Genomic DNA, 125,115 nt, shown 5'->3' with positions numbered 1-125,115 from the left:
GGGTAGGTTTCTATGTAAAATTTACTCTACGGCGAATAAAAACTGCTAATTCAATTACCTCAAGAAATAAACGCATTTTTTTAATAAAAAACATCGTAGAAAGCTTCAGTTTGGATCTTTTGGCCATAATGTGCGTTTTTTTTCGGTACCGGAATCCAGACACGGATACAATCGAAAGCGGCTCGCTTTACCATTGTTTATTATTGTAAAAATCAACAGACACATTGTAGTCCTAATGATAATTTCTAATACTAAGTAAAATTTTGCTTGAATTGTTTTGCGTGGAAGGTTGAAGTCAAATCCAGATGATACACGATTGAACGATCTTTGCAACCCTAAAGGCGAAGGCGTTGTTACGGAGAGCACGAGGACGAACATTGATATTAACCTCACGAAGCAAAGCAGGGAAGTCAATCCTATCATTCAAAATATCAGCTATCATCAAACCACACGACAGCTCTCGTCGTACTTGTAGTGTCGAAGAACAAAACGTACGAATCTACGTTGTATAGATTCTATTCTATGAGCTCCATTAAGGTAAAGAGGGTTCCAGACTACTGAGCAATATTCTAAAGTAGAACGAACGAGTGTACAGTGTTGAGTCTTCACGCAATAAATATTATTGAAGTGCTTAGTCATTCTACATATAAATCCCAAACAGCGAGAAGCTTTCGCAACAATGTAGTTAATGTGCTGTTTGAACGATAACTGCTCATTGAGAAAGACACCAAGATCTTTGACGCATGTCGATCTACTAATCGTGAATCTTTCAAGATAATATTCGAATTTGAACTTTACTTTTCTCTCGTGAACGTAATGATTGAGCACTTTTCGGGATTCACTATCATATGATTGGTTTTGCACCAATTCGCAAAGATTACTAATTGCCGTTGAAGGAATGCCACATCTTCTGAGCTGCGCATGGTATTATAGATCTTAAGGTCATCAGCGAAAGAAACTCGTGGTCCATCCAGACAAAGATTCACATCATTGAAGTACAGTAAGAAAATCAAAGGGCCAAGATGACTCCCCTGTGGAATTCCAGACGTTGCGACAAATTCTTCGGAAACACAATCATCAATTTTGATAGTAAGACGTCGATTGCTGAGATACGATTGTATCCACTGAATGACGTTTGCACCAAAGCCGATTGAGTCGGTTTAATTTTGCAATTGTGATGTCATGATTGATTTTATCGAAAGCGGAAGAGAGATCTGTATGTATAGATCTGTCCGTCTGCAACCCGTCTGACATTGGGTTTGTTATGTAAGATGTAAAAGATACAAGCACAGACTAACAGACATGACAGTATGAGTAAATCCTTATAAAAATTATTTTTCGTGATGCACTAGTTCCACCTATATTGTACTGCGCGAACTATTTACTATCTGTACACCCCTTGTGTTATGTAAAAGTTTTTTTACTAGTTGGTTTCCCCTCGTTTGTCAACACCGATGCCTGATTTCATCAAAATATTTGAAAATGAATCGTCACAATAAATTATTGGATTACGTTGATAATATATTTAACTTTTTCGCGATGTTGGAAGGTAACCATTTATTCGACTCAAAGTTGTTCATCTAGACTATTTTTTATTGTGTTGGTAGTTTTCACCCGAAATTAAGTGGCGGCAGACCAGAAGCAAGTAAATATTGTAACAAAACGGGTTCGATTTTGTATTGCGTTGGAGGATGAGAAGTAGGCACAATTATGTATATAGTTTAGGCAATATGTATTAAATCTGTATCCTGCATGAAATTCGCATGGACGTATACAAATCAATACATTACAGGTAATTCTGTATGAATGGCAACTACAGTCAATAAACACAGTCTAGATGACAGACAGGATGTTTTTGATAGGGTAACGTGGCGCCATCATGACACATGTGAGTACTGTCCCAAATAAAGGAATATTCGAAATGACCGTTAAAATGATTGAAGAATCTAATTTGAGTGTCCTGTCTGTTAGTCTGTGATACAAGGTTGGTAGCTGTTGAACGCTTCGACATAAACCCGTGTTGAGTATCATCAATGTACTGCTTGCAATGGTTAAAAATTTGAGTCAGAATTACTTCTTCGAACAATTTAGGAATTGCGCTAAGAGAAGTGATACCGTTGCAATTAGCGCGCAATCACATTGCTGAATGCCGCCTACAAGGTACTCTCCCAAACCCTTTGCCGTCGTCACCAATAGCTAAGGAATTCATAGGGCCGTACCAAGCGGGATTTACTGGAGCCCGCGCCACTACGGATCACATATTCGCGATAAGACAAGTACTCCAGAAGTGTCGTGAATACAACGTACCCACGCATCACCTATTCATTGACTTCAAAGCGGCATACGACACAATCGATCGAGAACAGCTATGGCAGATCATGCACGAATACGGTTTCCCGGATAAACTGACGCGATTGGTCAAAGCAACGATGGATAGAGTGATGTGCTACGTCCGAGTATCTGGGACGCTCTTGAGTCCCTTCGAATCTCGGAGAGGACTACGTCAAGGTGATGGACTTTCTTGTATCTTGTTCAATATTGCCCTGAAAGGTGTGATTCGAAGAGCGAAGATTCCGAAAGTCCGTACAACTTTTTGGCTTCGCTGACAATATTGATATTGTGACACGTAACCTTGAGAAGATGACGGAAACCTACATCGGACTGAAAGCTGAAGCTAGGCGTATCGGACTGGCCATAAATGCGTCGAAAACAAAATACATGAGAGGAAGAGGCTCTAGAGAAGAAACACTACGCCTCCCACCACGAATATTGACAGACGGTGACGATATCGAGGTGGTTGACGAGTTTGTGTATTTGGGCTCACTGGTGACCGCCGATAATGACACCAGCAGAGAAATTCATAGACGTATTTTGGCGAGGAATCGTGCGTACTTTGGACTCAGAAAAACCCTTCGATCGAGGAAAGTACACCAACGCACGAAATTGACCATCTACAAAACGCTCAATAGACCGGTTGTTCTCTATGGCCACTAGACCTGGACTATGTTGGCAGAGGACCAACGCGCCCTCAGTGTTTTCGAAAAAAAGGTACTGAGGACCATCTATGGCGGAGTGCAGATGGAAGACGGAACGTGGAGACGGCGTATGAATCACGAATTGCAACAGCTGCTAGGAGAACCACCTGTCGTACGGACAGCTAAAATCGGACGTCTACGATGGGCTGGGCATGTCATAAGGATGTCGGACGACAGCCCAGTGAAAATGGTTCTTGAATCTAATCCGACTGATACAAGAAGAAGAGGAGCGCAGCGAGCAAGGTGGATCGATCAAGTGGAGGGTGATCTCAGGCGACGAGCAGCCATGGACCGAGTTATGTGGAGACGTATGCTTGATACAGCAAAGGACACCCCAGGCCTATAGCTGTTAGTTGTTATTGTTGAAGTGATACCGCGGTAGTTGTTCATATCGCTTTTGTCGCCTTTCTTGTTAACCGGATACATAAACGAAGCTTTCCATAAATCCGGAAACACTGCTGTAGTTAATGAGGTTCTAAATAAACGATAAAGTGGTGATATTATTCCAGCCGAACATTTCTTCAAAATAACTGCCGGTATGCCATCTGGTCCTGCAGAACTCGAAGACTTCAATCCAGCGATAGCCATCAGTACCGAATTCGCGTCTACGTCAACGGAGTGCAAAAAGCAATTAGATACCGGAACGTTGATCGTCGCTCGTTCGATTTGCTGTGGGAATACTGCTTCAGTAGAGAAAACACGAGCGAATTGTTCCGAAAAAAGATGGCAAATCTCTTGAGTACTCGAACCGATTACCGAATGGTAATCCAAATTTCTTCCTTTGCTCATTCACGTGATTCCAGAAAGCTTTTGGGTAAGACTTCATCCTATGATGTACCTTCTTCAAATAATTGGCATGGCAGCGCTTCACGGTTTTCTTGTATAACTTATTTATCTGAATATAATTATTGCGCAAAACGTAACCTCCATAGTTGGAGTATCGTGCCAGAGCAGCTCTTTTGGATGTTTTCAGATGTTTCAATTCAGCGGTTAGCCACGGCGGATGTTTGGAATGTCGGACGGATCGTTTCGGAACAAAGTAATCAATCGCGTAGATCAGTACATTGGAGAAGGTCTGTATACAGCTGCGTTAACATCATCATTGTCGAGAATGTCATCCCAATCGATACTCATTAGGAAGGCAGTCATGCTATTATTGTCGGCTTTATTTAAATTATCACCCTCATTCTTGTTTACGTCCGTATCGGCAGTACGACGAACGGCTACTTTCGAACGAATACGAATAAGCCATTCTTGTTTTCACTCGAATGAATTCGAACGCGAATCGTTTGCCACAAAATATTCAAATATCAGTAAACTTCTTAAAATAAATGCTAAGCCTTGATGTAATCAGTCCAATTCATGTGATTAACCATATGCGAAACGCTAGAATGTATGCCATTTTAGTTTCAAACGAAACGTGTATTCGAACATCATTCGTACGAACGAAATGTCCCATTCCCGTTTACGGACGAATAGGCGAAATGCCGTGGTTTCGATTCGTCAATTTAATGTTGCGAATCAACCGTTCGAACACATTGAAAAAAGTTTAACCGATCTCTAACAAAATTATTTTCGAATCTAAAGGTGATTTGTGATCAAATCATAAATTTGTGTTTTGCATAAATCATTTAGAAAGCATAGCAGTATAGTAAAATGCTGTTTTTTCTGGGGAGCCTTTGAATATATGCGAGGTTCAAAGTATTTACGCATCAATTTTGCATCTATTAAGTACTTTATGGAAAATACGCCATGGGTAAACATGCTTTATTTTATATCAAATGCATGATTTTACCAATGAAATAAATATGTAGACTATCGAAAACATGACAAAATTGCAAGAAAAATGCAACATATTTTTCGCAGATACTACTGATCGGACTGCTATTTCAAATGCTTTTTTTTTTACTTTGCACGAAGTTTAATTTGAAAATTTCATTAACCGACTTGAACAACATTGGTCCTGAGTACGATATTTATTTATTATGTAGCATTCGTCACTTCCTTGATGCTTGGAATCTTCCTAAAAAAAACTACCTGCGCTGCAGATCCTTCTTTTGCACAGGAGTCGCGTACGTACACGTTCGAGTGAAAACAAGAATGGCTTGTTCGCATTCGTTCGAAAGCATGTGTTCGTCGTATGGTCGATACGGACGTAAGCAAACATGATGATACAAAATCAGTGAAAAAAAACAAGTCAAATAACAAATGATATCAAAGATTTTTATTTACAACTCAAATCTGTACCAGAACTGATAGTTTAAAGTTGGATGGGCGTTGTTATTATGCATGTACGATGTTTAAAAGTGTGATTGATTCGAACGTAAACGGGAATACGAATTTGCTATGCTTTCGAACGTATCGCATACGGCCGTAAACAAGAATGAGGCTATATAGCTGATGATGCTGGAGGGGACGCTGTCATGAGGTAAACGTTTAGTCTCGAGTACGATGTGTAGCGGAGGATGATGTCGGAAACATTTCACTAGAGGAGACGGTGCAACGCAAATGTTGGGTGCGATATCGGTTTTAGTGGTGAAGCAAAGGTCGAGCATTCGGCCATTCTCGTTAACGATGTGGTTGAATTGCCGCAGCAAGTTGAGATTATAACCATCGAGCAAAGTAGTGATGGTAGCGTGAAATGCTGAAAGTGCGGGATCAGCAAATAAAATTCCATCAGAAGTGGCACACTAATTCAAACTAGAGAAGTTAAAGTCTCCAACAACCAAGATTTCGTCGATGGGCAGCGCTTGATTGGATGCAATTTCATGCAATGACTCGATATGTGCCGTAATCAGTGGCACATCACGACATCGATCCGGAGGAATGTGAATCATGCAAATGAAAAGCGAGAAATCAGTCAGCTTAACACGAACCCACACCTGCTCGACACAACGTCCCGCTGTGCTCTCAACCAGTTGAGCTTTTAAACGACGGTGAACCGCGATGAGCACTCCACCTCCTATGCTTTTCGAACTGTTATGGAAGCTGCAATCGGAAAACTTCATAATTTGACCCATATCCCAGGACGGATATCGTATTTTCGTTGAGCCACGTTTCCGAAAGAGCAATGATGTCGTAACAATCATCCGCGCATGCCAATCGGTAATCGTCAATGCATGTAATAACGCCACCTACATTTTGGTAGTAAACATACAAATTGGAAGAACGACTGGAAACGGAAAGCGGGTCAATGCTGGAAGCGTTCAAACCAGACTCATACTTGCCGCCAACAGTGGTTTGGAAGACCCCTTACACGCTTCCACGCACAGGACCGGGACGACTGATGAACGCAGGCCGCAGAGGCTCGACTGTGGAGGGCGTATCAGGGGCTTCCATGAAACAGATTTCGGTGCGTCCCAGTGCAACATCTATTTCTGCGATACGCTCAGCACTAGAGCAAGACGGCAGCAGATTAAGTACCGGAGGATGACAACTGGAAATGTGAAGCGGGTCAACACTGGAAAGCGGCTCATCGTAACTATACTTGCCATGAAGTGATGTTCGGAAGATTCTCTCACCACACTCGCACGCAGGACCGGGACGACTGGAGTACGCTGGCTGGAATAGCTCGACTGTGGCGAGGGGCTCGAGAACTTCCACAGTAGCAACGGATCAAGGTCATGTCGCCGAAAGCCATTTCGCCGAAAGCCGTTTCGCCGAAAGTCATTTCGCCGAAAGGGTAATTTCGCCGAATGTCATTTCGCCGAATGGGCCACTTCGCCGAATGTCATTTCGCCGATACCTACAAATTTCTTAAAATCGAAATGGGAATCGATTTAAAATAAAGACAAATTAAAGATAATAACGCTAACGCCCGTTTTGTTGACCTACAATTGAATAAAGATTGATTCATGAACCTCAGAACGGAGTTCCCAAAGAAACTTGTTGACTACCAATCATCAAAGCAATTCCATAGGTATCTACCAAGCAAATGTATGTGGTATTTTCCGTGTACTAAATAAAAAAAAATTTAATGCGGCTTCGCCACATCGATTTGATTCGTGTGCTGTCCGACCTCGCTACCGCTCGTTCGGACCTAACTAAAGCAAAGAAACCTAGCTTTGAGTAGACCGGGCAAACGAGGCGGTTACAGGTTTGTATGCAAGAGGCCGTTGCTTCCGACGGCGGGTCGGCGGCCAACTCAGCCGGCGTCGCCTCGGCGGCTTTATGCCGCCAAGCCATCTTGGCTTCGGTTATGTGGCTGCGTCACATCAGTTATACAGGAGGCATAAAAATTAATTTGATGTATTCGAAATTTCCCTTTCGGCGAAACGACTTTCGGCGAAATGACCTATTCGGCGAAACGACTTTCGGCGAAATGGCTTTCGGCGCAATGACCCGCTCCCAGTAGCAACTACATCGCGTCCCAGTGAACTCTCCTCATCGTACGATCACAAATCGTTTGTTATTCTAGGTGGTGTTCGCAACAACGACATCGACGGCGAAGAACCGGGCACCATTTCCGCGGCTGTAGCATCATCGGGAGTTGGCGGTTGGACACTGATTGGCGGGCACCAGATGTTCTGGTTGCAATTGTCCTCAAACTCGCGGAAAAGTACACCTTGGGCCACGAATCTGGATCAATTCAGGCTATTGACGTCGATTCCTTTTTTCACCAACGGTACAACCTTGACCTCGTCTTTACAATTGAGACCGTCTCTAGTGATCTGTTCTACCATTTCTTTGGTAACGCTAACGGAACCATCAACTAACAAGACCTATGAATAGAAACAGTTTTGAGCTCAATTTCGAAGATTTTCTTACATTTTTGCTAAGTCTCCTTAAATTGCATTTCTTTCGTTAAAGCATTTCGGTCGAGTACTCAAAAAATTTGCCCGGTTTTTTGGAACAGTTCGCTCGTGTTTTTTTTCCTTCCAATTGAAGCATTACAAATCGAACGAGCGGCGATTAATGTTGCGGTAACTATTTGCTCTCTTCACTCTTTTGACATAGACGTGAATTCGGTACAAACGGCTATTCCTATTACCGACAGTTGTTTTGAAGAAATGTTCGGCTGGTATTAGCTAATTCCCAATTTATGAAACACTTCGGGGTTATATCTAAGCGCTCCACACCTACCAACACCGTATCCTATGCATCTTACGTGACAAACGCTATGTCAGACGGGTAGCAGACGGATGTTATCTATACGGATCTTTCATCCGTACTTTGGTGCCAGCGTCATTCAATGAATACAAGCATATCTCAATAATCGACGCCTTGCTATCAAAATTTACGATTGTGTTTCCGTATAATTTGTTGCAACGTCCGGAATTCCACAGAGGAGTTTTGGCCCTTTTGTTTTCTTACTGTATATCAGCGACGTAATTATTTCTCTGGACCATGGGTATCTTTCGCAGATAGAATTCAAATTCAAATAACTTTAGTGAAGATCGGGCGTCCGTCTCAAAACAGCGTCTAACCCGAAGCAAACGGCTAAAAAAGCTACCCACCGATAAATAGGGTAAATAAGTATGACAAAACAAAACAACCCTAGATTCGGTGACTGAGCATTTATTTACTTTAATAATAATTATTATTGCTATACAAAATTAAATCCCAAAAAGTTTTAATGAAATTTTTGTATGCATCCAAATAAGTAAAGTAAAATTTAGAACCTGGATGTGTTCGACTTTTTCAGTGTGTTGTTCGATTTAAAAACACATTATACCATTCATAATAATGGCGTAAAAACACAATTTTCTTACCAATTAAAGTAATCCTTCCATTTCTCTCATGAACTGCAAGTAAGCATCGTCCTTGCTGGGTTTGCTGGATTCGATAGCACCGATTCCAGGCCGTCCCGGATGCATATGTTGGTGTTGCTGTTGTACGTTCGGTTGATGATGGCCAACGTCAGACCGGTTCGGGTGTGGCCGTTTAACGCCTTCGTCCTTCTTAGTCCGCAAGGCACTGGGAACGAAACGAGTAACATCGGCACTGAGATTTCGAATTTGAGGCTTAGCGGAAATTGTAGCACTTTTCGGATCTTTGTGCAGCTGTTGCTGGTGCAGCATATTACGCATGTGTTGCTGTTGGATGTGTTTCGGTGGAGGACCTGCCGGAGGTCCTGGTGGCATACGGATGCCTAATCGAGGCGGAATTCCTGGCGGCGGTCGAGGAGGCATGCGTAATCCAGGCATACCGGGAATGCCGGGTCGAAGTGGGGGAGGCCGTATCATTAGAGCTGGCTGGATAGGTCCCGGCATTGGCATTGATGGCATAGGTACATATTTGACAGTTGGATCCGATGGGTGTGGTGCCGGATTCGGTAGAGCAAGAGGATGCTTAGGAAGCATCGGAATCGCTCCAGGCGGATTGTCCAACTGATCTTTTTTCTTTTGTACATTTTCCATTTCCTTCATGAATTCATCCAAATTCTGTCCCGATATTGCAAGCATTTTCTGTTGCACCGTACTAGGTTGTTTTGGTTTTTCAATATCCGAATCGTCAGAGTTGTCTCGGGAATCAGCGTCATCGAAAAATTTAACACTTTTCTGAGTTTCGCTGTGAAACTCTTCTAAATCGAAATCAAGTTCTGGCATCATGAATATATCTGGAGGCGGCCCAGGAGGGCATCCAGGGATATCGTCATCATCATCTACCGGTTCCGAAGGTTCTATAGGATTTTCTACTGGTTTCTTCAGCACCGGAGGTGGGACGGGTTTAATTGGAGGAATTATTGCAGGTAAGGTCGGAGGTATCGGAATTCTTGGAATAGATAGAGGTGTAGGTGTCTCATTTGCTGATGGCAGGGGGATGTCGTCAACTTGAACTTGTTCAGCATGCCTTACGCTCTCGTAATACTGAATGCGTTTATTCCGACGTTTTTCATAGTCAACTTCTTTTCGCTTTAACTCGCCCCACAAATCTGGATCATCAGCCTGGTAGAGCCGCATAACGCGATCCAAAGTCTCCTTTAATTTTTTGCGTTTCTCCTTCAGTACTTTTTCATTTAGTGGTGAAGGCTGATATACATTAAACTCCATTTCGTCTATTTTTTCCATTTCTTCGATAAGCTGCGCTGGATCTTTGCCTTTCAGGACGGCTGCACGAACCATCTGCCGTTGCTTTTTGTTTTTCTTCAACTCCTTCTTACGTGCTTCTTTCCGGGCTTGGTCTGTCGGATTCATATATTTTCCACTCTTGGTGGTATTAATCGAGCGTCGTCCCATTTTGCTGTTATTTTATTCGTTGTAATATCGGAGTATGTATAATAATTATTGATTGAAAAATTTAAGTAAACACTATTGCGGAACTTAGGACGATATCAATCCTCAATTTTGCTCAACTGTCAAAACTGAATCAAAACAGGAAACATCTCCTAGTATCGCTTGTACCCTTGCTATAAAAATTTATGAATTTATCACTCCCTAGTAAGGTTGTCCCGAAAGCTGTTTTATTTTATATTTGTTCTGCGACAAAATCAATCGCGACGTTGAGATTAGGTTCTATTTCTCGAGCACTAATTTGAAACAGGTTTAAGACTGAAACACGCATCACAAGCCGTTATGGGGCGGGTAGGGTCTATCACTTTTGAAAAATTAATATTTTTTTCTTTGTATTTTTTTATAGTAGAACATTTCAAGAATATTCTGTGAAATTTTCAAGCCTATCGGAACAAAACTCGATTATCTTATACTGCGAATAAGTAAGAACTCGGCGCACATGCCTAAGATTTCTGACTCGATTGACTTAAAAACTTGGCAAAACACCAAGAAATGGTTGTTCGAAGGGAAAAAGGCTTATTTAACCCCCAAATTTATGCTAGGCGCACAAAACCATTTTTACATGTTTTCGTTTCGTCTTCGACTCATCAGTGCGTCAGCAGATTTTGTTGAACTGCTAACGCAAACCCCCGGACGTAAAGTGAATGCTGTCCATCGTCATTCCAAAACTACTGTTCCATTTTTTTTTTCAAATTTTACAAACGTTACCAATCACGTACCCAGAGGGGGGGCCCGAGGGGCCCTGGCCCCTCCCGAAATCAAAAAACAAATATATAATTATTTAGAAGGTCTCAACATGTGTTACAGAAATAACAAGATAGTAAACGTAAAGAAATGTAATACAATAACAGTTCCAGTGGAAAAGTTTAAAGTGTCTATTAAAACACCCATAAAAGGAACACCGAGAATTAGGTACATCAAAAATCTTCAGTAACATTATTTTTTTATCTTCGGGCCCCTCCCGAAACGAAATCCTGGGTACGGGCCTGAACGTTACAGAGGTGTTTTGGCCCACCTTTGGATTTTTTTTGCCTTTGTAAAAATATCCACCAAATGTTGAAATATCACTGAAAAACCCTTCCGCAATGGACGTGCTACTCACACATACATGCACATACATAGGTTTTTGCAAAGCGTACTGCTGCAGTTGAAATGAAATTCAGTAATGATGAAGTTCTGTTATTACCATTATCATAACTAATTAAACATTTTGTGATTTTGTTTTCGAGAAAGTTGAAAAATTATTTTTCATGTGGAAAAATACGACTAAAATGTCATTACTTATGACAACACCCAAGTTAAATTAAGTATTTTAAAATTTAAAGATGCTTTTCAATTCCTTGAAAGCATAGGTGTTCTTATTAAGATCGTAAAATTTCTCTTCTTGCAATGGTACACCTGCAGTTTCTGTTCAACGTATATGTTGATAAATAGCTCAATGACCGTTATCAAACAAGCTATTGAGGTTTCTATGCCCGGTGAAAAACGAATGGCGGCCCTACTGAAAAATGGGTGGCCAACACGTTTCCTGATGAAAACAAAACAATATGTAAAAGCGATTCACACGCAGCATCATGCGACTATCACCTGCATGGAACGATTACGAAACAACAACATTAATAGTATGCAACTAATCTGAAAGGACACTACGTCAAGTTCACGGAACATTTTAACGTCGGATACGTGAGCAATATTCGGCTAAAATAATTCATAAATTAATCTGGACGTCGACCGAAGTTGATTGATTGTCTGAATCGTGTTTAATGCATGCGTTTCCTGATGAAAACAAACCAATCTCATTTGCATTTGTGGTTGTAAGTGAGCTGTCAGAGAGCCTAATGTATATTCATAGATCGGTCATCTAATTTTGAATTAGAGTGGTTTCATAATCGGTGGCAACCCTGAAAGTAAACGATGATGACAAAAAATAACGGCAGTTCAAACCGTAACGATTAATAACGTTTGTCGTAAGTTGTTCGTTATCGACTGTTATGTGCATTTCGCAAGAAGAGTAAAACCGTAAAACATTTTCAAAACGATACTGTTTTGACAGTTTTGTTCCGCAACGATTTTTGTGCATCGAGTGTGCTGGTTCGAAGTTTTTATTTTATACTACAAAAACTGTTAAAAAATTGATATTTTTGTGTAAAATGACCCGCAAGTAGACCGGAAAAATATTTCTTAGTCACTGAAACGATTCCTGTGACGGAAACCGATTTCATTATGAACTCCCGGATAACGACACCTAAGTTTTCAAACCGTTTTGGATCGCCTTCAAGATTGGTCACCCCTGTACGATCCAATCTACTAAAATCAACAATGAGTGGTTCATTATCAGGAAATAGAGGAAGTAAACTGACTGCCTCGAGCACTGAAAGCTTAAGTTCTACTCCCTCATCAAATGTGAAGACTCCGAAGAATCCCTCCGCTTTGTTCGCAAAATCTAAGTCTTCAACAATTCTTAACAGCTGCATGACTCCGTCGTCTTTATTCCGAGGAACGAAATCAGCAACTTCATTGAAAAATGGAGGTGGAACACCGAATTACGGATTGCCAAAATCCAAGTCTCATTTGGATAGATTCGTGCGAACTGCACCAGATAAAATGTCACTGGACAGTCCCCGAGTGATTCGGCATTCAGCCAAATTAGACGAGTCCGTGAAATCTTTAAAGGAAAAAGATGGTGAAATAAGTAATTTAAAAGTAGCAGTTCGAGTGCGTCCGCTTTCTGCCAAGGAATGTATTGAATCGGTGCCCAACATTGTGCTAGTTAGGGGTAATGATGTGATTGTGAACGCAGGGAATACTGCTGATTACTCGGCGGGAGTGGAGCATCGTTTTCAATATGACCACGCGTTTTGGTCTTGCAACGCAGAAGATCCTGCCTATGTCGGACAATCTGATGTTTACGACGGTCTAATGAAGCCACTGCTGGATAAGGCGTTCGAAGGATATAACGCATGTCTTTTTGCATACGGCCAGACTGGATCCGGTAAAAGCTACAGCATGATGGGATTGGACTCGGATGATCTGGAAATCAATTCGGAGGCAGGCATTATCCCTCGCTTTTGCCAAGAGCTTTTCGCTCGAACTGAGGCAATAAAAGACCAAATTCATGTAGAAGTCGAGGTTAGCTACTTTGAAATTTATAACGAAAAGATTCACGACCTGCTGGCGGTATCGGCCACAGATGGAGTTTTCTCTGTGACTTCTTCTAGTGCTAAAAAGCCTCCGCTGAAAGTTCGAGAGCATCCAATATGGGGACCGTACGTGGTTGACTTGAGTACCAATCCGGTAGATTCGCATTCCGCCCTACGAAATTGGCTTGCCGTTGGCAACAGTCAGCGTGCCACGGCGGCTACCGGAATGAACGATAAAAGCTCACGGTCCCATTCTATTTTTTCGGTTGTGCTGAATCTATCAGAGAAAGCCTCAACACAGGATAAGGATGTCAAAACTGGTCATCAGACCAAGAGAAGCAAAATTAGTTTGGTGGATTTGGCCGGCTCGGAACGCGTTAGTCACACATGTGTCAGTGGGGAGCGCTTGAAGGAAGGGGTCAGCATAAACAAAAGTTTGCTAACGTTGGGAAAAGTGATATCGTCATTGGCGGAGTCTAAGAAAAATCCAGCGACCTACATCCCGTACCGAGACTCGGTGCTGACCTGGTTATTGAGGGTATGTATTTATATTTGGTTTATTTATCTTCTATTATCAACCCATTACAACATGCTATGGTAAAATCCCATTTGTAAAACTGACCGAGATTGTTCGCAGAATACGTTTATGGTGTTTACACTTGCACACTACAGCACATTTCCTGCAACATGGTTTACCAATGAGAGACTTAATCCCATCCGCTGTAATAATCATCAAAAAAGAATAAATTTATTTTTCACCATTATCCATCATAAAACTTACGTTTATCATATGATTTTGAAGATCTAAAAAGATGACTCCACTTCATTCTGGTCAAACGTTTGTTTTTTTTTTTATTTTTATATTTTTTTAAGCCATACGCTCTCTTTCACGTATCAGTACAAAGTGATTGCCATACGCTTCGTAGAATTCGATCTCGCAGGCAACGTTCGTGACTGAGAGGAAGTTTCGAGAAACCACAAGCAGTTTTTTTTCCTTGTACGCTATCGAAAGGAGTTGCCATTGTGAAAGGTCAACTATTTTTCCATATCATTGACCAAACATCCGGTGACTGATAAACGTTGCCCAGCATTCAGCAACAATCTATTGTACATTTTGTATGATTTGTGAGCGTCATGCTTATACGTGCTCATATAGTACGGTCATTTTGAATGAATCAGTTCTAAGAATACGTTTAGATGAACGTTTGGAAATTTTATATATTTGTTTTCAGAACTATTTGGCTAATGAATCATTACCAGTTTATTAGTTCCAATGCAAACTTTTTACTCAGGGAATAGTTTAGATATAAATGATAAATCCTGTATTTTAACTGGATCCGTCTTACGGTTCTGGAATAACAGTGTTTTTATAGGCCATGTAAAGAGGGATTCTTATTAGCAGAAATCAAATAAAACAAAATTAGTTAAACCGCACTTCGTTTTCATGCTCCAGAAGTACGGAAAATAATCAGAATGGAAAACTCCAAAATGGAATTTTTTTTTAGTTCTCAGAAATGGTTGTGCGGATTGTTCACAACATTGATTTCAAATGAAAGTCCTTACAATACAGGAGACTGTCTGCTAAATTTTATTCGGACCTCCGGTTCCAGTGTTATAGTGTTGAAAACTTTTCCGATTTATAAGTCTTGTTAGTAAATGACCAATCGAACCGACTTCGGCTAAACCGGTCCTCAGTTTTCAATACCGAAAGTACCGGGAATAGAGGCTAAATATTCATTTTCATAAACTTTGATTCAAATTTAAGGTCTTAGAGTATTTCTACATATTCTCCGGATTCGACTTCTGGTTCTGGTATTACTGAGCTGATGAGTGTTAAAAATTCCAATCCGTTATATAAAGTGACTATGCACAATAGGTAAATCCTTTTCAAATCCTGCATCCGGTTTTGGTATTACAAGGGAATTTTGAAAATTTTCTAAATTTCAAAACTGTTAATTAGAATGACTGCAACGAGAGAACAATTATTGGAAATTGTGCTGAAAATATTTTTTTATCTGGCAGGGTGGTACGTGACCGGGAAAATCGAGAAAAAGTCGGGAATTTGGCATCACCGGGAAAAGCCAAAAAAATAGTACAAAGTAGCAGACAATACCCAATTCTTCGCTTGAGCGAGATGTTCAGTAAAAGTGTTGAAACAGCTTATTGTTCAATATCTCTTATGTTGAACAATCCTTTAAAAATTGGACCAACACCCGATGCCTTCATAAAAAAATTTTGACCAACACCCGATGTTTGTTTGTTTGTTTGTTTATTGTCCAGTAGTGTAAGATAAGACATCTTTTGATTATTACTACCTCCGATTTCACCGTTCGCATATTCATTCTTATATCTAATTTTAATTTCTTATTTTAACAATTAAAATACTACTAGGTACTAGTTACGATTGAAAAAATCGATGCAGCCAACTTTAAAAATTGTTTCCGAGGGAGAGCGTCTTACTGCAGGTGGCAACAAGTTCCAATTTATCACACCTCGAACGAACAGTGAACTAGCGTAACACACCGTATTATGAGCAGGAATCACTAAGTTTTCCAAACGACGTCCTCGAGACTGAATAAGTTTTCCATAGAGTACAGCAGGGAACTGAGTTTTCTGAAGACCTTTAAGGAAAACACAGGAACGATATGCATAAAATCCATTTAGAGTACATCCAATGAGGTTCTGTTGCAGATGACTAACGTGGTCGTAGCGATTTAATCCATATACGTATCGCACACAGCAGTTCAATGCTACGCGTAGCTGGAAATAAGTTGGCACTAGGGGAGACATGAAGAACATCTCCGAACAAGAAATGTGACAAGATCAACGAACAAGAAATGTGACAAGATCAACAGTTTCAGTTTTGTTGATGACGGGGCGGTAGGAACACAGCTGTACAACGTTCGCAAGCTGGCATAAATTTTTCCGCATTGTTGCTTTATTAGTCTATCCCACTGCAAGTCACTTTGAAAAATGAACCCAAGGTTATTTGCGTTTTCGGACCAATCGATTTGTTGCCCGTTCAAGACAATCGAAGGTACTGGTAGAGTAAAACCGTTGGTTCTACGTCGCCGGTTTGTTATGAGCAATGCTTTGCTTTTATTTGGATTCACGTATAAGTTGTTTCGTCGAGACCAGATTTCGACTTGCTCAAGATCACTATTTATCATGGTTATCAGTTCACGCACGCACGGTCCAACCCGACCAACATAGAGTTGCACATCGTCAGCATAAATCTGAATCGAACAGTACTTCAATACCGTTGGGAGATCATTTATATGATTGTTCGTTTCGATATATTGGTTTCGATATATGTGGTCAATTGCTGCTTGAGAAGCTTTTCAAACATCTTTGACAATGACGGTAGTATGCTGATTGGACGAAGATTGGTGATGTCGTTCAGATGTGCTTTTTTCTTCAGCGGCACAACTTTAGCGTGTTTCCAACATTCGGGGAATGTACTTGTTCGAATGAGCAGATTAAACATGTGTGTTATGTGTTGAACGATTAACGGACAGATAATCTTAATAAATCTAATCGGCAAACCATCCAGTCCGAGTGCATTCGACTTTGTATCCCAGAGAGCTTTGACGACATCCCAATATTCCACCTGTTGGAATGAGAAATTCTGTGGCGATGATTGTGCTTATGTAACAAGTATTTCACTTCGAGGAGTGCTATCCGCATAGCTAGCCAAAAATGCGCGATTTACTTCGTCTGGATCGTACTCACACGGTAGCGTTGTTTTTACTTTACCAACACCAAGATTTTTTATCCGTCTCCAGAGGGTTTTTGACGGAGTCCTACTGTCCAAAAATCGGTTAAAATATTGCTGTTTGGCATGACTGTGTTGGCGCGATTTCTCATCACCTTGTAACGCTGTCGTTTTTCGTCTTTCAAATTTCTTGGTGCCTGTAACCAATCCCTGTAAGCCAAGTCTCGTTCGAGTAAAGCTTGACGTACACTTTCCGAAAACCCAGGATTATATCGTTTACGGGTTGACCGAACACGAAGCGGAATATAACAGTCGTGTATCGTTTTAATGTGTGCGTTGAAGAAAGCGATGGCATTGTCCGGGTTTTCAATTTCATAAAATTGATTCCAGGGAATGGATAACAAAGCATTTTCCAAAGTTTGGGAATCAAAATTCGTATAGTCGCGATTAGTGCAACGATCAGAAGGTCGAGATATGTCACAGTCAATTGACGTAAAGATGAGATCGTGCTGTGATAATGCCGGGAAACTTACTTGGCCGAATGTGTGTGTGTGTGTTTTCGTGCGGTGCAAATCAATGAAACACATGTCGTTTTTCATTGAGAACACTCGTGGAGTGTTTTGCTCGATTCGTGCACTTTTCGTGCAGTCGGACAATCAAAGCAGGTGCACTGTGTTTCATTGATTTGCACCGCACGAAAAAATGCACTTTCGGGGCAATTCTCGGGCAACTATTTTGCACTCGTTTTCTTTTCAGAGCAGCAAGCGTGCAAACCAAACTTTACAAAATCGTTTCATTGATCAACTGTCAGGGCAAAACACTGGCACCGAGCGAGTGGAATCAATGAAAAACGACAACAGTGCACCTGTTTTGATTGCCCGACTACACGAAAAGTGCACGAATCGAGCAAAACACTCCACGAGTGTTCTCAATGAAAAACGACATTTGATTCAAACGAAATACCTCATACAAAGTTCCGGAACATCATTTGGATACGACTTCCGATTCCGGAATTACAGGGTGATATGCACCAAAAATGTAAAATAAAGCATAAATAATTTGAAAATAATGTCACTTTTCTCGGAGATGGAAGTTCGTAAGATGCCATAAGAATATCCCAATTTTTATTCGGATCAAACCTCTTGTTCCGGAGATAGGGTACTCAGTATGAAAATGCCAATTTCAGGAATACTTTGTTCATAAGCTAGCTCTTGATATTGGGTAGTGATTTTCTCTAGTTTGCAGACCGTGCGACCCTGTAACTAAAAAAACTTATAGTCCCATAAATGATTTGCTGAATTTTATCCAAGTCCAACTACCGGTACACTTTTTTTCCAAAATTCAAATCGTCTTAGAGAATCGCAAAAAAATGTGTAGGTCATATTAGTAATATTATAAAATGTAGCTCATTTCGTCTTATGACGTTTTTCATTGAAAAACACTGGTGGCGTGAATTGCTCTGGTTTTGCACTTTCGAGCAGAAATGGCAATGAAACACCGTCAGAATATTGCATTTCTGATAGAAAGTGCAAAACCAGAGCAATTCACGCCACCAGTGTTTTTCAATGAAAAACGGCATTACACTCATCAGTACAAAACAGTTTATGTTGAACTGTTATGCCACCTGCAGTTCAACATAAACCGCTAGGCAAACGTAAAGTTATTGCTACTTGCAATACACTTATAATTAGCAAGTCCTTCCTGATGTGCCAAAGTTTCAGCTAATACACTGAAGTCTTTTTTATGCGAGTTTACGTACCGAATAAAAAAACCGCATAAAAATAACCGCATAACTCTAAAAATTCGCATAAAAAAACCCATAACTCTGAAACTTCGCATAAAAAACCGCATAACTCTGAAAATTCGCATAAAAAAGTCGCATTGAAAGTCTTCTTTCGGCACTTTATTCCGACTATTTTCAATGTTTTGCAGATGTACTGGTGAGAACAGTTGAACTTTTTAGCGGCATCCCTTTGACTAAGTGAATCCTTGTTGTTGAAGGCACGAGAAAGAGAACGAAGTCCTCTTGCCGTCGAAACAAGAAGTATTTCACGAGCGCATTGTACAGTTCTACGAACTGCACAAAAATTTAGGCAAATAGTATACGGTACAAAATTTTAAAAGCAAAAATGTTGCGGCTTCGACAGTTTACAATATCCTAAGATGCCCAAAAACTGCTCGTAAGGTAGGTAGTGGAAGACCAGCCAAAATTATGGACGCAAGAGGACTTCGTTCTCTTTCTCGTGCCTTCAACAACAAGGATTCACTGAGTCAAAGGGATGCCGCTAAAAAGTTCAACTGTTCTCACCAGTACATCTGCAAAACATTGAAAAGAGTCGGAATAAAGTGCCGAAAGAAGACACGAGCCCCGGGATATACTGACGCACAGATTTCAACGCTGAATTCCCAATACCGCTGGTTGATTAAAAATTTTTCCGGAAAAAGTTTTGTTTTGGACGACGAAAGTTACTTCCCTCTTTCGAAGACGCAGATTCCCGCAAACGATCGATACTATTCAACGGATAGTTCTACTGTACATCCGAACATAAAATATAAGTTTAAACATAAGTTTGAACAGAAGTGATACTGTACAATGCCATTTCCGAGAAAGGTATTTCTAAGCCATGGTTCAAGCCCTCTGGGTTGGCAATCAATCAAGATGTGTACCAGAACGAATGTTTGTAGAAAGTTTTGATCCCGTTTTTTTCAAAAGCATCATGCTGGCAATACGTGTTTTGGCCGGATAAAGCATCATCGCATTGCGCCAAAAAACACAATCGTTCCTGAATACCCATTCGTTCCCATTTGTACCCAAAAACCACAACCCGATAAATCTACCTCAGTGTCGCCCAATCGAAGATTTCTTCGGGGTTTTTAGCTCCTTGGTGTACAAAAATAACTGGAGAGCCACGAATTGCTAACAGTTGATTGGTAGAATCAAGAGATGCATTCGCAAAGTTGACATAAAGGTCGTACAACGATCCTGTTTCGATATCCCTCCCTTTGGTTGGTGGGCTTGACGGTATTGCAAACATCATCACATACAATCAATTAGCGTTACAATTTGATAAAGATATGCGTTACAGTTTTTAGTTTCATAATTGAATTAAATGAATAATATATGGAACGACTTGAATAAGATGTTGATTGCATTACGCTCCAACATCCGGGGTTGGAGAGGCCGGTAGGGCTTAACTGAGCTCTTTTTTATGTTTTATTTTCATACTACCGGCCCTTATTACCAGTGTGAAGTGAAAATTAAGTAGAGTAAACGTATCCCAATTGGGTTTCACACGATGACAATAAATGAACGGTAAATCGAATCCATCTTTGACGTTTATTGGTGGTTTGTGTACCATGGAATACTGTGGAATGAAATAGAATATTGTAGAGTATAATAAAATAATAATGAGCGAACCAATGAGCAAACCACTGATAGCTGTCAAACGATGTTCATCCAGTTTGTATTGTGAGGATGTATCGTTTGGGACCTGATGGGTGAGATGATGTGTGAATGAAATGTAAGAGTGAGTGCATGCAAGAACGGTAATAAAGGCCACCGTTTCAGCTCAGGACTAACGATCGACCAATAGAAGAGATAGAAATTGGGTAACGGTACCCCCATTCATCTCAAATCCATTAGTCATTTCATGTACGAAAACCATTAGTTAGAGTGAGATCTGTTATCTCTGTTTGATAGATTAATTTCAAGAATAACATGAAATTTGGAGCATTTTTTTTTTGTTTTGTTCGTTAAAACAGCAGTATTGAATCATTTCTGAACTACTTTTATGTGCCATTGCTTCTTACAGACGAGGCAAAGATTTTGTATTCGATTTTATCTCAATAAATTTATTGAAAGTCGAGTAATCGGTAAAATAACATGGTGACTCTACTAATGAGATGACTATTGGCACACAAATTTTAGTTAGAATCTATTAGAATAGAAATAGTAACTCATTGTTGTGATGCTTGCTTGTGGAATACATGTAGGTATGTATGCATGTGTGTATGCGTATGTGCCTGTGTGTATGTATGTGTTTTTGTGTGTACAACATACATTATACCGTTCCCTCGGGTGTGTTGTATCGAATTGGTTTTTTTTTTTTTTATTCAAGAATATAATGTTTAAGGCACACTGCTTAAGCTCTAAGATGCCAAGGGCTGTATCGAATTGGTTGTGACACATTTCGATTGCGAGTCAGTGTACCAGATGTTCAAAAGTGCCTGAGCGGATGGTAATATACTGTCAAGGATCAACTGAAGATAACGAAATGTGAACATGCTGTAGCAATACTATTAAACCCAAGTGTTATTATCATTTAAATAAAAACGCATGTCCCCAGTTCTTATCCGTCAAACCATGATGAGCTGCTCTACAAAGATCAATAAAACACAATTTTTTTTTTTTTTTTTTTTTTTTTTTTGGAAACGGATGACTGGATGAGGAACAAGAAATACGAAAATGCTGAAAGAATTAGAAAGGAATATTGGTAAGAATATAAACACCATTGCATACAACTAACTTTTACATTTAAGGCAGCAACATAACATGCCAGCAAAAGTACGGAGTGAAAAATGACAACAAAAGACACGAATCACAGCTGAATAGAACACTATTAAGGTAAAACAGAATACAAACTATGATCAAAGGTAAGACAACCAACATGAATAAATAATAGAAACTGTTGGGTAATAATATAATTTCCTCATATTGAAAGAGGCGTTTATATGGCGCGCATGCGCTAATTCGGCCTGATACAAATTAACGGGGAGGGCAATACATTTTGGACAGGGCTGTAAAAAGCTGATTGGAACCCTTTCCCCACCAAAATGTAATATAAGGAAACTACAACGATCCTGTTTCGATATCAAACGGAAGCTTCGCAGAACATCCGATTGCGGACCGTTTTCAAATGTTCACTAATTTGTCTTTTTCTGACAGCTTGAGAAAGAATTTCCAAAATTTTAGTTGCCAGTCCCGTTAAATTACATTCTCTGACTTGTTCAATTGCAGTTCCTGAACCTTTATAATATCTAGGCGCATATTTTCTTTCAACAAAGTTTCGAATGCTGCTTTTTCTGATGTTAATAACAATTGTCCTTGGTCGAAAATGCACTATCGTTGTTTTTGCTTTTTTTATGTTTGCTCATGTCGAGATCGGTTTATTGATCACTACGTATAGTATCGTGCTCAATTCGATCGATCGATGACAGTAACCAGGGGTGGCATTACACAACAGAGTCGAATCGATTTTATTCGTACATGTGCTCGTACAAAAAACCTTTCGTTTCGAGTTCCGAAATCTATGGGGGCTTTTCTTTCAATGACTGTAAATCTTCTTAAGTAATAGTATAGATAAAGTAGGATACTTTTTTTTTTATTATGAATAAGTATATGCATCCAAAAACATTGTGTTCGAATAATTTACGCTTAAAACTAGAACGACATAGTACAACAAAACTTCTGTTAGCAAGCATCATAATAATTATAATATATAATTGTTGCGAGTCTCTAACACTCCCAGACAAACAGTGCTAATGACCATCAATAATCCATTTCTACCATTCTAATAAGTACTAATCATGATTCAGTAACGAGAAATATACTTTCAAAAAGAATGATTTTCTGCTCAAACCATGCCATTATTTAAACTATTGTTTTGTTATCCAAAGTAGTATGGATAGTGCGAACGTCTTCAGACATTCTCGGGCTAGTTTTACGTTAGCATTGCTAAACCGGCTTTTGAACTAATTGTGTTTTCGTTTCTCTGCGAAGAATTCAAAGATCAGTCTTATTCTCACGACACTGTCGATTCTATGTGACTACACACTTCTCCATTATTTTCTAGTGCATTCACGGGCTCCATAAACGACCACCGCTCATGTCATGGAGCAGCAATATTGTAGTATACTGGGTAGTGTTTCTTGTGTCTTAGTAGGAGGTATTGTGTGGCATATTATACGATTAACCTAAAACTCTAGAAGACAACTAAGCGTACTGCTATCTTAATTGGGTTTTTCTGTAGAAAAATGTGAAATATCGAGAAAACTCATAAATATCCAACCGAACGCACTGTACCAAAGCTCATTTGCCATCGCTATCCTGTGAATCCTGACGGAAATATTTTCCGCAAGCCGAATTGCGATGGCCGTGTACGTGATGGAAATGATTGTCCGAGGCCAGCTCGATGTTGCTTGGGCTTCCGGTGGGTGACGTTTCGGCACCACACTCTCGCTCTTCTCCATTTTCTTCTGCATCTTCGGAAATGCTTTCGCTTGTGATGCGTTGGCTCCGTTTACGCATATATGCTCCCAGCGGTCGTTTCTTCTGCTCCTTGCAGAACGGACACGGTTCCTTGGATGATTTGCTTTTAGACTTTTCTGTAAAAAAAAAACGAAAAGTTAGGATAGATTAAAAATTTGACCGCTCGATGTGAAAAATTCGATTCGATTTAGTTGGATTCAAAATAGTTTGATGATTTATTCAAAAACTAAACGTGTTTCTATGGTAAAAGTCTCGATACACACAATATTGAAAAAGCTGCGTTAGATTGAAAACCGAGAAAAGAGAATTGATCATACATAGCCATGTCGAAAACGTCAAAAAGAATTGAAAGTTCCATTTTTACCGTGTCCAAAATTCGAAGCAATCGTCGGGCTTTAGTTATGAATCGGCAAATGAACTGGATGATTTTTAAGGACAATCGTCAAAATCTCAAGAGTACTGGAATGGGATATCGTCATAGTACCGTTCGGAGGAGAGTTCGTTTTCAAACTGGCCGAGCAGGAGAATTAAAAATCAAGTAGTAGGACGATGTTCGACAAAGTACATAAATGTACGACCAGTACAAAAAATTAAGTTATTTTTGGCGGAAAAGGAAAAAAATAACTGATGTTGATCTGGTAAGGAATTCACAACTACGGTCGAATTTAATAAGCCATTAAATTCCAGCTGGATTGCTCTACATTGATGTGTTGGCTTTATTCTCTTTGTTGAAAATATCCGTACTTTCGTCCAATCCAGAAGTATTGAGGGATTGTCCATCGAATGTTCAATAATCAGTATTTTAAAACGCTGCTTAGATAGCTCGGTTTTGAACAATTTATCCGTACCATCGTTTTGGTTAAAATACATTTTCCTTATGTCAAATCATTGCTGACAAACGGAACGAAAAACTTCAATCAGAGCCTACTACTGTTCATTAGTCATCTTGTTTCTGTTTTCTATAATTATATCTCGACACGAACTTTACGCGTGATACTTTTCAAGTTCCAAAGAAGCGGTAACAAATAGCGATTGATATCAGTGTTTGACCCGCTTCACGAGTAATCGAAAGTGGTTTATTTTCGCAAATAATAGTTGGCTATTTGTACCCGCAATCTTCCTCTCGGTCGGACTATGACACCGTTTCAATAAAGGGTATGACTCCCGATTGACGGATTGCGCCCTTAAAATATCATAGCAACATTGGAGTGGAAACATTAAAATCAAACTAACTTTTGTAATTGTTCAACAATGCGTTGCTGTTTCAGTCTTATGATAGAAAGGGATTTTGTTTACTATCCGACGTTTCGGTCTTTGGTGTAAACCTTTTCCAAGCAAAACAAAGTCTTTCGTTTACAGTCACACAGTTTACGTGTAACAGGATGAATTCAGTCACAGTTTCTTTCAAATAACAAAATTCATCCATAGCTGTTTTGAAACAAGTTATCTCTGCGGTATTTCCATCAGCCTTTCGCAAATGCGGTAATTTCTACATGCTACTTTATTGTTTCTTTGTGTGTATTTACCCGAACTGATTATTTTATTTTCTTATCAAAACACAATTTCCCGAAGAATAAATTCTCTATTTTAAGACTATTGTACCAGTGTATTTGTGACTGAAATCACACCCTATCGCAGTGCGAAGAAATAAGAATGTTTCATTATTTTTTTTATCTTATCAAAGCCATTGCGATAGGGTAGTAGTCATTTCAAAATTGCGCTGTTCAGGTGCGGTGCTTTTCAGTCCGAAGATAAGCAAGTGAGGCAGTTAACGTGGACCAATTGTGGTGGAATCGTGTCACGTAGCCTTGCCGTTTGCCGCGACCGATATCAACTCTGATGTCAGTTTCAATCTTTATTATTCAGTCCGTTGATTGATCATGCTTTGATGGATAGTGAGGTACTTTACTCTCACTGTCACTTGAACAATTCTTTCACCAAGAATTCGCCAAAGACTTTGAACCTCGTCTTATCTTGGCTTAAGGACTCATCATGTATGTAATAGTAAACGTTGTTATTAGTGCGCCAAAAAGAACGCTGTTTGTCACATTGGATTGCTTCTGAGATATAGTTTTCCCTCAGAGTAGTTTCAAAATCGAGTGATGTTTCGATTGACCTAAACCAAATCTTAGGTACGCAATAGAAGTCAATATATTCTAATCAAATTCGTCTTTTATAATACTTACTACAGCTGTAAAAAGCGATAATTTACACAAAAGAATCGTCCAGACAAAGGACTCGAACCTAAATCCTTCTTCTTACCACGGAGATATTTGCTCATACAATGATTTTTAGATTGTATAGAGTGATCTCCAGTCGCATTTTTTTTGTAAAAAGACAGTTTCTTCATACTCAACCCATACAAACTTTAAACCTTTGGGACCAAGAAGAAACACGAATAGTTTGGTGGTTTTTCCCATACTACCTTATCCTTCCCTAATGTGTGCACCTTTCAATGATTTTTTTACCGCTCAATTTCCTCGAAGATGGCTGAACCGATTTCGACAAACTTAGGCTTGTTTGAAAGCTACTACTGGGTCATTGATTAAGTTCAAAGATCACTTCGGTTCCGGAGATACTATGGTATAAGTCAAAACGCATTACCGCTTATTTATCTCGGATATGAATTTACCTATATTAATAAAATTTTGATGTGGGTCGATTTCGGAGATCATGCGGCTGACACAAGTTTCGAAGATGTAATCATACAAATGGAGTAATCGACAAAATATTTTTTTCTATCTGTATAATTATTTCAGAAAGAAATGAGCCGAATGTGTGACATAAACGTTGAAGTATGCTTTTGTGAACAAATCGAATCAATCTGAATCAATTGGTGTCAAAAAAATTAGTGCCAGAAATTATCTTAATAAAAGGCAAAAAATGTTTTAATGAGACCGTTTCGATGAAAGAGAAAGGATTCAGAATAAGTTTTGCTGATACATTGGTATTGGGTCGTAATATAAACTCATGAACATATAAGAAAAATGTTCGTTTTTTACAGCTAAAGCGACTACATAAATTGTCGTATGTTCAAATGTCGGACGAAAAAAGTCCTAAAAGCTATTATTGCTCCCAAATCATTCGTTTTTGATTTTACGTTGACAGTAATTTGGCTTATTTGTGTGTGATTTAAGGAAAAACTCTCACAGGATAATTCCGCGCCTCGTAATTCAATTTGTTGTTATCAACAAGTCATCGAATTAAGGACGCTTAAAATTATGAATTTTGTTTCATCATTTCAAACGCCTATAACTTCGTGATTTTTCGAATCATTTAATCGTTTCACGGAAAAAAGGCCTAAATCCCAAAGAAAGTTTCGTTTTTTTTTTGCTTTGTCTATTGCGAATGACCAAATTGATTCTTTTTATATTATTTTTCCTTATTCTTTTTATAATATTCAAACCAAAACCACAAGCATTCGATATTAATCGCCATTTATTATTGGGAACTGTGAAGCTATTTCTATGATGACTAAATTCGAAAGTGAAATTTCTGCGCATGTTTTGCATATATGCTTTGCTAATTCGTAACGGTTCAGGTAGAGTAATTCTAGAAATTAAATTTAAAAAAAACGTGGCAAAATCAGGTTTGGTTTGTTCTGATTCGGATGGAAATTTGCACACATCTTCGGTATGACAAACCATTTATTTTGCATGGACGGAGAGACCAGTTTGACTCAAGACTGATTTTTAAAACGGGCGTATGAAAAAAATTCTGCAAATCGTTGCAACTCAAAAACTGTAGAATATATACTTTTTCAAGAATTCAGAAATGAATTGAAAAAACAAAATTTAAGAAAAGTGCTATGAAAATTTTGGCGTTTTTAAATTTTATATCAACATACCTCGAAAACGGCTACTTCTAGAAGAAAGGTACATATATTGCTTTTATGTGTAAAATCATATTATATTATTTAGGGAGGACATTCTACAAAATGGTTTAAAAAACTATCTATTTTCTATTTTTTTTTGTTCAGAAACAGAAAAAGGCAGGAAAATTCCTTTTGAAGTATCTGTAGATGTACGTGATGTAATAAGAAAAAACCTGTTTTAATCCACCTAGTGGTCTAATGATGCCTTTCTCATATCTATCATACTATCATATATAATACTGTGGTATTCTTCAAAATAATTTTCTTCGATTCTTGAAAGAATAACGGGAATCGCTTCGTTTAGCCGTCTACTCACAATGATTACCGATTGGAACAGTTTTGATGTCGATTTAGATTTTTTTTAAGTCATTTGTTTTGTCCCTTCAAGTGATGGTATTTTTAACACACTTTACCCTATAAATCCGAAACTGAAAGTCGGATCCAAATGAAGCTCAAAAGTTTTGTATAGAATCATAAGACCATTCATTTGAATTTTCGTTTGTAAAAATCGGTCACGCCATCTTTGAGCAAAATTAGTATGCTTATTACCATTTTTTGCACATTCTACCCCATAACTCCGGGACCGGAGCTCCTAACAAAATTCATGAATCTTGTATGGGATCACAAGACCTCCGGAAGTCCGATCCGGGTAAAATTTAATAGTAACTCATGGGACCAAGAGACCTTTAATTTGAATCTAATTTTGTGAAAATCGGTCCAGTCATCTCCGAGAAAATCGAATGCACTTTTGTTACACACACACACACACACACACACACACACACACACACACACACACACACACACACACACACACACACACACACACACACACACACACACACACACACACACACACACACACACACACACACACACACATTTGCTCAGTTCGTCGAGCTGAGTCAAATGGCATATGATCTCGGACCTCGGTTAAAAAGTCGGTTTTCACAGTGATTGCATAACCTTTCTATATGAGAAAGGCAAAAGCAGTTTTTGTTAATAAAAAAACGAAATGTTTGGAGCACTTGCTACACTCCCTCATCCTCAAAATAACCTTATAATCTTTTTTTATTGAACTTCCTTTTTGTCAGTGAACTTACTACAAATCTCCTCCATGATTACCCTGAGTAGTGTAGAAAGTATCTGTGCTTTTCAAAAAATATCGAGTCCCACCTTTGGTGCATGTTGTTTCGTAGTTATGCTGAGATTTAAATACACTCGAGTTCATAGGCAGATAAAGATTATTTTCCCTTAGTTCTTTGAATTTAACGGGCAAAATGGAACCAGATCTTTTGAAATCATTTAAAGAAAATTGCGTTGCATACAAATTAACAACAGAAATAGTATCTACTACCATCTTGAAATTCTTGCAAAAATTTATTTTCAAAAACCCCTCCTTCTAGAGAGAATCGACTCTCTTCAAATTATATAAATTTCGTCATTGACCCCCTCCCCCATGCTAAGGACACTTGCTACAAACTCTCCCCCCTGAAAATGGTCTTCAAAAAGTATCGATTCTCGTCAAATTAATTTTTTTTTCATGACTCCTGTTAAGGATACTTGCTACACTCCCGTAATTCATGCAATAGTTCCACAGTTATGGACGCTTACTACGCTCCCTCCCCCATTAAAATACCTTTATGACCAGCTCAGAAAAGCATGAAGTATCTGTGCCAAGTTTGGTGACAATCCGTTTAGTAGTTTCGGAATTATGCCATTTTAAACATTACACCCCCCTTTTTGAAGACACTTGCTACATCCACCCCCCGTATAGTTATATCTAAGTTATGCAAAATGTTTCTATGGTCTTCATAACGTATCGGTTTGTGTCAAGTTATATGAATTTTTCTATGCCCCCCCTTGTTTATGACACTAGATACGCTACCTCCCCCATAGAAATACTCCTTAAACCATCTCTGAAATGCAAGAAGTACTTGTGCCAAGTTTGGTGGCAATCCGTTAAGTAGTTCCGAAGTTATGGCGTTACAAACATACGAACTTACATCCATTTTTTATATATATATATAGATAGAAAATTTCAAACACACTTTTGTTTACATTTTGAAGGTTCACGTTTCTGTATAATATCTATCAAAATAAAAGAAGTGGTTTAGTAGTTTTATTTTTATTACGAGATTACGGTGATTACGAGACAAAAATATGACATGGCCCGTGTAACATTATATCTTCGAAATTCGCCGCAATTCTAACAATTATATTTCCGAAAGTATTTAAAATTCTTCATTGAAACTTTGCAATGATGTTTGCAGATGCTATATCGATCGATTAAATCAATAAACTAAAAAAATGATTTTTTCATAAAAAGCCTCCTTAAGGTGAAATGTAGCGGAATGCGTAAATCGCGTTTTTGATCAATTATTCAAAAACTAGACCGATTTTCGAAAAACCAAAAACACTTAAGTTTCCGAAATCAAATTTATCATAACTAAGTATTCTTAGAATTTTGAAATTTTGCTTTGCCGAGCCGTAATTGGTTTTTGAAATGTATAAACGGTAACTGTTCCGTTCCACGGGGATGATTTTAGAACTGAAAAGTAGTGTTTGTAGCACAATTTCACAGAGAATCTGAAAATGCAACTCAAAATTATAAAATTTTAGCTAAAACAACCGAAATTTGAAAAAGTTTACATAAACTTTTCCGCATTTTTTTTATTGCTTGCGCGCTGCTGTTTCGTATTGAGGTGGTGTGAGAAATGCACGGTGGCATTATATCGTGAGCAAAAATTACATATCAAATAATGACGCGAATTTATGCAGTATTGGGTTTCGTGTTGAAATAAAAACGAGTTGAATACAATAAAATGAGTATTGTAAGAAATCGTTTATTTTCTAAGTAGCTGTAATTTATAATGCTAATAATGTCCAACTCTGTTATGTTCAATGCATTGATGTTGCTGAAGCAATAATGCTTGGCTGTGTAATATCGTAAAACAGGTATTATTTTAGATTGTAGCAATTTTTTTTAGCAAAACTAAAACTTCAACATTGACAAGCTACTGAATGAAATGAATACAAGCCAAGTATTATCGTTCATTAACCTGATATACAAACAAAGTGATAAACATTGAGGGTCAGCTTCACAGATTCACTAAATAATTTTAACTGCATGGTATGATGAACTATTAGTAATAATATTTGGAATGTATTCCAATAATCTAATCTAAAAATTTATTAAACTATTGGTGATTTCTGGCACCGGAGGCCAGAGGCTGTTTGGTCTTCGGTTCGTTATCGTTGAAACAGACATTTCTAGACTCATTATGCTATATAATTCCGAAAGTCGCTTCCGAAAAAAAGTTAACGGTGAAAACTTTTACGTAAAAACGTAAATCTTTTGAAGGAGAATCCATGCTTGCTACTAAACTCAGGCATATACATGGTTAACAAGTTAGTCAATACATATAAAGGGTGATTTTTTAAGAGCTTGAGAACTTTTTTAAACAATAAAACGCATAAAATTTGCAAAATCTCATCGGTTCTTTATTTTAAACGTTAGATTGGTACATGACATTTACTTTTTGAAGATAATTTCATTTAAATGTTGACCGCGGCTGCGTCTTAGGTGGTCCATTCGGAAAATCCGCTTTTTTATCGACAAATTTTGTTCAGCGATGAGGCTCATTTCTGGTTGAATGGCTACGTAAATAAGCAAAATTGCCGCATTTGGAGTGAAGAGCAACCAGAAGCCGTTCAAGAACTGCCCATGCATCCCGAAAAATGCACTGTTTGGTGTGGTTTGTACGCTGGTGGAATCATTGGACCGTATTTTTTCAAAGATGCTGTTGGACGCAACGTTACAGTGAATGGCGATCGCTATCGTTCGATGCTAACAAACTTTTTGTTGCCAAAAATGGAAGAACTGAACTTGGTTGACATGTGGTTTCAACAAGATGGCGCTACATGCCACACAGCTCGCGATTCTATGGCCATTTTGAGGGAAAACTTCGGAGAACAATTCATCTCAAGAAATGGACCGGTAAGTTGGCCACCAAGATCATGCGATTTGACGCCTTTAGACTATTTTTTGTGGGGCTACGTCAAGTCTAAAGTCTACAGAAATAAGCCAGTAACTATTCCAGCTTTGGAAGACAACATTTCCGAAGAAATTCGGGCTATTCCGGCCGAAATGCTCGAAAAAGTTGCCAAAAATTGGACTTTCCGAATGGACCACCTAAGACGCAGCCGCGGTCAACATTTAAATGAAATTATCTTCAAAAAGTAAATGTCATGTACCAATCTAACGTTTAAAATAAAGAACCGATGAGATTTTGCAAATTTTATGCGTTTTATTGTTTAAAAAAGTTCTCAAGCTCTTAAAAAATCACCCTTTACATATAACCTCATGTTAATCATTCATAATTACTCATGATTTATAGCTCTAGTGTAAGAGTAATCACTAACAATAATGATTGAATTAGCATACATTCAAAGTGTGAAGAATTCAAAAATCCATTACGTGCAGTCTTTTTACAAGCCAATATAACGAGAGGTAAGCCCACTGCGCTCAATCATTGAAAAAAGTTCTTGTTTCTATGTGTCCGTTTTTCTTGGTACGCTTTGTGCGACGGTTCGTTCAACTGAAGCGGATAAAATTTTGCGCGCATTTTATGACGCTACATTTCACCTTAAACTGACTATTATTCATTAGAAACTAGAAGTTGGATTTTAAATTTAAATTGCAAATAAAATTATTTTGAATAAATTTGAAAAAACGTTCTTTTTAATTTTTTTGTATTTGTTTTTAAATTCTTGAAAGCTCTAATTTTTGTTCAATGTATTTTTATTAAAAAGTTCAATCGGTTTTCTAAAACTTCTTCAACATTATTTTTTTTAACAAATAACAGTTTCCGATTTACAGTTAAAAGCCACTCTTGAGTCGGATTGATTTCTCCATTAGTGAGAAATAAATGGGTTTGTCATATTGAAGATGTGTACAAAGTTTCATTTTAATCGAAATATGTGAAGTCTGATGACCTGCTAAACATTTCTGAAATTTCTCTGTAGGTAATTGCTGATACTGATTTCGATTCTGGTACTAGCAATTTTTCTTCCATCACTAAAATGACGATAATCTGGTGGTAATCCCATATAATTTTAAAATTAATAATAATTCAATTTGAAGAGAAAATATGAATTCACAACCGATTCCGCTATCGACTCTTACTAGATTTTATGCTTGACGAATGAATCTTCACGGATTCAAAAATTTTCACTATTTGGCGTCTGATACCAATTTATATTAAAAGCGTCGAACTCCAAGATTTTGAATATGCTTCACATTAATTTACTTTCGTTGGCAATTGACCCTGTTAGAATATGTCTAATCGGTAGGTTCAAAATAGTCGAACATCTATTCAATAATCACACGAGTTATTAACGTTCAAAACCAAACCGATATTCTGTGCATTATCGTGTGTTGCATTGGTACACTTAAACTCATTTTCAAAACTAACACGTGTGTATAAAATTGTTTTAGAAATACTCCAATTTCATATCTTGAAATACTATATCGAAACTTGAGATCACTCTTATCCATAGATTCCTTCTCCTCTAGGATCGTTGTTTCGATAACTTTATTCTTGCATCACTCAAAAATATTTAAAAATAGCAAATGTAAACAAAAATAATTTATCTTTTACAACTACGTCAAATTTGGAAAATCTGTATAAAATGTTCAAAACGACGAAGCTGGCAATGAGAGATTCTCTTTGTTTACTTTCTCTTTCGATTATTGCGGAATATTCCTCCATTTTTCGGTAATTTCTTCAGTGCAGATCCAAAGATAATACCTTAATTAAATATTATCGGTAAACAATCGGAGTGAAGGATTGCCTTAGAGTACCGTAATAATCGAAAGAGAAAGTAAACAAAGAGAATCTCTCATTGTCACATTCGTCGTTTTGAACATTTCATACAGAAATAGAGTCAATGGTTTGTTCCACATAATGTGCGCCGAAAAACATTCCTATTCGGAGGATCCCAGAGAGTGCCGAAGAAAGATAAACACAACACAAACAGAAGTGGACGGTAAGAAAACAACCTCGCGAGTGTACGTGACTCAACGCACGTGATACGACCGTGAAGATATCCATCAAAGTGCGACCCTGCCTCGATACATTTTCGGGTGTCGGTTTTGTTTGCGTAACGATTTTTCCGTATCTATTAGAGAGAATACAGTATCGTCCCACAGGGCAGATCAATGATAATAGGCTAATCCACTATTCATTAGGTTCTAAGGCTCCCGATCACTGAGCTTGAATAATTTACTTGTGTTGTGTTGTTATGAACTTTTGTTGATGATGAACAACAAATAACTAGTTACGAATTTAGTAAACAAGCTTGTTGTTTTCCCATTGCAAATGGAATGTTGATAAAATCCCGATCGTAAACAAACAACAATTATTTAGAGAAAACAAACAACAATTATTCAAAGAAAACAAACACCTGTTGGGATTTTTCTGGAGAGAAAAAGAATAGTCTTTGCACAGTCTATGGTGTTATCAATCGTCATAGTTACGTAAAAGACATCGGAGTCAACAGAGCAGATACGTTAATCCGATATACTAGGTACTATCCCTCTCATGTCAAACCAACTACGCAAACAACGCACCCATTCTCTGCTAGCAATAATCCATGACTATTTTTAGAAATTCGCATGCTGTGAGATCGAGTGAGAACGTATTCAATGTATTATGTCCGGCAAACGAGCGCCACCAAGGCAACACTGGCACATTACATGTTGGTAGCCACGGTAGGGGAATCTAATTTACCGTCTTGGTGCGGTAACTTCGAATTGGGAATGCATTCACATAGCATCTAATCAGAGACATTTCATAGATAACGTTTACTATTAAGACATTCGGTTTTTCTAAAATTAAAACATTCAGAAGGACAACAATCGTACAAAGTATCCCCGTCGTACGGTAGACACTTTGACGCCTTCGATTTCAATCTACTCTTCGGATCAATCGAATTGGTATGTTGCTCCTATATCAAGTGCACCGGAAGACGCATTCTCAAATGCAAGTCGACAAATATCACGGTGATTAAGTCATTTATTCACTGGTTTGGTTTAACCTTTGAATACGCAAGTTAAATTTTCGCTGTTTCGACATAACTTGGTGTTGAACTCCAGAAATACAAAGTTGGAGACATTCCTGCTATGTTCTTTTGAAACAATTTTAGGCATTTAAGGGTTAAAAAGTTGTGCTTAGCTATAACAAGTTTTCTATATTTAATTCTACTAGTTGAACATTTTTTGTCTGCGTATTTCAAGAATTTGATATTATGGGATCACATTGTTCACACGTTTTAAATTAGACAGAGGCTTGCTCAGACAACTAAATCGTTTACCAAATTAAACAAAAATATCAACATTATTTTAGACAATGCCATTTCGCATTATCCCAGTTAACGCCTAGTGTTTATCGACTGATATAAGTCACAAATGTACGGAGCCAATATCAGTTCGTTTCGGTTCTAAGACGCAATCAAAACGACGCGCCAAAAATGATTAGCGCCAAAGTTTGACTTTTATCTAATCTAGTCTAAGCCCAGCGAGAAATGTTGCAAGCGATAATATTTATAATTCGATTAAAATTGATCGATTTGTACATAACCTTCAAAAAAGATTTCAGGATCTTAATTCTTCTCAAACCGGTGGGAGTTTTGAGCGCTGTATGATAAAGCGATGCTTGGAACACGATTTTTAATACTGCTACATGCAATACCAAAAAGACTATGTACTGTTTCATGATATTTTGCTTAGGATTTTAGCACGGTCCGATTTTGGCAACATAATCGTTCGAGTATGACATAAGTAAACCAGATGATGGCAAAGATGGCAGCATTTTGAAGTTCGAGTTTCATAATTATATTGAAACTAATAGCAATAAATGCTGGAAGAACTTAACACCAATACACCATTCGAATCAGTTCGTCGAGATCAGCAAATGCGTCTGTGACAAATAATTTCACTCAATTTTCTCGGAGATGCCTCAACCTACAAACTCGGATTCATATGAAAAGTCGTATACTCCCAAACAATGTTCCTGAATTTCATTTGGATTCGACTTCTGGTTCCGAAACTACAGGATGATATGTGGAACTCATTTTTCTCGTAGACGGCTGAACCGGTTTAAGGCTAACGTCCAAGTACCATGCGCGCGGGTGGTTTGAGGAAATTTTCGATGAAAAATTTGAAAAATTTGCTAAAACCAAAAATATACAAACCTTTGAAAAACTTCTATCTATCTGCAGGGCAAAAATGGCTGCAAAATCGGAGGATTTTCCGAGTGTTATCAAAAATAGTAGCTCTGAAAAATGAGTGTTTTTGTGATCTTTCACATTTATAATACACCATCAAACTGAAGTGGATTTTCTTCAGTTCATTTCAAAATTGATATTTTCTTATGGAATTCTTAGAAAACTTTACAAAATTAACATTATTTCGTTTATAAATTGAACTAATATCGTTGCGCAATTTGTATTTCAGTTAGTACTTCCAAATCGTCAAAATACAACGAAATCGGTTATATGAAATTCATTGATTTTCCATGAAAAGTGTGGAAAGATTTTCCAAAAATGTGTCTGAATGTAATCCTTGCAGCCAGAAAAAGGTTTATTTGAAAAAGTTCAGATGTGTAATGTCAGAGACATAACTCGATGTCGTGAATACGAATAAAACTGACACTCTTACTTTATACTTCCGAATATCAATTAGTTGATCGATTGTGTGAAGATTGTGGCAAGTTTTGCCCTTTACATTACTAGAATTTGAACTACAGTACAGATTAGTTACATCAAACATTCTGACACAAAAATATTACAAAATAACATGGTATAGTTCTTCATGATAAAATATTGGTGGTTCTGAAAAGAACCTTTTATGAAGGCGTGCGTGAAGGGCCAAATTGTATAATTTTCTAAGATATTAAACACTGATTGGATATAAACGATTTTAAACACTGTTGCGAATTTAGAACCTTGAAAATTGCAAAAAAAAACTGATCATATTATCTTAGATTTGCACTGCACTGCTAATTTTAATTTTCGATTTGTAGTTCTTTAGGTAACATTTAGAGCCATTAGAAAGGCTGATTTTGCATAATGTTGTCCATTTCCCGTTGTATTTTGCTCCAATGCAAACGACCACCAACAGGATGATGTAATCGATCTTCTTCGAAGGGAAACTGTCACTGCGACCTGAGCGTTTGAGGTTTTGTACAATGCTATAGGTCTGCTTTCATTGCCAACTGCTCCACCTGACGACTAAAGTCCAAATGAGAGCACGACCTGAGCGTTTGAGGTTTGTTACCACTCAAAAGGTCTGCTCTCATTATTGACGATTGCTCCACCTAACGATTGAGGTCCAAATGAAAGCACGACACTGTTCAAAATATAATATAAATAAAATAAATATTATCCTAAATTCCTGATCATATTTTTGATGAAATGGTGAAATAATTATGTTGCTGCCGTTACTTACGATTAAGTTCTGCCCATTCTTTGAAAAGGCTCCACACTCGGAAAATTCTCCGAATTTTTTAGGCATTTTTGCCCTGCTGATGGATACAAGTTTTTCAAAGGTCTGTATGTTTTTGGTTTTTGTCAATTGATCAAAATTTCCATCGAAAATTTTCTAAAACCACCCGCGCGCATGTTACTTGGACGATGGCCTTAAGATTCAAATGAAGGGTCTTAAGATCCTATAAAACATTTTGATTATTAGTCAGATCCGACTTCCGGTTTAGCAGACACAACCAAATAAACTTATTTCAGTTTTAGCGGTGTTCAGTTTTCGATCCGAAAGGTGCCCAAAAATTTAATACGCACTGTGATTTTTCAAAGATGTCTACACAGATTTTCAAAAATTTTGTATTAAATGTAAACTATACAGCTCCTTAGGTGAATATAACTGACTTCGGCTACACCGATTTTAAAATATTGGTTCCGGTATCAAGTCGTTTCTCAAAACTCAATCGTTTTCTAGAAAAAAAAACGAATCAATTTTCATAAACAAAAATTCAAATTAAAGGACTTATAGTTCCATACAAAATTGATGAATTTTATCCGAGTCCGAATTCCGATTCTGGAATTACAGGGTAATGAGTTTTTAAACCGGTATAGAAGATGAGAATACCAAAAATCTTCAAAGTTAGACTCAAAACTGTTGCAATTTATTCGTCATATCAATTTATGGCCATACAAACCGTTTTGGGTTATGCTGGTTCCTGAATACCGACTCTGGAAGTACCGTGCATAATGACGCAAAACTCTAAAGTGGAACTTACTTTGACATTTAATCGATAGCCATATGTTTAGATTCAAATTCGATCCGATTTGCAGTTCCGACATTACATTAATGAGGGATTAGAATCTCAAACTGCCGTTTAAAACGACGGTCATTGAAATAATGTCATGAGAACTAAAACACCGAAAAATATTCATGTAAAAAACATACGCGGATTGATAAAAAAGGTTTCATCTCACTGCTGGGTGGATTAGGTACGTTTTTTTACTGTTCGCTAAAAAGCACACTCCAACAAGAAGTACAATTTTTTAAGTTTTTCTCGAGATTTTTCCCGTGCTCTCTGTTGTTGCAATTTTATATTACTTGTTATGTTGTAATTCAGAATTTGGTCAAATTTAACTATTTGGTAGAAGAAAACTATCGAAGTGATATGAATTATAACTAAAAGTTGAAATCGCGAAATAATTCACAGCATAAGGGCATATTCAGTAGTGTTCTAGTTCTAGATGCATAAATTATGTCAGTTTTAAAATTTAAATATGGATATTATAACAAGAAACTGGCAGCCTCAGGAGTGTTTTACTCGTGTTTCAAATGTGGAATAAATAGAACGGCAGCGTATGCCAGTTCTAAATTTGACAGAAGAACTGTTCAAATAAGTAAAACTAAAACGCCATGCTTGGGATACGTTTGTTCCAGTTTCAGTTCTATTATAAATCTTCCATATGAAACTTCCAGCTACTGAATTTGCTCAAAGGCGCACCCGGTGTTATTATTTTCCCTTGCGAATCATAGGTGGCTTTGAACAATATCTTTTTGACAGAAGCGAAGAATTTATTCAAAATAAAACAAAATTGTTGTGTACATTCCATCCCAACAATAAATTTTATCGCAAACGGTAACATATCAAAACACCAAAATTGGCTGGATATTCTCGCCTTCTATTAGCACATCAATACGCCATCGTCTCTAACCACTACTACTACTACTAGCACAACCAAACTACTATTCGAAATCAACTCGACGGACGGATCCTACGCAAAAAGAAGTGAGACGAATTTTGCGTTGCCTGGTAGGCAAAAGCTGTTCGCAGACTTCCAAGCCAAAATGAATGTGGAATTACCTTGTGCCATGGTGAAGCCGCCATTCCGCTGTTGCTGATGTTGCTTAAGCTTGGACGGATTGTTAAGTGGGTTCTCCAGTGTTCCATAGGGGAATTTTTCATAATCCCGATACAGCGGATTACGGAACGAACCGTAATGGATACTGTCGCTTATGTAGTACACATCCATTTTCGGGTGAAACGTCGTAAGGTTCCAGTGCTACCGAATCGAAGCCAAATTGATGCAGAAACGAGGGTTTTAGAACCCTATTCTACAGCTTACATACACACGGTTGAATGAACGCGCCCAGGCCGAGTTCTTGAGTAATGACAGTCCGAAGGATTTTTTTTGCACTGCTTCACTTTTGAATGAAGTATGACGTCGCTCTCGTAATAGTTCTACACACTACTGGGGTAGTACTTTTGCACTAAAGCAAACTTTGTTCATTAACTTGAAACTTCAAATAGTTTTTGCTGTCTTCCAAATAATATCGAAATGGTTTCATACACTAAACTCACAAGAACAAAAAATAATTTCAAACACTTGAAACTGCTGTACTGTTAGCAGAAAAACATACTCCGTCGCACTTGGTTTACAAAGATTCGACCAACTCTACCGAGATGATGTTTGAAAGTAAAACCTTCGCTGGTTGGTTGGCGTGAGCATACCTAAAGCAAACTCTGCTCGTTGTGTGCCATCACACGCGCTCGCTCTCTGTTTTGTAGCACGCGTTTGTTCAACAGTACCTCAGGGGGATCGAACTCTCCCATAGAATGGTAGTATAGCTGCGTCGTACGGCGGTAGCCCCATAAAGGCAAACACAAACGAACAGCGGCTTCATGTATGTGGTTTAGCAAGAAAACGCAGTTTTACTTTTTATGGAACTTGATACGATAAAAAGCAGCTCCGTTTACCGTGTATCGCGGTGTGTACCGGATAGCGTAAGGACGTAAACATACAGGGTAGCCGCTCCTATACTCGGTCCGCTTCTCCCGTGGCAAGTTTTACATGAATCTTTCAGAATCGAAAAAAAAATTTTTTGAAATACATTTGCACCCTACGAAACATTTAGATACGTTTAGTCTCAACCAGTAGCACAGTGGTCCGAAACTAAAATTTCATGCCTTTAATTATTTTACGGCCTTTCCTTGTTGGTATCTTCGGTAAAGTTGTAGTACGTAGCCACGACAACGATGGTTTTTCTTCGATGGGTATTGACGCGGTCTTATGGGAATGAACGACCATGTTCCAGCACGTGTGTAAAGACTGATAAAAAAAACTTTTTATTGAAAGCAGAGAGTTTTCGTCTTCGACAATATTGTAGCCATTGCAATTTCTAGGATTTTTGCTAATTATAACCATTAAATAATCATTATTCAGTAGTAATAATACTAGGGTTCGAAAAATCAATTTTTTGCATTCTAACTTCTTCTTACAAAGCGTTAGATTTTGTAAAAACAGGTAAAATTGTAGAGAACTTCGAAGTGCTATAACAATTTTTGAAAAAGTTTCGTTGTTATTTAATTTATAATTTCAAAAGGAAGCAAAAATATGCTGATCTAACCACTCTAGTTAGAAATTACTTTCAATCTACATATAAATCTCGAAGAAATTGTTTGTATCCGATAGTATCCTAGGATTCTATTAGCGAATGAATGCTTACACTTGTTAATGTAACTTAACAACATTCTCGCATCCGATGAAAGGAACTTCATGGCGTTTTGGATAGTTTTTGTTTGTTTGTTACTACATAATCAGAAGACAAAAGAAGTCGCATAATTGAATCTTCTCGGTTTAATAAAGAGATTGGGTTATTTTTGAATATTTCTAAACTTTTCTAAATTTTAAAAGAATACCGGTGGACTTTAATCGAAATATTTCACACCCATTAAAATCAAAACTAAAAAAATTGTTTTAGATTTAGTGTTCAGCAGTGTGAACTACCAATTGAAAACTTTACTAGGTTCTACAAAATATCCTACAGAGATTTTGAAAAAGTCCGGGGTATACAAAATCTCGTGTCCTTATTGCGATTAAATATACATCGGACAAACAAAGAGAACACTAGACATTCGTTTCAAGGAACATATCTCAGAAATAGCGAAAGCATCAAAAGAATTGGAAAAGGGACTACCACTTCACTTCAAGTCAAAAGTAGCAGAACATGCCTTTTTTGAAGATCATGAACTCACTACTAATGACATAAAAATCTTAAGACAAATTTCCAATCCATCGATATTAGATTCAGCAGAATCAAAGTTTAGAAAGTTTAGAAATATTCAAAAATAACTCCATCTCTTTATTAAACCGAGACCAAGGGAATATATCTTCTTGGCTTTTCCAGTTACTACCCATATCCAAGATAAAACAAACATAGAAAACACTTAACTCTTCCAGTTTTTCTGTTACCTGTTTTTTTTTCCTTTTCATTTTTTTTTGTTCCTTTTGTGGTTTACCTACTTGCGTTTCTACCTACTTAGGTTTGTATAAAAGGAACTTCACTGCAGCGTTTCTTCAGTAAACTTAAAAAACCGATACACTGAAGAAGGATGTAAATAACATTCCGAAATACGTATCTGTATTCTAATGTTTGATACACTTTCGGAAGAATAGTGACTGCGAAAATAGTGACTTTGTGAGAGTGTAATGGCGTGACATAGTGGAATTCAACGGTACAACAACAGTACTATTAGTGAGAATATTCTACTAACAGCTGAAACAGAAATTTAGTGACAATGGTTACCAAGCCAAGTGAGCCTAATAGGTTTACTGAGTTAAGAAAAAAAAAATGTGGGAATATCGAGAGACATTGCATTTTTGTAAAAATGCAGTAAATTTGGATTAACTCTCACATGCTGCAGAGTAAAGGGTGGGAGATCTTTTTCTAAAAATATTCAAAATAAAATTCAACACGAAATTCTGAAAGAGAAAACTAAAAAATTGTTTAGCATTCTGAACGTGAAAACTTTGGAATGTTATAATCTTCATTTAAAATTAGCGAAACAATATCCTCAAGGTTTCGAAATTTTCCTAAGCAAAGTTAAATTTGCAGAACATTGCGAATCTGAGCGCAAACGAATTCTTCTTCACAAGAAATTCGAAAATTTACGTTTCAAAAATTCCACATGCCGACCCCCAAAACCTCCGATACAGTTTTCAGAAGACTTCCTAATCAATCGTTCATCTCAGAATTTTACCAACGAACAAAAAAAACTTCTCAATCTTGGGTTAAATTATGCAATTTCTTCTAAAGTAAACATCGAACAAGTTATTATAGACGTAGAAACAGGCCTAAATAACTGTAATCTTTCTTTTTCTCAAATTAATGATGCCAGAACTATTGGAGCTGATATCATTAAAAATACTTCATTGAAAAATCAACAAAATATGGGTGATAAAGAACTAGTGAAACAATTGCGGGAAAAGCACTTTATATTTTATGTTAAGGCTGATAAGGGAAACAAAGTGGTAATTATGGACAAAGAAGATTATGACAATCTGATAACCCAAAAAATCAATGACGGCCCTCTTAGAGCCGACCCCCTTCCAGATATTATTAAAAAGTAGATAAAACTCTTCATGAATGCAACCCAAACTTCGATATCAATCTCAGTAGTCTCAAAGTTTCTAACCCCTCTTTATCCAAACTAATAGGACTACCAAAGGTTCATAAACCTGGTAACGAAATAAGGAAAATCATTTCTTCAGTAGGGGCCCCAAATCAAAAAATCTCCAAATTCATAGCAAAAGAATTCCAATCTATGCAAAAAAAAATCTTCAGCAAATCAGTTCCTAACACACAGGTATTCGCTACTCAACTTCAGAATTCAGGCGAAATCGCAGATGACGAAATAATGGTATCTATCCCAAGTGTTCCAGTGAAGGACTCAATCAATCTGTTGGAAGATTGGTTACTTCAACAAAATAGTAGTAGTTTATGGAAATGCAAAGTACGGTCTTATTCTTACTCTAACCCAGCTTTGCATGGATGTAAATTATTTCAAATTCAGAGGGGAATTTTATAAACAATTACAAGGGGCACCAATGGGTAATCCACTCTTCCCGTTTTTTTGTGAATTATTTATGGCAAACCTTGAAGAACTTTTAAATAAACAGAGATTATTACCTAATCGCTGGTGGAGATACGTTGATGATATATTTTGCATCATCAAACGCAACGATTTATCAAACTTCTTAGAAATAATTAATAATTTACATAAAAATATTAAATTCACCTATGAGGAAGAGAATGACAACAGTTTACCTTTCTTGGATATTCTTATTGTCCGGAAGACAAAATCCTTAACTTTCGAAATATATAGGAAGCCTACCAATACGGACCGTGTCATACCAAATACTTCTAATCATTCCCATCAACACAAAATGGCAGCATTCAACTATATGATTCCTTCTTTGAGAGCTGAAACTGATTTCTGAAGACCAGTATATAATCTTAGAATATGCTTTGATTCATTCAATGAATCTATGTTTATTTTGCTTTGAAGGATCACAAGAACGTTGACATTGATGTAGATGAAGGAGAATTGAATTTAGTTTGCGCTTTCGGAACTGATAGATTCCCAACTTCAATAATGATTAAAATTATGTATGGCTGTATCGATATTTCCTAAAACTATTCCACAGTTTACATTGCATTCGATATGATATCTGTATCCTACCCGGATAATTCTAAGATGGTAGAATATATAACTAAAGTTCTGTCCAGTTAGAATTCGAAATCACTTATTGTGTTGCAGTGGCATGGAAAGTGATCACTGCAAGATTTCTTTTACAGCGGTTTGTTTATCTAGGTGCCCACTTTCTGTTGTATAAATTTTTAACGGTGTTTCGTGCAGTGAGTCAAAAGTTATTTAAGATGGATGCCGAGAAAGAGAGAACAAATTCTGCACACCCACTTCGATAATCCAACGTGGTCCGGAATAAAAACGTAAAATTGTTGAAAATCGCCAAAGCAACCGTGTATGGTGTGCTCGAACGTTTCAGGAAGCGAAAGAGCGTTGATCGAGTGCCTCAAGGTAAGCGTCGTAGTGGGACATATGACTTCCAGCTGTACCAGAAGGTGTTGAGAACCATCTGAGCAAACCCTGAATTATCGAATAATGAATTCGCACAAAATACGCTGCTGCACGCGTTACCGTTCGAAGAATTCGTTTGCAAGCAGGATATCGTTCTTATCGAGCCAGCAAGCAACCAAACAGAACGTTGAAGCAAAGTTTCGTCACCGAAACTCGATCTCGGAAACTATACCAGCAGGTTTTGATGAAGTACCAAGGATGCCTGCTCATCGACGATGAAACCTACGTCAAAATGGATTTCGGACAGCTTCCTGGCCATAAATTCTACATGGCGACGCCCTGAGGAGATTTTCCCGCGAAGTTTAAATTTGCTTTTATGGACAAATTTGCCAAAAAAACTGATGATTTGGCAAGGAATATGTAGCTGCGGAGCACAGACTAAAGTGTTCGTGACGAATAACACGATGGACACGAAGCTGTAAAAGAAATGATGCCTCAAAAACCGCGTACTACCTTTCATTAAAGCCCACAAAGGTTCCGTGAAGTTCTGGCTAGATTTGGCGAGTTGCCACTACAGTCGAAAAGTCATCAATGGTACCACGATAATAACTTAGATTTAATTTATAAAAACCCTTCTTAATCCACCTAGTGGTGTGATAACGCCTTTCTCTTCTTTCATAACAGTCTTATGAAAATATATTTCATACTTTTATTAAATAATTTCAGATACTTATTTGAACACCAATTGATTCAGATTGATTCGAGTAGTTCACAAAAGCATGCTTCAGTGTTTATGTCACACAGTCAGCATCATTTTTCCAAACTAGTGCTTGACATTTGCGTTGCCAATTTGTATGAGAAGAGTGATGCTAATCTAAAAAAACCCTTCTTAGTCCACTTAGTGGAATTTTCATATATCTTGAAAAATCACCATAGGGGGTACATGAAATTTTCGAAATCGAAAAAAAAAATTTGATGCCAAAAGTCTTAGAATTGCATGAAACGTCGAGATTTAGTGTCATCTCGAAAAAATTGTTTTTGAAAAAATCGACTTTTTGGGACTCACACACACACACACACACACACACACACACACACACACACACACACACACACACACACACACACACACACACACACACACACACACACACACACACACACACACACATTTTTCGATCTCGTCGAACTGAGTCGAATGATATATAACACTATGGGTCTCCGAGGCTCCGTTCAAAAGTCGGGTTTTCCAGCAATTCTAATACCTTTCTATAGAGAAAGGCAAAACATAAATCCACCAAACTGCCCGCAGTTCCGGACCATCGAGAGATTTTGGGTAATAATGAAGCGGAAGCTTAAGATGCCCGAAATCGGGCCTATTCCAGAAACCGGGAATTTTAATCAGGAATTCATTTGCCGCCCTGTAATATGGTTCAATCAGAACGCAATCGCGTTTCCAACGATAGAAGAGAGGCATATTCAATACAACATGTAATAGAAGGAAAGATCACATCCCTGGGTGATTGATTATAGTTATTGAAACCTTGTAATCATTCACGTTTCGGGTCAAAAACATTGTCTGATCCTATGTTCAGAATTAGAAATCGAATCCTGTTTTCTTGGCACAACAAGCAAATACTTTGTAGTGTCATACAATTATTTTATTTTTTCCACAGTTTGGTAGATTAATAAAGGGCTAAATTTTGCTGGATATTGTTCAGCAATTTACGTAAAGATGGAGTCCCTATACACATGATTATTTGTGACTGTTATTCTTCGCCTCTCATCGCAGTATCAATTTATTCCCATTGGTAGCTGCTAAAAGCTTTATTATGGTACAAAGCACATATTAACTAATTTCAAAATCAATATAAACAATGCTCTTGTTTCGGAACTTAGGGTGTAACATTTTCTAAGTATCAGTACTCACCTTATCAGAGCAAAGAAAGGCAAACAAGAATAATTGACATGTGCAGGCAGGCTGCATTGTAATTGATTTGGGAATCTTTTAACCAGATAGCAAACGCTGAAGAACAAAACAACGGGTTTCAATTGCGCATCACATGAATATTCCGCGAAAAATGCTATCCGTTAGAATGACATCAGCCTACCACCGGATAAACAAGTCTTATAAGGAGCACGTGCTCACTTCCGTACAATTCCGTGGCGGACACACCTCCGCTGCTGCTCAAGTGGCCGTTCGAGTGGTGTTGATATTTTCCTATCTACGAGTTGAAATTTTTGTTACATGCGCTAGGTTTGTTGGTTTAATTAATATTGTACTTTGCCATGTGAACGGGAGATGATCCTTAGTTCGCTTTGTTTTTCAAAGTTTACGATGCCCGTTGGAAATTTTACTGAATCTTTGAACGATATTTGATGTGTTTCTATGGATGTAATTCACTGTAAAGTATTTGAAGAAACAACAAATATTCTTATCAAAAATATTCTAGAAAATACCAAACGACCATAATCTTTAGTACTTTATTAGCTTGACGTCAGAGCGCCTCGGATGAGGGGCTATCGTTTTTCATTCGCATGTTTAGCGGTTACGTAATAATGTGGTTTCCGAGCGGTGCAAGAGAATAGATGTCTTGCCTTAGCACAGCAATAATCACTTGTCGCATCGATCAACATTTAGAGATAAAAAAAATTCGCTACTTAGACGATGTAGAGTTCCGGATGCTTAGTTGATTGTTCTCCGATCACATCCAATCCCGGTAAAATGATATACCTTCGTCTTTCAAATGAGGCACGATTTTGCAGTCACTGTGATTAATCTACTTTTGAAACCAGAGTCAACAATTAAACTTCGTCAAGATAAATGTACTTACCTTTAGTTAATGTTTCCTCAAAATAAGTTACCTACTAACTGTGCATCGAAAATTATAACTTTCAACAATATAGAAAAGCTTTCAGAGCGAAATTATCTGAAATATTGAATAGTGTTCAACTGATCAATCAATGCATTGAACGGGTTAGTGAGCCTATTGAAATAACACAGCTAATTGATATGTAAATATCTCTAGACAACGAGGATTCGACCAACCAATTACTTACTCAAAGGCGATACAAGATTGCTACTATTTCAACCGGTCACGATCTTCTGAACTTGGTAAATCAATCGTTGCAAACTAACTAGGAAAATAACATTTCTTGTGAAAATTCGATTTGATTCATAAACATAACCATCTTCATGTACATTACAATCGTTCCAGCGCTTTTTAGCCGTTTGATGTCATGGTTATAGAATGATTTGTCCTTGGTCTCAAAATAATTTTCTCATTCGAGCCATTTCCCTGAAGAATCTTTATGCTATCAGCAAAGAGCCAGTTCTCGCTGGAGGCTAGATCTGGAGCAATATGGTGTGTGAGAAAGCAAATCGAAACCAAATTCGTTAAATTTGGCTATTGTTTTTATTGACTAGTGGCACGGCACTCTGTCTTGGAATAGATGATATTTTTCTTCTTCATATGAGGCAACTTTTTTCGATTTCATTCTTCAAATATCTCAATTTAATAGTCACTATTGATGATTTCAAAATAGTCAATGTAAATTATACCTCGAGCATGACTCCATGATTTTTCCTGTTGCCATTTGCGTTTTCGGACACCACTCAGCTGACGATTGGTGTATCCATGCTTCGTCTACTGTCACATACCGAAGCAAGAAATCCTATTTATTGTGACTAAACAGTACCAAACAGTTCTCAGTGTCTCATTAAAACATTTCGTTTTTTTCGATAGAATAATTTCTGACACGAATTTTAGCTGATTTTTAACATAAATTCATTCAGATTGTTCAGAGTTCAGGAAAGCGTGACTCAATGCTTACATAGCCTTGGTATTACATTCCTGTAGTGGAATTTGACCTTCTGTTTCAACAGTCGATTTAGAGTCAGTCAGAGAACCATTGCATGGCTGGTGCTACAAATCTACTGACACTACGAATCCTTCCAGGTCGGGGCTTGAACATACGACAACTGGTTTGTAAGACCAGTGTCCTATGCATTGAACCGCCAACCCCAATACATTTGAATTTGATCATTAGTTACTTTCTGGATAAAGTGCGGATAGAAAAAATGGTTACGTCACTTCTACCATTATACCTTCGGAACCGAAAATGAAAGCCACTTGATCTTGATGTGACTTTTGAATGAACCAAAGCTTTTTGAAATCGGTTCAGCCATCTCCGAGAAAATTGAGCATATAGAATAAATTTTCGGAAAATGCACACACACACATACACATAGACATTTTCCGATCTCGTCTAGCTGAGTCGAATGGTGTATAACAATAGGGGTCTCCGGAGCTCCGATCGAAAGCCGAGTTTTCCATCAATTCTATTAGGGGAGATCGAGGTTAGACCGGACGCGGGGTTAAATCGGACAGCTTCAATATCTAATAAACCAGTAATTATTTCGATCCATGGATTGATTTTGTAAACGTGCTTTTATGGTCATGACTGATTTTTTAAATATTCTTTTTATTTATTTCTATTTATGTGCATTGTAATACCGGTCTTTTTAGTGCTTTCATGTGTGCATCCCGTGCTGAGTCCAATGATTATTAAGTGCTTTCCTAGGCTATGGTTCCCACTTGGTCACTGTTTTTTTGTGCTGATTCAAACAGATTTTATAAAATTGTGGATAAGTGTATTCATGTTTGTTTCATATGTACATATATACATACATACAGGGCCTTTTGTGGAAGCACGCGAGGACACGTAGTTTCCCTGAAGAAAATTTCGAAAATATCACGTAAATGATTTTGATCATCAACTAGCCTATCAATCTTGATGATTTCCTCCCTATTTATGCGTCATCAACCATACGGAAGTTCCAAATTTGGAAGCTGCTTTAAAATTTGATACGTATGTTGTAAACAAAAGTTATACTATTTTATGACTTCAATATTTTCTCCATAACATAGTAGAGAAGATACAAAAAATTTTGCATTAGCGTGTCCCTTAGTGAGAAGGACAAAAACCCTGCATACATGCATACATACATTCAAACATCCTTATGGTCAAAAAAGAACCGGAATTTTATAAAAAAAACGCAAAATTTCAATTTTTAATAAATTTCTTTATTATCGCCTTCAAAGTACTCTCCTCCTGCGGCAATACATGCATGCCAACGCTTGATCCAATTTTCCATACAAGTTTTATAGGCCGCCGAAGGTATGGCCTTTAGTTCACGCTGCGAATTCTCTTTTATGGTCTCTATGGTCTCAAAACGCGTTCCCCGCAATGTCAATTTGAGTCTGGGGAAGAGGAAAAAGTCACACGGTGCCATATCTGGAGAGTACGGTGCTTGGTTGATGATATTGGTTGAGTTTTTGGCCAAAAACTGCGACACAACCAACGCTGTGTGAGCCGGTGCATTATCGTTCAGCTTTTTTGACACCAGCCGAGAAGCGACGCGTTTCAAACCCAAAACATCAGTTAAAATGTGTTCGGCTGATCCATAAGAGATGCCCAACAACACAGCAATCTCTCTAATCGGTACAGAACGATTTTGCCACACGATTTGCTTCGCCGATTCAATGTTTTCTTCAGTAACAGATGTTGTTGGGCGGCCAGGGATCTCATCATGATCCAAGCTTGTACGACCACCTTTGAAGCCACTTTTTATACCACTCGTATGCCTGTGTTTTTCATAGACACGATTCACCAAAGGCATTTTCTAACATTTTCAACGTTTCGGAACACTTAAATCCATTTGCAACACAAAATTTGATGCACGCACGTTGTTCTAAGTTTTCATCCATTATAAAAATCGCCACACGAAAATTTTTCAACTTCGTTGTATAGACGCCAAACAAAAACTAATCGTACGATATGTGTCAAAATTTGACAGAATGTGTATAAAAGTGTTGCCAACGTTGATAGAATAAAAGTTTACCGATTGGACAAGCGCGGGAATTTTAAAATGAAAATTCTGGTTCTTTTTTTATCATAAGGTATAAATACAAACATACATACATACATACATACACACATGCATACATACACACATATAAACATCATCGCCCTTATTCTGAATAACGACGTATTGATTTTTCGATCGAATGTGGTTCGATCGAATCATAGCTACCTTTGATTTTGCTAGCGTTATGGGTAATACAAATGAAATACGAAGGAAAAACGATACGACGTTATTCAGAATAAGGGCGCATAACATTGGGCCGTATGAATAAAACGTAGCATGCTTGAATTTCGGTAGTAAATGCTACATGTGGATCACGTTCCTGTCAAAAGCAGAGACTTTACTACACAACAACGTTCGAACATGTAGTATTTACTACAATTTTTCGGTAGGTAGCTCCAGAGGTTGCTACTCGTGTGTTTGCTGATAAAGTGAAGTAGAAAAATTAAAACCAAACCAAACGTGTTTTACTCTGTAGACTATGTTTTTGAGAAGATACTACAAACAAGAGACTTTACTACATTTTATTCATACGGCCCATTTAGTTACTATTTCTATTCTAATAGATTTTAACTAGGGTTAATGTATCAATAGTCATCTCATTAGTTGAGTCACCATGTTAATTTACCGATTACTCGACTTTCAATCAATGAATTATGATAAAATCTAATACAATCACCCCTATTATGTATTTCGATCGTGTCGGATTTTGTCGAACGAATGCAAAAATTTGCATTCTGTAATTCGATCGAGTGATGCTTTTGTATGGAAAACTCGAACTCGATCGAGTTACAGAATGCAAAATTTTGTATTTGATCGAAACAATCCGATTCGAACGAAATACAGAATCGGGGTGAATATCTTCGCTTCGGTTTTGTGAAGTTATACCACAGAAAAAGTGGTTCGAAAATTGTTCAATACTGCTATTATAGCGATGCGAAAACTCGAAGCGAATGCTCCTAATTTTATCTCACTCTGGAAGTCAATTTATCAAACAGAAACAACAGATCTCACTCTAACTAATGGTTTTCGTAAACATAGTCATCTCTAATGGAGGTGAGATAAAGAGGGTACCGTTACCATACTTTTATCTCTACCTTTTCCTGTTGCCATTTGCGTTTTCGGACACCACTCAGCTGACGCGAGTCGAGAAAAAAATAAAATAAAATACATTGGTGGATCCATGTTTCTTCTACTGTCACATACCGAAGCAAGAAATCCTATTTATTGTGACTAAACAGTACCAAACAGTTCTCAGTGTCTCATTAAAACATTTTGTTTTTTTTCGGTAGAATAATTTCTGACGCGAATCTTAGCTGATTTTTAACACAAATTCATTCAGATTGTTCAAAGTTCAGGAAAGCGTGACTCAATGCTCCCCAGCTGAAACGGTGGCCTTTATGACCGTTCTTGCATGCATTTCCTCTTACATTTCACTCACACATCAACTCACCCATCAGACATCCTAACAAAAAAAAATGAATGAACATCGTTTGACAGCTATAAGCTCACATGTTCAGTCTATATTATTTTATTCTATTTTACAATATTTCATATCATTCCACTGTATTCTATGGTACAAAGATGAACTTGATTTACCGTTCATCTGCTGCCATCGTGTGAAACCCAATCACTTCACTTAATTTCTACTTCACACTGGTAATAGGGGCCGGTAGTATGAAAATGAAACATAAAACAGAACTCAGTTAAGCCCTACCGGCCTCTCCAACCCCGGATGTTAAAGCGTAATGCAATCAACATCTTATTTAAGTCGTTCCATATCTTATTCATTTAATTCAATAATGAAGCTAAAAACTGTAACACATCTTTATCAGATTGTCCACGATTGTCCACGAAAGAGACTGCGCATCGTCGTTCTAATATTACACCCAAATCTTGTTTTATGCAGGGGATACGTACCGCATAAAAACCGGATTACCTCAGAAATTCCCTTTGAAAACTGTGTTCACATACAAAATTGCTCAACTAAGAAAAACAAATTTTTGCCGAATGTTCATAATTCAATATATATGAACGTTCGGCAAAAATTATTACCCACCCTACTTTTCACGTAGGACATTTAGTAGCTATTAAATGCGCAACCCCTTAATAATTACGTGTGTAATAAATATAATGTAGTAGGTGTTCATATCACGTTTCCATTCTAGATAGACAATTGTTATTTGCCACATGTAATTGAAATGTATTTCACTTAATATTGTGGCAACATTTATCTGAAGTCGTGTTCCCTTCTATGATATGAAATCCGCATGAAAGTTTATTTCACACCACCTATGGGCGTGACGGGAGATTTTCTCACATTTTGATATGTGAATAAGATTCTTATCAAGACAAAAAATAATCCTGTATTGGAACATCAATAGCAGTCGATAAGATTGTGGAAGTAGGATTCCTTGGCTATCAGATGATAGATCCTGCAATGTTGAAAAATTTAGTTTGAACAAAATCTTTGCTTTGTATCCTTTGAAATAATCATGATTTTAGTAAAGATTTTTCAAAAAATTTTTAAACTTCTTAGAGTGAAGCCAGAGTGGGCGCGACACGCGACGCGATGCGTAACGCGGAAGATTTCCAATGAGAAGTAGTAGCCAGAGCCAAAGTGATTTGTACAGTAGTGGGGGAGAGTGTTCGGTTACCGGCACCCTTTTATTTTGAATTCATAACTTCTGACTAAGTGCACATTATGCGGACATCTATACATCAATGGAAAGCTATAGTCCCTAGCTAACAACTGATTGAGAAACTAAGTTGATTCATTTGATTGAAAAAAAATTTATCATTTTAGTAAAGCGATAAATTTTGGCTATTTCAAAAAAGGTGTTCGGTTATCGGCACTCCAAGAAATTTCACTAAAAATAGAAAAAATATAAGTAAAGACTGCAGTTATTCAAAGAAAAAACAGAATTTATTCTTTTTGTAACCGAACACCTTGGGGTGCCGATAACCGAAATCGGTAGACATTTTGAAAATGACAAAACAAATTTTTGGTTGTGAAAATAAAACAAATTTTAATTGCACGAAACTCAACACAAAAGTTTTTTTCTGATTTTTTTTAACGCAGCAAAAAGTACAAGCGTCTGTTGGCTTCGGTATTCGGCACAAAAAGAACGTGCATGACATGACACATGACATTTGTCGAAATGACGCTATCTGATTTCTTTCAAAAGCTACGGTGGAGTGCCAGCAACCGAACATCTTCCCTTAACAAAACAATATAATTCATTTATGTTCACAATTATTAAAAAGAAAATTGTAATCCATCTACATGCTGTAGTGTCAACTGCTGCAGCTTTATCCGAAGTTGAAGCTTTTTTTGCAGAATGCAAATCATTCTCAAGCTGCGATGTTTTTTTTTTCTCCAGTAGTTCTAATTTTCGAAACATTATTTCTAGAAGTAGTGTCTATTGGTTATTCTTTTCGGAATTCTCTTTCACTTTCTTTCTTCAAGGCGTAAATAAATAGCAACTGATTATACACTGGATGTTTTTGCTAGCTCGAATGTTTCAATCAGACTAGGTGCCATTTCAAATAACCCATCTTCGACGGTATTAATCATGTCGTTGCAGTTGTAATGTACAGATATGTCTAGATTCCCCGAAGATTTTTTTTTTTTTAAATAAAGCCTGTTGAAATAAAGCCAGCTCGAGGAGATTACATCACCACCTGAAACCATGGATCTAAATTCTAGTAACTCTCGTAGCTCCCGACCAAAAGAATCGCGTAGATGTTTCCATTTTTCTTAGCATTTTCATCTAAAAATTTATGAAAAAAAGCATAGACTTTTTTCATGCACTTTTATTGATTGTAATTCCCAGTAATTTCTAATGTTTTCTAAACCTCTATCCAACACTTGTTTACAAGAACCCAGTTTTAAACTTGCGAGATTGTTGATCCCAAAGCGCATTCCGTTGAAAAACTGATTCGATGAGAGCTTCGATATCAATCAAATTATCTTCTTCCACCGTGACGAAAAATAAGGAAACCTCTGTTCGCTCGTTAGTCGCATAAAAAACTGAGCACGCACTGCTTCGTTGTTTGTCGCACCGAAAATCGCTTGTCACTTTGCAACGCCTTGTGTTTACTCTAGTATACATAATAATTTATTGCTGGAAAAAATGAATGAAATTCAGATCCTTCGCGTCGCGTGTCGCGCTCACTCTGGCTTCACTCTTAGACTTTAAGGACTTCACCGTTTTCATTCCTTGGATCGCATTTTTCACACTGGAAATTCATATAAATTGTTTGACGTTTGGTTAGTTCACGTAAATAGTATGTGATGGTTTTATTCACTTTATGGGATGTTCATTATGTAAAATGTTCAGCTGAATACTACGTAAATACATTCATCTTCATCACGTAAAATATCAATTTGATGTTTGAAACTATTTTATGTGATTTTTCAAGTAACTCGAACATGAATATTTATTTGAGTATACATTAAATTAGGTTCCACGGAAAGATCTGAAAAAAACGTCGTCCCACTCCAAAAAATCTATAAAATTGGAGGCAGCACATTGTTGAGTTTAATGTTTGATTAATACAGTTTATCTCATAAAAATCTGACCTATACGATGTTTGCAGAAACTAAAAGAATGCATTCAGTTGAATTCGTACAAAATGTTGTTATCGGTATGCTACATTTGCTAATTTGCCATTTCTTATCCTGCATGAAATACTTCAAGATGATTGCTTGAATTAATCTTAGCTATGATTACATTCTTTTCATTACATTTCCTGTGCACGTCATAACCTATTACATATACTTTTCATCACATTTTTAGCAGATATGGTACCAAAATTGATTAACTTAAGCAAAAATGCTCAATGAACAGGCAATCCTTTCATTGGTTAACTTGAAGGAAGTTAGACTTATGGAAACTGATATTTTTTTTCCAAAATAGTCTTCATTTATGAGAAATCTTTTGAATAGAGATATCCACAAGCTAAACTACGTAAATTTAGGCAATTGGAATTTGTAAAATACTGACATTTGTGATATTGTTAAGGTGCTAAAATCAATTTAAGTTGATTTTTTCTTTGGTCTTTTTTTTTGAAATACTATATATAAATAGCTTATTTCATTCAAAATGTTATCACACATAATGACTCTTATACCATGTTCACATTAGGGCTGATATCACTTGATATACCGAAATGATATGCATATCATGTCGAAGTGTTCACATATGATCGAAATGATATCGTTTGACAATCAATGTATTATATTAAATGTTCTCATTTGAAATAAGATCACCTTTCTCTATTAAAATTGAATCAATAATTGAAGTCTTGCATTTTATGGTCTCCGAACGCCAGTATTCGTTGAAAAATTCGAAATTATAATGAGTGTTTATTGTCACTCTCAAAGTGACGTTCATAAATGAGTGCGTTCAATGCCATTATCCGTGTTGCTAGTTGCGATTTTTGACAACTCGACATGATATCGTACATGATATCATCGGATATCAAGTATGTCCGTATATCACTTGATATCAGCGCTAATGTGAACATACTATTACCCAAGTTTTTCAACAAGTCCATATGATCATACATTTTCATTTCCTTGTTTCCTCAATTGATCCACTTTACTTCGAAACGATATGCGAAATAAACTAGCGTCAATTAGAGCTAAACCAACGGTGTCATTAAAAAAAACGTTCCGCGAACCGACAATAAGCATTCTAACTAATTATACCAATCGTCTTGTTTCCTTCTTTTTTTTTTTGTTTTTGTTCTACAGGAGAGCCTAGGCGGTAATTCACGAACTGTGATGCTGGCTACTATCTCACCGGCGGCAACACATTTAGATGAAACGTTGGCGACTTTGCGGTACGCGTGTCAGGCCCGAACCATTGTCAACCGGGTCAAGGTAAACGAAGATCCGCACGACCGTATTATCCGTGAATTACGAGCCGAAGTCGAGCGCCTGCAGGTCTTACGACAGGATTATGAAAGACAAAAGCGACACTCGGCGAATCAAAATCATCAACCAAGGAAAATCATCATCGAAACTTCCGTCGATGATGGTGAGGTGGAGGCATTGCGACAACAATTAGCAGAAACCGAACAGGAACTGGTTAAGGCCCAGAAATCATGGCAAGAACGACTTCAGGAAGCCGAGGACGTTCGTCGAACAGAGATGAAGATGTTGAAACGTAAGGGGTTGGCACTGGAACTGTCTGCCGAGCAGAAAGAACCATGTTTGGTGAATTTGTCCGCTGATCCTATGCTCTCGGGAACGCTACTGTACATTATTCCAAATGGGGTGGTGAAAATAGGTCGACCTTCTTCGTTTTCTTCACCGGATATTGTGTTAGAAGGACCATTGGTGTCCCACCATCACTGGTAAGCATTGCGAAATCTATATGCGAATACCTAACTAACTACGAATTCAACAGTTCAATTGAAAACAGAAACGGCCAACTTTTTCTGATCGCCGAAGACACAGATCACTACGAAACCTTCGTCAATGGAGAGCTGCTCCGAGATCGACGGCAGCTGTTTCACAACGACCGGGTCGTCATTGGAGGGTCACATTACTTTCGGGTTTCGAATCCGCAATGTCCAAACCGTGACAAACAAATCGTAAGTGCCTTCTACTGCAACAGTATATTTCAGAGGGTATTCCGGATGGAAGATTTACTGAAACCATTGCCCAATCGGTACCGGTACGGGTGGTCTTATCTTTAGTTGATTGTGCTGTTGTATGGTAGAGTGTAAATTAATAAAATAATCGTACTGCAATTCTCGATATTCCGAAGAATTTTCATTCTATCAAACCATTCGTCAGGAATATTTCAGGCAGAAAATGCGTGTTTTGGTTCAAAGGTTTGTACAAGTTCAATTCGTAGACCGGCATAGAGTGATACCAAATGAGCCAATGAATTTTTTGGATGAATATAAAAACAGGTTCTTAGAACAGAACGTAAACTTCCTTTGGCTCGAATGATTGCTTTCCACGACAACACAGAATTGACGAGACACTTGAATAATGCGACGAATAATCTATAAAATGATTACTAATACTGTGATAATTAGAGTTATAGTTTACACGTTTTTTCCTAAAAACTTCACCAAAAGTCAATAATTATCTGTTCATATTTCTCGTGGCTTTGAATCTATGTTGCCAGTTGTTGTTTATAATATAAAGAACGTTTTTTTCACTAGACTATCAGTCGATATGTTGAAACCGCGACCCGTCAAAATACGAATTTAAATTATTTCTCGCAAAATATTTCAACTCGAGAACACCTGGAGAATATCGTAACTTGATGAGAATAATTATCTCACTTCTGTCAGCTTTCAACACAGTACTGACTTCTACAAGTTTGCTCAGGTTACTTAGATCGAAAATTTTGGGTCGGTTTAAAACAAGCTAGATAGGAATGAGCTATTATGAAAATTTGTTATTACCAATCGGATAGCAAAGCAAAGCTAATTCTGAAACTTGACATTCTACAGATTTTGCAGCGGATTCTGCAGTGCACATGACAACAGCATGGCTAGTGCTATGATCCTACTAACTCCAAAAAACCTTACTGTTTAGAGCTTGAACTTTGGTATCAACCCCCAAAAGATTTATTGGAATGGCCATGTCCCCCCAATATTTTGGCTACTGGAATAAATATTAGAAAAATCGCTAGAAATATCTTATGACATAACACTTTTCTCTGTTATCAACGTAATTCGTCTCCGTAATCCTTCATATTTCTTAACTTAGTTACTAAAATTTTTAAACTAATTTACTACAATGTGAAATGTGCTATACTTTACCACTTTCGAATATTGGTTATTACTGGAATAGTAGGGAAAATGTTTGTGATTTTTACTTGGTTGCTTTTTCTTTATAAAAATGCTTTATATTTATATATAGTTCAATGATCTGTAGTCATAATTTGTGTGCCCCTCCAATATTTCATGGAACTTGCCGCCCCTGGGTATCAATATATTGATCCTCAATCGACTGAATTGCTGAATTTCTCTAACACTGAATGCATTTTCTGCAAACGCGCAAGGTCAGCTTTCTTGTGATCCACTGTTTTACAATCCGCAATGGAGCGCTTGCGCAAACTGATCAATGCGACAAACCGTTCAATACAAACGCTGGAAGTTAGAAAAGGACTTTTTTTAAATATTTTCGTCAAACTCATTTTCTTTCAAAAAGGCAGAGTTTACACCAGCGAAATTCTTCAAATACAATTTGAGCACTGATTAGGAAGACCAATTGAATAACTTTGGATATAGCTTTCACTCCCATGGCAATATTTTGTGTACCATTATTTCAGAAGCAATCTTTTGCAAATCACACAGTCTATAATTTGTTTAATACAGTTAAAAACGAAAATCATCGAAAAATGAATAAACATGAGAATTTAGTCAAGAAAACTAAATTTAAATGTATAAAATTTACCTTCAAAACAGAGAGGATGTTATACTAAAATGTCAGCTTATCCCTTGAAAACCCCTAGATTAACTTGTAAAATTCTTCCAGATGGTAGATTTTCAACTGGCCCACCATGAAATACTGCGGGAACAGGAAATGAGACTCCGCCGTGAACTGGATGCCGAGAAGCAAGCTGCCATCTCTCGGCTCGAAGCGGAGCGTATTGTTCACGAACGCCAGTACGAAGAACGTCTCGCGTCGTTGGAGCTGGAAAAGTTCAGATACAAGTGCGACAAGGAACTGCTGGAAACGGAGAAGGAAGCAATGCAAAAGGAAAACAACGGTGTCGACTTGGATGGTTCTTTTGTGATAACCCCGTTCAAGTCCAATCTGGCAGAGGAAATTCGCAAAATTATGGAACGACCCAGCGAGGAAAGTTTGCATCACATCCAGCTGATGGTCAAGGAAGCAACTCAAAGATGCGCCGATTTAGGACTACAGTTTGAGTTTCAGCAAGCTCAAGTTTTAGACGAACAGGGTATTTTCAGAGCGGTTGTAAATATTTACGATAAAACGAATGACAAGGTTGCGGAATGGTTACCTGCCCGTTTAGAATACTGGCTCAGCATCGTCAGGGATCGAGAGGACGTGAGTATAGAAAATATATTCGAAAATTTCGACTTGGAATGGAAACAGGATACCACCGACTCCAATCAGCTTCGAAAGGAAACACGAAAATCCAGTAGAATATCTCTTAATTTGAGTTCGGTAAAAGACATGATTTTCGGAAGAAACAGTCTTAGCGGACAAACCGCTCCACCGTGCGGTAGTGCAAAAAAATCAGAAGGTCTGCTGAAATCAATGTTCAAAATGAGTACTCCAGCGAACAACATCCGAAAAGGGCTGTTTTTGGAGGATTGTACAGAAAATGACTGCATGATGTTGAATGACGAAAACATCCCCTGCAACCAGCAATCAATATCTCCTACAAAAAGTCCAGGATTCGAATTAAAAGTCAACAACTATCTCAAGGATATTCAAGTTGCTACTCTTAAATTGAAGAAGCTTTGTGAGAAACAACAACGACGCAGTTCCAAAAAGTCCGACGAAAGCGTGATCGATTTAGATTGCAGTGTTCGATCGGACGAAGGATTGGCCACAGATTTCCTCCGCTCGATAAAGGATATAGAGAGCGCCCTCCAGGATATGCGATTCGTACTGACGGAGCAAAATGTGAGACTGGCCGCAGTGACGGATCTTGCCAAAACACCGAAATCAGTAAGATTTTTATTAGATTAGATATATGAAAGTATTTTGGTCACCAAGCTTGAGAGTAAAACTGGTGATCGTGGTAAAAAATATGGTGATTTGTGTGTTTATGTACTTTGCCGCATTTTCAATATTAAATAGCTTTCGGATATTTATTGTTTTTAAACAGTACGTTGTAAAATATTTTGTATTATGATTTATACTTGATACAAAAAATAGACTAAGTTTTAAAACATAGAGTATAATAAACTGCCTTGTAGAGAAATTACCAACTTTGAAATTTGTTTCGTCTGCTTAGCACGTTATTTTTAGATCCCTTTGGTCATATTTTTAGATCCCATTACTCATTCGAGTTACTGAAATCAGCTTCTTTGTAACGATAAAAAGTTTTCGGATAGGAGTAGACCTCTAAGTTCGCCGAATCCCGCCATGCGATTTAATATCGATTGAAAACTCACCTATGTTCATGTCTTTACAGACCACAACGAACCAAATTCAAAAATAATCGTTCGCATAACTATTCAGACTTTAGGAAGACTTTTAAAAAATATTGTTTCTATTCATGAAATTGACACGGCTCAGTATCCTTAAGGCTGGACAGAGTCGGTTTATCTTCCAAATTTTGTATGTGTGTTTAACCTATCCCAAGCCCACTAGTTGTTCACCGAAAAAAAAAACGTTTCCATGTGTTTTGTTCATGCATGCAAATAACTTAGGTACTGGACTCAGGTAGCTATTAGATCAATCGAATTCCGAGGGCCTTTTTCGCATACAGAGAAAATCGTATTCCGAAGTCGCTCAGCCCCGTCTCAATGTGATGCTTGCATCAAATGGATTAAAACATTACAGCAAAACTTCCGATTTCTTGCAAATGACGAGCAATCGACGCCATTTAGGTTATGGTCTTTATTTTTTTTTTTCATTTAACATTTTTCAGTAATAACAACAGTTATGTCCGGTCTTAACAATTCTAGTTTGCATTTAATGTCCTATTTCTTACCAATAACAATTAAATTGTGTGATAACAAATAACATTATGATATTGCACATATCGGAACATTCCTCCTATAAACTTCAATTCAACCATCTCGCGAATTAGTAGTAAAAATTTGACAGTCGAACAGTTATTTTTGTTCAAGTATGTGAATTTAACTAATACTTCGGCTCATTTTAATTTGGGTTTATTTTGCACTGAAAATAAAATGATATCGTGGTATTATAATTGCAATACAGCGAACGTAAGTAGAACTTCGAGATAAACTTACTTCGTTTGACAATGTATTGGAATTTTTCGTTGGGGTACTTTCTTAGATTGATAGTATACAAAAAATTACACAGAAGAAATTTTTACCAAAGGTCTGAAATTAGACATTTTTCGCAAGATTTTTTTCAGTGTCGGAAAAAAAGATCGAGTTGTCAAAAATAATCATGCTTTCGAGCATTTTTGACAATAATGACAAAAAATGAGTTTCAAATTTTGACTAAAAGTTAAAATAATTCGTGAGATGATCCACAGCTTAAAAAGCAAGTACGAGTCGACAGAAATGTACACTCAAATAAAATTTCACGGTCGATTCACTTGAGAAGTCACGTAAAATGGTTTCAAACGTCAATCCTTACTTACACTTACAGCCTTACAAACCCATTCCCACAATGTTATCGGTTGCTGGTGGTGTTTTTCAGTCATTGAACTTCTAACCTATTTTTCTTAAATAAATGTTTATTTTTTCATGGTGAGAATTGATTTATATGAAAGTATGAGAAAATCTCCATGCGACTTCAACCAATATCTAAAATAACAATTCTCTGGTATATACACTGGTAGGTAATTGTGATATGAACACTACACTACATTTGATATATGAATAGAGTAACTCTTGCTGGATTATGTTTTGAGCAGCTTCTAAATGCTAAGCCATTAAAACCTACGTGAAAAGTAGGGTGGAAAATATTCACATAACTAACTTTTAACGTAACTATGATGTGATTAGTTTTTTGAGTGTATGCTCCAGTTTCTATTCTGGAAAAAAAGGAAGAATGTTGGCCACTAACCTTGCAATCGATGACAAGGTATCCTTAGAAAGCAAATCATTGAGGTAGCAACAAAAGTTTAAATTTTGACTGGATATTTTTCGCCTGAAGAAAAAACATTATTTGGTTAGTCAAAAGTTCTTCTAATTCAATTGTATTGTATAACACAAACGAAATAAGAAAGAATAGACTTAAAACGCGACGCGTCAGTATTGTAATACACGAATACCATTCCGTACGTCAGATGAAACGTTCATACACTCATTCTTTTCTGGTGGAAAGGACGTCGCCGTACTGTCCCATATGTTTTTGAATAAAGCGCTTGCAGACCATTGACATTGTCTTGAATGCACACGGATAAAGACTGTATCAGAAAGTATGGACGCACTTTGATTTCGCTGTAAATAATTCACAAGTGTTAGATATTCAAATTTTATTCGATATACTGATAACATTAGACTACAACAACAGAATATTATTCTCAACATTTGCTACTGAGCCATTGTAGACTAGCTGGCGCACCTTCCTGCGAACGTTCCTCATTAAATTCCGTACAGACTTCTTGGCGACAAGTTTTGACACTTTTTTCGAACTGTTGAATGGTTTCGGCTGCCGAGACATGTTTCCTAAGATGTGCCTTCGATAATGCCCAAAATTCCTCAATTGGTCGAAGTTGTGGGCAATTTGGTGGATTCATGTCTTTTGGGACGAAAGTGACATTTTTGGTAGTATACCATTCTACCGTTGATTTCGAGTAGTGGCAAGAAGTAAGATCTAGCCAGAAGACAACAGGATCCTTGTGGCTTCGAATCATGGGTAGAAGTCGTTTTTGTAAACATTCCTTGATGTATATTTCGCTGTTCATTGAAGCAGTAGTGATGAAGGGTTTCGAAACCTTATCGCAGCAACAAATTACTTGCCAGACCATAGCTTTCATACCAATTTTTTCGACTTCAATTGATGTCTCGGACTGGTTTAACACTTGCCCTTCTCGCATCGTATAATATTGTGGTCCCGACAAGGATTTGTAATCGAGTTTCCCGTATGTTTCATCGTCCATGATTATGCAATTCAAATTTCCAGCAAAAATCGTATTGTACAGCTTTCGAACCCTCGGCCTGATCGATGCTTCTTGTTTCGGACTACGTTTTGGTTGTTTCTGCTTCTTATAGGTTCGAAGATTCAAACGTTCTTTAGCACGAAGAACATTTGACATCGAAGTTCCCACTTTTTTGGCCACATCCCGAACTGAAACTTCCTTCTTTTGCTCGAACGACGCCTTCAGTGTACGTTTATCCAACTGAGAGTTAGCAGGACCTTTTTTTCGACCCGTTTTCGGTTTATCCTCAAAGGTGTTATCCTCACCGAACTTCCTGATTGCATTTCGCACGGCTTTTTTACTCACTCCTTCCATTTTTGCTATCTTTCTCAGTGACAGTTCTGCTGAAAGTCAACGCATTTCCAAACAAATTAATGAAAACGAAACTGAACAAGTTGTTAGAGAAGAGTGTAAAAAACAGGACGCAGCCATAAAAATTGACAGATTCTGAACCATTGCGAAATGGCAGCGGTTTTTGGTTGCGTCCATACTTTCATGAACAGTCTTTATGTTATACTTAACATTATTGTACTCCTTCTTTTTTGGAAAGGAACTGTATGTTTATTGCATTATTAGATTTGTACAACAGCAACTCTCTTACCTTTTTTATATCGAGGCGCAATACTTTCTTCAGCAAAGTTTCAATTCCACTAATTGAAGGTGGATCAATTGTTATTGATTTTGATCGTTCAATATTTTGTTTCTATCACCGAGGCTGCGTCGGCACGTCTGCTTTTTATTTATTTATTTATTTATTTATTTATTTATTTATTTATTTATTTACATGTAATCAACAGACAATGTGTAGTCCCAATGATTAAAAACTATTCCTATTTCTAAGTATGTTTAAAAAATTTGTTTGAATTCTGCTACGCGTAATGTGAAAATCGAATCCGGCAGATACTCCATTGAAAGTTCGCTGTAGACCAATAATAGCACCGTTATATCCATAATTCGTACGGCTAAGAGGCAATCGAAGAAAGACGTTATTCCGAAGAGCTCTACTGCGTACATTTAAAGAAATTTCGCTGAGGAGTGCAGGGCAGTCTATTTTGTTGTTCAACATGTCGGCGATCAACATAGCACGGGACAAATTACGTCGAATGCCAAGGGTGTCGAGTCCAATCAATAATCCACGGCTTTCGTAGCTAGGCAACTCGTTGGGGTTATTCCAAGGTAGCTGTCGAAGAGCAAAACGGACGAATCTGCGCTGTATTGATTCTATTCGGTAGGAGCCGTTAAGGTAATATGGGTTCCATATCGTAGAGCAGTACTCGAGCGTTGTACGAATGAGTGAGCAATATAGAGACTTTAAACAGTAAATGTCTGTGAAATGTTTTGCTATTCTCATTACAAATCCTAAACTACGAGATGCCTTTGCTACAATAAAGTTGATATGCTGCTTGAAAGACAATTGCTCGTCTAGAATTACACCAAGATCCTTAACACACGTGGTTCTGTTGATCACTTCTTCATCAAGGCAGTAGTTGTATCTTATAGGATTTTTTTTGCGTGTGAACGTGATGATTGAGCATTTATCAATGTTCAAAGCCATTCGATTTACCTCACACCACTTTGAAAAAATTTCAAGTTGGTGTTGGAGGAAAACAGCATCCTCGTTACTTCGAACTATTTGGAATAGCTTGAGATCATCAGCGAAAGATAAACGTGGACAATTTAGAGAAAGATTCACATCGTTAAAATATAGGAGGAAGATCAGAGGTCCGAGATGGCTGCCTTGTGGAATCCCAGAAGAAGCGATGAACTCTTTGGATATAGCGTCATTTATCTTGATTGCTAATCGGCGATTATTAAGGTATGAGGAAAACCAACGCAGCATGTTAGAACCAAATCCCAATCTGTCTAACTTAGCAACAGTAATGGCGTGGTTAATTTTGTCAAAGGCAGCGGAAAGGTCCGTGTAGATAACATCAGTTTGTAAACCGCAGGATATAGCATTCGTCACAAACGTCGTGAAAGTCAAGAGATTGGTAGCCGTGGACCGTTTCGGCATAAACCCATGTTGTGTTTCTGCAATAAACCATTTACAATGGTTGAATATAGAATCAAGTACCACCATTTCGAAAAGCTTTGGAATAGCACTGAGCGACGTAATTCCACGGTAGTTGTCGATGTCTTTTTTGTCTCCTTTTTTATGAACTGGAAACATGTATGAAAACTTCCAGGAATCAGGGAAGATCCCAGATGTTAGCGATAAACGAAAAATTTGGCAGATAGGTGAAATTAAACCGATGGAGCTTTTTTTCACAAAGATTGCAGGAATACCATCGGGTCCGGAAGAGCTCGAAGATTTCATTTTGGCGATAGCCATTTTTACTGAATCTTCGTCAACACTGATAGTATCCAACAACTGATGTGATACTGGAACGTTCATTGCTGCTTGGGCGATTTGGTTCGGTGACAACACTTCATTGGAGAAAACGCTGGAAAACTTTTCGGAAAACAGTAGACAAATTTCATCTAGATTAGTTCCAACACTTATCCCATATACCATCGACGAAGGCAAATTCGATTCTTTTCGTTGGTCGTTTACGTATTTCCAAAAAGATTTAGGATCGGACTTCAATTTGTTCTGAACATTCCGAAGGTAACGTGCGTAGCAACGTTTTGCTGTCCTTTTATATAAAGAGTTGATGTGTACGTAGTTTGCACGCAGTGCATACCCGCCATGCTTGGAATATTTTTTTAACGCAGATCTTTTAGATGATTTTAATCGTTTCAATTCAGTAGTTTGCCATGGAGCTTGTCTGAAAGCATTACTTAGTCGTTTCGGCACATAATGATCTATAGCATACGTCAAAATATTGGAAAAAGTTTGAACAGCAAGATTTGCATCGTCTTTGTCGAGAACTTCACTCCAATCAATATTCGACAAAAAGTCGATAATTTTCCTATAGTCTGCTTTTTTATAATCATATCTGACGGTTCCATCCACATTGGAGCTATGAGACTGCCGAGAAGCTTCTATCTCAAGGCATAAAGGAGGATGGTACTTTACATATTTCACCATAGGAACGGGTGCAGCAGCAATCTTGGGAGCGGAATCGGATTTACTCGAAAAACAAAGATCCAGTATTTTATTGTTTTCATTCGTCACGTGGTTGAATTGGCGCATCAGATTTGTGCTGTAACGATCAAGCAAACTGATACTGCCAGCATGAAAAGATGACTGCGAAGGATCCGCGAAAAGAAAGCCGTTCGAAGCTGGTTGCCATTTTAGATTGGGAAAATTAAAATCCCCAACGATTAATATTTCGTCGACAGGACAAGCGTAAGAGCATATCTCTTCGAGGGACAAAAGATGGGCATCGATCAACGGCAGGTCACGAGTACGGTCCGGCGGAAAATAAACCGCACAGAAAAAAGTTGAATAACTAGCCAACTTAATTTGTACCCATACCTGTTCAACGCAACTACCACTGGTACATTGGATTAGTTGTGCTTTTAGACGACGATGAACACCAACAAGTACGCCGCCACCAGTACTCTTCGTACTGTTGCTGGAACTACGATCCGTTCGGAAAACTTCATAGTTTTCACCGAGGACTTGCACAGACAGGGTGCAATCGTTAAGCCAGGTCTCCGTAAAAGCTATCACGTCGAAACATTCATCCGAGCACGCCAACAAATACTCATCAATGCATGCATTCATACCACCAACGTTTTGGTAGTATACCCGGATACTCGAAAGACATGACTGATTCGCCGCCATAGAGCTGGAAGCGAGTAAAATTTCAGTGCTTGAAACATCCATAACGGGAGCGTACTTGCCTATAAAATCGATTTGGAAGACCTCGTCCCCACTCCCACACACAGGACTGGGACGGCTGACGAACGCTGGCTGCAGTGGCTCGACTGTGGCGGGGGGATCAGAGGCTTCCATAATACCAGTGGCGCTGCATCCCAGTGATCGTTGATCTGGTGACAAACTGGAAGCGGGAAACAAATCAGCGATGGAATGATCCGACAAAAATGTATACTTGCCGAAATTAGAGGCTTGGAAGACCTCATCACCATTACCACCCACAGGACCGGGACGGCTGACGAACGCTGGCTGCAGTGGCTCGACTGTGGTGGTGGGATCAGAGGCTTCCATAATTTCACTTTCGGCGCGTCCCAGTATAAAACCTCTTTCTATTGCTGCGACGTTGGAGTCAGAGAGAATGGTTCCCGAAATTTTTTATCCGGATAGTCCTCAAACTCACGGAATAAAATTCCTTGTGGCCAGGTTGTTGGGTCCAAAGCGCTAATTTTTAGAGCTGGGTCCAAACCGACTTTAAAAGATATGAAAGTCATGTTGCTGACATCACTTCCTTTAGCCACCAACTTAACCACCTCGGGATCATATGACAATTCGAGGTTTGCACGAACCATTTTAGATATGTCGTCATTAGTCACATCAGGTCTTATGCGGGACAAGTAAAGCCAGAATTTGTTCGCCGGTCTTTCACAGATAGGAACACAAACAACATTCTCTCCTGGTTGTTTCGATCCCGACAAGCATTCGGATGCCTTCTGTGACAAGTCCGGTCCTCGGGGCCGTTTGGCTGCACGGCGAGGATCAATGGGCCATATTCGAGTTCTCGGTGTGATAGTACGTGGAGTTTGACTCGACAATTGCTTTATTTCGCATTGCAAGTTGTTGATCGCCTCAGTGAGTGACACTAGAGGTGATTTATCATCAGCCGCTTTTGAAATCGAACGAAGATGCGAATTATCAAACAAAGCGGCACAATTATCACACATCCAGTACAAATTTTTGCGATGCGATGTAAAATAACTCAAGAGGGCTCGAGAGACGTTAGAACAGGTCATATGGAACTTACATCCACAATACCCGCGGCATGAAACCGAATCGATGCCGGATATAACCTGGCTGCATTTGGCACAGTTATTCTCAGCGCTCATCGTTGCCGTGTTAGATCGGGTTCACTTAAGCCGCACACAAAAGAATAGCACTGGTGAAACGGTTGTTTATTGTTTAGAGAGCTGAGCGACGGTGGCTGATTGTAAGCAGTAAGCAGCGGTGGGATTAATTGCCGAAAGCACAGCGGATCGATTATTCAAAACACAACACTCGCAATGTATGAAAAATGTATACACAATAGTCGAATTTCATACAGTAAATATATGGAAAAACAGTATCTATTGCTTTGATCAATGATCGTGAGCGAATTGATTGAGGTGTAGTTATCCACATAAAGACTGTCCCAGAAAGTATGGACGCAACCAAAAACCGCTGCCATTTCGCTGCGTCCTGTTGTTTACGCTCTTCTCAAACCACTTGTGCAGTTGTTTATTTGTTTTCATTAGTTTGTTTCGAAATGCGTGGACTTTCAGCAGAACAACGTCGAAAAATTGTGTACAAATGGTGCACAGAACGCGGACTGTCACTGAGAAAGATAGCAAAAATGGAAGGAGTAAGTGAAAAAGTCGTGCAAAATGCAATCAGGGCAGTGAGGATAACACCTTTGAGAATAAACCGAAAACGAGTCGAAAAAAAGCCCCTGCTAACCCTCATGTCGTAATTTTTATTTCCACGCTGATCCGTCATCTTACAACACCAAATTAACTTGAAAATCTCGGCACGTCCGTACGCCACAAAGTTAGTCAAGTGAATCCTTGCTCAAATTTCCTCTTTTCCATGCGAACCTAAAACCAACACAAACACCTATGTCCGTGTTCAGCTCTGATTACCCATACAACCAAAACGTAGTCCGAAACAAGAAGCATCGATCAGGCCGAGGGTTCGAAAGCTGTACAATACGATTCTTGCTGGACATTTGAACTGCATAATCAAGGACGACGAAACCTACGTGAAACTCGATTACAAATCCTTGCCGGGACCAGAAGAAGCGAGAAGGCAAGTTTTAAATCAGTCCGAGACATCGATTGAAGTCGAAAAATTTGGTAAGAAAGCTATGGTTTGGCAAGCAATTTGTAGCTGCGGTAGGATTTCGAAACCCTTCATCATCACTGCTTCAATGAACAGCGAAATATACATCAAGGAATGTTTACAGAAACGACTTCTACCCATGATTCGAAGCCACCAGGATCCTGTTGTCTTCTGGCCAGATCTTGCTTCTTGCCACTACTCGAAATCAACGGTAGAATGGTATACTGCCAAAAATGTAACTTTCGTCCCAGAAGACATCTTTTAGGCACATCTTAACATGTCTCGGCACCCGAAACCATTCAGCAGTTCGAAAAAGATTGGAAAAACGTGTCAAAACTTGTCGCCAAGAAGTCTGTAAGGAATTTAATAAGGAACGTTCGCAAGAAGGTGCGCCAGCTAGTCTACAATGGCTAAGTAGCAAATGTTGAGAATAATATTCTGTTGTAGTCTAATATTAGCAGCATATCGAATAAAATTTGAATATCCAACACTTGTGAATTGTTACAGCGAAATCAAAGTGCGTCCATACTTTCTGTAACAGTCTTTATCTCCACTTTCTCCAACGTGGTTGTTGTTCTTTTCGGAAGTGTGGAAAGTTCGGTTCATTTGATGGCTTAATCGACGATGATTTTGTTTTATGGTCAATATTGTCATTGATATTACGGGATATTGTTCCAAAGATACTGGAAATAATTATTCTTTGTAAAAAATTATTTTCATATAAAGCAAAATATGAAAATCCTTTCTTTAAAAGCAAGAATTATTCGAATTTCATTTATAAAGCATTCTATGAAGACACTCAACTTAACACACTAGTTTCCTATTGATTAAAGACTCTCTAATGAAACGCAATACACGAACGTAATACCGAGAGAAAGGAAAAAATAATATTTTCCTTACAATGCAAAAAATCGCTCCGTATTACAACATGTGTTTTCGATGTAGACTCATAAATCTCGATTTGTTATCTGATCGCCGGGATACCATAAAAGCTGTTTTCGTTGCGGACTTAATCCAATCCCGGATTGATTGCGCAGATCTCCTACAACTGCTGAATTTTGACATCCATCGTCGTAATTTGCGATTCAATCCTTTTCTCCGAGTTCCTCGCGCTAGAACTAACTACGGTTTCAATGAACCAGTCTCCAGTATGTGTCGCTTATTCAACAGTTGTTGTAACGAGTTCGATCTTCATTTACCTCGAAATACTGTCAAAAACCTTGTTATTGGATTCTTTTCCTGCTAATTTTATTAGTTTTACTATTCGAATACCGTTTAAACATACATGACTAACGTTAGCGTTGAAGTTTTTGATAAGGTTTGTGATAGGACAAGATAAGATAAGATGATGTCTCCTGTCAGATTAGGATTTGTCTGGAACCGTTAATGTTTTATTTTCATTCAACCCCCATTCCGGCTCTCCATCATCTTCATTTGAAACTAACTAGATTCGCTCGCCTAAATTAACCTGGTCGTTATTTCCTCTTTTTCTGTCTTCCACCATCCATTTTGATCACTAATTAGATCTACATGTCGATTCTAACCTCGTCGTTTTTTTTTCTGTCTTCCACCATCTGTTTGATGACTAATTAGATCTGCATGCTGATTTCAACCCCGTCGTTCGTTTTCGCTCGTTTAGCACCCCCTCCACCAACCCTTGTTTTCAATTTACCTAACCACTTTTCTCCTCTCTCACCTTCTAAGTAAAAGTACTAATACTGCTATGCTTGGTGTCATCAACTAGTTATAGTGTTATAAACTTAGTTTTAACTGTTAGTTTTAATTTTAGTGTTAGGCCTTAATGTATCTGTTGGATCATTGTAATCTGTTGATACAAATGATGAGGAGCCTGTTGGAGAGAGAGATTGATAAATTTCATCTCCACCGGGCTTTTCCCTGCTCCAAATAAATAAATAAATAAAAACATGAAGTTCAGTACCGTTGGAAGAAATGTCATGTACTCGAACTTCTTAAATTTTGAACATTGAAAGAACAAGCAGCCGTTCTTTTTGTGTCGTAGTACCGACGAAACTGTATATTAAATTTAAAAAATTTATGCGAGTAGAACTAAAATTTCACTTACCACAGGTCTAAACACGACAATGCTTGAAATTAAAAAAAAAATCACAGCACCCAAAAACCCAAGACGGATAAATTGGCATCCGAGACGGCAATCTTTAAAAGAAGTTAATAATTGTAAATTATAATTATGCAGATTTGAGAGATATATTCCCAATAGAACGGTAATTATCGGAAGAGTTGGTTTTCTAACAGTTGGCTTCAATTCAATGAGCGTTACAAAGAACATGACAAAAAACTAAAAAAAAATCTACTCACCCAAACCTTTCTACTGAATTAGTTCACACTCAAGTTACGGAGAGCTACTGCAAGAATTCCTTTTGAGTGATTCTTGTAAATTTAGTGAGAATGAGGCTAGTATTGGTACCATAACGAGTGGTACTACTAATGCTTCTTACGATACTGATATGATTGCCATCGTTAATTAGATTGATGAGAACGACTTGTACATCAAGTATGTAGCTTTCTTTCATTGTGAGAAATATTGATTTCCAGCTCGTACATTGAAACATTAGGCGTCGTATTGAAAGTGTGTTTTATTCTGAATATTATCTACAATCCCACAAATTACACAATAGAAAACCTGACCGTGTTCTTGATCCTATCATTCCGGGTGCAAATTTGCATGAAAATGCAGAAGCATTACCACTCACATCTCTACTACATTCTACAACTGGCTTCAGTCACAGGAGAAGTTTGCAAACAAAGAACAGGCAATCGCAATAGATGGGGGTTGAAAACAGTGAAATTGCAAATGTAAGCAACTATTTTTAATCTTCATTTTCTTCTATATCCCGGCGGCCTTGCAATATTAATTCTACATAATGTACTATTCGAATCCATCGTCATTCAAACAATATTGAACGACTGCCAGAAACATTTAAAATAATGCCGTAAACATTCAAATAAAAGACACAAAGCCAGCACTTTGCAGATTTACTGTTTTCAATTTTATCCCCTGTGTATTGATAACTCATACCATGGAATAACTGAGGCAATGAATATTATTAAAATACTAGCTTACGCTGGGCGCGAGTTTTGGTGTCGATGACATTTCCAAATGACAAAGATGACTGTGACAAGTACGACGTGGACATTGAGGACGAGGCATACGAATGCTTGGGTGGCGGTCGTCGAAAAAGAGGATCCATCTCGAGTTGCTATTCTAATCCTAACACCCAATTGATCCCCTGCACAATAAACAGTATCAACGGTTGCCAAGCCACCAGCCATCGGATCCAGTCTAGCAACTGTCCATACAACACATGCGGTCGTTCCCACCTGAAAGCATGTTAAGCAAGTTAAAGTTCAAAAGATTTCAGACAAAAAAAAACAAAATACTAATACTAACGGATTGCAGAACATTTTCTTGAGGTCCACCTTCTCCTTGCAATACGGGCAAGTCTGCTTTTTGCCAATAATACACCAGCCTCGTATACAAAATTCATGGAAAATATGATCGCAAGACAGCTTATACGTATCCTCGATAACGCCTGTTTCGTTTACCTCTGTGAGCAGCTGATTGCCACATACGGCACACACGTTTCGTTCCAGGTGTCGCGTAGGTATCCCTTTAGGTGTATAGTACTGGACATAAAGTTGAATAAATAAATTAACTCAATGGAGAAAATAACCAAATCTATTACCCCGATGTGAGCAGCCATTTTATCGGCGCAAATTTCCGCCACGTCCCGTCCCAACACACCGTAGTACAATCCATAGAACACAAACAATAGACCAATGTCCATCCACACATTCGGCGCTTGATTAAAAACATAGTTGAGTCCGAAGAACGTGAACATCATGATTATATACCCTACGATTCCCAGTCCGTAGCTCAGTTTATAGATGAAGTAAAACCATTTATATACTAATCGCGGGGTGGTGCCAGCCACCGGTTTTTTCAGTGCCTTCCGCATAACCAGTGCCGTTATGCAGCTGAATATAAGCCAAAAGAATGTAAATCGCCAGTACTGATTCCTCAAGCATAATGCAAACGGTATTAACCAAAGTGCTAGCAGTGTCATGAGCTGAAAAGCAAAACCGATTAAGTTCATTTTGGCTGCATCTCAATACATGTATGCAATCAACATCTTTGAAGCAGGTTTTTTTTACCGAGTAAGACTTATAATGTCGCTTTTTCCATTCGACTAGGACGATTTGCGCTACGATCAATGTTACTAGCAGGATAACAACCATTTCGGCGTGCATGGACTCATGACCCTTGTGTTTTTCATGCAACTTCATGTGTTCAATTCTAGAAAAAGAAGAATGTCGTTGTGTTATTGATTATGGGTGTTTGGATTGCATTCAATGCTAATCAAAATGTATTGATAACCATAAAATGGTAACACTTCGGCGTGTTTTTTTTCTTCAGATAAGAATCGATAAAACGAGGGAGGGGAAATTCGAACACGCCACTGAGTTATATTGGTATAGACAAAAGAGGAAATTGTTTTTCCCAGAGCCTTACCTCATTTTTTCCTCTGGAGTGAGATCATCCAGGGTCTGCAATAAAAACAAATCAAAAGTTTTTTTTACCAGTTATCTAATTTATCAAAATAAAATCGTATTCGTAAAAAGACAAACCTTGTTTAGCATATCGACCGGCTCGTGCAGATTCATATTTGTTTCGTCCAGAGTGAATCCTTACCCTTATTAATTGATTTAGAAAACAAAGTTCCGTTTTTTCTATGCCGTTAAACTTACACTTAATTAGATCATACTTTATTGAAATCCATTTTGAATACCACACAAAATCTCTTTTTTCGGAAAAATTGTCAGACAATTTTTGACTGCTATTAGGATTGTTTTGAATATGTCGAAGAAAAAAAATCAACTGGTGACAGTTCACTGATTTAGATCTATGAGAAAAACAAAGATGACCAATATATACGTGTGTAAAGTGAGATGGATTTTGATACATTTGAAGCAAAACATTTCAAACGGTCCTATATGCAAAATACGGTTCTCTCGTTCGACTAATTCGGCGATGCCGACAATCTCCGGTTCATATTTTTGCATTATACTCCGCATATAACAGTACCAAAGTAAACCTTGACTGAGACTTATTGCATTTTTGACCTTAACGCTGGCACTAAACCGGTATTGGACAGAAAAGGATGCATTGATTATATCCAAATTGGAGCGAGTATAGTCGTTACTACTACAGACTCTCATAGTAACAGACCGGCGATTATTTCTTAGGGAACCAAACGAACCAGAACAGAACTAAAAACACGAATGGCCTAAGACCTAAGCCTTTAACGCTAGAAATAAGGACTTAGACAGGAACTCACATCGGCCTATGGGATCAACAGAGCTACTCCGGTCAGTCCTTATCTAACTATTCAAGCAAAAATGACAAGGGTACAGATTATGTTTATTCGGGACAAGCCAACAATGCCTCAAGAGAAAGCTATGTTTGTCCTGCGTCTATCACTAAGGGGTCTGTACATTCTCTCTATTTTCGTTCAGATTAGGTTTATGTTCACACACAATCTGTGTTGTAAACTTTCCTCTGTTGTACAATTCTACATTTTGAGCCAAAAATTATCGTTCGAGTCATGTATGCAAAAGATTTAAAAGAAATGCTTGCGGATTGAAGGAAATAAAATATTAGTGGATTTCCGATTTTCCGATTTATATATTCTTCAATTTTAAAATGAGTGGTCTGAAAGTCTACAATGAAACTAGCATCTATTTTATTAGAAGTAATGAGAAATGCAGACCGATATTTAGAAAACAAACTTCAGATCAACATGAATTCAGAACTATATTTTTGACAGATAGACTTAAATTTAATATAAATAAATTTTTCAACAATTGAATTTTAATTATGTATATTCTGTATTATCTAGTTCGAATATGTTGACTTCATAAGTTGACATGAATTCTAACTTGACAGTTTTGCGTAGAGTAAAGGACTATTTCAGTTCCGTGACGGTTCAGTGAAAGTGCCTACAAAGCGCCGCAGTGTTTTTTTTTTTTGTCGAAACCCTTCCGTTCCGTTTCCGTGCGGTTTCCGTTCTGGCACAGCAAATACAGTGGCATAGCGACTTCAGCGAAAATTGAAATATATCGGTGACGACGAATTTGAATTTGCCGGACGGATGCTACACTGACGGCGAGCTACACTGAAATGGAAAGGTGCCGGATAGGTGTGAACACGCGCATAGAAAACGAATGAAATAATATCAGTATCCGTGCACGGTGTCGTGCCGGCACTGAACCGGACCGGATATGTGTGAATAGTTCTTATGGCGTCAAATCTTTTTATACAAGGCACCCAAAATTCTGCTTCAAACAATTAAAGTTTTCAGTTCCAGTTCCAGCATGTGAGAAAATGTTATGTTGATAACTGTCCAAATGATTTTATTTGCCGCGTTCATTATTAAATTCCAGTTGAAGGGCCGGAGAGTTTAACCAATAATGCGATATTATGATGAAAAACAGCATTTTATCGACTTTTGATTATTTTCTCTAGCAATCAAAATTACCTCAACTGAACCGAAACATGTTCCGGATATTGATGTTGGACAACATATCATCAAACATAAAATCAAACATGATTACACGAAAAAAAAAGAAAATAAATTTTCTTGCATTTTATAATGAACTGTTTTTGTAACAAATCCTAAAATTCTACAAAATAATTAAAGTTATGTGACTTCCACATAGCAGCCTATATGTAAAATTCAATCATCATCCTAAGAAAGGTTCAGATAATGAAACCTAGATGGCGCGTTAGATAAAAAAATAATTCTGCGTTAGATTGCAATCTTGCATTGTGTTTTTCTTGGTTTTTACTAAGACAAGACATGACAATTGGGTGGGCTGCTTTTGTTCCAGAATGAACCAGTTTCTGATTGGCTGATTTTGATGTTGCTACCCGTACATTATGAAAAGAAAAAACTTTTTGGGGTACGCGAGCAATGATGCCAAATGTAAAAAAATCAAAAATGAGTTTATTAAAATGTATAATTTTAGCTCACCAATGAAAATGAAAATTTTCAGAGAATGTTTCACTTTTTTCAATCGCATTTGTAATAAATGTATATAGTGACAGCACTGTGTAATTAAAATCAGCATCAAGCCATTTTTCTTTTTAGTGAATTAGAGTGTAACCAAAAAAGATTTGTTAAATTAGTGTAAACTCGAAAGTGTCTTTAGTTTTACGAGAAGAATGAACTGTTGTGTTCCACTTTGTGGTCGCACTAAGCATTTCTATCCAAATTTGACTTTTTCCGGTTTCCAAAAGATCCGATAATACGCCAACAATGGATTCGATTTTGCGTTCAACATGAGATATTTCGTGTTTTGTCATCGAAGCTCAATTAATTGTTTTTAAGCGTTAATATATAATAAAAAATGCATTCACCAAAACATTTTTCATGTTTATTTCAAATCAAAAATCGAGTCTAAAAATTTAAATTAAATAAATATTTTTTTCTTAAGATAAAGTTATAACAAAAGTCTGTAAATATGGCTACACTGTAGCCGACACGTTGGTATTTATTCCACACTCAGGCAAAACGGTCTTCGAAAGTCATAAGAACGAATTATGACTTTCAGACATAAGGATTATAAACGTATTTCACAATTTTGTCTTATGATATAGAGGGGAAATTCTTCATGACTTCTGTTCCAGATATCCAGAAGCTAGTCTTATGAAATTCACAAAAATGTTTGAATGAATTTCGTTGGTCACGTTTTATGATAATCATTTTATAAGTATCGTAAATTTTGCCATGCAATTTAATTGGAAACTTGTTTTTATTTATACTTCATGTACCAACTGTTGAAAAAATACTTTGAAGATATTTTCATTCTGCAAACTATTCGCAACACATATATTTGTGATTTCGATGACTCGTGATTCACGTGACTAGGGTATCAACTTGTATACTGTCGTACTATCTATGTATCGTTTCGCCTTGATCAAAAGAACATTTATTCCCTTTTCGTTATGACATGGTGCATTGCAGTTCTTCGAAATATCCTCTCCAAAGTAAATTTTAACAGTTGGATTCAATGCTGGAATGATAAAATATATGAGAACTTCCTTCCTCGGTCGCATTTTTGTCAACTATGAAATCAAAAGTCGAAATTATGACATTTTCACATAATATTGATTAAATATATAGAGCGAATAATTATATCATGCATAGATAAAAAATTAAGAAAATCATAAGACTGTTTATGAAAATCTTCAGCTCCTAATGAAATTGATTTATAGTTGAATCATATGTCATAGTCTTATGAAACTCTTAATTTCTCTTTCCTCAGTGCACAGGACGAAAATGACGAGAATGATGATTAGCGGCCCTTACACGAGTCATTAAAATGTCATTAATAAAAAATAATATCATTTTAATGAACGTGTAATGGTGCACTAATGACGAGATTTCTAACAAATTTGAAAAACATCATTACTTAGTCATCATTTAAATTGACATTTTTAATGCTCGTGTAAGGGCCGCTTTAGAAATCTCGTCATTAGTGCACCATTACACGTTCATTAAAATGATATTATTTTTTAGTCATGACATTTTTAATGACTCGTGTAAGGAATCATGAAATATTAACAATTTAAATCTACACTTTGTCATTTTTTCGCGTATAGTTCTAAAGATATTCAGCACTTCTACAAAAGAAATAAGAAGAAGAAATAATGTTGGTAATGATGGAAAATCCGGAATTCCATCATTTCTCTTGTCATTACTGAACTCGTAGACCTTACACGATCATTAAAAGTGTCATTACTTTTTAGTAATGACACTTTTAATGATCGTGTAAGGGCCGCTATTCAGAAGGAAGAATAAGAAGCCAGTTGTCAGGTCTTGTCTTGGGGTTTTTTATATTATAACCAGAGTTGCCAGGTTATTTTGTCAAAAATCTGTCAATACTCAAAAATTTATCTGGATTTGTCTGGGTCTACTATGTACAAGTAAATTTTTATTGGACTTCATTTTCAGTGAGCAAGAAAAACAAAAAGGTTCTCACCACGTATCGTATAGAGGCAAAAACCATAAAGATCTAGAGATTTGACAAAATCTAGGAAAATTTGGAAAATCTGGCAAAAGATCTGGTTAGTTTAGCAGCCCTTACACGAGACAATATTATTGTCAATACAAGGAGTATTGACAATACTTTTGATCGTGTAATGGAAACTTTATTGGATTGACGAAAATATTGTCAAAAAAATCAAAACTGCTCATCAATCCAACAATACTTTCTCTCCAGAGAGAAACTGTTAAATATGTGCAATAATCTCTTCTTTCTATATTTTAATATTCATTTGCAATATTTGAAGCTCTAAACGCTTGATTTTCTAGAAAAATGCGAACTCAAGTTACCAAGTCAATTGGATTGACGGTATTGACAATAATATTGTCACGTGTAAAGCAGCCCTTTGAGTGTCTGGCAAAGCGTGAAAAATCTGGCATTTGCTATATAAATCTTGCATCCTGGCAACGCTGATCATAATCGTCAGTTGCTTTGCTGTTTTTGCAGAGTAAACACAAATAATTGTGTACTATCGTAGTTGCCCAAATTTTTTATACAAATATCGTTTAATATTGCATCTGATAGCAAGTTTATTCGATTTGATAGAAATATCAGTATTGCTCAGCCAGAGTCCGGTTAGCTAACAATATTGAATATTGGGCGTAAACTTGCACAAAGCAACCTCTGAATTTTCATTTTTGAGCTGACCAAACATGTCCGCCAAGAAGAATACCGACTCTGTGCTTTACGAAGAAGATGAAGTGAACGCGTTTGTAGTTTGGAAGCATCGGTTGGCAGTGGACAATAATGATAGTGGCGAAGAAACGTTTACTAACTTCAGCTATGTACTGGAGACGGATTCCAATGATATGTCGTCGCTCTCCGTAAACGAAGTTGTTCCTTTTAATGAAATGGAGAAAGAGTTTCCAGAAGAGCTGAAACAATCCACCGAGATGGCTAATATTAACGTATTATATGTAAGTATTTTTTTTGCGTGCTAACCGTTTTTGAATCTATTTGTAACAATAATTATAGAACATTGTCCAAAACAAAATGGATTTAGGTGAAAAACGTGGACCAAAATTTCTTTGCGAAGAGTGCGGATACCGTATGCACACTCGTCTCAGTATGATTACGCATATGAAAATGCATCTTAAGCCGTTTTGCCAGGTCTGCTTTCGTGTGTTTAATTCGACCGACGCTGTGGTACTGTGTAGTGTGTGAGTATATCTAATTGAAATGGAAATATTAAAGAAATCTCCCCGTTTAGAACTGTCACATAAATTCCACACATCCGGAAGTAATAATTGCGGATCGAGCAACAACATCGACACCTAAAGATTATTACTACATGCAGACTATCGCTCCTCCAAATACGCCAAATCCAATATCAGATGATGAGATGCGTACTATTGAAAGCCTTGTTAACCCAATTGTGAAACTTCCAATTAACGCCACTGCTGTACATAAACTATTCAATCGGGATGACATCGATGAAACTTTTAGCACCGAGGATGAACACGGTCTGGTAATCGATGAACGTCCGCAAAAAGTAAAACGTAAACGTTCAATTAAAAAGCCCCCAGTTTTGAAACGTCAGCTAAAGAAAAAGATAATATCAAAAGTTAAAAACTCTGATGATTCTAAGCCGGAAAATGTTATGAAAAAAATAACGTCCAGATTCGGACGTGCTATTAGCTTAAAACTACCGCAATATTACTAGATTTAAGAGTTATATCATTTGTTATTGTTTTCGTTAAATGAATTGAATTGCCAAGCACATGAAGAAAAATTTACTTGTTATGAATAATAAATCAATTATTAATCATCTAAACAACTTGTGATATATTAATCCTTGCTAACTTAAAATACGTCCATAACTATAACGATTAAAATTCGGCGAACTCTTTTACAAATAAACATTTCGAAGCCACCCTCATTTCTTGCTCATCATAAACATCAAACTGAGACGTATCACCTGGACCGTTCACTTTTGGAATAAACGGTGCCGTCACTTCTGCATTCAGAAGTCCAATCCAATTTATGGTACGAAACCAAGCATGTTGCTTTATATCGTTTGTTCCGTTTTTTAAATTTCCATACCGCTTACTCAAGTCAGTCTGAAGGATATTTTGTACTAGATTTCGAAGATCACTACTAAAGTTGCTTGGAAACCGAACGCGTCCTTTGCAAATTTTTTCAAACAATGCCATTTGATCACCTGTGTGACTGTAGAATGGGGCATACCCTGCAACCATTTCGTACAACAAAATTCCGAACGACCACCAATCCACACTCTTGCCGTAGCCTTTGGATTGGATTATCTCCGGAGCTAGATATTCCGGAGTACCGCAAAGCGTCCAAGTTCGATCTCTTATCAGCTGTGAATTCATAAAATTTTAGAAAGTGCTATTTAATGCTAATGAATAGAGCATACCTTACAAAAACCAAAGTCCGTTATTTTCACATATCCTCTTGTGTCAATAAGAATATTTTCCGGTTTCAAATCTCTGTACACCAGGTTCATAAAGTGTAGATATTCGAGTGCCAGCGCTACCTGGGCTCCGTAAAATTTGGCTTGATCTTCCCCGAATTTTTTATTTTTCCTTAAAAGTGAAAACATTTCGCCTCCACAGATAAAAGGCATTGCTAAATATATGTAAGAATTATCCTTATAGCAACATTCGAGGTTAACTAGAAAAGGAAACTCCACACTTTGCAGTATCCTTTTTTCATTTAGGGTGTGCGTTAACTGTTTCAATCGGACAATCTTCTCCTTCGACAAAATTTTTAAAGCGAAGTATTGATCAGTGTTCTTTTTTCGAATCAATTTCTATAATAAAGTGCATAAATGTATTCAATAGATTATATTCCGGAGCACAAAAACCGCTTACCACTACTCCGAATGCACCGGTTCCAAGGGTTTTCAGCACATCATAATCGGACATCACTGCATCGCTGGTCGGCTTTGTACTATTGTACCGTTTCTCGAAGTCAGTTTTCAATCGATTGAGGATGTGCTTGTACTCACTGCCAGCAGAGAATTTTTTTAACGGATTTCCTCGCACAGTGGCGGATGGGCTACTCTTCAGTGCGGTTATGCTTTTCAGCGTTGGAAGCGACTTCTCCGGTATGCTAGACATTCTATTACCTGCCAAACGACAGAGTAGCTGGCGTTTGAAATGAAGCAGACGATCCCAATCTGGCATGGCTTACTTTAAATTTTATTTACACGAAGATCAGAACTACTTCAACTACTCCTGTTTTAGCATATTTTTTCACGATGTTTAATAATAATGTAGCATGCAAATACCTTAAGTCGATATTATATCTAAAAAAAAAACATAATAAACACTAATCTCTGAATAAATATAATACAATGACCAGCAAGGATGCCAGGTCAGTTTTTTTCAGAAATCCGTGTCCGATTCAAATATCGGTCTGCGCAAAATCTCCCGCATACGCATGGCTGACTAAACGCTGCCAGCTGAAAAATATGGCTGGCAGACATTCTGGTGACCGACTGCCTCAACGCTGCCAGATATACAACTCAAACGATACAACCGTATACACCAGGTTTTTTCCACATTGAAATGTTTGACATTTTCAGCGAAGGTGAGAAAATGGAAACGCTTGGCTAACTTAGATACAGGCGACTTTGTTTTGTCAAATTGGATTTGACAACCGCCCCTGAATCAATTTTGGTAACCGTCTGGTGGCCATGGCTGCCCAGGTAACCAAAACGCTATGCGGGCTGTGTCTACTTCCTATAAGTCCGCCCGGTTGCATGTGCCTGGCAGATTTCCCTCCAGCGAAAGACTGGCAGAACCGTTTTGAATCGGTTCTTCATTTCAGCGCCTTTGGTTTTGGTGGTTGGCTGACAGTATTGACACGTGGTCTGCTGGCCTTCATACGTGACGATCTACATGACCACCTGCCGTCGAATTCGAAGGTTACGTAAGATGGGATTTGTTTCGTTAAGCGCATTATCAAGACACGTACACCATTCAAAACACTCGGGAAAAAGATCTTCCATTGTTCCCTCTCGATGGAAAGAATTTCTTCGTATTGCGACAGATTGTTTTTTGACGAAGTTCTCCTCAGCCTCTGAATGGAGATCATGCACACGCACTTTGAGTGCATTATCTTCCACATACACCGGTTTGTAGAAGTTCACGTTTTCATGTACTACATAATGTTTCTTGTTATTGTTAGCTGCGAAATTACTTGCCTCGCTATCAGTGCGGATAGAACATAAACTGCATTATTTGCATTTGCATTAAGCTGTATTTTAGTAATTAGTAACTAAAGTCAATAATGATTGACTTAGGTCACGGTATCACCATTCCTTGTGCGTTAGATTTGCTCATTTCGAATCGTCTTATTGTTCACTTCACTATACTGTTCTTTGTTTCAGTTGTATTGACTGTAAGTGGTACACAATACGGACGGTTTCTGATGAAAACGAACTATCATTTTTTTTAATGTGCAGCACATTGAGAATCTGTGAAACTCTCTGAATTAGACAAAGAAATCATATTAACAAGATATCCAGTTAGTTGTAAGTGGTATACGCAATTGAAAGAAAACCGTAAATAAGAGTGCATACCATTTAATTTGTTCATACAAAGCAAAGTCCTGGCATTACATTCCTTTTGTGGAATTTGGCTTTTCTGTTTCAACAGACTTCGCAGCCGATTCTTAGTGTACAGAATCATTGCATGGCTAGTACTATGGATCCTACTGACACTAAGAGTCCTTCCAGGTCGGGGCTCGAACATACGACAACTGGCTTGTAAGACCAGCGTCCTATGCATTGAACCACCAACCCGGGTCGTTGTTCATACATTAGTCATAAATGATCTACCCCTTGTTCTGAATGCTATCAATCGGCAGTGCACGGGTGGTAATATTCTTTCACGCGTTTCAATACTTGTATTCACTCTTGCCGGGCACCGTTTTGCGTCGGTACTGAGCCGGACAAGTGTGAATGCACGCATTGAAACATAGCAAACATAGTAACGACGTCTCATCCGTAATGTTGGCAACAAACTAAAACGTTTAATCCGCAATGTTGGCACTTTCGTTAGCTTTCCATTGTATTTGACAGGTCGTTTGCTCGTTTGGAACAAAGCTGTCATTCCAAACGAACAGTTGTCGCCACTCTGGTTATAGTCACTCTAGGAAAAATATATTACTGACGATAATACCGTCCGTATACGGAGCTGGGTCGACAGTGAACCGGACCGGAAAGGTATAAATAAATCTTAAGCTTTGAAGAGCAATCTGTGAAGAATTCGGTACTCACTGAGAACGGCTAGTGTTAAAATTTATACTTTATTTCCAATGGGTTTTTTGCAGTACCTCGTCAAAAGAAATTTTTTTTCCATAACATAATATTTTAGGCACACTGCTTAAGCTATACGATGCCAAGGACAGTTTCTATTTTTATTTAACAACTAACTTAAAACTAGTATAGTATCATTAGGTGATGTCGTATTGGGGTCGCATTGGTCGATTTTGGTAGATCCAGCCTTCAGCTGGTGATCGACAGTGGCAGGTGGATTGAATCATATAACCCATGAGTCCTCCAGGTGATGTTGGTACGTATCTATGGGTCCGCGGGAAACCCCCCCCAAAAAATAAATGTTGAAAAGCACGAAACAAATATTCTTTTACGTAACAGAAAAATCGCTTACATAAATATATCTATATCTTAATATATTTTAATTATATGTAAGTAATTTATAGACCATACTAAAACCGACGACACGACCTGCCTCTCGTCTATCGAAACTGTATCGAAAATTTAACTACCCCTCAGTAACTGGTAATGTCAACACGAAATCATCTAAAAAACTATTGAAACTGGCAACACAAGTTGATGAATTATTGATTTTGAATAATAGTTACCATAACCTTGGTTACAGCATGTAGAAGACTTGAGGAATATAAACAAACAAACAGCCTCGATTGGAATATCCTTATTCCACGGAAAGATGTAAGTTCTCCAGCATCATCACGTGTCAGAGTAGTGGATCGATTGGTTCAATCAGATAGAGGATTTCGTTAATGCTGGCTGGGAGTCAAACATACGAAAAATTGCATATAAGGCCAGCCGCATGTAACCAAAATCTTTTGTATTGGGTAAATAAGTTTTAACAAAGTAGCGAAGTTTGCAGTCATTAAATTCGTCTGTGCGAAACATTTTATCAGTTAAATCATCAAAATTCAGTATTGTAATATAAATGATAAAGCTGAGTCAAACCTGTATATCAGTACTATTCTACACGGAGCAAGAAATTCGTTTACAGCCGTTCAACGATATTTAAATATTTGAACTTTATTTTCAATCCATACTTGACATGCAGGTACGAATACACTCATATACAGAACTCATATTTGTTTGTCAAATGTTTGTATATTCACATCTAAATTTGTTCCAATTCGTTCAACCTTCGTTGTCAATCAACGTAGGGTAACAGAGGTATTTTGGCCCACTTTAGGATTGATTTTATTTTGGCCCACTTTGTAGAAATATCCACCAAATGTTGTGATATCTTTGAAAAACCTTTCCGCAATAGGTAATTTAATATGATAGCCATCAAATTGATGCAACATGGGTTACTTAACATGGATAAAATCCGATAAAATCGATAAAGTTTGTTAGGTGGGCCAAAATATATGAAGTGGCCAAAATACCTCTGTTACCCTACATGTTGTGAAACAATATGCCATCACATTTTGGACATTCGAGTTACTCCTTCACTTCTACTCGCAGTGATTTGAAGGCCTTCGTAAAATTTGATGAACATGAAAATAGATAGTAACTACGGTCTCCCATAAATCGGCTGGACCTGTTGAAGTAGTCAAATGTCAAGAATGTCCGATACAATTTTCAAATCATTTTCAAATCCAAAAAGAACTTTGTAACAATTACTTGATAGATGAATGTATCTTCCAAATTTAAAATTTGTTCCAGTCCATGATCAACTGTTGAACCTGGTTCTGGTGCAGGATAATTCTGTAATTCGGAGTAAATAAAAATGTGTAATACAATTGAAAAGGTTACTTTCAAACTACTTACGGTGATCCAAAACTCTAAACTTTTCTGGAGCACTTTCTGGATACGATCACTGATTGGAATGTTTCGTACAAAAGTGGCCAAATTGTGTTCCTCGGACCAAGCGTTCGTCGTATTTAATAATATCATTTCCGCCTAGCGTTGCCAACATGGGCATCTATTTGTGGTTTAAAACTAGTCGTTGAACGAGGGCCGGGCGGTTTAACTCATAGGTTGTAAACGTTTCTAAATCAATATCTTTAGACGGTCAATATCACCAAACATCTTCACCGTTTTATAAAATGTGCAATAATAAAACTCACCTGTCACGTTGAACGACCCCAGGAGGACCAGCCCCCGACTGATGGTTTCCGGTGCCTTGTACGGCTTCCACAATCAAGCGATCTTGATTATCAATCCATCTTCTCATTTCATGTCGTTTTTTTTTGGTAGCAATATTTTTTCCTGCTCGCTAAAAGCATATTTTTTGTCCTCAAATTTTGCATTTATCTCTAGATTTCTTTAGAATATTTTTTTAGAATAATTTAATAGAACTGTTTGAAAATTTTCTCGAATGGTTTGTTTATTTATAAAGGGCTCCTTATAGTATGTTCACATTAGCGCTGATATCAAGTGATATACGGATATACTTGATATCCGATGATATCATGTGCGATATCACTTGATATCCCATACAATTTGATGTCAACGCGTATTACCATTTTGGCATGATATCCGGGATATCATGTACGATATCATGTCGAGTTGTCAAAAATCGCAACTAGCAACACGGATATGAATGTCATTTTTTTTTTTTTTTTTTTTTTATAATAAAATTTTTATTGGGCTCATTTGCGTTAGCTTAACGTGGCCGATTGTCTTGTTGTTAGGTGGAAAAGAGTGGAAGCCGTATTATGGGGCGACCTGCTCCCCTAGAGTTAGTAAAGGAGTGTCAGGAGGGTGGGACCTATACTGTATTGATTTTGAACATATTTTGATATTACAAATCATTCATTAATAGCTTGCATCTTTTAAACACACTTTGCATTTCCGGGTTCTCGACGTTCTCCAGATTGTAACGAGGAAGAGACTATACTAAACTCGGATGCTTTGTTGGTGTACTTTGATGTTGGTGTGTCATTTATGGATGGTTTCCAGCAATTCAGCTTGACCAGTGTTTAGTTCGTTTGGGGTAGGACCACTGTAGAAGAAAGAAAGAGAAAGAGAGAGAACTAGATTTGCACGTTTATAGCTTTGAGGAAGTTATAGAGGTAGGTCATGTAAAGGAGATCTCTGGTTGCCAAAACGTCACGGACTGGAACATAAGGTGGTCTACCTTGGGCCCGAAGGGAATCAATTAGCTGGAGTCTGACGTCGCAATACTCGGAGCACACCCAAACAACATGCTCGATGTCATGATAACCGTCTCCGCAAACGCAAAGATTACTCTCACTAAGGCCAACACGATGAAGATGCGCTTTGAGCAAAGAGTGGTTGGACATAAGTCTTGACATTGTGCGAATAAAGTCCCGGTTCACATCCAACCCTCGGAACCAAGCTTTCGTCGATACCTGCGGTATAATGGAATGTAACCACCGTCCTAGATATCCATCATTCCAGGAGGTTTGCCAGCTGACGAGTGCCTCTTGACGAGAACGACTGAAAAATTCATTGAAGCAGATTGGTCTTTCATAGGTTTCACCTTGTAATGCGCCCACCTTGGCCAGTGAGTCCGCCATCTCATTACCCCTTACGGAACAATGTGATGGGACCCAAACCAAGGTAATCCGGTATGATTTTTCAGATAAAGCACTCAGTTGTTCCCGTATTTTCCCCAGGAAATACGGCGAGTACTTTCCAGGCTTCACTGAGCGAAGAGCCTCGATAGAGCTGAAACTGTCCGATACAATGAAGTAGTGGTCTGTGGGCAAAGTTTCAATGATCTCAAGGGTATACTGAATTGCAGCTAGTTCTGCGACGTAAACTGAAGCCGGATCACTGAGTTTATATGAGGCGGTGAAATTTTCATTAAAAATACCGAAGCCAGTGGACCCGTCGAGATGTGATCCGTCAGTGTAAAACATTTTATTACAGTCGACTTCTCTAAATTTGTCATTAAAAATATTTGGGATCACTTGAGGGCATACGTGATCCGGGATTCCATAAATATCTTCTTTCATGGATGTGTCGAAAAACACCGTAGAATTAGAAGTATCATAGAAACGAACACTGTGAGGATTGTAGAAAGAAGAATTATTGTTACTTGACATGAAATCAAAGTACAATGTCATAAATCGGGTCTGAGAATTAAGCTCGACTAGCCGTTCAAAGTTATCGATAACCAACGGGTTTAAGACGCTACATCGAATGAGTTGTCGATATGAGAGATCCCACAAACGGTTTTTCAACGGGAGAATTCCCGCCAGTACCTCGAGACTCCCCGTATGAGTCGACTGCATACAACCCAAGGCTATACGCAAGCAACGATACTGGACTCTCTCCAGCTTGATAAAGTGTATTTTCGCGGCTGAACGGAAACAGAAACATCCATACTCCATCACTGACAATATCGTTGTTTGGTACAGCCTTATAAGATCTGTTGGGTGAGCTCCCCACCAAGTCCCGGTCACTGTACGTAGAAAGTTGATTCTTTTTTTGGCATTTTCGTTTCAGATACCTAATGTGACATCCCCAGGTACCTTTGGAATCGAACCAGACTCCGAGGTATTTGAATGTGAAGGCCTGAGCTATGGTTTGACCCATTAGTTGAAGCTGTAGTTGTGCAGGTTCACGCTTCCTGGAAAATACTACCAACTCAGTTTTCTCCGTGGAGAATTCGATACCCAGCTTTAGAGCCCATGTAGACAAAGTGTCTAAGGTAGTTTGTAATGGTCCTTGCAGGTCGGTAGACTTGGATCCTATAATAGACACCACGCCATCATCTGCAAGTTGCCTTAACGTGCAAGAATTTTCAAGACATTCATCGATGTCATTGACGTAAAAGTTATAAAGAAGGGGGCTGAGGCATGAGCCCTGGGGAAGGCCCATGTAACTAATTCGTGAGGTCGTCAAGTCTTCATGTGTAAAAAACATGTGCTTTTCCGATAATAAGTTGTGCAAAAAATTGTTGAAAAGTGGGGAAAGACCATGCTTGTGCAGCTTCTCCGAGAGAATTTTTATGGAAACTGAATCAAAAGCCCCCTTTATGTCCAAGAATACTGATGCCATTTGCTTCTTGTGAGCGAATGCCATTTGAATTTCTGTAGAAAGCAGCGCAAGGCAATCGTTCGTTCCTTTGCCTTTACGGAAGCCAAATTGTGTATCTGAAAGCAAGCCACTTGTTTCCATCCATTCATCGAGACGAAACAGAATCATTTTTTCCAGCAGTTTCCGAATACAGGAAAGCATTGCAATCGGCCGATACGAGTTGTGGTTGGAGGCTGGTTTGTCCGGTTTCTGAATAGCGATAACCCTCACTTGTCTCCAGTCTTGAGGAACAAAGTTCTGTTCGACGAACTTGTTGAACAAGTTCAACAGACGTTTTTTCGCGATATCGGGAAGATTTTTAAGCAAATTGAATTTAATTTTATCACGCCCTGGGGCATTGTTGTTGCACGATAAGAGGGCAAGAGAAAACTCCGTCATCGTAAAGGGGGTATCGTTTTCAGTGTATCGAGAGGACGCGACGCGATAGGTATTCGATTCCCGAACAAAATCCGGGCAAACTTTCTTGGCGAAGTCAAATATCCAGCGGTTTGAATATTCTACGGATTCGTTATTAGTGGTTGCATTTCTCATACGACGGGCTGTATTCCACAGAGTGGTCATCGATGTTTCCCTAGATAGGCCATTGACGAACCGACGCCAGTAACCTTTTTTTTTTGCTTTAATCAGATTTTTCATGGTCTTTTCTAATGATGCATATTTTTCGTAGTCTTCGCGCTTGCCACTGTTCCCGAATTTTTTATACGCGGATGATTTTGTTTTATATATTTCCGAGCACTCTTTATCCCACCATGGGGTTGAAGGTCGCGTAGTGATTGTAGTTTTGGGTACTCGTTTGGTCTGGGCTTGAATCGCGGCGTTGAGGATCAAGTCAGCTAGGGATTTGTATTCTTCTTCAAGCGAATCTGGTTGTTTCGTTTCAAGAGCTTGGGATACCGCGATCGAGTAGGAATTCCAGTCGATGTTTTTCGTGAGATCATATGTCATATCGACTGATGTCGGTGTTTGTGCACCAGTGGATATTGAAACCAAAATCGGCAAGTGATCACTACCGTGGGGATCAGGGATTACCTTCCACTTGCAATCTAGCTGTAGTGATGTCGAGCAAAGGGATAAGTCCAGCGCACTAGAGCGGGCTGGCGGTCTTGGATTGCGTGTCATTTCACCCGTATTTAAAATTGTCATATTGAAGTTGTCGCACAGATCATAAATTAACGAAGAACGGTTATCATCATATAGGCAGCCCCACCCCGTACCATGCGAGTTAAAGTCTCCTAAAACTAACCGCGGAGTGGGAAGAAGCTCCATGATGTCTGCAAGTCGTCGATGCCCTATCGAGACTCTGGGAGGTATGTAGCTAGAAGCTATACAAAGATCTTTGCCTCTAATTCTGATTTGGCAAGCAACAACTTCAATGCCCGGGATCAAGGGGAGGTTAATTCGATAAAATGAATAGCACTTTTTGATCCCTAAAAGAACCCCTCCATAGGAGTCTCCTCGATCCAGGCGTATAATGTTGAAATTGTGGAAGTCAAAGTTTATATTTGAAGTGAGCCATGTTTCACACAATGAAAATACGTCGCAGTTACGCGAATTTATCAAAAATTTGAAAGAATCTAATTTTGGGATGATACTTCTGCAATTCCACTGGAGTATAGTGATCATATTCTCGATTTCTGTAGGTATTTCAGCCATCGATAGATACGATCGCTGTAAGGAGGGGCCATTGTTCAGTCAACTGTTTTAAAAATGTTCTTACTGTTGGTAATAAAGCCGTTAGAATACTTTTAAGAGGATCAGTTATATTGAAGGCTGTTAATATCCAGTCCACGATATCAGAGAGTTTCAGTAATCCAACGTTTGTCGGGTTTTCTGGTTGTGTTTTGGGATCACTTGGGTTTTTCAGTGTCCCTGGAAGTGCTGGAAATTCCTGGTTGTAATTCGATTTTCGAAATCCAGGAGGTATTGGCTTCGGCTCTGTGACATTGTTGTTTTGGTTCCGTTTTAATATTTTAGTTTCTAGTATTTTAAGACCTTTGCGAGGAAGCTTAGGAGAGGACATAATTGGTCGTTTCCTGTTTGTTCCTAGCTGAACAGAAGAAGGTCCTTCGTCGGGGTCATTTGAAACATCAGCGTCAGTCGACAAAAAAGCGAATGGGTTGTCAGAGATATGTGGAGTAGCTCGTTTGAGGATTTCCGCGTAAGATCGTTTGGAGTGCTCCTTCACGGTTCGCTTGAGCTTTTCCTCGCGTTGCTTATATTTAGAGCACTCAAAAAGAGCATGCGGATTCTCACCACAGTAAATACACTTTTCGATTGACTTCCTGCAGGAGTCATCTCTGTGTCCCTCACCACATTTACCACATCGTGGTTTGTTACAACAGACTTGAGCCGTATGTCCCATCTGTTTGCAGTTTGAGCAGTGCATTACTTTCGGTACATACAACCGAACAGGTAGACGAACCCCTCCCACTACAACGTAATTCGGAAGTGCAGAACCGGCGAAGGTCACACGAAAAGAGTTTGATGGATGATACTTTCCATCTTGTGTCGATTTAGAGTGCAATTGCTTGCACTCCAATATCTTCACTGGTTGAAGGTCGGGATTTTTGAAGCGGCCAATCCCATCCTTCATCAGATCTTCGACAGTTAAACTTTCTTCGTGGACCACACCGTCGATCTCCACCATCCGAGAAGGTACGTAGACGCGATATTCCCTCGTGAAAATCTCATTGGTAGCAATGTCGTTTGCTTGTTTTAGATCAGTCACGACAACGCGCAGTTTGTTCGGAGATACTTTGTCCATGTGTTTTACTGCCGAGTAGTGTTTAGTCAGATCTCGAGAAATATTGAGGACTCTGAGGGATTTAGCTATGGGCCGGAAGTAAACCACCCACGGGCCATCCGATCCGTCATCCTGATAGACCTTCTGACGGATTGGTGGTTTTCCCAGAGGGGGAGCGGGGATATCCATTTCAGATGTATCACTATCAGGATATTCATCCAAACGTTCCTCATCTCTAGGTTTATCATCATCTTCCCCGAGGTTCCCCTCATCGGAAGACATATTTTCTGTGCAGGAGAAACAAAGTCTCCCACACTATCAAGGAAAATAGAAAAAATAGATAGGATAGTGAGAAGTAGGAAAAAAGTTGAAATATAAAATGAAAAAAACTACTTCACCGGTATGGTTTGTTGAGCTGATGGGTGAGTTGGTCCTTTGCTTGGATTATTTCTCTCGCGTGACCTTGATGATCCAGTCACTCACTGCTGGTGCCGATGCTATTGAAGCGACAGGTAGAAATGGTCGCAAGCAAGTGTGTATACCACTGTCTGCTGCCGGTGTTTATCACTCGATCAACCACTGGATCTAAGAGAACAAAAAAATGTTTCCTCCAGCCCTTGCTAGGGAAACACCTTCGCACTCGAGGTTTTGTAATCGATACCGTCCCGATACGGAGCGAAAAAACAACAAGTGTATCGCGGACGACTGCTCGGATACGAATGATGAATGTCATTTTGGAAACATTCTCAATCGCAGTAATCGGTAATCTAGTTTGAATGAAAATAAAAACAAAAACAATTTTGCATAATGGATGGTATGAAGAAAAGATCGAAGCCTATCCAACGGAAAAATGTGTGGTCATCAGCTCAGATCCAGCTACTGATTGAAATGTGGGAGGACAAAATTAATGATCTTCGTGGTAGTCGAAAAAACAGTCATGTGTATGAAGAGATCAAAGAGTCGTTCAAGCCACATAACATCGACGTTTCAACAAAAGAAATAAAAAATCGAATTCACAATTTAACCGCGCGGTACAGGTAAGTAATTTTGCTCATTCTTGTTATACTAATTGTATCCTTTTTAAACATTATTTCTTCATAATTTTCGTGAAACATATTTAGTGTATAATAACCAACTATCAACTGCAGTTTGTTACCCACTCAGTTATTTTTACATTAAACATTTTTAGGAAAGAAAAAGCATCAATCGGTCCATCAGGTGGATCTCCTTCACCGTGGCCATATTATGATAAAGTTCATAAAATACTCGGTAGCTTCAAAATAAATAATATCGAATCGATCATTGTGGATAGTATAGAAAATAATACCGGTTGTAACTATCAGTTGAAAGCATGAAGTATATAATTGTCAAGTATTTTATTTTATTCCCAGATTCGATAAATGAAGAGTGGCTGAATGTTGATGAATCCACTTTTGAGACAGATCCATCAACTATCAATCCCCCGACTCAGCCCGGTTCCGTCCCACATTTGAATACTTCTACTGGCCTAACAAAGACAAGATTTAAGAGATCCCATGTTCAGAACGAGCTAATTGAAGAATTTCGAAAAACAAATATATGTATTGAGCTGGAGCTAGCATACATGAGAGAAAATGATGAAAAATTGCTATCTTTAGAAAAAGAAAGAAACTTAATTCTTAGAGAAATGAGCGCCAGCTCAATTGCACTTAGTAATGCACTTATTGCATGCTTAAACAAGTGACAAGCGGCAGTGAATAATACGAAAAACAATGCACAGTGCGGTAACTAGATTTGAAGAAGTGAATGGCTGATCTGTCACAATATTTTAGAAAATACAATGAAAAATCGATGAATTAAATAGTATGAATGATTTATTAATAGTTGAAATAAATGTGTTAAATATTACACTCTTGGTTCAGGCAGGTATCATTATCATGTATAGAGATTATCGAAGGCTCGTTCATGGTAGCTGCAAAGAATGCCATTTAGCATATTATATAATGTTACACACATGTGTATACCTAGGTAATTACTTATCGCATTCCGAACTCTTTGTCCAGCAGTGTCGGATTCTGAAATAGTAACGTTGTGTTCCGGTTGCTGCTTGTTATTGATGCGCTCTTCATGAGTCCACTCGTTCAGCCATTTGCTATTGAGATTGTCATTATGTTCGTTAAAAAAATTGTGTAATATACAGCATGTTTTGATAATTATAGCAACATTATCAATATGATTATCGAGACCTTTGCCAATACGTCTGAATCTTGCTTTTAAGTGACCAAACGCATTTTCTACAACTCGTCTTACTTTCGATAGAGCATAATTGAAAGCTTTTTCTTTTTCGCTCGCTGTTGTACTGAACGGGAATGGTTTCATAAGTTTTTCTGACAATCGAAATGCTGAGTCCCCAACGATCAAAACTGGCACATTCACTCCGCTGATATTTCGTGACAGATTTTTAAAAACTGGCTCAAAATGTTCGTATTTCAGTGCACAATTCTCATATATTTGCGAATCGTTGCATCGCCCCGGACTACCGACGTTTATATAGAGAAATCTGTACCTGGAGAAGTTGTTTGTTGAGTTTTGAGGAAGGCAAGCAAATATGAGTTATCAAACCATTATTTGAAGTATTATCACCTACCTGTAATCTACCAAAGCCAGCAAGACCGTGGAGTACCACCCTTTGTAGTTATAATAATCGATTGCTTCTTCATTACTAAGCCTAACCTCAATATGACATCCATCTGAGAAACATTTTCATGAGAAATAGAAATCAGTCAATTAAGGTTAGGTTTGCAGTGGAAGATAAATTTCAGAAGTAGCTACTATTCAATTAACCTATTGCACCATAACATTGTGGGAATCCAAGCTTTTCGAATCCACTGACACTTTCTTTAATGCGTTTTTCACTTATTGGATATGTGTTGAGAAAATCTTGTTTCATAACACGCCACACTTCGTTGCAGAATTCAAACAAAATTTGATTCACTGTGGATTTACCAACTCCAAACATATTTGCAATTGTCCTATACTCAGCCGATGACCCCAAGGCATACATAGCAATTGCAACTCTTTTACGGAGAGGAATGCATTTTCGGAATTTGGAATCATATTTTTGTATATTTTTAACTTTATCACATAACACGTCGAATGTATGCGGCAGCATCCTAAAATTTTCCTTAAAGAAATCAGCCCCGTTATTGAAAGCGTCCTAGCATGCTTCTGTGGCTCAGTCGATTATCAGACGAACTTGCGATCCAATGATTCTCGGTTCAAGTCGCGATGGGTTGCTATTGAAAGCGTCCTTTTCCCAAAATTGGCAGGCTCTTTTCTGAAAACGGAAAACACGAAAATTAATCACTTTCCAATATAAATTCTTTATTTTTAATTTATTATTTAAGTCAATTGTACCTTTGTCCATATTCTTCGTGTTGACTCAAGCTGCCCTATCTGACTTAATATCAAAATATTTTTTCTTTGCCATTTCAAAATATTTAGTAAATGTCGCCGACGTTTTTGCTGTAAAATCCTTTCACGTACTGAAATCATTTTAGTTGCCGCATTGATACAGGGTGATTTTTTAAGAGCTTGAGAACTTTTTTAAACAATAAAACGCATAAAATTTGCAAAATCTCATCGGTTCTTTATTTTAAACGTTAGATTGGTACATGACATTTACTTTTTGAAGATAATTTCATTTAAATGTTGACCGCGGCTGCGTCTTAGGTGGTCCATTCGGAAAGTCCGCTTTTTTATCGACAAATTTTGTTCAGCGATGAGGCTCATTTCTGGTTGAATGGCTACGTAAATAAGCAAAATTGCCGCATTTGGAGTGAAGAGCAACCAGAAGCCGTTCAAGAACTGCCCATGCATCCCGAAAAATGCACTGTTTGGTGTGGTTTGTACGCTGGTGAAATCATTGGACCGTATTTTTTCAAAGATGCTGTTGGACGCAACGTTACAGTGAATGGCGATCGCTATCGTTCGATGCTAACAAACTTTTTGTTGCCAAAAATGGAAGAACTGAACTTGGTAGACATGTGGTTTCAACAAGATGGCGCTACATGCCACACAGCTCGCGATTCTATGGCCATTTTGAGGGAAAACTTCGGAGAACAATTCATCTCAAGAAATGGACCGGTAAGTTGGCCACCAAGATCATGCGATTTGACGCCTTTAGACTATTTTTTGTGGGGCTACGTCAAGTCTAAAGTCTACAGAAATAAGCCAGTAACTATTCCAGCTTTGGAAGACAACATTTCCGAAGAAATTCGGGCTATTCCGGCCGAAATGCTCGAAAAAGTTGCCCAAAATTGGACTTTCCGAATGGACCACCTAAGACGCAGCCGCGGTCAACATTTAAATGAAATTATCTTCAAAAAGTAAATGTCATGTACCAATCTAACGTTTAAAATAAAGAACCGATGAGATTTTGCAAATTTTATGCGTTTTATTGTTTAAAAAAGTTCTCAAGCTCTTAAAAAATCACCCTGTATTATATAGAATGTTTAAAAATGTTGAAATCATATCTGATGCCATTTCACTCATTTTTAATTTCGATGTTTTTTCTTAATATGCTCATGACGGATCAAATAATACTAATGTCAAATGATATTACCTTGTTCATATGTAAACACTTCGACGTGATATGCATATCATCTCGTTATATCAAGTGATATCAGCGCTAATGTGAACATGGTATTAGTAACTAGTTCGTAGCAACTTAAACAGTGTTGCTTTAGAAGATTATTTTTATCATTATCAAGGGGTCACTGTATTTGTGGTAACTGACGGTGAATCGCTCATGAACACTATTTATTCCGATTTTTCTTCAGAGTGCCTGGTCGTGTCGTCGCTAAAACTTTCTAAAAATCAAAATGTGTGTTTATCAAAGCAGTCGAAATTCTATAGCATATAGCTTAGTATAGAACAAACCAAACTGCACAGTATGAAAGTGTCCTGAAGCAAAAGTAATATTATATTCCCTTAGCATCTTATACCATGTTCACATTAGCGCTTATATCACTTGATATACCGAGATGATACGCATATCACGTGGAAGTGTTCACATATGATCGAAATGATATCGTTTGACAATCAAGTTGTCATATTGAATGTTCCCATTAGGAGTAAGATCAATAATATTGCTTTTCTCTCATACAATCCAATCAATAATTGAAGTCTTGCATTTAATGGTCTCCGAACGCCAGTATTCGTTGAAAAATTCAAAATTATAATGATTGTTTATTGTCACTCTCAAAGTGACGTTCATAAATGCGTTCAATGCCATAATCCGTGTTGCTAGTTGCGATTTTTGACAACTCGATATGATATCGTACATGATATCCCGTATATCATGCCAAAATGGTGATACGCGTTGACATCAAATTGTATGGGATATCAAGTGATATCGCACATGATATCATCGGATATCAAGTATATCCGTATATCACTTGATATCAGCGCTAATGTGAACATACTATTAGAGCTTGAGTTGACCGTCAACTTTCACTTTCGAACGAAATTGCAAGCGAACTTTCATAGAAATGTTTTATGGGTTCATTGGCAGTCTGTGATCGATTTCGGAACACCTGTGAGAAATTGTGCCATTATTAAAATCTGTGCAGCATATTGAGAATCTTTGATACACCGATTAATCTGTTAGCCTGGCAAATAAACTGGTTATAAACTCGATGTGATTTTACGCACTGAGATAACGGCTAACGAAATATTCTCACCTATTAGGCTCTCTGACAGCTCACTTACAACCACAAATGCAAATGAAATTGGTTTGTTTTCATCAGGAAACGCATGCATTAAACACGTTTCAGACGATCAATCAACTTCCGTCGACGTCCAGATTATTTTTATAAATTTTTTTAGCCGAATATTGCTCACGTATCCGACGTTAAAACGTCCGCGAACTTGATTTAGTGTCCTTTCATATGAATTGCTAACAATTAATGTTGTTGTTCCGTATTCGTTCCATGCAGGTGATAGTCGCTTGAGGCTGCGTGTGAATCGCTTTTACATATTGTTTTGTTAGGCTCTCTGACAGCTCACTTACAACCACAAATGCAAATGAGATTGGTTTGTTTTCATCAGGAAACGAATGCATTAAACACAATTCAGACGATCAATCAACTTCCGACGACGTCCAGATTATTTTTATAAATTTTTTTTGCCGAATATTGCTCACGTATCCGACGTTAAAAAGTTCCGTGACTTTATCGTAGTGTCCTTTCATATGAATTGCTTGCAATTAATGTTGTTGTTCCGCAATCGTTCCATTCAGGTGATAGTCGCTTGATGCTGCGTGTGAATCGCTTTTACATATTGTTTTGTTTTCATCAGGAAACGTGCTGGCCACCCATTTTTCAGTAGGGCCACCGTTCACTTTTCACCGGGCATAGAAACCTCAATAGTAGCACGATGTAAAATACACTGGTGGTGTGATAAGACAGTTTTGGTTGTGTTGGTAATTTTCTCACGATATTTAGTATGGCGCGCCGGGATTCAGACATGTAAACATAAACGAACGACCAGTTCAGATTGGAATTTCACTTCTAAGTTACTCCGGTTGCCGCGCAGCCTGGCGAATCTTTGGCACTAATTGAAAGTCTGGACATTTTTTCTTCAAGGGCTTGCAAGGTAACGTCGAAATATAGATAATTGTGCACACATCCGATTATGTTCATTTCGTTGGAGGAAGGATTTGGCGGATCGCACTGTGGAATCTATTACAGTTATCATGGATAATGGAGTGATTGTGCTGTGGGTGGCATTTTTTGGGTGGTGATGCTCTAAATGATTTCGAATTGGATGAATAAAATGTTGCACTTATTGATAATTTTATTTGATACACAATGGAGACCACACGTTGATTGCGCTTAACCGATTGGTTAACCGACAATGAATACATCTTGGTTTTACAGTTCCTAATCGATCAAACAATATCTGCCTGTAGCTCTTCATACTCTTAAATATGGTTTTATTTGACTTATTATATTTTTTTCTGATGCAATTTATTGCTTTATCAACACCGCAAGGAAACATCAATCCATCATGAAACACCGAAGATGACAAAATGAAATCATTTCACTACCGATGTTCATATGGAGGTCGAGCGAATCGATCTATTTGTTCGCTCAAATTACACTGAAATCCGTCGGTGGAGAATGTTACCAGCCGAAGTTTGAGATTCCGAATGTTTACTGGGTACATCCGTTCGAGATTAACTACGAGCGAGTTGGTCATACGCTGCTCTACTCTACGATACAGGCTTCAGTACGCCCGTTAACTCATACACTGAGCGAAAGTTTTTTTCAAGTTTCTATCCGTAGTACGTAAGTACTTTTTTAATGATGGTCGACGTTTTACTATTTCATACATTCACTGATTTTGCAGAACTTTCGGAAGAGGAATAAACACGACTCAACTGATTAACGTTTAACATCAAAGAGAAATCTATTTAACGATTGTTCATTTCATCTTCTAACTTCATTTTCCTTAGTTGGTAACACTGGAGGTTGATAAATATATCGACCATGATTCACTAAATAAGGTGAATACATTTCAACTCTTCCTTTTTTAGAGGAATTTGCTTATAATTAAGAAAAATAACCTTATTTTACTATTTACAAATACAATTTGAATTCTTTTTAAAGGAAAATTATTTAACATTTCGAACAGATTAGTAATCTGAGTAAATCAATAAGTTCACATATCATAGATATAATCAGGATCTCTAAGATGTTTTCGAAAGCGCTTAGCGCGCTTCGCATAGCTACCTGACAAGTTCGCCATGGCAGCTTTTCGTTTTCTTCCGACCTTCGCCGGATCATGTTCTGGAAATCCCCGGAACACGTTTTCGTCTGAACCGCTTTCGGTCCCGTTATAATACTCCTCCTGCTCCAAACCATCGGATTTGTCGACAAACGAACTAGGAGCCATCAGAATGTTCGGTCTTGCTTCGAGGTCCCGATCCTTATAACGTCTAACTTGATTTCGATGCGCCACGAGGGCCACGTTTCCAAGAAGTACCTGGAATGTATTCAACGAAAATTGTTTTAAGAATGTGGTTTTTACCCATCTGTTTGGCAAGTGATGATGGTGGTTTTTATACCAAACGGTATCACCCTCCATCAGATCACTTAAGTCATCATTCGGACATGACTTCTGATTGTTTTGTTTTGGAAAATTTTCCAATCGATCATCATTTAGGATTTCAGGAATAAATATATGTTTTTTATAATTATTTTTGGGATTCAATAAGTCAAGCATAGTTTTTGGTTTGTAGTTAAATATATGTTCTGTGGGAAATCGCCCTTCACTTGTCATATTATAATTCCTATAATTTATTAAAAATAAATTAATCTGATCCTCCAAATCAACATTGGCCAATTCCGGCTCTAATAAAAACTTTTTTAAAACTTCTTTTGTTGTCCTTACAAGTCTCTCGGCCTGTCCGTTACTTGAAGGGTTATATGGTGGACTTTTCAACACCTTAATTCCTTGCCTTTCCAAAAAGTTTGTAAATGAATAAGAATTGAATGGAGGACCCCCGTCAGAAACCAGAACATCTGATAAGCCAAATCTAGCAAAGTAAGCTACCAATTTCTTCACCACCTTTGCACAATCCGTGCCTTTTCTCATCCATTCTACCTCCAACCACTTTGAGAATGAATCAACAATCAATAAAAAAGTGTGGTGAGAAAAATGAAAAAAATCGATATGAATTCGACTAAAAGATCTTGTAGTAGGTGTCCAATGAGACAAAACCTTTGTTTTTGGCACTACTACCATGCTACTACAAACTTCACATGTTGTAACATAATTTTCAATATCTTTGTTTATCCCAAACCAGTAAACTTGTTTTCTTGCCAACTGTTTCATTTTAACCATTCCCGCGTGATTGGCATGTAAAAGTTTAAGTATCCCGCTTTTCATTTTATGTGGAATAACCACTCTATTTTGATACAATACGCATCCGTCAATTATCTCCAAATCATTCTGATTGGCATAAACGTCTAAAAAGCGTTTGTCCAACTTTTTCGGCCAACCATCACGCATAAAAGTCATAATCTGTTTTAAGAAAATGTCGTCATTTGACTCTTTGGCAATAATAACAAAGTCATTTGGGAATTCATTGCTAAAATTTATGCTTCTTATAAAATTTTGATCTAAATCTACGGGAACCGACTGCTCTAATGGGAATCGCGAACAGAAATCCGCATTACCCATTTTTGCAGAAGGCCTATACTGGATTTCGAAGTCATAAATTGATAACTCAAGAATATATCTTTGAAGTCTTGTTACAAATATTGAATTTTTGCCTTCTTTGCCGAATATTCCTATCAATGGCTTGTGATCAGTGTAAGCGATGAACTTTTGCCCATAAAGGTATTTGTGGAATTTTTTTATTGTACAAACTAAAGCCAAAGCCTCTAAATGAAGAATTGGGTATCGCTTTTGCGCGTCATTTAACGTAAAAGAAGTAAAACAAATTGGCTTTTCTGTGCCATCTATCACATGTGCAATAACACCACCCAGACCATAGCCTGAGGCATCGGTCACGACCACAATTTCTTTCCTGGGATCATAAAACTCTAGTATGTTCGCTGATATCAAGAATTGCTTACTATCTTGAAATGCCTTTTCGCAATTTTTATCCCAAACGAATTTTACATCTTTTCTCAACAAATTGTAAAGATAAAACAACTTAGAAGACATATGAGAAACAAACTTATTGTAATAGTTGATTAATCCCAAATAGGATTTCAACTCGTTCTCATTTTTAGGTACTTTGGCATTCTGAATAGTTGATATTTTATCTGTACTAGGTAATAACCCATTTTCGCTTATTATATGTCCCAAATAATTCAATTGCGAAACAAAAAATTTGCATTTATCTAAGTTTACCTTTATATTTGCCTTTGCAAGTCTATTCAATACTATGTCCAGTTTATCACGACAATCGTTCAGGTCTTTACCTGCAATCAAAACGTCGTCGAGATAACAATAAACTCCATCAATTCCATTCAAAATTTGGTCCATAACTTGTTGAAATATTGAGGCACTAGAAGAAGCACCCTGTGGTAAACGGTTGTACGTAAATAAACCTTTAATTGTATTTATGACCATGAATCTCTTAGACCGTTCCGTCAAGGCCAATTGCGTATATGCGCCTTGCAAGTCAAGTGAACAAAAAACCTTGCAGTTTGCCAATTTAGCAAATAAATCATTAGCAGAGGGTAAAGGATAAGTATTCGGAATCAAAACTTTGTTTACCGAAACTTTACAATCAATTACAAGCCTAATCTGGTCATCTTTTTTTATAACTACTATCACAGGTGATGCCCATTCGCTGGTCTTTACCGGCGTTATCACATTCTCTTTCTCTAATTTATTTAAGTAATTTAAAACTTTCTCCCTTAATCTGAAGGGTACGTCGTAAGCTTTTTTAAATATTGGGATTTCCTTCTTAAGAATCAATTCCGCTTCAAAACCTTTAATCGGAGTCGTAAAATCCTTCCTAAACACTTCAGAATACTTAGTTTTGATTTCATCTATAAAAATATCACCATTGGGTGTACTCATGTTGTTAATATGTTCATTTATAATCAATTTGTTCGAAAATGCTTGCCTCCATCGAGGAAAAAATATATATAACCAGTTTCTACCAAATAATGGCAAGAAACGGTAGTCTGTATCTAAAATCAAAATATTCAATTTATGCTGTAAACCATTTAGTTTCACCGAAACATTTACTTCTCCTTTTATTTTTAGTTTAGATCCATTTACTACCAAAAGATTTGTATTGCATTTCTTCAGACATTTATCAAAAAGTTTTTTATATTGCATAAAACCCATTACCGTAACTGTAGACCCACAATCTACTTCCATTTCTATAAAAATATTATCAATCAACACATCAATTAAACAGGGCTTACTTATTTTATAAGTGGACTCAACATGCATGCATTGTAAATCACCTGGGTTCCATTCGGCCCATTCTTCCTCGCTGTCCGTGTCTGTTTTATTTGTTGTCGTCATTCTATTCATCAGTGACGTCAGTTGTTTCTCTGCACTTGTTCCAGGTTTTGTCGAATCTATAAATTTTACCGCTTCCCTTTTCATATTCTTTAATTTAAAACACTTCCTTTTTATGTGTCCTTTTATTCCACAATAATCGCAGATAATGTTTGTGTAGTCTTTGTATTTGTTATTTGTTTTATTTTGTTCTTTGTATTCGTTATTTCTGTTGTAACTATAAACCTTGTTCTTGTTGTTATTGTAATTATTTCTGCTATTGTAGTCGTTTCTGTTATCGTAATTAAATGTATGTCTTGTGTTCCTATTGTATTTACTAGTGTTTGGTCTGTTGTTATTTTGTGTATGTATATCATGCCTATAATAGGGCTTATAACCAATTCGGTCATGTACAGAGCGTTTAACATAATTTATCTGATCAGGAGGGCCATATGGGCTATGAGATGAAACTGTCCCATAATCTGGGAAAAAACTGTTGACTTTCAAGGTGCGGGCATTGTCTTTTGCCATACACCACGTTGTTATAAACCTGTCCATCGACTCCAATGTTAACTTCTCTTCATTTAATAGTAACTGTTTGAGATTCTCATCTCGCAGACCGGCTAGGATTCTGTCTTGAATCGCTAAGTTTTTAAATTCACCGAAACCGCAGAACTCCGCCTGCAGTTTTACTGCTTGTACGAAGTCCTCGGCCGATTCATCCGGCTGCTGTACGCGATGACTAAATCGAAAGCGTTGAACCAAGTCAGGTTCAGTTTTGTCTAGCTTTTGCTTTAACTTGCCAATTATATCAGCATAAGTTGCTGCTATAAGAGAATCTTTGGTGTAAATCATTTTCAATTGAGAATAAACAAAAGGTCCACACAGATTCATAAAGTGTGACTTTCGCTTTGCATCAGCCACCTCATTTGCTTCGAAAGTAAACGCCAATCTATCGGCCCAATCCCCGAAGGAGGTACCCTTACGGTATGGCTCGATAGTGGAAGATAAACTCATCTTATTAAAATTTGTTTCAAAAAACAAAACTGATCAAATATATATATAAAATCAAGGATTTCACGAAAAATTCAAATACAAAGATAAAACAATAGTAACAATTATAAATAATCAATCCAAGAATAATAATTACCATGAAAAAATGAAAAATGCAAAATATCACAATCAATTAATCACGTTTCCATAAAAAAATTAAAATGACTCACCGATATGGTTTTCCGGCCCTTGCCAGCTTTGAACAATAAATTCAATTCTCACCGTCTTTATCCGAATAATTTCAATACCAGGTTTTAATTATCCTACAGCATACAGTAAACTTTGAAAGATTTTTCTTATATCCAACTGTGCCAATAGTATTTAAAAAACCACGCTTCACCTAAATAATAAAGAAAAGATCACTCTTATTATTCAGTTCAATACTTTTGTACCCAGCAATAACAATGGTAGAACAAAAGTATATTGTTCTATATATAATAGTCCTTTTGTTATAATTTGTAGTTTCAAACCCACCTTTTTGTCCGGAAATTCTTTTGAAATTGCAAGGAAAAGAAAAAAAACGCATTTACTCCGCGCATTAGTGAAGTAAAATTATATAAAATATCACAAATCTTTTGGAAAAATTTTGTCATAAAAACTTGCTTTTGGCTTACCGAAACACCGTCGACGATCAAATTGTCAAGCCAAGCGCCGAAAATCACGATGGCTACCAAAACCTTCAACAACGATGCTAAGTCCGAAGAAAACACTCTCACGCTGGAACTGTACCAGTGCAGTAGAAACTTCTTTGAATCCAACTGGAGCCGTCGTCCGGATGCCAAAACCACGTGCGGAAAAACAGTTGATGGCAGTTCACTAATCTAGCTCAAGATTAACCTTCACGATTTTAGCCGGTCCGAAACCTCGTGGCTGCTGCGGACAAGTAAATTCTCAGCACTCCGTATTATGAATAACCTCACTGCTGCCGACGAAATCTTTTTTCCTTATGTAATCGTGTTGAATAAGATGGTTACCCAAGCCGTAAAAACTCGCTGATTAATTTTTGCGCACGCTATGCCGAAAATTGTGCTTCTTCGTAATGAAAATTTGTATAATCACAGCACTTTACTATCCGATATTATATATTGTACTAAACATGTGTAAGCGCTGATAAACTTATAAAACCAAAAGAAATGTTATTTTTAACCTCGTCGCCACTTTACTATTTCATACATTCACTGATTTTGCAGAACTTTCGGAAGAGGAATGAACACGACTCAACTGGTTAACGTTTAACCACAGACTAACAGACATGACAGTATGAGTAAATTCTTATAAAAATAATTTTTCGTTATGCACTAGTTCCACCTATATTGTACTGCGCGAACTATTTACTATCTGTACACCCCTTGTGTTACGTAAAAGTTTTTTTACTAGTTGGTTTCCCCTCGTTTGTCAACACCGATCAGATGCTTGCAGGGTTGCCTGATTTCATCGAAATATTTGAAAATGAATCGTCACAATAAATTTTTGGATTACGTTGATAATATATTTAACTTTTCTAGCGATGTTGGAAGGTAAACATTTATTTTACTCAACGTTGTTCATCTAGACTATTTTTTAATGTGTTGGTAATTTTCACCCGAAATTAAGTGACGGCAGACCAGAAGCAAGTAAATATTGTAACAAAACGGGTTCGATTTTGTATTGCGTTGTAGGATGAGAAGTAGGCACAATTCTGTATATAGTTTTGGCAATATGTAATTAATCTGTATCCTGCATGAAATTCGCATGGAGATATACAAATCAATACATTACAGGTAATTCTGTATGAATGGCAACTCGGTTGGTAAATGAAAAAAATAAACACAGTCTAGATGACAGACAGAATGTTTTTGATAGGGTAACGTGGTGCCATCATGACACATGTGAGTACTGTCCCAAATAAAGGAATATTCGAAATGACCGTTTATATGGTTAAAGAATCTAATTTGAGTGTCCTGTCTGTTAGTCTGTGGTTTAACATCAAAGAGAAATCTATTTAACGATTGTTCATTTCATCTTCTAACTTCATTTTCCTTAGTTGGTAACACTGGAGGTTGATAAATATATCGACCATGATTCACTAAATAAGGTGAATACATTTCAGACGTGTTTCTGATCTTGTTATTTTTTTACAGAAGGAAGGTGCTGTGCCCACTAAGTCTGGCTAGATCAATGCCATTTGCTTCTACCAAATCCGTTTCGGAAAATTTGTCTTTGAATCGAAGGTTGAGCTAAAATCAGTGTATTCATTACGTGTGATGATTAAAAATATTGAACTTACCATGCTTTTCCCGACGTTGAAAACCACAAAATTTAAGCTGCATTTCGCTCGACTGATAATGTATGGTCCCGAAATGTGCAGAACATACGCGCCAGTTCTTTACACTATTGTACTCCAGTCCGCAAAAAATATACTAGTTTTTTTTTCTAATAACCGGGTTCTTCCATGCTCGATGGTATGAAATAGACAGATCATTTCCTCTAATTCGACGATTGAAACATCCCGGAACAAAACACCGCATTTTACTGTTAATATTTTCGCAAACAGAATCAACTCTAAATACCTATTTTCATAAAAGCAACTCCCGGAACGTCAATTGTTTATGTTTTTCTTCTTCACTTCTCTGTGTTATTCCAAAATAAAATGACAACCGCACCAACACATAGAAAAACGTGATCACCAGGTATTTTACATCGTGAATAGTAGTACGATAGGAAATATTTCATTTCAGCGGGTGAGATGAGTTCAGTGAGATTCATTCAGATTAAGTGAGATGAGCTCGCACACACTCAAATGTAAGATCAGATCTATAAAATTATTTTTATTGCGGCTTGTTTTTTGATAAATATAAACTAAGAATAATTACACGGTCCAAAGCACATGAAATCGAAAGTCAATAGTTTAAAAGCCGAATGTGGACATCCAAAGCTTCAATTGAAATTCAAGGCTTCAGTTCAGACTTGGATAACGACCACTGGTTCCGTTATGAGGAAATCTATTGCATTGCTATGCATATTTCTCTTGATTGCTCAGATTAATTCCGAAACCGATGTTAGGAGCCGTGTCTGGGGACCTGGTATTGAGTTAGCGGACAAATTTGTGATAAATGCAAGGTACTTTTTTATTGAGTTGAGGGGAACCGATGACAAAATGTAAGTCGTTTTTATTTTGTAAAGGTTGATGAAATTAGGACATACAAATGTTTCTTTTTTTAGAATCATTGAACCGGTTAAGTATGACATTCTATTTAAAGGCCAATCTAGGATTGGTAGTTGCCGCGTGCGAACGGAACAGATAGATAGATACGACGGAACAACATTGATCCGCTACAAACTATTGGAAACCTGTTGGAATGTAGAAATTTCCGTGCTCTACAGAGATCAACATCTTGGAAATTCTCCGTACAGATTCGAGAACAAATTGTATATCGAAAATTGCAATTGCCCGCAATCTTCGCTTGATGAGTGGATTCAGCAAGTCGGTTGCCCCGTCAGTGAACCACAAATCGACAATGATCTAATACCGTTTCCAGCTGTAAATTTTTCAAATTTGAGACCTAGAATCATTGAACATTATGACAAACCGGGAAGTGTGTCCCTATGCAACTACGTTGTTCGAGATAATCTGATTTATCGAACATGCTACGGTCGTTATACAGGATTTAAAACATACATGGATGCGATGTTGCTTTCTTTATCAAGAAAAACTCACCTGCCAGACATGGAAATGTTTGTAAATTTAGGCGATTGGCCACTCGTTACCAAAGGAGGTCACCGTCGCACTACGGGGCCATATCCGATTTTTTCCTGGTGCGGTAGCGATGATACATTCGACATTGTGATGCCAACATATGATATCGTTGAATCTACCCTGGAAGCTATGAGTAGAGTATCCATAGATATGCTTTCCGTACAACGAAAAGGAGTATCGTGGGAGAAAAAAATACCCAAAGGGTTCTGGCGTGGACGGGATGCCTGCCGCGAAAGGCTGACTCTTGTTGGTATATCGCAAACCCATTCAAATGTGATAAACGCGTCTTTGACAAATTTCTTCTTCTTTCGAGATGAGGAAGAAGTGTACGGTCCAAAGGTAGCTCATATTTCGTTTTTCGAATTCTTCAACTACCGGTACCAAATCAATGTGGATGGGACAGTTGCGGCATACAGGTTTCCATATCTTCTAGGCGGAACGTCGGTTGTTTTCAAACAAGACTCGAAATATTACGAACATTTTTACAGTAAACTGAAAAAATGGCGAGAATATGTTCCGTTCAGCAAAGACCTGTCCAATCTGGTCGAAACTATTGAACGAGCTAAGGAGAACGATTCCGCTATGCTGTTGATAAGAGATAATGCCAAATCATTTGTCGAACAACATTTGTTGCCAAAATCAATCCTGTGCTATTCTGCACTCCTGTTAAAAGTAGGTAGATCTATTTGAGTTAACTTCGGAAAACCATATTCGTTTTTTTTTTCTCAGGACTACGCGAAGAAAATTGTGAGCCCCATTCAAATATTGCCGAGCATGGAATTGGCAGAGCAACCCGAACTCTCATCAAACTGTGAATGCGATTATGAACCTCATATTGAGAGTCATGACGAATTATAAATTGTGTTAATAGTGCAATGCCGACAAATTTCTTCGGAAATTTAAAGTTTGGAAAGCGTTCATCAGGTAGTAAATGTTTACCTCGCGAAAGAATGGCAATTCTCTGAAACAATACGCAGATTTCATTGATCTTCTCTAAAAGAGTTCTAACTTTATAAATTGTTTGTTCAAATGATAAGAAAGCAGGATATTAAAATGTTAGACTTGAGAATTTTTTAAATTTATTCACACCTAGGAAATATGTGATTTCCCAAGCATTGTACAAAATAATCAAACCCCTTTATATATATAAGAACCACCCTATCCAGACTAAAATGATAGAAAATGTTTATAAAGCCCAGTATTAGTAATATGATTATATTTTGTTTATAGGAATGTCAACAGAAATGAAATCTCTCGAAACATACACATTACTGCCTTTTATTCCATAGATAACAAAATTCCAACTAATCAAAATAATCTTCAATATCGATGTTCGGATCCAACAAATCTTCCCCGTAAGGTGTCAAGTCCAGCTGATTGAGAATCAAGTTTTCACACGTTTCCTCCAGACCCGTTTCGCCAATCAACATTGCTCCTTGAAGTCGTCCATCCACCATCACCAGTTTTATGTACTCCAAACCGGGTGTCATCCGAAGCAAAACTTCGTACTTATCGTTCAGCCCTTGCCCATTATAACGTCCCAGTAGCACCACTTGGTACCCAAACAGCTCGGTAACGTGGTTAAACATTTCAAAACAAAAGTCCTGATAAATTGTCTCTCCAGTTCGCTTCGCTGCCATTGCTCGTGCAGCCATCGATCCCATCTGGCGGGCTTGAGTCCACAAGCGCATTTGAAACCAGTGCGGGGCATGTTCCCAGCCTGCATAGCACACGTCTCCAGCGGCATAAATGTCATCCAACGAGGTGGCCATAGCCCAATCCACGTACAATCCTCCATCGGGCCCAAGCTGGAAGTCTCGGTCTGAAGTAAAATTGATTGCAGGAGTAACTCCAGTAGCAGACACGATTAAATCACACTCCACTGTGTCTCCATTAGTAAGACAAAGTTTTAAAGGGTATCCTTCAGACTGTGCATGAATTTCCTCGACCTCAGCTTTGTAATGAATTTGAACGGAAGTCGGTACATTTTGCAATTTTCCAGAAATATCTACCGTTTTGTGCCAGTCAGGACCTAAGGCAGCTCCTTGTTTCACTTTACTGGATTCCGCTCTCTCTTCCATGTATCTCATACGTTTAACAACAGTTTTTTGACTGCCTTTACAACTCAAACGATCTTGAAAAAATTTTGCTGCTCCGGAATCAACGAATGTTGAACTGATGTATTCATCTTTTATTATCCAATGGACCTCAATGTCCGTTATTTCGTATACTATTTCTGATGCGATCCCACCGTTGCCTACTACCGCAAGACGAGTAGCATCTTGGACACGATTTTTGAATTGAACAACCGACTCAGTGTCTCGGATTCCAATTACGTTCGGATTACCGTCGGCTTGTTTGATCAGTTTAGGTCGAGCACCCACACAAAGACACAGGTATTTATACAATATTTTCATTCCACTAACGGTCAGAATAAAATGACCATTGCTTTCAACTCGCAGTAATTGATCTTCCAGCACACGGATACTCTTGTTTAACGAAGTCGCTTGTTTTTCTTCGATATCGAAACGCGTGAGTACTTTGCCGAGCGAAATTATGTTGGTAGCCGCCTTGACTAGAGATGATTCAGTTATTAGAATGATGCTATCTTTTGGATCCGCAAAAAAAACTAACGTTTCGGCACAGGAAACACCTGCTATGCCGCCTCCTACTACCAAAAATGTGCAATTTACTTCGGCCATTAAAAATTTTTTATCACTCAAACTAAGATCTAAAGCAACTACTTTTTCCTACAATCAACTACTGATTCTCGGCTGGGTAGTACTCAGAATAATCGTATTTACGGAAGGGGACGTCGTAGGTTATTAGGCCACAATTCATAGCCCGTTCGACGGCTACTAGAAGCTGTAAATGTTTCTTCTGGCAAAGGCCAGTGATTTGAAAACTAAGAACTTTGCCACTCTGAGGCGAAATAAATTGCTTGATTAAGTTCACGTTTCTATGATCCAATACTAAATATTCATCCCGGCAGATGGGACAGGGATTACCGGTAGAAATTCTTCCTTGTCGAATACAAGTTTTACGAGTCTTTCGAGGAGGATAAAGACCTTTGTGATTTCGACGGTACTGCTTCCAGACAGGTTCTCCTTGGTATGTCTGCTGATAGGCTTCACTTTTCAAATATCGGATGCTTGTCTCAACCGGGATAATACGATTCCGATCTTTGTGATCTACGCGATTTCCTTCGTTTTCCTGTACTGTGGATTGTTTCTCTTCAGCACTAACTTCAGGGTTTTCTTCCGCAGTTAATTGAAATGGTGACAAATAGAGCAATCGAATGTTTTTCGTTAGTACTTCCCGATATGCGGTAAAAAATTGTTTTCCTACTATTCGTAGTAATGACATTTCTACTTATCTATCCGAGAGAATTGCTCAAAAATGACGTAGAAAGAAGTTGAATCTGGATGAATTAAAAGAAACAAATATCTTATGTCTCTATGGTAAAATATAACAAATAAGGAATTATATACTAAAAATGAATATTCATAATTATAAAGAATTACATACCGAGAGTCTACAGCCGTAAAATTTAATACAAACAAATTCAACTAACATGTGAGCTTGACATGAAAACATACAGAAAGTCTTTAATGCCACCCACGCACACGCTCGTTCAATGTTACTCTAAAGTGAGTACAATTTCACTCACTTTCGTTAAAAGTGGAACTACTCTATAGTGAGCAAAGCTTGTTTACTCACTTTTGAGTAAATATGGTATTTGTCAAATTCTGAGTAACATTTACTCAGTGCTACAAATGGTAAAATTAGCTCGAGTGAGTAAATATTACTCAATATCAAGCGAATTGAATAAGGGATTCGAATAAGGAATGCTTTGCTGACTTACTTCCAACGAATGAAGGAAGCCGTTACCTGTTCATCGCTCATTGGAAAGGATCCGTCTGCCTTCCTCCGTTCCACCTCCGACAGAGGGAAAAGTTCCGCCTTCCGACAAAGGGAAAAGTTCAGTGCACGTAAATTTTCACACAACGTTTTCAAAGCTCTGTGAGTAAAACTTGTTGTCAATTTAGAAACTGAGTCGAAGTTACTCATTCTTATAAATCAATATTACTCACTTTTTGACATTTGAACCAAATAAGCAAAAGTGAGTACAAATGACTCACTTGAGAGTAACATTGAATGAGCGTGGCAACCAAAAAAGGGCTCAATAGCGGCCCTTACACGATCATTAAAAAAGTCATTACTAAAAAGGAATGGCACTTTTAATGATCGTGTAAGGTCTACGAGTTCAGTAATGATGGAATTGTGGATTTTCCATCATTACCAACATTATTTCTTCTTCTTATTTTTTTTGTGGAAGTGATGAATATCTTTAGAACTATACGCGAAAAAATGACAAAGTGTAGATTTAAATTGTTAATATTTCATTAACCTTAACGTTTCAATGGCAAATCAAATTTATTTTCAGCTAAACGAAAATAAAAATATTGCTATTGCTGGAGTAGTTACAAATACTCATCATTAATAATGAACGTGTAATGCTAAAAAGTAATGATGTACAGTAATGCAGTAATGACGAGCGTTTGAGCAGAAGTGTCATTACTTAGTAATGACACTTTTAATGATCGTGAATAATACAATACTTCCCACATGTGCCCAGTTAAACCCGCATACGCATGGCTGCCAGATGGCTGACTAAACGCTGACTACAACTCAAACGATACAACTGTATCCACCAAGATTTTTCCACATTGAAATCTTTGACATTTTCAGCGAAGGTGAGAAGATGAAAACGCTCGGCTAACTTATGTCGTTTTCGTTTTTAAATTGCACTACACCGGTGTAGCGAAAGCTGCACCTAAACCGTTCGTTTTAACCAATTGCACTACACCAGTTGTAGATTGCGATGTTGAATTTGAGCTTGTTTACAATAACCTAAACCAATAAATTTTTTAATCTCGAAATGATTTGTAAACCAAGGAAATAAACATGTGGTCTAGACTTAGACGGAAACGTCGGTTGTATATTTATCGACTAAACCGCCTTCGTGTTGAAATTGGGGCAATAAAAAAAGGACCAAATCTTATCCTCAAACAAGATAAACAGAATTTAATGTTTATTCCTTTATGTCATAGATTCGTTATGTTTCTATTCGCCTACGGGGGACGGGTATAGCGTGATGGGATAGTCGATGCCTATCACGCAGCCTACCTGGGTTCGATTCCCAACCCCGCACATAGGGCCGGAAAGATTTTCTGGTCCGAGGAGGCGAATGACCTTAAGGTGTTAAAACCTCTATAATTGAAACAAAAAAAAAAAATATTCGCCTATGCATAAGCTATATTCACCAGCCTACATTCTTAATCGAGTGGTGAGAAGAGAATCACTCTCTATTTCCACTCTTCACTTAATTTTGGATTCTCCTTTTGCCTTGGTATATTTTGAGTAAATCTCACGCTCACATCTATTTCGTTATTTGGAAAACTCTCAAATGAGAGGAAAATGTATAGATTAAAGAACTAACATAGACATAAGAAAAATGTAAACTAATCAAAAATTTGTAAATAAATCAGTAGTATTTTAGACATCAGTCCGTTCGGGAAATCATGTCGCAGTACGGTGAAGTTCTTTCCATCGAAAGCGAAGTATGGCGGAATTTTTTCCCCGGCATCCGGAATGGCGTGCGAGTGGTACGTATGCAACTACGTAAGGCAATTCCATCTTACATCATTTGTGGTCAAGGTGGGACACATCCGTGTAAAACGCTGATTACCTATGAAAATCAGCTGGTTACATGTCAGTTTTGTGAACAACCTGCATACTACGGTAAACCTTGCACTGAAACTGCGAAAAGAACATCTTCAACCAAAGACAAGGTCAACCGTTCAACAACGAAAACTAGTGAGCGTAGTACTCCTGTTTTACCATAAAACCAACCAACAACTGCAACCAATGTACAACAAGGCGCTTCTACAGCAACTAGCAATGAGCTCAAGACTGCGAACAACAAGGAAAGCAAAAATAAGACGGAAATCAACAACAAAACCACACGAACAAAGTGCCCCTAAACCCTCGCAGGAGGGAAATGGAAGCTCTTCTCCTCCTAGAAAAAGAGTGACAACGAGATCCACTTCAAAAAATTCTTTATTTAAAAATTCTGCTGATTCGGCCACGTAAAGCTTGTACGCAAATAGGTCTGAATAAAAATATCTTTTAAATAAAAAAAAACGTCACTGATTAGCGGCCCTTACACGATCATTAAAAGTGCTGCAAAAACGCTCATCATTACTGCATTACTGTACATCATTACTTTTTAGCATTACACGTTCATTATTAATTTGTAACTACTCCAGCACGGGGCTAGTAACCAGAATAACTTTCCCTCAGCAATTAAAGAATATTAGCAATATTCTCAGCACTTCCACAAAAAATAATAAAAAGAAATAATGTTGGTAATGATGGAAAATCCAGAATTCCATCATTACTCGTGTCATTACTGAACTCGCAACCTTACACGATCATTAAAAGTGTCATTACTTTTTAGTAATGACACTTTTAATGATCGTGTAAGGGCCGCTAATCAATTTTGGTAGCCGTCTGGCCATGGCTGCCCAGGTAGCCAAAACGCTATGCGGGTGGTCGTTATCACGAAAAAAGTGAACAAAAGTGAATGAGCGTGTATATGGAAATTCGAAATGTCAAAATATAGAGTTTCGAAAAAAGAGAAAATAATTTTCATAACGTCGTACAAGCGCGTAATAGTGGGAGTGTTGATAACGTTCTAAGGTATCATTCTCATAAAAGTTTTTATATTTAAATTATCTAAAATCAGCTCAAAACTTAACATTGTGCGGACTATGGATGTTTATGAGTTTGAAAAGTCTCTACTCACTCGACTGGAAGAGGCACATGGAATCCTTGGTGCTCGTGGTATTCCGATAACGGCTTCAGCGGTTCGGAATGAATGGGCTAACTACATTGAAATAGCTATAGAACCAACTGGGTGGCAGTCACTTTGGAGAATTCCCAGAGCACTTTGTGAAGAACTGTCGGTTAAATACCCAACCGTCGTAATGGGAACCGTTGAACAGGTAAGTACTAGATGAAAAGATTTGAAACTTCTCTAACGGTTCATGTTTCGCTGAAGGTGCTATTCGATGATTTAAAAGCTATATTTCTCATCGAAGCAGTACAAGATGATGACGTACATTTACCGGATAAGCAGATCGTCTCCCTGGAGGAGCTCTGGCCACTAAAAGAACAGGAAAACAATGCTCTGAATGTTGATAGAACTGCAAATTGTATAGATCAGCTAAGATTTTTCTATCATCACATTTGGATGCCGTGGGACAATGATAACGATGACGAACGAAACGATTGGGCAGAAAAACATTTGGAGACTCGAATAAAATTGTACTACGATTTGAAAAATAAGACTATGTCGAGACGATTATCATCACATATTATGGCTTTGCTGGCTGAAGCTAACTATATTCAAAAAAAGAGAGAACAACTTGAAGCGGAAATTGAAGAGGAAGAAGAGAACGAGAATTTACTGCAACAAAATAATAAAGCAAGTGCTTTGATGGAAATTCATCTGAGGTTGAACTATATTAAGAACGAAATTGAAATACTGGAAAATCCTGCAATGAGAGAAATGTATGAAAAAATTCGATTTTCGGATAAATCTAGTTATTTTCAAGGTTCTACTGTTCGTTGCGAAATTCCTGATAATGTTTTCGTTGTAACTCATATTGGAACAGTAGACCAACAAATTGAGTACTTGAAAAAAGTGAAGCATACTATCAATAGTGAACAAACAGTTCGAATTTGCGATTCTCTGCAAGGAGCTATAGAAAAGTGTAAACCTTCTGATAAGCTTTATTTACCGCCTGGTAGACATTTGATCAAATTCATGGAATACTTCAATAATGGGGGAGCAATCAAAGCAATCAGTTCCGTTCGTTATGTGGAAAGTTGCGAAAACCAAAAGCTAGAAACGATAGAAGACAATGCTATTATAAGCTCAAAAGATGATGATAGTGTGCTAATTACGATCGATGGGGATTACTGTTTCGAAAATGTGACACTGGATTGTATGAATGTTCGAACTGGTGTGTTGGTGAAGCGAGGAAATGTTACTTTTAAAAACTGCTACCTTATTGGAGACGCAAAATCTACCACAAAACAAGCAGTTGTTGTATTCGGTATAATTGTGAACTGTAGTAACTGATGTACATACTTTGTTATTTAGATCTTTTTTTATTCCAGGCAATTCTACTCTCCAGTTTGAAAACTGTGTTATAAAAGATTTTTCCGTTGGTATTTATTCTAACCACTATTGCAGCATTCATCTCTCGAATAGTGTCATTAAAAATTGTACTAACGGTTTAGCGGTTTTGCATGGGTGTTGCGTTAGTTTCCATTCGTCCAAGATCATTTCATGCAATGATTACGCAGTCACGTTGGAAGTTGACGATCTACAAAGTTTCCAGAAAGGGGAAACTCGTCGCACCTACAGTGATTACAACCAAATCGAGCGACCTGAATTTTGTTTCGATGGAGCATGCGAATTTAGCAGCAATGGCAAAGCAAATTTCGTTATTTTCAACAACAATGATGCAGAATTTAATAACTCTTGCTTTGTCGAAGAACAGACACAAGACACGATAAACGCTGTTCCGGGCGGGGTGCCGACTAATGTAAGTAGTGCTACTTTCTGTACTCCTAGTGCCGACAATTCAGATTACTCCACTGGATCAGACCTTCACGAATACGACGAACTAAACAATGGACAGTTGACCGACACCATGAACGAAGAAATGGCTCAAACGAGATATTCCTCAGATAAAAAATCGCTGTTTGACGAATTTTCGAGCGAACACGAATCATCCGACTGTGTAGAGGAATCGCTTGAAACAATAGAAATTGAAGATACCATAATAGACATTGATTAGTGGATTTTAATGTGTTTGATTCATCTCAATAAAACTGTTTGATTTTGGAACGAGTGTTTCAAAAAGAAACTGTTGCATGATAGGAGATGTTCCATTATGATTAGTTTATTACTTTTCTTACAAGCTTAAACAAATGCACCGAACGTCATATCTCCGTATAATTATTATTATTGTTTCGTTTATTCTACTCTTCGTGTATTCTACCAATATTTGTATTGTGACTGGGACTAAATCACGAAATATTTAGGTCTTACATTCCCTTTTCATACTCTACTTGGTCAGTGTTCTCGTGAAAATGTTTACAAAAACTGAAACAACCGCCTGAATTATGTCTTTCACGTATAACTCATGTTTCCATAAATACTACTAAGGAATTCTTCAAAAAATGTCTGAATATTGAATAGTTGCAAAAATATTGTTTGGGCATACACTAGCATAACCTTTTCAATTTTCAACAGGTAATAGGAATTCTTCATTTCTTGCATTTGCGTTCTGGATGACGATTTAAAATGTTGTTCCGGAACTGGAAGAGAGTAAAATGATTCGAATGAGAGAATAGATCGGTTATTCTCTGTTTGTTTTTATATGATCAGTTTATAGTTCTGTACAGTTTTTTTTAACTATAAATTGAGAATGGAATGTTTAGAATCACTGGATTGCTCGTAAAGACTCTTATCCCCAACTTCTTGCCGTAGCACTGGTGGAATTAGCTACTCCAGTAAGTCAAATATGAGTGTAACGTGCATTCCAGTTCAATTTAGATTCGATTTCAACAGACTATCAGACAGGTATTTCTGAAGAAGTTTCAGAGGACGTTTTACTCGCTAAACTAACGAAACAGTTGTTTAAAAATACTCTTCCCACACTCTATGATTGGAAAAATTTGGACTACAACATATCCAAAACAAGTTAACTGCCTACTACGATTAAAAATGTCATCGAAACACGATCTCGTAAAGAGAGGTGGGATTTTTACTTTACAAAAGCTGTACAACAGTCAGTTACTAATCGTAGTAATAAAGCCTACTTTGATGTTCATAATCATTCTCTGACATTATCTAACGTACAAAAAAATGCAAGTCTGGTGTTGATTTTGTTTTGTTAGTAAATCTTCGGTAATGTTAAAAATCTAAGAGTTTGATATTATGATCGCTGGTATGAGAATCGGTTTGCTTAAATTTTCATATAGAGATTGATTCATAGGATTACGAATGCATTTTCTATCTTCCTTCTATGGACTAAGTTAAATCGAGAAAACGTTGTTTTCAACGAATTTTCCTTGCAATTGACGATCACGACGGTCACTCTGAGATTTCCATCATAGTCACCAAGTAAGCATCAGACTGAACTGACGGAATATATCTCTCAGTGAAACTCATACATTATTAATGACAGTATATGTAGCTTTTCAGTGAGAGAGCATGCAAGTGAAACGATTCTTTTTGGAACGCTTGTATCCGTCAGTGAATATTCTTTGTTGACGGATACTGGATGCAACACTGGTCCTATACTAGTGAGTCTAATGTAATTTTCGCTTGATGCCGAACTTAATCCAGTTTTAACCTTGACTGCTGTCAAACCGTTCTAGTTTCAATGTCATTGAACAGAAAATCGGGTCAGTTTCGACTTTGATTATTACTTACTGAAATCAAGAAAATTGAGAGGATTGATTTTATATTTGACACCTCACGTTTAAATGAACACCATAAACTAACTGTACTAAATGTCGTCAAACGATCAAGAGTATGCTTTATATTATACATAGAATAGTTCAAAACGTTGATAAAATGGTACTTTTGCATGCGTGATTTTCATCGTTGAGTTCTGATAAAATTGAATCTATGTTTATATCAATTTTATGCCATAGCAAAGAAAACTAAGCAAATCAAGAAAACGCAATACAAATAAGCACTTGACTCCCTATAAACAATCCACTATCGCTAGTTGAGTAATTAATTATATATTGTATAGTTATTTCTCAACATTAATAAAAATAAATTATTTTACAGAAACCTTTACAGAAACGCAAAACCATGGATGATTGATTGTAAGTAGTCGAAAAGGTGTACACGTTACGTTCTATACGTTACTCTCCGTGTAAAACAAAATGTGCTGGCAACCTGGACAGTCTACTTTATCGACACGTGTAACTTCACTTCTGACATCAAATCAAACTGTAACAAATTGTATTTAACAGCGGAGTTTTGGAAAATAAATAACTTCTATACGTCCAAGATTTTGTATCAATTCTATTACAACCGAAATAAGTGATGGCTGCTCCAACGGAGGAAAATTTTGATCAAGCAGAAGTAAGTTTCTAAAAATTATAAGATCCGCAGTTTATGTTTTTATGCAGCTGTTTTGAGAATTTTTTTTTGTGCATTTCCTATTTTATTGACAGTTTGACGAAGACGATCTCGGGGAGGTTCAGATCGAATCTACAGCTGGTCGGAAGCGTCTTTTCAGCAAGGAACTACGATGTATGATGTATGGGTTTGGTGATGATCAGAATCCGTACACAGAAAGTGTAGACTTGCTAGAGGATCTCGTAATTGAGTTCATTACAGAAATGACACACAGGTAACCATTTGGTTGAGCATCTGCTAATACAGATTTCTAATAGAAACCAATTTTAGAGCAATGGAAATCGGACGAACAGGTCGCGTTCAAGTGGAGGATATTATTTTTCTGGTACGGAAGGACGCTCGAAAATATTCTCGTGTCAAAGATCTACTCACAATGAATGAAGAATTGAAGCGAGCGCGGAAAGCTTTCGATGAAATTAAATACGTTGGCGCTGAAGCAAAACTGAAATAAAACATTTTTCTAACGAACCTTTCTAAAATATTCAAATATCTGTAAAAAGTATAAAACAAAAAAAAAAACATTTTAAATTCTAGAACTTTTTTAATTAGTTATCGAATTTTGAGTATGTTGTAAACAATATCTACAAAAGAAATGCAGAAATGGATCTAGAGTCATAGAGCATTTATACAAATAAATTCACTGTTAAATTTTGAATATTGGTTTGTGCGACATTGCGAAGTACTGTAATTTTATTTCGATTCTTCCACCTCAATTTCCTCCGGTCGTTCATGTAAATTAAACAGCTTTGCGACCTCGTTCAAGTCGTCATAATGCGTGTGTTGGGCGATAATTTTGCGAGCGGTTCCTATTCGGTTAAAAATGTTCCATAATACAATACCGACGACTTTTTCGTCCTTTAAATAAAAGATGACACCCTTAGTGAAATCATCTTTTTCGACCTGCGAATCTGCTGGTGCTTTTTCTTTTGCCCTCACGACTCCTGTGTGATTCAAAACCGAGGAAGCTACGGTTCCATTTGCTGATGCTGTTGTTGAAGCTGGGATGACTGTTGCATTAGCTGCTTGCAGCTTTTCGCTTGTATCCGAAATGATTTCCGGCTTTGACTTTGCAAAAACTGCCACTGTTGGTAGTACAGAATCAACCAATCCTATCGCCTCATAGCCAATCTTTGGACCCAAGTCCGACCAGAACATGCTTTGATGTGTGTATGGTTTATCTACAAATTAAAATTATGTATCTTACTCTCTCGCAATAACTAGATGTTTACTTACTTTTTCCAACCATATTTTCTCCTGCTAACCGACCCGATACAACAGCATGGTCATGGTGTTCAACACGCCGTCGTCCCAACTTGGGATCGTAGAAGCAAGCAGCATCCCCTGCTACGTATAGATGCGAACGTGCTCTCAGTTCTGCATCTACCAGAAAACCTCCATGCGTGGGATCCACTTCCAGATTCGAAGTTTTTGCAAGATCCGTGTTTGGTTCGGAACCAACAGCAACGATCGCGTGATCCACAACTAGAATACTATCATCGGTTAGCGTCAGTCGAAGTTTCTTTTCGTGAACCTCAGCACTCTTGATTTGTGTTTTCGGCCAAACTTTGACTCCTTCCTCTCGGACACGATCCGTTGTCCATTGACTTAAATATTCGGGCAATATTTTACCCATATTTCCCACTTCGTGAAACAGTTGATGAATTTCTAGGCGCTTCTTGCGTATATCGCTGAATTTTGCTAGCGCGCAGGCTAGTTCACTTCCGAGAAAGCCACCTCCAATGATTGCCACTTTACTATCAGATTTTAACTTAGTACCAAGTTCCTCAAAATCGGTTACGTTCTTGAAAAGGGTGATATATTCTTTAACTGCCATCGGGGCAGTTTCGAAAACTGGTAAATTTCTTGGTTTTGCACCTGTTGCCAGTAAACACTCTCCGTAGCTTATTTCGGTTCCATCGGTTAAAATGGCTTTCCTGTTTACGACATCGATTTTTTGCACCTCGTATCCTCTGGCAATGGCCACACCACCATTTGGTGATTCGAGCAGTTTAGTTGGATCGATATAAAAATCTTCCGGCTCATAATAAATGCTTCGCTCAACACCGTTCCACTGTTGAAACTTAAGTGGTTCCATTTGAGCTTTCTCTTCAGGATTAAACCAAAGCTCCTTTGATAATGGAGGCCTCATGTAAGGCATTTCCGTTTCATTGGTAATAACTAAAACCTTGGCTTTAGCGTCATGGCCTTTTATTGCACGGAATGCAGCAAAGCTAGCGGTTCCCCCGCCGATTAACAGATAAGGTACCTCCTTGGGAAGATCCTTCGATGAAGCAGGAAATGGTAACCTCGTTTTTCTCTGTGCTTGAGTAGGAGCAGGCAATGTTTGCTCCAACACTGGCTCATTTTCGAATAAACCTAATTTGTAAGCAAGACCTAAACCACCCGCGGTTAGAGCAATGGCTCCGATAATTAATGGAGCGTTAGATTTAGGCGTCGAGTTCGGTGGTGGACATTGTGGAGGTGAGTTATGCTGAGATGATGTTGATCTCTTCGGTGGACAGGCAGGTGGAAGAGTTTTTCCTGCGTCGTGCTGCTGAAATGTTACAAGAAAGTATTTTTTTTTGGCATTAGACAGCAAGGGCAAAATTTATAAACAAATAAAAACAAAAAAACCTTCGGTGCTGGTTCGGGAGTTTCACAGACCGGCGTGACAGGTCGATTGTATGGCTATGAAAATCAAATGTTTTTATACAGAAATTAAATCGATCTGAATTAGGAAAACCTCCCGGTTTGGAGCGCTTCGTTTTGGTCTTGTTGCTGGTGGCATGCACACCTCTTCACAATTCGGACCGGTTTTACTAGCATACTGAATGCCCACACCAATCATAGGAGTTCGGGAAGGATTGATACAACCGGGCCGTGTCGAATCTTCTTCTGAACTGCAGTTAGGATAAGGGGGGCTGTAACAACTGCCACCGCTTGCTTCCAACAGTTTGCGCCGTCTATCAATTACTTCACGAGATATGTCACTCACCTTTCTTGAAAACCAGCGACGATCGCCAAGTGAGATTCCCGATAAGCCTGTGTCAGACAAAATCAATAATATTACATCATGTTTACAATCACGGCGAGTAAGCAAACACCTGAAAAATTCACCCTCGTTCGAATCGCAGCCAATCTTGGCTGTGTAATACGGAGATTGGCAACAGTTACAAGAGAAACAGATAGCATTTTCCTTATTTTCTGCTTAAATCACATCAATTTTAACTTTCGGTTCCGAAAAATCTTTTCGACAGTGTGATAAAAACTTCACTGCACCCTTGATCATTTATTAGAAGTATTATTTTTGATCATCGACTCAACACGCTTTTTTCCCTACTAATTTTGCAATTGCTCTGAACAGAGATGCCAGGTAAAAAATTCAAATATCTTCAGGCAGAGTTGAAAAATTTGAAAAGTTGAAAAGAAGTTAGCGGACTCAAGATCTCTATAGCGGCCCTTACACGAGACATTAAAAATGTCATTACTAAAAAATAATACCATTTTAATGAACGTGTAATGGTGCAGTAATGACGAGATTTCTATCAAATTTGAAATACGTCATTACTTAGTCATCATTAAAAATGACAAAAGTAATGCTCGTGTAAGGGCCGCTTATGAAAAATTGAGTACGAAATTGATTTAACGAGCAAAAGAAAAACCGCGACGATTTTAAAACTCTATAAATTTAGACGAATGTAAGAGACAGCTTAATTTTGAAAATTCTGCAGCAAAAACATGTGTGGTTATTTTAGAAATCTATAAATTTGCAAACAAATCTGCAGACCTGGCATTTCTGGCTCCGAAGGATGAAAGCCAGAGTTGCCAATTGTAAATCAACACTGAAACTAAAATCTATCGACTTTTTAATTCTCTCTGTTTAATTTTGAGTTGTTCTGAATCTTTTCTTTCATTCGCCCGCTCCATTGTTGCATAAATCAAATAAACATAGATTTCTCATTGTATGGAAACACTAACAGCGCTTCTAGTGAGAAACGGGGGTACTTTTTTTCCATTAGCTACTGTGGTTGTGTTAAATGCGCAGGCAACTTTATGCATGCAACTTTATGCATGCAATTTACGCACCCATTCTCCGCCAGACGGCGCTTTTGGTGTCACGGGTTGCTCAACTACAGTACTATTACACTGGGGAATCTAGGTTTATTTTATTTATGATTGTTGTAAAAATATAATGAGCAAAGCAACCCAACAGCGAGAGTTTCGTTCAATAAGCTGAAATGAAGTATTGGAGACCGGAGCATAGCCGGACACTTTTAGGAAATTGCAAAAAGTATCCATTACAACTGGTTTTTACCCAAGCTATCTATACCGTTGTGTAGCTTCAACCTTCAGCTACAATTCCCAACTTATAATTTGAAATAATATGCATTAGTTTTCGTAAAAAAAATCGGGATGAAGTGACCAACCCAAAATCCAAAATTTCAGAAACTGCGAGGCTGAACCGGACACTCTATGGGTCGAAACCAGACACTTCTTCCCAAAATTCAATATTTAACAACCGCAGGATAAACCGGACTTCCAAAGGGGTTAAACGGACATCTAAAGATAACTTAATGAGCACAAAAGAAATAAAATCGTGTTGGAATGAAATGTCTGTTGGATTCAATCTTGCGTGAGACATCCTGCTCTTTGGGAATATAGGAATTGTAGTAAAACTTCACATCCTGCAGTACCAAGTAATTGATGTTGAAACTGACTCTAGAGTCTTTGTTAGGGACTACTTGATTGTTTCGCTACATATAATGAATGTTTTGTTTAATGTGGCAGTAAATCTAGTTTTAATAAGATAAGAAGTAGAATTGAAATATAGATATCAATATTTAGGCATGTATCAAGACCCCGTTGAAAATTTCAAGTCGAAAATTATGTGTCCTGTTGAGCCCCATTTTTATGCCCGGCTTACCCGAATAAAAAATATTATAGAATGTTTACGATTTGCTGTTACAAAACATTCCACAATTTTGCTTTGACCATTGAAAAATATTTTAATGTATTGTTATACACTATTCAATTAATTGTGAACATGCTTTTTACAATAGAATGTATAGGTTGTTAAGTATCGTAACAATTCAAATCATAAAATTTTCTCATGCATGTTTTCTTGGAAAACAATCAAATGTACAGTTTGCATATTGTTTGAAACACCATGTGTACAATAAATTCAATTGTTGAATCGTAGAAACAATATATTGAATGGTTGGAAATGAAAACTATCTTGTCAAGATACAATAAAATGTATTGTAACCAATAGATCTAATTGTGAATCAATCGTTTATGATGTAAAATCAATGGTTTGTTTTTTTACGGGTAGCCTCGCACAAGCAATTTATTTTTGAGACTCAATAATAATTTTATTTTCCACGTAAATCAAAGCACTTATTAATCACTGGATTCGCACACGAAAGCACTAACCAGACCATCTTTATAAGGAACAAAAATAAAATTTATACTGAAAATTGGATAATTTCGAAATAACAATTTTCACAAAGTTCAATTCCTACTTAGAAATTATTGTATATTATTTGTTTGTCATTAAAAGGTATTGCTAATTATATCCACTGAATAAATCAATGTAAAAAGAGTTTCACTCTTTTTCGAATTGTTTACTTTTATTCCTCCTGTGTGAATTATTGATGTTACGATGATTTTTGGCTGGGTTTGGTAATTAAAACATCTGCGGGTAATTTTATCGTCTCATTAGCGGCCCTTACACGAGCATTACCCAAGTAACCATATGCATTATATCACTGCACATTTACTACTCTATTTTTACATTGTTAATGTATAATTACACTAATCCTACATACTTTCAAGCAATGTGCTTTAAATTTGCATTCAAAATGTAACTGAGCATCATCTTACAATAACCTTCCGCCTTGTATTATATCGACATTCAATGCTATATTTTGAAGCAACGAAACTTTAATAATAGCAGTGCAAGGAAATTTAATAGCTGCATTAAATTAATGTCATGGTATTAATTAAAAGTGGAGTAATTCTATGATTTAAAGCTAGTCTAAGTTTACCTTTATTCACTAATATGTGTCGGTGATAAAGAAGTAAAATGGATTCCGAGGAAAATTTGCCCTTTACTTACATCGAAACATTCGAAAACAACACTGTTAACATTGTGCAGCGTTATACATTGATAAAATATATAAATGTTATGTAAAATTGTTAAATTGTTAAACTATAATGCTATTAGTGATAAAGTAAGATTCTTATCTGAAAGCAAAACATGTCAAGGTTCCAGGAGAAATATGCTAACTACGAAACCAGAGAACCACAGTTTATGGGTTCAAATACAAATAAATATAATACATCATAAACAACATTAATAGTGATCTTCATTTTTTTATGTTTAATAAATATATTTTTCAATATTTTAATTTCATTCGTTACTTATTATTAAGGCACTCTTATTGCTTTGTGACATTTATAATCAACAGTTGAAATTGTTAACATCGATAAAGTAGATATTTGCATTATAGCTACTTTAACAATGCGCAGTTCCTGCTTCACCTGTCAGATCCTATAAGAGTCTAATAATCGCCCTTTTCAGCTTTATAACAGCATTGTAAAAACATGTGTAACTCCGCTGCATTTAATCAATTTCTTTACGCGAATTTTCAAAGCTGAAATAATGTAAAGTTATAATGCGTCGTGGTCACTTGGGTACTTTTGTCTTTTTGATAATGACTAAGTAATGATGTATTTCAAATTTGATAAGCGGCCCTTACACGAGTCATCAAAAATGTCATTACTAAAAAATAATATAATTTTAATGAACGTGTATGGTGCAGTAATGACGAGATTTCTATCAAATTTGAAATACATCATTAGCGGCCCTTACACGAGCATTATTATTGTCATTTTTAATGATGTCTAAGTAATGATGTATTTCAAATTTGATAGAAATCTCGTCATTACTGCACCATTACACGTTCATAAAAATGACATTATTTTTTAGTAATGACACTTTTAATGATAGTGTAAGATCCGCTATTATTAAGTCATCATTAAATTATTGACTCGTGTAAGGGCCGCAATAGAAATCTCGTCATTACTGCACCATACACGTTCATTAAAATTATATTATTTTTTAGTAATGACATTTTCAATGACTCGTGTAAGGGCCGCCATTTTTTTATTTCCAGTAGTAAAAAGCTCGGAAACCAGCTGAATTGACTAAAAGCCCTCTCAGCAGGCCGTTCAATTTTGTTGGTTTTTGAGCGCTTTTTGAACGACATATTGCACGAAACTGTTGGAAATGGAGATCTAGTTGGCGACGCAGAATAATAGCAACCTTAGATTTATAGATATGTTCAATAAAATTTCATTCCTAGTTTGTCTATTGCCAAGCATAGACGTTCTTTTCTCTTGATTAGAAAAACCTGTCTATTACAATTAATCATCCAAGAGAAACCCACTTAGAAAAAAACGTTCAACGGTGGTCCTTCATTGGTCCAATACGTTGGATCATTGGTCCAATGAAAGTC

At 37.6% G+C, this 125,115-nt stretch overlaps 13 protein-coding genes across 18 annotated transcripts; 6 read left to right on the top strand and 7 right to left on the bottom strand.

Moving 5' to 3' along the window:
• Positions 1-8,528: 8,528 nt before the first annotated feature.
• Positions 8,529-10,324, bottom strand: LOC131431873 (WW domain-binding protein 11). Its single transcript, XM_058597816.1, has one exon. The coding sequence runs from the start codon at positions 10,211-10,213 to the stop codon at positions 8,750-8,752; it is 1,464 nt and encodes a 487-aa protein (XP_058453799.1). The 5' UTR covers positions 10,214-10,324; the 3' UTR covers positions 8,529-8,749.
• A 1,962-nt stretch (positions 10,325-12,286) lies between these two features.
• LOC131431868 (kinesin-like protein KIF14) lies at positions 12,287-59,535 on the top strand. Its single transcript, XM_058597786.1, has 4 exons — positions 12,287-13,945; positions 55,370-55,974; positions 56,028-56,214; positions 58,121-59,535. The coding sequence occupies exons 1-4, from the start codon at positions 12,491-12,493 to the stop codon at positions 59,309-59,311; spliced, it is 3,438 nt and encodes a 1,145-aa protein (XP_058453769.1). The 5' UTR covers positions 12,287-12,490; the 3' UTR covers positions 59,312-59,535.
• LOC131431878 (uncharacterized) lies at positions 22,463-39,446 on the bottom strand. The gene is made up of 2 exons (XM_058597822.1): positions 38,664-39,446; positions 22,463-23,506 (listed from the first exon to the last, which is right to left on the bottom strand). The coding sequence occupies exons 1-2, from the start codon at positions 38,830-38,832 to the stop codon at positions 23,211-23,213; spliced, it is 465 nt and encodes a 154-aa protein (XP_058453805.1). The 5' UTR covers positions 38,833-39,446; the 3' UTR covers positions 22,463-23,210.
• An 11,390-nt stretch (positions 59,536-70,925) lies between the features above and the next one.
• Positions 70,926-73,248, bottom strand: LOC131431877 (E3 ubiquitin ligase Rnf121). Of its 3 annotated transcripts, none has more exons than XM_058597820.1 (7): positions 73,134-73,241; positions 72,997-73,061; positions 72,881-72,915; positions 72,523-72,664; positions 72,054-72,437; positions 71,759-71,994; positions 70,926-71,688 (listed from the first exon to the last, which is right to left on the bottom strand). In XM_058597820.1, exons 2-7 carry the CDS (start codon positions 73,030-73,032, stop codon positions 71,568-71,570), a joined length of 954 nt encoding a protein of 317 aa, XP_058453803.1. In that variant the 5' UTR covers positions 73,033-73,061; positions 73,134-73,241; the 3' UTR covers positions 70,926-71,567. The 3 variants fall into 3 exon arrangements, with proteins under 3 accessions (XP_058453803.1, XP_058453804.1, XP_058453802.1); XM_058597821.1 differs by having other exon boundaries at positions 73,117-73,233; XM_058597819.1 differs by having other exon boundaries at positions 72,997-73,248.
• A 4,678-nt stretch (positions 73,249-77,926) lies between these two features.
• On the top strand, positions 77,927-79,196 carry LOC131428008 (uncharacterized). Its single transcript, XM_058591643.1, has 3 exons — positions 77,927-78,392; positions 78,451-78,621; positions 78,686-79,196. Exons 1-3 carry the CDS (start codon positions 78,129-78,131, stop codon positions 79,136-79,138), a joined length of 888 nt encoding a protein of 295 aa, XP_058447626.1. The 5' UTR covers positions 77,927-78,128; the 3' UTR covers positions 79,139-79,196.
• Positions 79,197-79,274: 78 nt separating this feature from the next.
• LOC131428007 (cAMP-dependent protein kinase catalytic subunit alpha-like) lies at positions 79,275-80,638 on the bottom strand. Its single transcript, XM_058591642.1, has 3 exons — positions 80,310-80,638; positions 79,853-80,248; positions 79,275-79,796 (listed from the first exon to the last, which is right to left on the bottom strand). The coding sequence occupies exons 1-3, from the start codon at positions 80,622-80,624 to the stop codon at positions 79,305-79,307; spliced, it is 1,203 nt and encodes a 400-aa protein (XP_058447625.1). The 5' UTR covers positions 80,625-80,638; the 3' UTR covers positions 79,275-79,304.
• Positions 80,639-91,190: 10,552 nt separating this feature from the next.
• Positions 91,191-92,337, top strand: LOC131431867 (uncharacterized). Its single transcript, XM_058597785.1, has 3 exons — positions 91,191-91,525; positions 91,678-91,817; positions 91,880-92,337. Exons 1-3 carry the CDS (start codon positions 91,296-91,298, stop codon positions 92,209-92,211), a joined length of 702 nt encoding a protein of 233 aa, XP_058453768.1. The 5' UTR covers positions 91,191-91,295; the 3' UTR covers positions 92,212-92,337.
• A 12,981-nt stretch (positions 92,338-105,318) lies between these two features.
• LOC131431864 (protein O-glucosyltransferase 2-like) lies at positions 105,319-107,548 on the top strand. The gene is made up of 3 exons (XM_058597778.1): positions 105,319-105,695; positions 105,759-106,965; positions 107,023-107,548. Exons 1-3 carry the CDS (start codon positions 105,424-105,426, stop codon positions 107,149-107,151), a joined length of 1,608 nt encoding a protein of 535 aa, XP_058453761.1. The 5' UTR covers positions 105,319-105,423; the 3' UTR covers positions 107,152-107,548.
• A 7-nt stretch (positions 107,549-107,555) lies between these two features.
• Positions 107,556-108,995, bottom strand: LOC131431862 (pyridine nucleotide-disulfide oxidoreductase domain-containing protein 1). The gene has a single exon (XM_058597775.1). The coding sequence runs from the start codon at positions 108,993-108,995 to the stop codon at positions 107,598-107,600; it is 1,398 nt and encodes a 465-aa protein (XP_058453758.1). The 3' UTR covers positions 107,556-107,597.
• A 58-nt stretch (positions 108,996-109,053) lies between these two features.
• Positions 109,054-109,937, bottom strand: LOC131431863 (small ribosomal subunit protein mS40). 2 transcript variants are annotated; one of them, XM_058597776.1, is made up of 2 exons: positions 109,822-109,937; positions 109,054-109,714 (listed from the first exon to the last, which is right to left on the bottom strand). In XM_058597776.1, the coding sequence occupies exon 2, from the start codon at positions 109,657-109,659 to the stop codon at positions 109,054-109,056; it is 606 nt and encodes a 201-aa protein (XP_058453759.1). In that variant the 5' UTR covers positions 109,660-109,714; positions 109,822-109,937. The 2 variants fall into 2 exon arrangements, with proteins under 2 accessions (XP_058453759.1, XP_058453760.1); XM_058597777.1 differs by having other exon boundaries at positions 109,054-109,749; positions 109,822-109,896.
• A 3,068-nt stretch (positions 109,938-113,005) lies between these two features.
• Positions 113,006-117,379, top strand: LOC131431859 (protein nessun dorma). 2 transcript variants are annotated; one of them, XM_058597770.1, is made up of 4 exons: positions 113,006-113,363; positions 113,420-114,479; positions 114,544-114,974; positions 117,239-117,379. In XM_058597770.1, exons 1-4 carry the CDS (start codon positions 113,130-113,132, stop codon positions 117,272-117,274), a joined length of 1,761 nt encoding a protein of 586 aa, XP_058453753.1. In that variant the 5' UTR covers positions 113,006-113,129; the 3' UTR covers positions 117,275-117,379. The 2 variants fall into 2 exon arrangements, with proteins under 2 accessions (XP_058453753.1, XP_058453752.1); XM_058597769.1 differs by lacking the exon at positions 117,239-117,379 and having other exon boundaries at positions 114,544-115,311.
• Positions 117,380-117,398: 19 nt separating this feature from the next.
• On the top strand, positions 117,399-118,250 carry LOC131431861 (transcription initiation factor TFIID subunit 13). The gene is made up of 3 exons (XM_058597774.1): positions 117,399-117,538; positions 117,631-117,809; positions 117,866-118,250. The coding sequence occupies exons 1-3, from the start codon at positions 117,500-117,502 to the stop codon at positions 118,044-118,046; spliced, it is 399 nt and encodes a 132-aa protein (XP_058453757.1). The 5' UTR covers positions 117,399-117,499; the 3' UTR covers positions 118,047-118,250.
• Positions 118,197-121,055, bottom strand: LOC131431860 (apoptosis-inducing factor 1, mitochondrial). Of its 2 annotated transcripts, none has more exons than XM_058597772.1 (4): positions 120,700-121,055; positions 120,591-120,637; positions 118,829-120,149; positions 118,197-118,773 (listed from the first exon to the last, which is right to left on the bottom strand). In XM_058597772.1, exons 1-4 carry the CDS (start codon positions 120,785-120,787, stop codon positions 118,286-118,288), a joined length of 1,944 nt encoding a protein of 647 aa, XP_058453755.1. In that variant the 5' UTR covers positions 120,788-121,055; the 3' UTR covers positions 118,197-118,285. The 2 variants fall into 2 exon arrangements, with proteins under 2 accessions (XP_058453755.1, XP_058453756.1); XM_058597773.1 differs by having other exon boundaries at positions 118,829-120,146.
• Positions 121,056-125,115: the final 4,060 nt, after the last annotated feature.

This window comes from Malaya genurostris, chromosome 2, assembly GCF_030247185.1.
Source record: "Malaya genurostris strain Urasoe2022 chromosome 2, Malgen_1.1, whole genome shotgun sequence".
Lineage (NCBI taxonomy): Eukaryota > Metazoa > Arthropoda > Insecta > Diptera > Culicidae > Malaya > Malaya genurostris.
Note: the sequence above shows the minus strand (reverse complement) of the source record. Positions and strands in the feature narration are given on the sequence as shown.

Excerpts from the sequence above, each read along its gene's own strand:
- LOC131428007 (XM_058591642.1), bottom strand. The coding sequence starts at position 80,624 with ATGCCAGATTGGGATCGTCTGCTTCATTTCAAACGCCAGCTACTCTGT. Across the intron at positions 80,249-80,309 it reads CCGGTGCATTCGGAGTAGTG|AAATTGATTCGAAAAAAGAA; the intron begins GTAAGCGGTTTT and ends ACTTTATTATAG. Across the intron at positions 79,797-79,852 it reads CGGACTTTGGTTTTTGTAAG|CTGATAAGAGATCGAACTTG; the intron begins GTATGCTCTATT and ends ATGAATTCACAG.
- LOC131431878 (XM_058597822.1), bottom strand. The coding sequence starts at position 38,832 with ATGGATGTGTACTACATAAGCGACAGTATCCATTACGGTTCGTTCCGT. Across the intron at positions 23,507-38,663 it reads CGGCTTCACCATGGCACAAG|AAAAGTCTAAAAGCAAATCA; the intron begins GTAATTCCACAT and ends TTTTTTTTACAG.
- LOC131431868 (XM_058597786.1), top strand. The coding sequence starts at position 12,491 with ATGAACTCCCGGATAACGACACCTAAGTTTTCAAACCGTTTTGGATCG. Across the intron at positions 55,975-56,027 it reads TTGGTGTCCCACCATCACTG|TTCAATTGAAAACAGAAACG; the intron begins GTAAGCATTGCG and ends CGAATTCAACAG. Across the intron at positions 56,215-58,120 it reads CAAACCGTGACAAACAAATC|ATGGTAGATTTTCAACTGGC; the intron begins GTAAGTGCCTTC and ends AAATTCTTCCAG.
- LOC131431867 (XM_058597785.1), top strand. The coding sequence starts at position 91,296 with ATGGATGGTATGAAGAAAAGATCGAAGCCTATCCAACGGAAAAATGTG. Across the intron at positions 91,526-91,677 it reads AATTTAACCGCGCGGTACAG|GAAAGAAAAAGCATCAATCG; the intron begins GTAAGTAATTTT and ends AAACATTTTTAG. Across the intron at positions 91,818-91,879 it reads TAGTATAGAAAATAATACCG|ATTCGATAAATGAAGAGTGG; the intron begins GTTGTAACTATC and ends TTTTATTCCCAG.
- LOC131431859 (XM_058597769.1), top strand. The coding sequence starts at position 113,130 with ATGGATGTTTATGAGTTTGAAAAGTCTCTACTCACTCGACTGGAAGAG. Across the intron at positions 113,364-113,419 it reads TAATGGGAACCGTTGAACAG|GTGCTATTCGATGATTTAAA; the intron begins GTAAGTACTAGA and ends GTTTCGCTGAAG. Across the intron at positions 114,480-114,543 it reads ACAAGCAGTTGTTGTATTCG|GCAATTCTACTCTCCAGTTT; the intron begins GTATAATTGTGA and ends TTTTTATTCCAG.
- LOC131431864 (XM_058597778.1), top strand. The coding sequence starts at position 105,424 with ATGAAATCGAAAGTCAATAGTTTAAAAGCCGAATGTGGACATCCAAAG. Across the intron at positions 105,696-105,758 it reads AGGGGAACCGATGACAAAAT|AATCATTGAACCGGTTAAGT; the intron begins GTAAGTCGTTTT and ends TTCTTTTTTTAG. Across the intron at positions 106,966-107,022 it reads ATTCTGCACTCCTGTTAAAA|GACTACGCGAAGAAAATTGT; the intron begins GTAGGTAGATCT and ends TTTTTTTCTCAG.
- LOC131431861 (XM_058597774.1), top strand. The coding sequence starts at position 117,500 with ATGGCTGCTCCAACGGAGGAAAATTTTGATCAAGCAGAA. Across the intron at positions 117,539-117,630 it reads AAAATTTTGATCAAGCAGAA|TTTGACGAAGACGATCTCGG; the intron begins GTAAGTTTCTAA and ends TTTTATTGACAG. Across the intron at positions 117,810-117,865 it reads ATTACAGAAATGACACACAG|AGCAATGGAAATCGGACGAA; the intron begins GTAACCATTTGG and ends AACCAATTTTAG.
- LOC131431862 (XM_058597775.1), bottom strand. The coding sequence starts at position 108,995 with ATGGCCGAAGTAAATTGCACATTTTTGGTAGTAGGAGGCGGCATAGCA.
- LOC131431863 (XM_058597776.1), bottom strand. The coding sequence starts at position 109,659 with ATGTCATTACTACGAATAGTAGGAAAACAATTTTTTACCGCATATCGG.
- LOC131431873 (XM_058597816.1), bottom strand. The coding sequence starts at position 10,213 with ATGGGACGACGCTCGATTAATACCACCAAGAGTGGAAAATATATGAAT.
- LOC131428008 (XM_058591643.1), top strand. The coding sequence starts at position 78,129 with ATGTCCGCCAAGAAGAATACCGACTCTGTGCTTTACGAAGAAGATGAA. Across the intron at positions 78,393-78,450 it reads CTAATATTAACGTATTATAT|AACATTGTCCAAAACAAAAT; the intron begins GTAAGTATTTTT and ends CAATAATTATAG. Across the intron at positions 78,622-78,685 it reads TTAATTCGACCGACGCTGTG|AACTGTCACATAAATTCCAC; the intron begins GTACTGTGTAGT and ends CTCCCCGTTTAG.
- LOC131431877 (XM_058597819.1), bottom strand. The coding sequence starts at position 73,032 with ATGAATCTGCACGAGCCGGTCGATATGCTAAACAAG. Across the intron at positions 72,438-72,522 it reads GACATTATAAGTCTTACTCG|CTCATGACACTGCTAGCACT; the intron begins GTAAAAAAAACC and ends TTTGCTTTTCAG. Across the intron at positions 71,995-72,053 it reads AAATGGCTGCTCACATCGGG|TACTATACACCTAAAGGGAT; the intron begins GTAATAGATTTG and ends CTTTATGTCCAG.
- LOC131431860 (XM_058597772.1), bottom strand. The coding sequence starts at position 120,787 with ATGCTATCTGTTTCTCTTGTAACTGTTGCCAATCTCCGTATTACACAG. Across the intron at positions 120,638-120,699 it reads AACGAGGGTGAATTTTTCAG|GCTTATCGGGAATCTCACTT; the intron begins GTGTTTGCTTAC and ends TGTCTGACACAG. Across the intron at positions 118,774-118,828 it reads AGAAAATATGGTTGGAAAAA|ATAAACCATACACACATCAA; the intron begins GTAAGTAAACAT and ends TTTAATTTGTAG.